This window comes from Arvicanthis niloticus, chromosome 2 (genome assembly GCF_011762505.2).
Source record: "Arvicanthis niloticus isolate mArvNil1 chromosome 2, mArvNil1.pat.X, whole genome shotgun sequence".
Taxonomy (NCBI): domain Eukaryota; kingdom Metazoa; phylum Chordata; class Mammalia; order Rodentia; family Muridae; genus Arvicanthis; species Arvicanthis niloticus.
The window spans coordinates 92,067,072-92,186,253 of record NC_047659.1 but is presented as its reverse complement, the minus strand read 5'-3'; the positions used below and the strand labels follow the sequence as shown (position 1 = coordinate 92,186,253).

Sequence of the window (119,182 nt, the reverse complement as noted above, 5' to 3'; positions counted from 1 at the left end):
TGGGATATATTGTCAGTGTTGTAATTATGCCAATTTCAATTAGTTCAGCATCTCCGTAATATAAATAAGCTTATGTTTTCTGATGTAAACAGAAAACATAAGGAAGCATTTTAGAGTTTGGTTCCCAGGATCTACATTAAGAGGCTTCTGACCACAAGCTCCAGGGAATACAACAACCTCTTCTGTTCTCTGTAGAGGATGCATTGGGTTGCACAAATCCACTTTCAGACAGACATATAATTAATACAAAAATAAAATATTTTAGGTGGGTGTGGTGGTACACACTTTTAATGCCAGCATTTGGGAAACAGAGGCAGGCAGATTTCTGTGAGTTCAAGGCCAGCTTGGTCTATATAATGAGTTTTCAGACAGCCAGGGATATGTAGAGAGACCCTGTCTCAAAAAAAATTAATTACAATTTTTAAGAAGATTTGCTTTTTTTTTTTTTTTTTTTTTTTTTTTTTTTTTTTTTTTTTTTTTTTTTTTAATGGGAGTACACAGTCACTCTCTTCAGACACACCAGAAGAGTGCATCAGATCCCATTACAGAGGGTTGTGAGCCACCATGTGGTTACTGGGAATTGAACTCAGGACTTCTGCAAGAGCAGTCAGTGCTCTTAACTGCTGAGCTATCTCTCCAGCCCCTACAAAATATTTTTAGAATACTCATTGTTATCATATGAGTATTTTGTCTGCATGTATGTCTGTGTGAAGTACCCCTGGAGGCCAGAGGAGTGTGTTGAATCCCTTCACACTGGAGTTTCAGACTGTTGTGAAGGAATGTTAAGTGCTGAGAGCTGAATCTCAATCCTCTGCAAGAGCTACAAGTACTCTTAACCACTGAGGCATCTCTTCAGCCCTTAGAAATAAAATGTTAAAAAAAAAAAACCTTTTAACTGTCAAAGGAAAAGAAAAATATTAGAAACAATCTACAGTAAATGTTCCAGAATACAAACCTTTAACATAAGCCAAGCATAGTGGCTCATGCCTAATCCAGCACTTGAAGACAGGGGCAGGATAATCTCTGTGAGTTAGAGGCCAGTCAAGGCTACATAGTGAGATCCTGTCTTAAATAAATAAAACAAAATTTTAAAACTCTTTAAAATGACACACACAATAGAATATCATACAATAGTTAAAGTAAATTTGAAGAAAAATATATGGGGTGAAAGTATGTTAATAACAGGCTAATAAACTTCCTAAAAGTTTATAGTATAACACAATATTACACATACTTAAGACCAAGGATGGACCAATGCAAGAGCATAGAAGTGTGAGACTATATAGTATGTTTGGGGAAAAAATGTGAATAGACTTTAAGGTCAGTGAAAACAAGGGAGGTGAGACTGGCAAAACATTTCAGGATAAATTTAGGAGGGATTTGTTTGACATGAAAGTTAAATTCCATACAATATACGTAGGTAAGAGAGTCTCACAACCATATATATATGAAAATTTCTGGAGATAAAAGTGGTACCACACAGCTATAATCCCAGCTTGCAAATTTGAGATATGATTTGAATTGTAACTTAGAGACATGAGATCAGGAGTTCAAGTCCAGCCTGGGATACACAACACAACAAGTAAAAAATTCTATGAAATTTTATTTCATGGACAAAATTATCCATACCATTCTACAAAGTATATATGCTATATAACATAAATTAGTTTTTCAATAGAAATTAAAAGGTCAAACACAAATTTTTGAAAAATATTATGAAAGAAATTCACATCATAGCCAGGAATGAATAATTTCTCTAACATGAGATATATAGAAAGCATGAATAATTAGCTGGGTGTGGTGGTACATGCTTTTAGTCGCAGCACTGTAGAAGAGAGCTAGCAAGTTTCAGGCCACACAGGCTACATAGTGAGACCCTGACTAAAATAAACAAACAAACAAAAACAAACAACAGAACACCCCCTTTAAAAATTATAATAGCCGGATGGTGGTGGCGTACACCTTTAATCCCAGCACTTGGGAGGCAGAGGCAGGCAGATTTCTGAGTTCGAGGCCAGCCTGGTCTACAGAGTGAGTTCCAGGACAGCCAGAACTACACAGAGAAACCCTGTTTCAAAAAACAAACAAACAATTATATATATATAATCTCAATTAAAATCCAGCAGTTATTTAAAAAAAAAACCTGGGCATGATGTTGTGTACCTTTATCCTCTGCATTAGGATAGAGACAATAAGCACAGGAATCTATTGAGAACAAAGAATTCTTGGCAAGGCTTTTTTTTTTCCCAGGAGAGAGCTCGACCGCAGTCCCCTACTACCACAAATTATGCAGTCGAGTTTCCCCGAATTTGGGGAAATTGCAGGGATCAGCACACCCCAAGTGCAATGGGTGAGCCTCGCCCTGGGAAAACCACCTTTGTGATCATGGTATCTCCCCTTCTTGGCAAGTCTTGATGGACATTTTTACCTGAGGATACAAAACAGTAATAAACTCTAGGCCACTGGTTGGAGATACTGTTGCTTAATAAGACATACACAAAGGAAAGACTGTGAGCTCATTTCTGACTCCCTTCCCCCTAAATGAAAGTGCTTTTGTATAAAAACAAAACAAAACAAAACAAAACAAAACAAAACAAAACATGGCGGGAGAAGGGAATTCACTTAGCTATTACTAAACACTGTACTATAGGAAACCAGGCATTCTGGGCTTTAGGTGGTGTCTCATTAATCTTCACAAACTTTATATAGACATCTGTTTTGTAGATGAGGAAGTCCTGGTACGGCTAATGCTCTTAAATTTAAAACCAAGTAGTAAAAATAAAATGTATTGAATCCCAATGAATAAATTTTCTTTTAGAGATATATTACCACTATTATTTAATTATTATTAAATTAGTCCTCCAACAGGAGGGAAGGGCCCAATCACATCTGGTTAGGAAAGCAGGAAGATATTAAAAATGCTTTACTTAAAAGATGGGCAGATTTTTAAAAAAATATCTATGGGGCTAGAGAGATGGCTCAGAAGTTGAGAGTACTCACTACTTTTCCAGAGGACTTGGCTTCAATCCCCAGCACCAGTTTCAGAGAATCCATTCCACTCTTCTGGCCTCTTTGGGTACTGTACACAGGTGGTACAGTACATACGTACAGGCAAGAACTCAAAAGAGATTCACCTGCCTCTGCCTCCTGAGTGCTGGGATTAAATTTGTGAGCCACCACCACCCAGGATAATGTGTATTTTATAGGGATGTCAAGGATTCATTTCTGTATGAGTCTGGAGACAAAATTAAAAATATCTTAGTGATCCTGATGGCTACTTTTATATCAACTTGATAGGACCTATAGTCATCACAGAAGGAACCTCAATTGAGAAAATACCTCTACGAGATTGGGCTGTAAAGCACATGCGGCATTTTCTTTTCTTTTTTCCATTTATTTATTTATTTATTTATTTATTCATTCACTCACTTCACATCCTGATCGCTGCCCCTCCATTTGGTCCCTTCCATGGGGTATTTTCTTAATTAGTGATTGATGGGGCAGGGCCCAGCTCACTGTGGGCGGGGCCACTCCTGGGCTGGTGGTTCTGCTTCTATAGGAAAGCAGGCTGAGCAAGTCAAGATGAACAAGCCACAGTAAGCAAGCAGTGTCCTTCCACGGCCTGTCCATCAGCTCCTACCTTCCGGTTCCTGTCCTGTTTGAGTTCCTGCTCTGACTTCCTTGGCTGATGAACAGTGATGTGGAAGTGTAAACCAAACCCTTTCCTCCCTCAAGCTAGTCTGGTCATGGTGTTTCATTACAGTAACAGTAAACCTAAGACCATGACTAGCATTTGTCATTAAAATGTTTTCATTAACATAAGAATGAGATTTTGATGATTAGCATTCTTCATTAAACATGTTTAATATAAAAATAGCTGCTTTTTTAAGCACCAAGGATCAAGTCCAGGATAATGTGCATGCTAGACAAACTCTCTCTACCTTTGAACTATAACCCTAGTCTGCAGGTGCATTTATTATTATTGGTTTGTGTGTATGTGTCTGTGTGGTGTGTGTCTGTAGTGTATGTGTGTGATAAACCCTTTATAATGAATGAGTCACAAGCTCAGCCTTATGTCTCCTGCTCTCTCCCCCAAAAAACAGTCTCTTGATTTTTTTACCCAACAACTTGCCTTCTCAAGATAGAAAGAACAATCCAACAACAGTGTTTCTCAAATTTTATTTTCTCAGGATCACTTTAAACTCCTTAAAATTATTGGGCCTCTTCCCAAGAATGTTTTGCATATATGGTTTCTATCAATCTTTACTAATTATGATTTAAGATAGAGAAAATTTTTAATTAGCTTAAAAGTTTCTATGCTGGGCTTCATGTAACCCAATGTGTTCTGCTTTTTGTTGTTTTGGGACAGGGCCTCACTCACAGCTAGACTGATCTGGAACTAGATAGTTATGCTGCCTCCAACTTGAAACAACCTTCATATCTCAGCCTCTCAGATGCTAGCTAACATTACAGTTGTAAACCACCCATGCCTGCTTTACAAGCACTTAAACAACATAACATTTTTAACATTTTTTCTCTCTTTTTCTTTATTTTCTATGTGGTCTTATCATGTAGCTCTCAGGTAGACTAGGCTGACCTTGAATTCAGAGATCCACCTAGCTCTGTTTCTGGAGTGCTTAAAGGTGTGTGCCGTTACACCAGGCATAAACAGCATTTAAAATGAAAATTAACTCTGTAAACAAATATTATCTAAAATGTGGGAATGTTTAATTTTTGCAAATTTCTTAAGTTCCAATTTAATAGAAGATGTTTTAGTTCTGCCTCTATCTATAGTCAGTTATGTGTTGTTTTGGTTGGCATATGTGAAGAAAATTTGATCTTACAGATCTCCTTAAAACAAACAAACAAAAAACAAAACTTCCATTTGAAGACAAGATGGTAGAAAACCAATCCCCTCAAATTGTCCTTTGACCTCCAACATGAATCGTGGCGCGCGCATACACACACAAACACACGTATACGCACAAGTCTCTAAAGTTTAAAATATATATATAAAAAGGGGCAAGGTGGCTGACATCTGTCACTTGGAATGCCGAGGTGGGAGGAATGTGTGGAATTGGAGGCTATTATTCGTCTGGTAAAAACAAACAAACAAACAAACTAAACAAACAAAAAAATCAAAAACAGATGACACTAAATTAGCTCTTTATCACCTTTGTCCTCCAACCCTGGTCTTGGCCTTGGGTGCTTTCTCCAGGTTCAGAGCTATTCCTTCGCACAATACATAGATGCACATATGCATAAATTTGTAGTCTGTGGCAACCTTTTCCCCTCGATGTTTCTGTACATCTATCTTGTTCTTCTCACGTGGTGTTCCATAACGAAGTTGTATTCGGTTTGTCTTCCCTTACCGACAAATGGACTAGGTTTCTCGGTTTTGTCATCTCACCACGCCTACTCCAGGGTTAAGGGATAAAGGTAGAGGGTTGAGGACTTCCCTCCGGAATCAGCCCCAAGGGAGCAGGTCTAACCATCAGGGGCGGAAACCTCCGGCTTGGCAGTTCCCGAGCCTGCTTCCGGGAAGCCGACCGGAAACCACTCCGGGTGCTGCGACAAACCTGACTTCAGAGGCCGTCGTAAAAGTGTCGTCCCTGACGCGTCGGGCCGGCCACAGGTTTCCGCTAGCTGGCGGCCGGGGGTCGGGAACTGCGGGCGTTCGTTTCCCTTAAGATGGCGGACGAAGAGATGGACGGAGCCGAGAGGATGGACGTCAGTCCGGAGCCTCCTCTGGCCCCTCAGCGGCCGGCATCGGTGAGTCTTCATCAGCTAGCGCCTTTTGTCCTCTCCACCAACAGCTTCCCACCGCGCCTGGGAGGGTTTGGGGCTCCGCTTTCTATGGCGGCTCTGGGGAAGGGGAGTCGTAGGATAGAAGGACCGACCCTCCCTCCCCCCACCCCCCGATAAAGTTAGCCGTCTCTTACACACATTCCTGCCAGCCAGATCTATGGAGTTTAATGACTGTCATCTATTAAAGCTCAACGTGCTCAGACACACACGTCTCTATTTTGAAGTATAACTCGTGCAAATTTAGGTAGTTTGCTGTAGGAACTGAGGTGAGGTTGGAGAAGGCCATTTTTCAGTAGACGCATTGCTGACCCTTCTTGTTGATAGGAATTGGGACCAGAACCTGGTGTGATATAGCATTTGTCGGGTGGACTTGTTGCTGGCAGCGAGTGTTGCGACTGTCAAGTCATGTCCAGATATTCATTATTGTAGCGTCTTGAAAACCCTAGATCTGGCCCCCAGTGAGAGAAATTTGTCATTTGTCGTGCCTTTTATATGGAAGAAGGGACATTTCAAGTGAGAGAATACTGGGATCTATACTTGGCTCTTAGATTTTGAAAGAATGAGAAAGGAGAGGTAGAATAAAATTGAGTCAACAGTCAGGCTGCAGGGAGAATACTAGCAGATCAGACTAAAACGTGGGGTAATGTTCACAAATGTTCTGATGTGGTCCCTTCAGATAACTAGTAGGGAGGGAGATACTTATAAAGTACTCTATTGATCATGACATGTTTTATCAGTTTGTCTATAGCTGCATATGGAAAAGTGTTGGAAACACCCGAATCCACACAAGCCCATTGTATATACACATACCTGTTAGTGAAGTTGTTTGTAGTTTTAATAAACTCATTCTTGGCTTACTTTACCCCAGTAGACTCTAGAACATTATTTTATGAGACAAGAGAATGACTCAGAAATAAGTCAACCACGGGGACTAGAGAGAATGTAAGATAAAAACCCAGTAGGGACAGAGGTGGGATAAGAACATATATCTACTAGATCAGCACTTGGCAGTCTTCTTCCTCCATCTCCAAAAGTAGTTGAAACTCACTTCACCACTGGTAATGTCACTCAGATGAAAACAGCTAGAAAATGTTTCCAAGTGGCTAAACTGTTTTTGTTGTTTGTTTGTTTGGTTGATTTGGGTATTTTTGTTTTGTTGTTGTTTAGTGTTGGAGAGAAAACTTAAGGCTTTATGCATGCTAGGCAAGGGCTCTTCTGAGCTATAGGTTAAGGTAGAAGGATCATTTACTTTCAGGAGTTCCAGGCAAACCCTGAGCTAGACAGTGAAACTCCATCTAAAAACAAAAATAGAAAAAAAAAAAAGATTCATAACTAGATTTGTAATCTAGTATGTTGTAGTCAGAAGAGTTGTAGTTTCCTATTACCAAAGATGAGTAATGTGTATTTAAATCTTTGCTATGTTAATTCTTTCCCATTAGCACTGTAAAACCCCATTAGTAAAACCATAAAACATCCATTAGTTTGGAATTGGAAATAATGGTATATAGATATTGAACAGGAATCTGTAACAAACACTCCTTCAAAGAATAATATATTCCTTTGGGCAAGGCTTTTTAAACTCTACAGAGAAGCAAGGAGTGGTGTCACGCAGCCTCAGGAAATTCAGTCCAGTGATATAGATAATATAAATGATGAAGAATTTAGATTCGAGATGGGGTGGTTTAAGTGGCTACAGATCTATGACTGTGAAGCCGTTGTTTTTTTGGCTTGAGCCTTTCTGCTTGACCCCAGAGTTCATCCTACTTCCTGTACTTTTTCAAGCTGCCCTTTTCCATTTCATTCTCCCTATTTAAAACCCTTGCGGTTAAGCAAACATTGTTGCTCAGCTTGAGTCTTCAGCACCCCACCACTGTTTGCTTAATTTGTATCTCAAACCACTGCTGGGTCTTGTGGAAACAAAATAACAAATACAGGACAGCTATAAGCTGTTATAAAAGTTTCTGTTCTCATTAGAGTGCTTTTCTAGTTACAGTTGCTGATTTTTTAAAACTAAATTTCCTTTTTTTAGATACAGGGTGTTTTAGTAACCTGTGAACAAAGTCTAACGTCACCTAAGTAAGTAGAATGAAATGATAGGGCTGACAAGATGGCTGGGAGCTGCTTCCTGAACAAGCTTGGTACCTCGATTTGATCATTAGAACCAATGAAACTGTGGAAGGAGAGAACCAACAAATATGCCCTCTGACTTCCACATTCATGCTGTGGCATGTGTACCTATCTGCCCATATACAATAATAGTAATAATTTTAAAAATTAGAATGATTTTTTTTTTTTTGAGACAGGATTTCTCTGTGTAGCCCTGGCTGTCCTGGAACTCACTCTGTAGACCAGGCGGGCCTTGAACTCAGAAATCCGCCTGCCTCTGCCTCCCAAGTGCTAGGATTAAAGGCATGCGCCACCACTGTCCAGCTTACAATGAAATAATAATCAAGAGTTATTGAACATTTATACAAGACATTGCTTAAGATTCACCAAAATAAAAATAAATAATTTGAGTTAAAAAAAAAAAAAAAAAAGATTCACTAAGAGAATTGATTCTTGGACTGTAAAAGTCCAAAAGGTCCAAGAAGCTATATATTGACAAGAAAGCCTTAGTAAGCTAGCTTAGAATTGATGATTGAGGCTATAGGAATCAAGTTGAGGTCAAATTGTGTGAATACACACACACATATACCCAGAAACCACACAGCTGAGAAAATAAGAGTGAAGACAATGTCTGGGATGAAGTTTTTAGAAAAGGGTAGTTTGTTGGATCCATAACAAGGACTGAGAAAATTGGAAATCCAGAGGGCACTAAGTGGTCTGCTGGAACATCTGCTTTCTTTGACTGGATTCCCATCTAAATTCCTTGTAAGAGGAAGGTGTCACATGGCAGGGAACTGTGACCTTTTTCTGTATACTGACATTGCATAGGTGATTTCATCCAGTTCTACAGCTTTTCATACTCCTATATATGTTCAATTCCCAGCTTATAGTGCTAGGTCATCTCACTTGTGAGCTTCAGAATCATAAAGTCAGTTGCTTACTTGTCTCCACTAGCATATCTGATAGTTGTTTAAAAAAGAGAGCAGATAGGAGTCAGCTTGGACTTGAGAGATTGTTACAGGAAGACCAAAGTGTATCAGTTTGAGGAAGATGTTGGAAATGTGACAGAGGCAAAGATGACCTAATTATTAAGTTGAAGTAAAATGAAAGGAACAGATGACATCTGTGTCTCTGGTCTTTGGTCTCTGCATTCATAGTAGATTTTAGGAAGGCAAATCAAGGGTTTTGTTATTCTGGTCTCAGTACAGGGCACCTCCTTGTTAGCTCTTGAATACAAATGTCTGTCTTTACACTCATCATTGTAATCTAAGGTACTATTTGTTGCCTAGACAACTGTAGCTTCTTAGCTGGTCTCTTTTCTTCTACTTTTGTCATCTTCCAGTGTGGGGATGGGAGGAAGCCTTGAGTAAATGTGTGCTGTTGATGTGGAGAAAAGCTTGTCAAGGAACATGGCCTCAGACCCATGGGAAAATGGCAAAGCCTCCTCTCCACCACTGCTCCCAGGGTGAGGCTCAGAGAGATGGCAAAGCCTTCTTCTGGTCCATTTGCATGTAATGATAGTGTATGTAGAAAAAAAAATGTTCACCATAACTGCCATCCCCACTTCCCCAAGATGTTTGTGATCTGAAGAGTACTTCTTACAGAGAATGCTCCTATTGAGATTAGCCAGTCTCATTCCCTTGATCCAGACTGTCTGCCATAAACCCTGTCTCCTTGTTTATCTGTATGCCATAACCCTGCCTTCTTGTTAGCTGTATGCAAGAGCCCTGCCTGTCTGTGCCATATATATATATATATATAAACACAAGTGAGCTTTTGGGGTGCTGAGGTTTCTCCATCTGTGAGTCCAGGCTGTCTGGTCCCAGCTTTTTGTCTCTGAGTCTGTCATTTCTTCATTCCCTTGCCATCCCTAGTCAGGGCAAGTCCCTGGAGCGATGCTGGACAAAGCATTCCAGTCATTTCTCTACAGAGCAACCAGTGTAATCTTTAAGACTAAATCAGTTCTGTGTCAGTCTTTAGTACTTCATAGAGAATCTGTCTGGAAAGATAGATGTGTAAATCATGATGCATGATGAACCATGGAAAGGTAAAGGTGTCTTTGCCTGTTCTTTATATGCTGCCTTTGAAGGCTATTTCAAATTTCTCTTGCCATTACAATATCCAGTTTCTCTAAAGGCATTAATCCTGTGCTATATTTTGTGAAATAATTTTGTATAAACCTTAATCCATTGTCTCAGGTAGCTTAAGACAAAGTTAAGACTTCACTACTCCCTGGTGACTTACACGAACTCCTGTATGAGTTAACATGGCACTTGTGAAAGAAGCAATAGCTGTTTTTATTTTGATTGATGAATTCCTTTGTTTGTTTGTTTTCTCTTTACTTTTTTGAGACAGAATTTTGTTATATAGCCCAGACTGGCCTATAACTCCCAACCCATCATGACTAGCATGATGCATCCTTTAAAAAAATGTTATGTCCCTATAACAACTGGAATGCTTGTGGAATAGGCTATATTAGCAAACGCCACAGAAAGAGCCAGAAGAAATATTATGCTTCCTTAAGTACCCACTTGTTCCCCAGAAGCAATTCAGGTCCTGATCAGAGCCAAGTCCACAGTTATTCTCTTAACTATTCTTTCTAATAGTCTACTTAATGCTGTTCTTCTAAACATGGTCTACTTGACTCAGTAGAATGAGACTCAAACCACTTAATATGCTTATATGGGAAAACTTTTAAAAAGCCTTTCAGACTTTATTTTTATGAGAAAGCTTAGCAATGGCACTAACCACAGGAAGGTATGTCTTTTCATTCATTCTTTTTTAATGCACACATGCTTTACTTTGAAATATAAGAAAATATCTTAGTTGTTTTACAAGTGTATAGTCCGTACACTGAAAAGAGCTGTAGGAAAACATTGCATTTATCCAAAGACTCAAAAAGAAGTACGGTCAGAGATGAAAATGGAAGACGGCTGCTTAAGAAAGACGGGATGCTTATAAAAACCAGGTTTTGACAGCATACTTATTACACTTTAACTCAAGAGTAAAGAGGAGAGACAGAGGTGGAGACAGAAGAGACTGTGCTTGTCATAGCTTCTCTATATTGCTCTGACTTATATTGTTAATGCCACAAATACATAAGAAACTTATGTTTACAGACAGCACAAGGCTAGCAGGAATAATGAAATGTAGTATGGAAGGGAGACTGTCAGATTAGGGCTGACAATATGGAACTGACAGAGAGGAAAAAAAGCCTAGATTTACTTGTCCATAGGACCATGGGACTGATCTAAAAGCCATTAGTTTCCTACACTCTCCAAGTAGAGAATGTGCTCTTTGAAAGCAGAAATTGTGTTGTTTTTAAAAACATGAATTTGTGCCGGGCAGTGGTGGCGCACGCCTTTGATCCCAGCACTTGGGAGGCAGAGGCAGGCGGATATCTGAGTTCAAGGCCAGCCTGGTCTACAGAGTGAGTTCCAGGACAGCCAGGGCTACACAGAGAAACCCTGTCTCACCCCCCCAAATATATTATATATATATATTATAATATATAATATATATATATATATATATATATATATATATATATATATATATATAATACACACACACACACACACCACACACCACACACGAATTTGTTATCAGGCATGGTGGTGCATGCTTTTAATCCCAACATTTTGGAGGCAAAGGCAGGTGGATCTCTGAGTTCAAGGCCAGTCTGGTTTATAGTCAGGGCTACACAGAGAAATCCTGTCTCAAAAAAACAAAAACAAAGCAAAACAAAAAGTACTTGTTAAACAATACAAGGAAACTTGCATGCCCAAGGATTTCTTTATGACTAGAAATGTTTTCTTATTGCTAATTTGGTACTACCTATGAAAAATTCCAGAGCCTCTAGATTTTTTTACCGCTCTTTAAAAAGAAAGAGAGGAAGAGAGAGAGAGAGAGAGAGAGAGAGAGAGAGAGAGAGAGAGAGAGAAGGAAAAGCAGAATCAGCCAAGTCTTTAATCCCACAATTTGGTAGACAGGGCAGGCAGATTTCTAAGTTCAAGACAAACCTACTCTACAAGCCAAGTTCCAGGTCACCATTGTAAGACTCTGTCTGAAAAAACAAACAAATAAATAAAATTAAAAATATTTTTAAATCAGAAAAAGGAATGTAAGAAGTGGCAGGCCTCTGAAGACTACAGATGTCTAGCAGTTGACTTATGGAAGGGTGAGGTGTGGTTTGAATGAGAATCTACCACAGGGGAATCTGTAGCTGCAGATTTTAGATCTCCATGGGGACAGGGAAAATGTTCGGAATGTCTAGGATTTAAATGTTGTGAGAACTTGTTTTATGGACAGTCGATTAGGAAAGATTTCCCTTAATTCCAAATGTTGTGAAGGGAATTGGTTTTTTTTGTTTGTTTTTCTGGTCTTTTAACTTAAACATTTAATTCCTGTTACAAGTGGAAGAAAACATTAAAAACAACCAAAAGGGGGAAAAAAATGAAGCATTCACCATTAATAATTCCTGAATTTCTTGTTTACTCAGTAAGATACATATTCTATGGTTTTTTTTTTTTTACTTATTTTGTGTGGGTGTAGGTATGTGTGTCCATACATGCATATGTATGTATATATGTATGTATGTACATATGAATATATGTGAGTACAGGTACTCCTGTGTCTTACCATATATGTGGAGGTCAGAAGACACCTCTCAGAAGTCAGTTTTATCCTTGTACCTTGTGGTAGCTAGGATTAAACTTCAGTCATCATGGCTGATATAGCTTATTGGCTGTGTGTGGGGTGTGTGTGTGTGTGTGTGTGTGTGTGTTTTAATCTAAAAAGAGATCACAAGCATTTTGATTGAAAAACAATTTCTTGAGCTGGGTATAAGAAGTGTTACAATCTCATACTTATAATTCTCAAACTTGGGAGGATGAGGCAGGAGAATTACCATGAGTTCAAGGCCAGCCTGAGCTAAATAGGTTGGGGTCAGCCTGAGCTACTAAGTAAGATTAATAATAACAACAACAATAACAACAGCAACAACAATAATAATGAAAATTAAAAATAATGAAAACTCACCTCTCCTCCCAAGGCTCAGGGATCCTTATGGAAAAGGGACTGGAAAGGGTATAAGAGTTAGAGGCAGATGTATATCCAATGATGGAAACAGTGTGTTTTGGACACAGCAGGGAAGCATATGAATTTACAGGGTTTTGCCAACATACACAAAATCGATGCAAACTCAAGCCAGATTAAATCATAGCATGGAGATTGGAGGTGGACATAAACCCTGCCCCTAGCCATGGAACCATGGTAGTCATTAGCTTTTTGTAAGAGGGAGAAAATTTTATTTTAAGAGTGTTCCTAGTAAGTCAACCACACTCTAGAGGAAGACCATACATCCAATTTGCAGCACAAATTGGTCTTGATGGGTTAAAAAAAAAAAAGACACAAAGTTGGGTTTGTAGGGAAGTAGGGAGAAGTGGATCTGGAAGAGTTGGGGGAGAGGTGCTGAATGTGATCAAAACATGTTGTATAAACCTTAAAGAGTTAAAAATTTAAAACAAAAAAGCAAAATTTATAGTTGTGGCAATAGTGGAAACTTTTGTAAAAGAATATAATTATGCTGTGTCTACTGAAATGCATCTATAGACAAAGTTACAAAGGCTTAATGCCAACATTTATGTTATTTTTAGCAGCCAGTACTTAATATTGTGATAACTGAGAGCTTTTTTTTTTTTTTTTTTTTTTTTTTTTTTTTTGGTTTTTTCCAGACAGGGTTCCTCTGTGTAGCCCTGGCTGTCCTGGAACTCACTCTGTAGACCAGGCTGGCCTCAAACTCAGAAATCCGCCAGCCTCTGTCTCCCAAGTGCTGGGATTAAAGGCATGCTCCACCACTGCCTTGGTTTAAAATTTATAAGAGAAAAAGAGTTTTGAAAGGCAATTTCTTTCCTCAGGAGCTTCCAGTCTACTTGAAAGAACTAGTTGTAAACATTTAAATTAATCAATTTAATGGCCATGTGTGGTGGCACATGCCGTTAATCTCAGCACCCCAAAGGTGGAGGCAGGCAGATAACTCTCTGAATTTGAGGATAGCCAGAGCTAAAAAAAAATGAGTTTCAGGACAGCCAAGGGCTACATAGTGAGACCTTGTCTCACACAGAAACAAAACAAATATAGGTAGCCAGCTTAGTGTGCACCAGGCCCTGGGTTCAGCTCCCAGCACTACTAAGTGAATGAATATTTGTAACTAATGATATTAGATAGGGGAACAGAATGAATGTTTTCTGCAGTAAGTGCTATATTGAAATAAACAGGAGGGACATTTTCTGGCTTTAAGTGTTTTACTTTTATGAGTAATTTTGTACTGAGATATATGAGATTAAATAAGCTTTTAGAATGAGTTTTGTAGACAGTGTGCATATGTGTGGACATGCACACACATGTGAATAAAAGTTTACAAGGTGTGTAGTTTTTTTCTTTTTGCTGGGACAAAACATCTGACAGAGGCAGCTTAGGGGAAGACTGATTTATTTTAGCTCCTAGTTTCATGGCTAGGAGGGCATACTTATCTGATGGTTGGAGCCTGAGGCGGCTGGCTCATGCTTTTGTGATGGATTAGAAAACAGAGAGACTGGGGCAAAGGGTGCTGAGCAGCTGGCTGTAACCTTCAGACCCAGGTTCCTGGCTTCCTGTTACCTCCAGTAAGGTTCTTATTCTCCAGGTTTAACAGCCTCCCAAACCCAAAGTTGCACCTCCAGCTGGAACCAACTGTTTAAGCATGTGGGTAGGCCTGTGTGGATATTGTATATTCAAACCACCATTAAGGTACACAGTGAAAATCAAATCCTTCCCAGGGCTTTTTCCATTTTTAATTTATTTTTGAAATTTTCAGAGTTGTTTTTTAAAAGGCACAGGTATCATATAACCCAGGCCTTGAATCTGATGTGTAGCTGAGGGTGTCCTTGAACTTCTGATCCTTTTGCCTCTACCTCCAGAGTGAGGTGTTAGAATTGTGTGCCACCATGCTGGGGTTTAATGTAGTGCTGTGGGTAGAACCCAGGACTTTCTATATGTTAGACAAGCACTCTACTACTTTAGCCATACCTACCCTTTCCCCGGAGATCTTCTATTTAAATATAAGCATATACAGTGTATCTTCTTGCCTCCTTTGTATAAGCAGTAGCAGATGAACTCACTCTTCTGTACCTTTTTTTATACAGCCCTGGCTGTCCTATAACTCAATCTGTAGACCAGGCTGGTCTTGAACTCCCTGAGACCTGCCTGCCTGTGCCTCCTGAGTCCTGGGATTAAAGGTGTGCACCATCACCAGGCCTTTTGCCTTTTATTTAACAGTGTAACTTAAAGAATATTATATATCAGGACATATATCTCCATATATTTTCTAGTTGTGTTTCTTTATGTCTAACCCACAATTAATTCAACTCTTAAAAAAGAACACCTAAAATTAATTTCTTTCTATCTATCTATCTATCTATCTATCTATCTATCTATCTATCTATCTTGAGTCTGTGTGTGTATGTGTGTTGGTGTGTGTGGGTTCACACGTGACACAATGCACACACATGTGTGGGTCAGAGCACAGCATGCAGGTATCAGTTCTCCTCTTGGACCGTGTCAATCCTGGGAATCACCAGGTCATCAGGCTTGATGGCAGGTACTTACTTATACATGTCATGTAAGCTATCTTGATTCACCTCTTATTTTGTATTGATGAAGGATAAAGATATTGCAAATTGCTTTGAAAGTACAGAATTATGCCATTGTACTCCTCAATCATTAAGAAGTAAGTTGGCTTTAATAGTGTGACCCCTGACTGGCCAGCCATTCTTCAGTGGTTGGCCCCACACTATAAGTATATGGGCAACGCAAATCGGACTTAATGAGTTAGATGTAATACATAAAGGAGAAGGACATGAAATTAGGGGGGATGGGGAAGTGAGGGGCAGAGGTAAGGGGAGGGGGAGTGGTTAATATGATCAAATGTCATGTGCTCATATGAAATTCTCAAATAAAATACTCTATATTTTTTAACTAAAAAAAAGAACTTGTGAAAAGTCTGATTGTCATCTTTTCTTCCTTTCAGTGGTGGGATCAGCAAGTTGATTTCTATACTGCTTTCTTACATCATTTGGCACAATTAGTGCCAGACATTTATTTTGCTGAGATGGACCCAGATTTGGAAAAGCAAGAAGAGAACGTACAAATGTCAATATTCACTCCTTTGGAGTGGTACTTATTTGGAGAGGATCCGGATATTTGCTTAGAGAAATTAAAGCACAGTGGAGCATTTCAGTTGTGCGGGAAGGTTTTCAAAAGTGGAGAAACGACATATTCTTGTAGGTAAGTATCAGAAATGTGTAGGATTAGTTATAATTTACAGCTTATGGTTTGCAGCATGCCTTTTCCTAGTTCATTGCTGTCTATAGTGTGCTTAATCTCAAGTTCCTTTGTTTTATACTTTAAACCTATTTTTTTCATGTAGCTTGATTTTTAGTTGGTTCCTTGTTACACAGTTCTCTCTCTTGTTCTGTTCCTCAGAAGGACCTAAGAAATAGATCTTTGTTTTGTGTCTGTGTAATGTATACTCTTTCTAAAACTTTTGAGATCAGGTATATTTCAGAATACTTCCTCAAAAGTAGCTTAATAGAACCTCGTAATCAAACAGGTTAGATTTCTGTAACAGATCTATGAATATTCACAAAGAAATAAATACTCACAAGTAATATAAAGTCTGCAGTCACATGTCATATAAATAAAAACATGTAAATATATATTTAAAGTTTTTACCTTTTAGATTCTGTTGCCTGTGCTGAAGGAGAACTCACTGTGGGATTATAGGCATGAGCCCACTATCCAGGTTTCATACATATATTTTGTGTGTGTGTGTGTGTGTGTGTGTGTGTGTGTGTGTTTTTCGAGACAGGGTTTCTTTGTGTAGTTCTGGCTATCCTGGAACTCACTCTGTAGACCAGGCTGGCCTTGAACTCAGAAATCCGCCTGCCTCTGCCTCCCAAGTGCTGGGATTAAAGGCGTGTGCCTCCACCGCCCAGCTGGTTTCATACATATATTAAAAATTTATATATAAATTATATAAAAATATATATAAGATATATGATATATATGATATATATTTATACCTATGTATGTATGTGTGTGTATCTATGTATGTGTATGTATATATATGTGTGTATATATATATATATATATATATATATATATATATATATCACACAAAATAGGATTTGTTTTTTTTAATCACTGACTGAAATTTGGTGTAAGCCCACAAAGGAACAAAACCTTTCAGAATTTTTGGTTCTCAGAACTACAGGTCAAGGGCTGTGGGGGAACAGCTGGAATATAGTTGAGGGTAAAAGGTCAGTTGTGTGGAAATTGGAGGCAGGTGCAGGCTTTTTGTTTTTGGTAAAGAAACTGTCTTAAATGTCATTGTAAATCAGAGAAGTTTCTTACTCTGCATTCCTGCCTGACGTTTTTGTTTTTTATTTTTAAATTTTTATTGATTGATTGATTCAGGGTCTTACTATATTGCCTTATTTGGCCAGGAACTCACCGTGTAGACCAGGATAGCCTCAAATTCATAGAGATCCACTTGGGACTTACATGTGTACAGCTCTGTGTGTGTACTTCCAGCAGAATTTTTTTGACTTTTAGATACTAGCACCACTTTTTGCTTTTCTTCTTTACTTGAGGTCATTTAGGTCATGACTTGACTTTTTAGCCTTTACCAGTAGAGTTTCATTGTCTATGCTTGGCTGTCATTTTAGGCTTCACTGATTGTGCATAGTTAAGAGTTTTGTGGGGTTTTTTTTTTCCTGTATCTTACAATGTTTTTATTTAGTGTGTTTTGCCTGCATGTATGTTTCTGTACCATGTATGTGCCTGTACACAAAGAATCCAGAAAAGCGGTCCTCTAGAACTAGAGTTAGAGGCAATTGTGAGCTGTCATATGGTTGCTGAGACTCAAACCCCAGTCCTTTGGAAGAGCAGCCAGTGCTCTTAACCACTGAGCCATCACTTCAGTCTTAGTTAACAGTTTTTAAAAACACAGTTTTTGAAATGGTTTCCTGTTAACTCTCTCAGGGAAAAAAAAATTAGCTCTTGTATTTGTATTCTATTTTGTTATGTTGTATAGTAATTTACTTTATCTCTTATAAATTTTAAACCAAAGCTCAGTCTCAACTAAAGCATATAACATTTGTAGCCCTCATCTTTCTTAAATTTCTTGGAAGCATTTTGACAGTTAGGGATTGTTAGTATGTAGAAACCGTGATTGCTGTTACAATATCCCACAAAATATAGGATAGTTTCCTCTACTCCCAACAAAACATTACTAATTAATTTAAAAGTGTCAATAGTGCTGAAGAAAATTATTATAGAGGTCTGCAACTTGCCAAAATGGATAAGTGACTTTGGGGTACCCAGCCACAAATGATGCACCTACATCATAAAGATGCAGCCTTTATACCTACAGAACAGTCCCGAAAAGGAGGCAGCAGGGTGGGGGAGTTTAAGCGGCAGAATACCAGGACACCTAGTATTAGATAGTGACTTCTAAACATAACAAGGAAGCTGCACCCATGAAATCTTAATAGTACAGGTTCCTGATCAGACCTGTATAATGATAGCACCAGTTGACATGCCAGCATGGACAGGAAGACTGCATGAGTTCTTGCACCTAGATGAAGAGCTGTTGGCAGCCAGTAACTGCTGAAGAAGAGAGATGTATTTTCTCTAGGAACAAACTCCCTGGGGTTACCCAGTTCAAGTGGTCAGCCCTCAACACATATCCATATGGGCAGGGTTTGTGTGTGCATCAGTAATAAAGAAGAGGTAGTGAATTTAGGAAAAGTGGAGGAGGATACAGAATAAGTTGCAGGGGAAAGAGAGAGGCATATAGATTTTGTAAAATGCAATACTCATGGAATTCTTAAAAATAAAATTTAAATTAGAAACTCCTTTAAACAGATTAGATGATATATTTTTACTAAGAATTTTACAGAATTTTGGGCACCCTTTAGGTCCTATCAGCTGTTTAAGTTTCATCCTCTTTTCCCTACTCCTTTTTCTCTTTCTCCAGCTCTGAGATAGGGGCTTAGTATCTAGCCCAGGCTAGGCTTAAACTCACTTTGTAGGTCAGTCTTTCCACTCTCAACAATTTTTCCTTCACCCCAGGAGTGCAGAAACTACAGATGTGTGCCAGCACACACAACTCCAACATTTATTTTTAAACTTTTTAATTTTGTTACTTCAAATATTTAAAATTTTTTATTCTGTACCTTGTAGTAACTTAGGTTGTTGTTGTGTTTCTCTGAAAATGTGAAATGGTATCATGTGTTGTAAAAGCACATAAGGGAGAGCAAAGAGGGACTGAGTGTCTCTTGATTCTGTGCTTATTCTTACGTGCCAGGTACTGCTTGGTATTTGGGAATCCATCAATATATAATCAATGAGTTTTGTCTTATTGAAACCTCAGTTACAGTGCACAGCAATTGTGAAACGTACATGTAAATTAAAGGGTGACAATGGCAGATAATGAATGAAACATAATTTTCCATATAATTAATAGTTTAAAGCTCAAAGTTATAAACTGAACATCCTATGGACTCAAGCCTCTTAGAAATGAGGCTAAATTATGTCAGCAGCGTTGTCTTTTTTCCAAGTGTTCTTAGAAGTCAGCTGTTGGAGGCATTTGGTGTTATTTTGTCCACCACACAGGAAGCTCACTTACTTAAGTGTCAGTGAAAGTTGGTTTTTGGAATCTAATTCTTTATCTTCTTTAGGGATTGTGCAATTGATCCAACGTGTGTGCTCTGTATGGACTGCTTCCAGAGTAGTGTTCATAAAAACCATCGTTACAAGGTATGAAAACTATACACATGAAATCACTTAGTGGGAATCTGATGACCATGTAGTCTAAGCTTTTGAGCTGTTTTATTTTCTGCTAAATAGCTCTGATATGTGTCTTTAATCATACTTGGATAATGTATGAAGTGATTAGACCAATTTGAGATTTTAAAATTGTATATGTGAGTTCTAGTTTCCTACATTCTTGGACAATTTGACTCTCTGTAAGTTGTTTTAAAGTTATCAATTCTCAGGAAACTTCTGAGCACAGTAGGCAATGCATCAGTCTCTAAACTTAATTCTTCTTGTGCTCTCTTAATTAATAATGGGGTTGAGGTTGCCTGTTAAAGGTTGTACATCAATATGTTATGTATGTTTTCCTCGAGGACGGGTAATATAGGAGCAATATAGACACCAACCTAAGCCATACATGGTCGCTGGGCCACTCTTTACCCTAGATAGGATAAAATCTTATACCCCATCCAGCTGCTGGCACTGCTCATTTTTAAAAAACTAAAAAGGGAAAATTGTGCCCTTCCCCTGCCTTGAGCAGGCCTGAACGACCTTGTTTACCACAACAGACCAAGTGATAGGATCTAGGTGGAGTTACCCACCTTGCCTGCACAGAACTTAGAAGAACTGCCCTTGGGCTTGCCTTGAGACATCTCCAGCTGTGACAAAGGATGGGTTCCTCCACCCATCTCTGGCAGTGACCAAGGATGGGTTCCCCCATCCATTTCCAGCTGAAACAAGAAAGGGTTTTGGTGGGGCTTCCCCTTTAAATTGAGAGCTGAACATTAAACTTTGAGCCTTGATCTGAGAACTTTGTCTTGGCTTCATCTCTTCTCGCCCTCTGTCCCCCTTTTATTTCTAGCCCCCCTTTCAGGTGAACCCAGTTGATCCATGGCTGCAGGTGGCTACAGTTGCCTTTTCTGTTGAATTATTAGGCAGTTTTGTTATTAGAGCTAAAATGTATTTCTCACATAATAATGCTGGTTCTGTATTCTGGGCTCAGACAGACATGATGATTCATGTTTCTCCTTGTATATATAATATGCCTCAAGTACTGAGTAAAATGTAAACAACCTTTGAAGTTACATAGTCCATATGTTTTGTAAACTTGAAAGTTCTAGGCCAGCACAGGCTACATACATAAAAAGAGAGGCTTTTGAGTAACAAAGAAAAAGTTATGTCTATAAGCTTAAAAAAATTATTCTTCAAAGGAGAGTACACAGAGAATGGAACATTTTTAGAGTTGGTCACATAGGGTGTTGCGGCCCGCTCTGTCCACAGATCGGGGTCTAGCAAAAGAAAGAGAGTGGGGGGAAGAAGGGGGAGAAACTCGAAGAATGGAAAACAAACCAGAGGATCTGTAGTCAAGTCTCCTTTACTGTCTTCAACACACACAATTCCTACTCTACTCCACTACTACACCACCACTACACCACACACTATACCACCCTACTCCACTACTACACCACCTTACAAGGAAATCCTGGGTATTTATAAGCACAAATAGGAGAACACTACAGCTGGGGTCACTAAACAGCAAAACAAGCTATGTGGGATAAACAATATACTTATCAGAGTGTGCTTCAGCTGTTATAGGCTTTTGAAAACCAAGTCTTTCATCGGGTTATATGGTTCCAGATGGTTGCAAAGTTGATCTAGCCGCTTTCTGCTTAAAGTCAGCTCCCAACAATAGGGAACTTTAATAGTATTGAAATTTCCTCTGTCTGGACTCCGGGTTAGTATTATTCATTTCCTTGTTAAACCTTGCAAGTGACCTCTACCTGGAGTAGATTCTCTGACAAGATATACTTTACAAGAGAACGAAGCACAGCCATTAGCCATGGGAAGGGATAAGGAGCAATATGTAACGTGCCAGAGAAGAGGAGAGAGGAGAAGGGGGCAAGGGCAGACTCCATCTCCAGGTGGAGTAAAAGCCAACTGAAAATTTTATTTATATTCTATATTATTCAGTTTTCCTAGATTCTTTTCAGTATACTGTGTAGGTAAATACCTAATTTTATCCATGTTTGGGTTGGACTTTGAGCCTTACGTGAGGTTGGCAAGCACTTTCTCATGGAGCCAGATTCCCAGTCGTTGTATGTTATCTTGTGAAGACCCTCAGAGTCGGGAGACCCTTCCTCAAGTCTCAGGAAATCACGACCACCCAAAAATCACAAGAAACCATACCTGGATGCAATCAGCAGAGGTTTATTGGGGAGAGTTGGCTAGCCAAGGTCAAAACTGCTCATCCACACAGGAACAGAATTTTGACAAAAGGCCAGCAAGCATGGGGTGGGGAAAGGACAGAATTTTCGTGCGGTTACACATGATTGGTTGCATTTTCTTTTTTTTCTTTTTCTTTCTTTCTTTCTTTCTTTCTTTCTTTCTTTCTTTTTTTTTTTTTTGGTTTTTTCGAGACAGGGTTTCTCTGTGTAGTCCTGGCTGTCCTGGAACTCACTCTGTAGACCAGGCTGGCCTTGAACTCAGAAATCCACCTGCCTCTGCCTCCCAAGTGCTGGGATTAAAGGCGTGTGCCACCACCGCCTGGCTGATTGGTTGCATTTTCGTGCGGTTACACATGATTGGTTGGTTTACAAATTTTGAACATCAGCAGGTTGTAACACTGGGAAAACCTCAAGAGGGGGGGAACCAAGAACAGTGGAACATTTCAGAGACACCCACCCTAAGTGATTTAGAGTCATGTGAAAATCACTCTGCACACTCATTCTTCTCAAGAATGTAGTTTTTCCATGTCACTGTGCCCTACCCTGTCATTACCAACTATTTCAGGTTAACTATTTCTCACTTGCCATAGCCCCACCCTGAGGCTTGAGGAATGTTAATCCAGCAAGTGTCCTCTGATTCAGAGATAATGCCCTCCACCCGGAATGTCTGAAATGTGTGAAAGTGAAAGCCTGAAATCTTACATCCAGTTCCGCTTTCTGGAACTTGCATTCTTTTGCTCAGGTTTAGGGTAAAGAAAAAGCCTATATATATTTCATAAAATGGTCTTTATAATTTTTCACTCTACACTTGCAATGCTGGAGGTTGAGCTGGTGTGCTTTGTACACACTTGTCAGGCGAGAGCTCTATTGTGGCGCTATAGCCTAGTCCAATAAAAACAGTCTTTGAGGTAATGAGAACTGAACTTAGTCATATATGCTAGGCAGGTGGTGTACTGCTGAACTGTATTCCCAGTGCTGATACCTTTTCAATGTATCATTTTTGTGTATGTTTTGTGTGTTTCTAAGACAGACTGTCATTCTGTAAATTGAGCTCAAGTTTTGCTTCTTCATTGTTCCAAACACTGTCTTGGACTCTTCTGCTGCTGAAGGTTTTTCCTTGGTCCTGTGTTTATGTATTTTTCATGTTCATTACAATGCTGCTTTAGACCAGTGGTTCTCAACCTGTGCATCTTAACCCCTTTTTGGGGTCACCTAAGACTGTAGAAAACACAGATGTTTACATTACAATTCGTAACTAGCAAATACAGTTATGAAGTAGCAATTAAGATAATTCTATGGTTGTGGATTACCATAACCATATGATAACATGAGGAACTGGACTAAAGGGTTACAGTATTAGAAGGTTGAGTAGCACTGGTGTAGACAAACATAATATGTGATGCTGAGAATAGAGCCCAGTTTCTGTACTGTGTACTCAGGCTGATCTCCAACTCACGGCAGTCCTCCTGCTTCAGCTTCTCAGGTGCTAGAATTACAGGTGTGAAGCACCTCTCTTAGTTTCATACCTTTTTTATTTTCTTAAACATTTTTACATTTATTTCACTTATTTATATGTGTGTTTTTATTCATGTGCATATGAAAAATAAGTATTCTGAGACTTGATCTGTGGAGGTAGATTGTTTGAGGTTGAAGGATTTGTGTTTTTAGTTTTGAAAGACCCCCTCCCACCCAATTTCTATGGTTTTTTTTGTTTTGTTTTGTTTTTTTGTGACAGGGTTTCTCTGTGTAGCCCTGGCTGTCCTGGAACTCACTCTGTAGACCAGGCTGGCCTCGAACTCAGAAATCCGCCTGCCTCTGCCTCCCAAGTGCTGGGATTAAAGGCATGCACCACCACTGCCCAGCAATTTCTGTTTTTGTTAAATGCATATAAAATGTACTGTCTGAACCATTTTTAAGTGTGTGCGCAGCTGGGTGGTGCTAAGTTTTAAGAGTTCATGCTGTACACCCATTCCCACCGCCTGCCCCATCCTTCATCTCACTCTGTAAAACAAACATATCAACCGTGGCTCTCCTTTCCTTGCTTTTCTCCTGGTAGCCATCATTCTACTTCTGCTCTCTGTGAATGTGACTTCTGTAAGTGCCTCTTCTGGTGTTGAAATCAGTGTTTGTCTTGTGTGACTAGCTTGACTTGCATAAAGCTCTCAAGTTCAAATGCAGCATATATCATGATTTCCTTCCTTTTTAAGCTTAAATAAGATTCTACTATAGAACATCACATTTTGATTATCTGTTTCTATTGATGAACTTGGGTTGTTCCATAAAATTTTGATAGATTTAGGTCAGGTCTTTTTCTTGTGTTACTGGGCCAATTTATATGTTCATTAAAAGGATGTGGGTTAAGGCTGGAGAGATGGCTCAGTGGTTAAGAGCACAGGTTGCTCTTGCAGAGCATCCAGGTTCGATTCCTAGTACCCACATGACACCTCACAACGGTCTGTAACCCCAGTCCTAGGGGACCTGATGCCCTCTTCTGACCTTTATGGGTACACAAAGATACATGCAGGCAAAATACCTCCACGTGTGAAATAATAAATCTAAAAAAAATTGAACAAAAGGACATGAGAACTGGGTGTGGTGGTGGATACCTGTAATTCTTAATTCTAGCACCAGGGAGGCTGAGGCAGGATTCAGAACTCAAGGCCTCACTGGGCTATGTAGGAAATCCTGTCTCAAAACAACAAAAAAGATGTGGGGATATTATATTGCCTTTGCATTAGCATCTTTTCATAGATTAGTTGTACAGGGCTAACTGAGTGTACGCTGCACATGGGGTTGGGAACTGAACCCCACTCCCCTGCAGGAGCAGTCAAATGCTCCTAACTGTTGAGCCATTTCTACAGCTCCTGCTTTTAGCTTTTGAAGGAAGCTACTTTGGTATTATTATTTGTCATTTATTTTGTTTTATTGAATAACAAATCTTTTATAGATATACGTTTCCGTTTCTGATTGGTAAGAGTGGGATTCTGGATCATAATGGATGGCTAAAATATTTTTCTATCTTTTAAATTTGGTTTGTGTCATTTTTTTAAATTGACTTAAAATATTTATTTATTTATTTATTTATGAGATAAGGTCTCACTATATATCCTGGGTTGGTCTGGAACATACAATAGAAACCAATCTGCCTACCTCCTAAGTACTGAGATTAAAGGTGTGTAACCACCATGCCTAGCAGATTTGCTAAATTTTAGTTTCTAGATTTTGTGCTTTGCTGTTGTATTTCACATGTGCTTTATTTCTTGTTATTTTTCTCCCCATTGGTTACTTCATTCTTAGGGCCTGTATCTCACTTTTCTCTTTTTTGATCTTTTATCTAGTCTCAAGTGTTTTTGTTTGTTTGTTTTGGGTTTCCCCGCCCCCATAGTCTCATATAGTCCAGGTTAGTCTGGAACTCTCTGTGTAACAGAATGGTTTTGACCCTCTGATCGATATGCTTTCACTTCCCTGGGTTAGGATTGCAGACATGTGTCTGTTCGTCCAGCTTTAGTCTCAGCTTTAGCCCTGTGAGCCCTTTGTATTACCCATGTACTGGTTGGCTCGCTCGTTGCTTTTGCTTTTCCTTCCCCTTTGCAGTTGTAGATTTTCTGAAGCTTCCATTTCTCTAACCATCTTCCCTCCTATGATTTGTTCTTCCCTCTGAAGTTAGGTGTCTTAGAATCTAGAACCTTTCTTTTCTGAGGTTTTCTGAAAGGCCTCTGAGATGAATGAAGCTCACCCTCTAGCACAGTCAATACATTGTAGCCTGAATAAAGTCCAACTTGTGGGTTTTGTGTGGATTGTAAGCTGAGAAAGGTTTCTGTAGCTTTTGGGGCTGAAAGTATGTCTCACAGGTGGTCTGGTGCTTTCTTACTATATGGGGTCGGGAGGAAGTTCTGAGAAAAAGTCCAGATCACATTGTTCTCATTATCTTCTGCCTGAGTTAGTCTATTTTTGTTTTTTTCCCTAGGAACACTGAAAGGAAGAAGATGGTAGTGACTGTAGGATATTAATGTAAATGAAGATAGTATATTAAATAGTTAATTACTATGTATCATTGTATTGATTTTAAAGGTTTATATAGTAAAAATGAAAATTCATACACAGGCATTCTAGATTATAAAGGATCTTTTTACTTTTCAATCTGTTCTCCATTAGTTCCCATTTAATTAAAAAATATATTATTTTTAAAATGTGGGGTTACATTTTAAAAACTTGTACATTTAGAAGGCCCAGTTTTGTTATGGTGAAATATTCCGGTGGTTGGTATTTCTTAGGTAACTAACTGAAATGATTTTTATTCTATCCTGATTCTGTTGCCCTAAATACAGCTAAGAAGTGTTAGTGAATATTATTTGGGTCAACTGTCTTACTTTTCATTGCTTTATAATAATGTGTGGCCCATGAAAACTCATTTGTCTTTTATTAGATGCATACTTCTACTGGAGGGGGCTTCTGTGACTGTGGAGACACAGAGGCGTGGAAAACCGGCCCCTTTTGTATGGATCACGAACCTGGAAGAGCAGGTACTACAAAAGAGGTAAGAAGCTTAATTGGTGTTTTAAATTTTCTGAAATTTAATGAGAATAAGTGTTATAAATATATATGGATTAAGATAGATTCCATTTAGAATCTAATATTTTTGTTCTAAAAGTTAATTATAACAACATTTTGTTTTTCTACTCTAAATTAAAGTTTTCTGTAGAGGAAATGAATTCACACATACCCAAAATAAATTCAGAATACTTTTTATTAAATAGTCAACTAGAAAAAAGCTGGGCTATGGTAGTGCCTTTAATCCCAGCACTCAGAGGGCAGAGGCAGGTGGATCTCTGAGTGTGAGGCCAGCCTGATCTATAGAATGAGTCCCAGGACAGGCAGGGCTACACAGAGAAATCTTGTCCTAAAGGGAGAGCCAGAGTGAGAATGTGCACAAGTGGGGGTGGGAGTGGGGGTGGGATGGGACCAAAAGAACAAAAAGAAGTTGTTAATAGATAAGAACAGAATGTAATGAATATGAAAACAAAATAAACACATGATTCAGTAATTGCTTTTCTTAAAGGAAAAAGACAAATAGACTCAAGTCAAGAAAGGAACTTGAGCAAATCCAGACATAGACACTTAGATATTAGGAGGGAAGAAATTGTAGGACCACAGATACAGATGAGCTGTGGGAACCCCAAATCGCTGAAGGATTCTCAGCTAACATACATCAAAATGAATTGTTGGTTTTGGTTTTTTGAGACAGGGTCTCTCTACATAGCCCTGGCTGTCCTGAAACTTGCTGTATATATGACATTGAATTCACAGATATCTTCCTGCCTCTGCCTCCCAAGTATGGGGAATGTTACATCTAACTATAAAAATGAATTGTTTTATCAGACAGTGCAAAGTACCATTCAAAAGCCAACATTCAAAAGCCAAGGGAATACTTGGTATGTAACCATTGAAATACTTGACAAAATAGTCACAGTGTAGTATTTCTTTCCAAACACCATGTCCAGGCGGTTTCATAGATAAATCTTTGATAGTTTCAAGGAATATATACTTTTTTGGTGCCCTTTGAACTATTCTAGATTTCCATATAAGCACTGAACACATCTTAGGGCCGGGTGATGCTCTTTGATGACTTTGTTTGAAGACCTCTCTAGGTATTAGAGTTGGGTTGATCCTAACTGACTTCTTAACCTGTTTATAGAAGTCCGGTATATGGTTGTTGATCCTGTTTTAAAAAAATAGACTGAAATCTCTAAGCCTTTCAGTTAGGTCATTATCTTTGTGTTGGTATTGAGTTTGTGGGAGTGTGTTGTGCTCTCTTTGGTGTTCTTTGGCTGGGCTTGCACGTCCATTGGAAGGGAAATGGCCTCTAGATCTTCTTTCCCCTTTCTCACCATTTTGCTCATTTGTTTCATTTTATGTGAGTCCCCTGCTGCACTGTCTTTCTGAAGTATTGGTTTGACAAGGGTCACAGTGTGAGCTGCAGGAAACACTTCTGTGCTTTACCTTTGTCCCTAGTGCAGCTTGTGGACAGTAGTGCTAAGGTGTTGCCTGAAGAAACACACTTGATAGTTGTTTTTTGATTCATGGACTAACGGTATCTGGAAGTCAGGAAGTGAGGAGGGAATGGGGGAAAGGGCACGAGGATAGGAAGAATAAGCAGGATGTATGGGTAAGAGGATGAAAAGCAATAGAGTGTATGCTAGATTTAGAGAAAATATCCTGTTGCTGACTGTGCTTGTACATCTCAGCGGGTGTACTGAAAGCCATTTCTTTCTTTTTCTTTCTTTTTTTCTTTGCTGTTTTCTTCATATTTGTTTGATACAAGCTCCAACTGTGTAGCCCAAACTGGCCTAAAACATGCTAATGGCCTTAAGTGCACTGGGCATTCTGCTTTAGCCTACCAGGGCTTACAGGAGTGTACTGGAGCTGACTGTTGTCTGTTTACCTCCTGAAACAAGGGCAAAGATTTTAGTTAACTGAGAATGTTGTAATTGAGGGAACTTGCCAGACAGCAGGAAAAGTATTTACTGGATTATGAACTACTTTTTAGCAGGTACACCCCTTCAGAAAATGATACCCCCACCCACAGCAACCATTAACTGACAGCTGTCAGTCAGGACTGGGTGGGGCCTCGGGTACCCTTTTCCCTTGATAAAATGTTGGAAAGCCTGGTCTTGTGCAAGCCTTATGCATGTAGCTGCAGCTGCTGGGAGTTGACAGCAGCAGCCATGTCATGTCCTGGGCATCTTTTTACCACACAGCACCTAGTTTCCTGCTCTTATGTTTTTGCTCTCCCTTTCTTCAGCAGTTTTCTCTGAGCTGTGGAGAGTGATACCAGTGTTTCTTATAGGGCTGAGCACTCTATCATCAGTCATTTCCTGTTGGCAGTTTGAGCACTGTGAGCTTCCGTGTTAGCTGCCTCCCACAGCCATAAAGCACTTCTCTGAGGAGGGCAGAGCGCAAGCTAATATGTGCATATAAACATGAGCATTGCTGGGCGGTGGTGGTGCACGCTTTTAATCCCAGCACTTGGGAGGCAGAGGCAGATGGATTTCTGAGTTCAAAGCCAGCCTGGTCTACAGAGTGAGTTCCAGGACAGCCAGGGGTACACAGAGAAGACCTGTCTGGAAAAAACCAAAAAAAAAAAGAAAAAAAAAAAAAAAAGAAAAAAAAAAAAGCCCAAAAACAAAAAACCATGAGCATTAGTAGGCAGGGACTCACTGTAGCCAGCATTGGCATTGAACTCATGGCGGCCCTCCTGGCTCAGCCTCCCTGATGCTGAGATTACAAGCATGTGCCACCACATATCGCTCAGATTGTACACTTAAATGAACACATTGTAATGGTACAGTTTATGTCATAATAAAGTTGTTATTAACAGCTCACTTATGAAACAGTCTTAGTTAAAATAAAAAATCTAGACATCATAAACCTTCAAATTAACTTCTAGTTTATAACAACAAGCAGTGCCATGAGGAAAAACATGGAATACAGGTTTTTGGTTTGTTTCTATGTTTTATCTTTTAATAAAAGAACTGGTCTGGTCTTCATTGTGAAGAAGAAAAGATGGTAGCTAGGGGTGGGAGACTAAGCTAGATGTAGATGTCCAGGACTTAAAAGTACATGCAGTGTATAGATCTTGGAATCAGTGGGCACTTAGAGCAGATAAGAGGAATAGAGCTGGTGAGATGGCACATGCGCACGCACGCACACACACACACACACACACAGGAATGCACACAAGATAGAGAGGTGACTCAGCTGTTAAGAGCATTTGCAGAGGATCCAGCACTCACAGAGCACAGTTTTAGGATATCTGACACTTTTTTTCCAGAGGATACCACATTTTTTTTCTGGCCTCTAAGGGCACACATGTGGTACAAACAGGCAGGCAAAGCACACTTGTCATTAGTGTTTTAAGATAGAATAATGTGTTTAAATATCTTTGCGTATTAAAAGAATACATATCAAAGTACTGAAGGTGAATGTCATGATCACTATGTTTTACCCTAAAATATCTGAACAAGATAAATAAAGCATATATGGAAAAACGTTGCAGTTTTAAGTTTAAATACATGTATTGAAAGGGAAGGTATGCTTTTCTGTTTCAAGTTTTTACTAATAAAAATGTAAAAAAAAAATCACTGAATTGATTAACACTGAAGAAGTAAAAGCTTATCAATTGCTCCAGAATGTAGGAGAAAGCTTGTTCTAGGAAGCTAGAATACACTGGTGTCAGATCTAACAAGATGTGCCACTCTAGATCATTCTTACAGCTCTAGAACTTTCATTCTGAAACCCCAAGTATAGCTTTAGTAGGTGAATTCATACATGTAAGGATACAACACAGCCATTCTTACACTGCTCAAGAAATGCCTTCTTGGAACTCAACCTGTGAAGGTACTTGTGCCAGCACATTTGGGGACTGCTGTCTTGGAAAGCATTGTCAATTTTTTTTTCAGGGATACTTGCCTCAAATAAAATCCATACAAATCACATTTCATTTTGGAGTATAAAGTTATTTCACCTGATATAATTGTTGTCTGGGAGACTGCCTGCTAAATAAGCTCACCTTTTCTAGTTCTTTCTGAAGTCTGGCTGTGTGCTTCAACTCAGCTGTGCTGGCCCAAACTCCTTTCCAAGCTGACTGATTCAATCTGGCTTCTCTCAGCTTCTCACCGAATTGCTCTGCTTGGTCTCAAACTAACTAGCAATTTGTTCTAATTTTCTGATTTCTTTTTATTCTCTGGCTTCAACTGCTTCCGTTGACCCTCGTGAACTCAGGAAGGAACTCAACTCCACTGTACTGACTCCGAGCTGGTTCCTTCTCTGTCCCTGGGCTCCTCTTAAACTGCTTCTCATTCCTGTGCTTCTCTTTCCTCTTGAGAGTTGGGAGTATCCTATTTCTGACTCATTCAGTCAAATCTTTCTCTGACTCATACTTTGCTCCTCAATTAGCCACTTTTCAAACATGGCCTCTTCCTTCTACAAATGTACAGGTGTGTGTTAAGGGCTTGTCTGTATTCCAGCCAGAAGGGTTAAAGGTGTGTGGCATGTCTGCATTCCAGCTGGATCACACCTAGGTCTTGGATGTGATTCCTTGCCAGAGCAGCCATGTCATTGGATTAATATTTGTACATCGGAACTCAGTGTTTCAGAATTCTTCTGTTGACCCTGTTCTGGAAGAACTACCAATTAGATGAACTAGACTGAGCTAAGATATGTAAATACTGCAAAGGACAAGGTGAAGTGGTCATGATTGTAAGCCCCAAAAAACCAAACCAAAACAACAAAACAAAACAAACAAATAAAAAACCCAAGAAAATTAACCAAAAAGAAATGAGAAACTTCAGTATAGTTTACAAAGATTTCTAGTCTTTTTTGTTTGTTTATATGCATGTTGCTCTTTAAGACAACTGGCCTGAGACTCAGGTCCCTCCCAAGCATGGCAGTCCAGTTGCTGGGATTAGTACTATATACGCTGAAATAAACAAGAAACAGTAAAATGTCTGCTTTTCTGTTTAATATATCTAACAAATATTTTTGATTGGTTATATGAACAATACCTTTTAGTAGGTGTGATGGGAGATGTTTAATTCATTATGATAGAAAACAATAAAGTGCTTGGGTGAGGGGACAATAATTATGCTAGACTCATTCATTCATTCATTTATCATTTTTGAGACAGGGCCTTTCTATGTAGCCATGCCTAGCCTGGAACTCACAGAGATCAGCCTCACTCTGCCTCCAAAGTGCTAGTATTAAAGATGTGTCTCATGTAGCCAGGGAGCTAGCTTTGTTTTTAGAAATCTGAATTCAGTCTCAAATCTGATCTTGAACATTTTTGGATTTAAAATTAGATTGGGAAAGTAATCAGTACTCTGAAACTGTTTATCTGGAGGTGAGAAGAAAAGGCTGCTTTAGGTAGCACATTTAACTCTTGCAACACTGTGATTTCAGCATTTATTCTCTATGCCTTCGTGAGTGCAATATCCATATTCTGCGAGGTACATGGAATTGTGCCAAGCTTAGTGCAGCATCACCAAGCATAAGCAGACCTAACTGGTACACTGGTAGCAAGTTGTGGAGCATTGAAGAGAGGCTCCTCTGGTATGCAAGTAAAAGCAGTTTCTCTCGTATTTCTGGTTGTTTATTTTCTTTTTTCTTTTTGTTTTTTTCGAGACAGGGTTTCTCTGTGTAGCCCTGGCTGTCCTGGAACTCACTCTGTAGACCAGGCTGGCCTCGAACTCAGAAATCCACCTGCCTCTGCTTCCCAAGTGCTGGGATTAAAGGTGTGCGCCACCACCGCCCGGCTGGTTGTTTATTTTCTTGCTTTGGTTTTTTTTTTTTTTTTTTTATTGTTTTTATTAACTTCTGGTTCTTTTGTTCCAGTTGAGTTTATTTCTAAGATGCAAATGCTTTTCTTGAAAAATTCTTTTAGAAGCATCAGATGGAAGCCGAAGAGTTTCTTTTAACTCTTCACCTGAGAATGTGTTTACAAATGGTCAAAAGAAAATGTGAGGGAGGAAAAAGATGAGCAGGAATGTTGTGTTCCAATGTTGATATTAGTACCTTTGATGCCTTTTCTCTTTAATAAAGACCTCTGGACACACTATTTAGAAAAGGTGACTTGTTGAAGAGGGAGTAAAAGCAAAATTAGAGACCACTGGTGAGAAGACATAAAAGGTGTTAAAGAGAAGAGAGTGGTTTGGTTAACTTGCCATCTTAACCCTATGTAAGAATAGAGTTTAGCTGTATTAAGTATGTTCACGTTGTTATGTAATAGAATTCAAGTGGGGTTTTTTTTTGTTGTTATTGCTTTGTCGTTATTGTTTTGTACCACTGAATCTCTGTTCACAGTCAGCACTAAGTTTCTCTCTTCCCAGCCCTCAGCCATTGATTCTCTACTTTCTGCTTCAGCAACTCTGACACTGCACATACTTTGTATGGTCAGAATCAGAAAAAAAAAAATTCTTTTGTGACTAGCTAAGTTGTCCCCTCCCATTTTTTCCCCTTCCCTGCCTTCTCATTTTCTTTTGTTTTCTTTTCCTTTCTTTTGTTTTCTTTTTCTTTCTTTTGTTTTCTTGTTTTGTTGCAAGGATCAAACTATGCTCATCCCAGGCAAGCATTTACCACTGAACTTCACCTCCGGCCTGTTTCTTATTCTTTGTTATCAATACTTGCTCGTGAGGACTTTTCAAGTGACTGTGAGAGTTGGTTGAAATAAGTTATGAGTTTTTATAAGGTATAATGGATAGCCAGTTGTTGCATGGTATTATCATAATGAAGCTATTCAGAAAGACAATGAGGAGAATTTACAGAGGAAAATATGAACAAAAGGTATTCCATAGTCTGTGTTTCTTTTTGTCATCTGTAACATCAATTTTATACCAAGAGCTTATGAATTTAACTTGATTGGATTCTTAGTAATATTGTAATGAACTCACTGAATTGATTATTTTAAATCCTTAACATCTTCCTTACCCATTTATGTGGACAGAATCTCAGTATATATTTCTTGTTGTTGTTTCCTCACAGACCTTGCATTGCCCACTGAATGAAGAGGTAATTGCTCAAGCCAGGAAAATATTCCCTTCTGTGATAAAATACATTGTAGAAATGACTATATGGGAAGAAGAAAAGGAATTGCCTCCTGAACTGCAGATAAGGTGGGAGCTGTCACAAGCCACAGGCTTAGTGATGGTTATTTAAGTTGCCAAGCAACCTTGGGTATCTGTTTGTGGTCCTTCCTTCCTGCCTGCCTTCCTGATGTTTTTCTTCCCTCCCTCCATCTCCTTCCTTCCTTCCTTTCTTCCTTCCTTCCTTCCTTCCTTCTTCCCCCTCTCCTTCCCTCCCTCCCTTCCTTTCTTTCTTCCCAAGCTCAGTTAGAATTTTTTATGATTTTGAAATAGATATAAACACAGATATTTTGTAGAATAGTTTTATATGCCTAAGGCAAGAGTGGGTATGGGCTCCTCAACAAGGAATCACCTACATAACCTTTCCCCTTACTTATGCTTTGGAAATAGTGTGGTAGGATTATTGCAGGCATCAGGATTTAATTTGTTTTTTACATAAAACTCAGCAGTTCTAACAGCTATAAGTCTTGCATTGACATTAATAGTTTTTAACTTTTCAAAAAGTTTTTTTTTTTTTTTTTTTTTTTAACTTAATTGAACAAGAAGGCAGAGAGAGAAGAATATCTGTGAATTCAGGACTAGCCTACGCTACATAGCAAGGTCCAGGTCAGGCAGAGTTATGTGGTGAGACCCTGTCACAAAGGAATAAAAAGGGAATTCTGGACATGAAAATATAGTTCAGGCTTTGTGGGACTATTTCTACTTGTATAGCACTCAAATTTTACAGAACTACAGCACAAATCCATATACAGATTCTATTTATTATTTATTTACTTATTTATTGGTGGTGTTATTTTTCTGGGGAATTTATTATATAAGAAGATATAATTAAGAATTTTAATAATATTAAATATACTTTTTTGTTGTTGTTGTTGTTGTTTTGAGACAGGGTTTCTCTGTGTGGCCCTGGCTGTCCTAGAATTCACTCTGTAGACCAGGCTGGCCTCGAACTCAGAAATCCGCCTGCCTCTGCCTTCCAAGTGCTGGGATTAAAGGTGTGCGCCACTACTGCCTGGCTTAAATGTACTTTTTTACTCGTGTTGGTCATAAACTTCTTGAGGAAATAAAAGTAATTGAGAAATTTTATTTGTAAGTACTTGAATTTCAAATAGATGATAATGACAGTTCTTTAAAGAAAATTTTCATCAATAAACACAATATAAGCACATCCCAGAACAAATAGCAATGCTGGGATATCATTTGTGGGTAGGAAACACTGGATACAGATTTGTCTTTGTTTCCCTCTTGCTGCTTAGTTGTGTTGTGACTGTGAATACCTCTTTCGTTCATCTGAACTCATATTTCTTCTTTGGGGGGCAAGGGGTATAATTCAAGACAGAGTTTCTCTGTGTAGCAACCTTGGCTGTTTTGGAACTCTGTAGACTAGACTGTCCTTGAACTCACAGAGATCCACTTGCCTCTCCTCCTGAGTGCTGGGATTAGAGTCATGTGCCACCATGCACAGATAATAGGACTTTTGAAAGACATAGAAGACTTAAAGCTGATGGTACATAATCTATAACCACTGTTTTCACATATTTCATGAAATCCTCATATAACTCTGGAATGTAGATACTATCTTCCTAGAGGAAAAAACCACTATCCTCTTATCAAATCTAAGGTCAGTGGTTTATCTGAGATAAAGTCGAAGTGCTGGCACTTTATACTTTGGAAAAAAAAAAAAACCCTCCACCTTCCCCTATAAAGCTGTAATACCAGTATCACTTAAAGATTTACTTTTATTTAAGCATATGCCTGTGTGAGTTTATGTGCACCGTATGCATGCCAGAGGGTTTTACAGACAATTTTAAGTTGTCCATGTAGGTGCAGTATTTGTTTTTAGCCAATTAGCCATCTCTCCAGCCTAGATCGTCAGGTCCAGTATCACTTAAATAGAAGACAAATACAAAAATAAAATCTGATTACCTATCATTGCCTGCCTGAAGGTTCCAAGCCTGAATGCATGTCTCTCCCATTGTCAGTGTGTGAGTCACACAAAAGTTGAGTGGTATGAGGCATCCTTCTGGGAAGAGAAGAGAGTGGAGAAAAATCGGAGAAAAGAACACCTGATGTGTTTTTTGTTTTTTGGTTATTTTGGTTTTTTTGGAAACAGGGGATCACAGAGTGTTATCCAGTCTTGACTCAGGCTTGTGGGTGCAAGTAACCTTTGCCTCGGCCTCCCAAGTATCTGTATATCCATAGCACTATGCTATTTAAAATCATGCCATGTATCAATATTACAGTGTCATTTCCCTATAGATAGGAAACTGCATAGTGCTGCTTTAGAATATATGAGTTTTTTTGCTTGCTTTATTTGAATATCTATCTTTTTTTTTAAATAGGGAGAAAAATGAAAGATACTATTGTGTCCTTTTCAACGATGAACACCATTCCTATGATCATGTGATATACAGTCTGCAAAGAGCTCTTGACTGTGAGCTTGCAGAGGCTCAGTTGCACACCACTGCCATAGACAAAGAGGTTCGTGATCACCATATGACTTACGTTGCTGTCCTCATCCACTTCTACCATTCAGGTGTTAACTGCTTTTTAAAAAGATGGTTCATTATAGACTTAGCATGGGTAGTTAACTTCCCTGGACATGAGTTAACTGTTGTACTCTTGAACTCCCAGCAACTATGATTACCTGAACAGGATTAGATCTGCCAGCATAGCCTCATGGATGAGGAGGGGAGAGTGTGAGGCCCCACTGCTTCCTGAGGACTGGCAGCAGTTAGTGGTTGCTGGGGGTTAGGGTAATCATTTTCTTCAGTGATATTGTCACTAAGTTTGTTCATACGCCAGTAAATAACTCCTTATCCTTGATCACTCAAACAGCTATAATTAAACTTGGTGACTTAGCAAATAAAAGGACACAAACATAGTAGAGGATTTGTTTGGAAGAAGGGTTTTAACATGAGAGAGGGCAGGATAAAAGATGAGAATGGCAGTTGAAATGACCAAATTTATTATATACACAAAATTTTCAAAAACTTAAAATTTTTGTCTAGGATTTGATCTGGGATTTTGCCCATTCATACTTTGCCCTTGAACTATATCTTTAGTTTGGTGTTTGTTTTGAGACAGGGCACTGGTAGCCCAGCTGGCCTTAAACTTGATATGGAGCTGAGGGAGCTGAGGGTAATCTTGAACTCCTCATCCTCCTACCTCCATTTGCTGAGTTCTGGGATCATGAGGATTGTCAGCCTTATTGGTTTAGCTCCCCCCATGCCATCCCCAACTCCGATTTTGTTGTCGTTGTTCTTTTGAGACAGCTCTGACTGTCTTGGAATTCACTATGTAGATCAGGCTAGCATCAGAATCATAAGTATCTGCTTGCCTCTGCCTCCTAAGTGCTGGGGTAAAGGAGTGCAGCACCAGGTCCAGTTGGCTTAGCCCTTCTTTAGACTCAGTCTCACGTAGCCTGGGCTGCCTTTCAGTTTGAGATCTTCCTGCCTCCTGCTTGCTGGAGTCACATTCTTCCGGTGTCATACCTGGATTTTATTTTAGCGTCATCGTAATTGACAGTCATCAAGTCGGTGGGTTGTGTGTTACTCATTGACTGTGATTATCATCCCCCTGCCTCATTCTTATTTCCCTTACAATTAGGGTCGCCGCGCTGTCAAAGCAGGTGTGTATGCTGCTTGCCAGGAAGCAAAGGAGGATATAAAGGTAATTGTCTGAATTAGCTACAAAGAGAAGTTCAAAAGGAAACACAGATTTATTTCTAGGAGCCTAAGTAGAAAAGCCGAGTGATCTTATTGTTGCCATGGTTGGTGTCATGAGTAAAAACATGTCTGGCAGCTTGGCAGTTGAAGGCTCTGTGGCTTCCTTTATGAAGTGTAGGTTACTAAAGCACAGTTTAGAGCCTGCCCTCACTCCTCCTGTCATTTGTAGAGTCACTCAGAAAACGTTTCTCAGCACCCCCTCCACGTGGAAGTGCTGCACTCTGTGGTTATGGCTCACCAGAAATTTGCTCTGCGCCTTGGCTCCTGGATGAACAAAATTATGAGCTATTCAAGTAAGAATGCACCCTGTTTATCTGAATTCTAAGTAACTTGTGTTTTATAAAAATTTTTATTATTGAAATTTCTTATTTCTTGGCCAAGTATCTATTTTGATTGATTTCATCAGGATTACATTTCAAGCGTATAATACCTTAAATTTGTTTTTTAAATGCATATCAAATAACATGTTTTGGTTTTTTTTTTTTGCCTCTTGAGTCTTTGATGACATGATTGTTCTTGGCATCAAACATAGCAAAGTTAATTTTAATCTTTGTACACATTATTACAGAAACACTTTTAGGAGAAATATCATATGAAGAAAATCATTTGCCCTTGTTTGACTTTCTCCATTTGTAGGTGACTTTAGGCAGATATTTTGCCAGGCCTGCCTCATAGAAGAGCCTGGCTCTGAAAATCCCTGTCTTATAAGCAGACTAATGCTTTGGGATGCAAAACTTTATAAAGGTAAGTAGACCTCTACTTATGCTACCTGCAGAGTCAGGGGAAGGTTATAGCTTTATCATAGAACCACAGTCTGTCTTGTGTGACATCAGTTATTGAACACAATTTGTGTTATTTGTGAAGGCAAAGTTAACTAATTTAATTTTTCTGGTTAAAAATCTAGAAGTACTGTCTTTTAACAATAGTGCCTTTCATTTAGGAAGAGCCAGTTGAAAAGTGTTTAATCAGATTCATGTGACAATGCTTTTATTAAAGCAGTGTTTTTAATACTGTAGCAATCCAAACAAGACATAGAAAGTAAAGGTTGAGAGGGAGTCTGAAAGGTACAGAAGAGGAAAGGACAGAGTTAGTGTAGTTCTGAGTTAAATGGTAGAAGAAGATAAAATGCAGCTGGGCTGGAGACGTGGCTCAGAGCTTAGGAAGGAGCACTACTCTTGCAGAGACCCCAAGTTCAGTTCCCAGTACCAAACTCAGGTGGCTCACAGCAGTCTGTAGCTCCAGCTTCAGGAGCTCTGACCTCCTTTTCTAGCCTCTATGAACATCTGCACTCATGTGCACATACCTGCTGCCACACACACCTGCACATAATTAAAAGTAAAATAAAATTTAAAAACACGATGAAAACACAGGTTTGGAGGGATCAACAGTAAGGTGAGTGATGGGAGAGGTACAGAAAATAGAGGAGTTGGTAGTGTCTGTGTGTTTAATTCATGATATTGACTGTATCGCATCTTTGAAGCTGTTGGCATGGTAATTAACAAACAAGACAAAACACCTCTGCTTTGCTATTTCTAATGCCTGGAATAATTTGTCTCTGTCTTGGTGATGCCCTCACTCTCTGCTTCCTAATGATCCACAGGTGCCCGTAAGATCCTTCATGAATTGATCTTTAGTAGTTTTTTTATGGAGATGGAATACAAAAAACTCTTTGCTATGGAATTTGTGAAGGTAATTGCTGTTTATAACTGTAATGTAATTTTTACAAATGAAGTTATAGAAGCAGAGGAATATGTATGAAGCTCATTTTAAATTTTGTTATTAATTTATTAACAATGTATCATTTTATATAACAATAAGTATTTTCACAAATGGTAATAGTTGGATTAGAATTTTAAAGAGAGGATAATTGGAAAATAGACTGCTTCCCAAGGCCAAGCAAAGGCAGGCTATTATAGTCATCCAGAAAGTCACTCTTCTTGTCTTTTTTTCCACTCATTCTTTCTGATCATTTATTTGCCTGCTAGTAAAATTACTGCAGGAATAGAAGTGTCTGCATGAAGGGAATAGTAGAAAAGTGACAGGGGCAGGAATTAGGGGACCAGTATATTTAACTGAGATTAAAAATACAAAAATTAAAATTAAAATTCTTTTATGTTTTTTTATTGATCTGTTTCATGTGCCATACATTATTTTGTCTTTTTTTACTTATTGCCAAAGTATGATTGTGAGGTTACACAGAACAGGGACTTTGAGATTGTTACTTTGCATTATTCAAAGATATATGATGTATTAGCTGTTTTTAATTTAAGATTTATTTACTTTTATTTTGTATATATGAGTATTTCATCCACCTGTATGTTTGTGAACCATGTTTGTGCCTGAAGCCAGAAGAGCGTATCAAATCTCTTGGACCTGGGGTTAGAGATGGTTTTGAGCCACCTTGTAGGTTCTGGGAATGGAACCTGAGTTCTCTGAAAAAGTACCCAGTGCTTTTAACCACTGAGTCATCTCTCCAGCCCTCCATACCCTTCTGAAACATGGTCTCACTACATCAACCTAGCTAGCCTTGAACATACAAGGATCTGCTTGCCTCTGCCTTCCAAGTGCTGAGATGAAAAGTGTGCACTACTGGGCCAGGTAATGCCTTCTGATTTTAATTTTCAGATGGTTCTGAGAGGCATAGGGCATGGAAGAGACAGAACCAAAACTAGAGTTGGAAGCAGAGAGGAAGTAGAATTGTGGGTAAATGATGACATGGGGATGAGATACCTTCTTTGGGTTCTCTAAGCAGATTGCTAACATTTAGGGGCCAGAGAGATGGCTTAAGGGCACTTGTTCTTCCTGAGGACCTAGGTTTTAATTCCTAGCACCAAAATGTTGGCACACTCCAGTTCTAGGTTATTCAAGGTTTTTTTCTGGCCTCCACAAGCACTCCACACTCAAAGGGTGCACAGATACACATAGGCAAGACACCCATACACATAAAATAACAACAGGAATTAAGAACATATATGTATGTCTTGTCCCTTGGAGGTGATAATAGTTCAAGATGTAAATACTTTCTAAAACATTTTAGACATAAGATTATTGGGCCTAGATAGAAGAATATGTGATCTGAGGTGAAATTTTATTCATTATACAAAAACTGATCTTACTTAGATGAGACACAGTTTTTGTTGTATACCATGGTCATCTCTTAAACTATTAGATTCTGTAGAGAAAGATTAAATAGGCAAATTGATTATAACTGTTTAAAAGATGCTTATTACGGGGTAGATGTGGTGTTGACTTTGATCTAACACAGGAGGGCTGGTGTGCACCACTGTGAACCAAAAGCTATTAAGCCCATTCTGCTTAATGGTTGATTGACTCTAATAGGTCTCCTGATTCATATAAGTTGCTAAATACTTTAAGTTTATCCAACTCTGTACTGTTAGAGTAGAAGCTGTGAAACACTGCCTGAGGGGTACTTTTGGTTTTTTGTTTGTTTGTTTGTTTGTTTTGTGTTTTTTAGAAAGGGTAAACTATTGTACTCTGCCATGATTTTCAGCTGTGTCTTTTGAATTTAAAGTTAATAAATAGTCTATCTCTGCTAGATCAAGTAGTTGAATTCATATGCTAGTCTTCTGTTTCTTGTTCTTGATGGTGTTTTTGTCAACTGTGATAACGATACCAGAAGTCTGTTAACTTGTCATCTTATGTGCTGTGTCATATTTGAGGCCATTACTAAAGTTTAGAATTGAAAGGTTTTAGTAGTGGTTTGCAATGGGTTCTCTGCTTGCATCTTTCAGTATTATAAGCAACTGCAGAAAGAGTATATCAGTGATGACCATGAGAGGAGTATCTCCATCACTGCGCTGTCTGTTCAGATGTTTACTGTCCCGACCTTGGTATGTATGGGGTGTTCTCAGGAAAACTTGCTGAGCTTCTTAAAACTTTCACTTGATGGGGATCAAATTAAAATCATGTGATAATCACACATTTGGACTGCTTTCATTTGGAAATTTTAATAATACTTTAGTGGTATCTACCTGGGTAATAACTCTAGTGGTACCCAGGGAGAACATAACTGGAAACTCCCCTTGTCCAGATGGTCCCGTCCCGTCTTTGATTTCTTACTCTCTGAATTGTTGTCTTTCTAATACCAAAACCTTGCATTTTTAATTTTTTGCCTTTCTTTTGTTCTTTGGTCATTTTTTGGGTAGATAGATGCATTAAATTAAAAACTGAGAAGGGGAGAGCATGCCCAGCAGACCCTCTGTGAGACTGAGAAGGGGAGAGCATGCCCAGCAGACCCTCTATAAAATTGAGAAGGGGAGAGCATGCCCAGCAGACCCTCTGTAAAACTGAGAAAGGGAGAGCATGCCCAGCAGACCCTCTGTAAGACTGAGAAGGGAAGAGCATGCCCAGCAGACCCTCTGTGAGAAGGGGAGAGCATGCCCAGCAGACCCTCTGTGAGATGCTGCTGCATTGGCCTGGGAGGAAAAAGGACTGCTTCCTTTTTCTGCTGTTTAGTTTTCTGTTTCTTCTTGAAAGTCTGATTAACTCTCCCTATTTCCCGTTTCAAAGGGCCAAAAGAAAGGATAGGGAAGAGAATTGAATTGGGGTGAAGGAGAAATACCAGATAGATAACAATATGAAAGAAGTTGTGAAAGTTAACTTTTTTCTCCATTGCTCATGGTATGATTGCAGATGATAAACATTTGCTTAGATAAGCTGGGTAATAGGTTTGGCATAATTCACATAGGTGTTTCCCAGGTACTGAAGAAAAGGGAATTTTACTTCTAGAAACTAATTTTTACACTAAGAGTATCGCTCAATAGTATAACATTTGCCTAGCATCTACAAGGCTTGGGGTTCGATTTCAACACTGAAAATAAAGATAAAACCCAAACCCTAGAAATTAACTTCTGAAATAGTTGCTATTCTTTAAAGACTAGGAACTTATTTTACTGTTCAATAAACATTTTTTCAGCTGAGCATGGTGGCACACACCTTTAGTTCCAGCATTCAGGATGTAGAGGCAGGCAGATGACTATGGGTTCAAGGTAAGCCTGGTTTACATAGTGAGCTCCAGGCCAGCCAAGGCTACATAGTGAGACCCAGCCTCTAAATAATAAATATGCATTTGTTTAAAAAAATTATCTCTGGCCAGGCATGGTGGTGCATTCTTTTAATCGTAGCACTTGGGAGGAAAGTGGAAGCAGAAGAGTCTTTGTGAGTTTGAAGCCAGCCTGGCCTCTGTAGCAAGTTTCAGGTTATTTAGAACTAAAATAGAGAGACCCTGCCTCTAAAACAAACAGGTTATTTATAGGTGTGCTTTTTTTTTTTTAACTGCGACAGGAAGAATTTTAAGTTTGAAGCCAGTCTAGGTGCATAGTGAGATGCTATTTCAAAAACAAAATGAAATGCTGGTTAACCAAATAAGTGAATAAATTAAGTCCATACCGTGGTGAAATAATGCTAAGACAATATTTTTGAAATATTCTACAGGCCCGACATCTTATTGAAGAGCAGAATGTTATTTCTGTCATTACTGAAACTCTGCTAGAAGTTTTACCTGAATACTTGGACAGGAACAATAAATTCAACTTCCAGGGTTATAGCCAGGACAAACTGGGAAGAGTGTATGCAGTAATATGTGACCTAAAGTAAGTGGTTGGAGCTAAAAGGTGAGGGCATGTGTTGAACAGTGCACTTGCTTGCTTGCTCTGTCGTATAAGTAAATGTTTGAACCTCTTGCTGACTAGGATTCTCTGTACCTGATGCCAAGCACAAGAAATTGTAATTGCCACATGCTAATGCAATTGGCTCCACATCTGGAGATCCAGCCAACAACTTGAAATTGGAAGTAATAAAAAGATGGTTAATTCTGTATGAACTTGTACAGTTTTTTTTTGTTTTTATTTTAAAACACTGTAGTATAACAGCTGTTTATAGGACATTGCTTTGTATAGGTATTAAATTGCCTGTGATCTATACAGGTTATTTGTAAATACTTTGTTGTTGTGAGTATCTAGGAAATGGGATCTTGGATCAGTCTCCCATGAGTAACAACAGACTTCTGTAAATATCTTCAGCAAAGTCTTACTGACTGTAAACATAGCATAAAGAAGGACCCGAGGACAGGCCCACCACTGTCCTTGGGCCGTCAAGCGACTCCACACTGTAATTTCCACACTTTGCACTTATCCTTCTTCACTTACACATTTCATGGTTTTGTCCCCCTCATATACTTAATAATTTGTTTTTCTTTTTACTTTTCTTTTCACCTATATACTAGCCTTTTGATACTTATCAGAGTTCCTTTAATTAAATTTAATTTAATTAAAATTTTCTCCCAGAAGAGGATGAGAACTTCTTTTTTTAAACTAAAATTTGGGGCTGCTGGGATGGCTTAGTGGTCAAGAACACTGGCTGCGCTTCCCGAGGTCCTGAGTTGAATTCCAGCAACCATATGGTGGCTCATGACCATCTGAAAAAGGGATGTGATGCCCTCTTGTGGCATGCAGGTGAACATGCAGACAGCAGTCATTTATTAAGGAAAACAAACTAAATTTTGCAGGCTAGAGAGATCATTCAATGTTTAAAGGCACATACTACTCTTGCAGAGGATCTGTATTCAGTTCCTACTACCCACATCAGGTGACTCAAAACCGTCTTTAACTTCAGCTCCAGGGGATTTCACTGTCTCTCTGGTCTTTGTAGGCAGTTGCAAACATGTGTACACACATGCACACCCACTCAATGCACATCATTGAAAAATAATTTTTAAAACTCTTAAAGTAAAATTAGAATCACATGATAGAACTATTCTGATTATTAAAATAAATTTTCCATTTACTTTAGAAATGGTGAATGTTACAAAAATTCTGATAGATCAACTATTTAATAAATCATGGACTTCAAAAAAGTCTTGGATGTTCTAGACCTTGCTATATAGATTAGGCTGGCTTTGAACTCATAGAGATCTTCTTGCCTCTGCCTCACATGTGCTGGGACTAAAGGTATACACTAACAGGTCTGGCTCATAATTATATTTTTAATTTTTAATGTATAGTTACCACATTGACTGAAAAAAAAAAAAGGAGAAATTAAACCACAATCTCCACTGTTTTTACAATTCGGACTCTTTTCTGTACTTCCTTTTGTAGCTCTTTTTGCTTGTTTGTTTCTATGTGGCTAATGCTGGATTATAGTATTCGTTGCATTTTCCCAATATTCTTTAAATTTCAAAGATGGAGTACATCTTATTCATACTTATTTTCCCAGTCCCTCTTATACAGGAGCGCACGTGTGTGTGTGTGTGTGTGTGTGTGTGTGTGTGTGTGTGTGTGTATCAGGAATGCAGTTTTATTCAGTAAGTGTAAGATAGTTTTTTAATAGTTGTTGATCATACCTGAAACTTATTTCATGATTAACTTTGTTCCCATTGAAAGCAGTTATTATTTTTTTCAGCCAAAAGAAATACTGATTTGATGAGTTGTAGGTTGGCACGAGCTTGTTCATTTCTCCAAATTTGTACATCCTAATGTCAGGGCGTAGTGCCACGTGAGTTTACACTCTTCTTTCAGATTCTGGGCTCTGAAGTCCTGGAGGTAGGAAGTTAGCTTGAAATCCTTGTGCCTGAAAGGTTTTGCCTTGGCCTTTGGGCAGTGGTTATGACAAGTCTGAGGAAATCGTGTACTACATCCATCTACAGGTGTTGTCCTATGACAGGCCTGCACTGTGACACTCTAGGTTGCTCCATTAATCTGAAGTAGAATTTAGAAAGCCAGGCTTAGCCTTGATTGTGGTCTTGTAGTGATTCCCTAATCTTGCCAGTTTTATATAAATAAAGCCAAATAAACAGCTCTAGTTCTGCCCAGAGGTTATAATTACTGTAAGAAATTAGACATTGTCTGTAACCCTGAGAACCTTAAGGTCATCTCAGACTAAAGAAGTCAACTATTTCTTTTTCTGTTGAAATGATAGGTACATCCTGATTAGCAAGCCTATCATATGGACAGAAAGATTAAGATCACAGTTCCTGGAAGGTTTCCGGTCTTTTCTGAAGATTCTTACCTGTATGCAGGTATGATAATTCTTTGGTGTACCAATAAAATAAATTAGTTTAAAAAAAATCCATCTCCTTTTTTCCTCCCATTTTATTTTAAGATTTATTTTTATTTTATTTGTATGAGTTATCTGTTTTTTATAAATAAAAAAAAGATTTATTTTTATTTATTTTATTTTATTTTAAGATTTATTTTTATTTTATTTGTATGAGTTATCTGTTGCTGTTATCTGTAACAGTTGAACTGGGTTCACCTGCAAGAGAGACTGAGGATGGGGAAAGGGCAGGAAGAGATGAAGCCAGGACAAAGTTCTCTGATCAAGGCTCAAAGTTTAATGTTGACCATAAAATAAAAAGTGGGAGACCAGGCAAGCTGGGGCCCAGGGGAAAGGGTACAAGTATCTTCGCTGAGTATGCACCATGTGCATGCCTGGTGTCTTGTGTACCAGAGAGAGTGTTGAGTCCCCTAGAACTTGAATTTCAGGTTGTTGTGAGCCACCATATGGGTGTTGGGATTCAAACTCGGGTCTTCTAGAAGAGCAGTCTGTTTTCTTTCCAGCCCTTTTTTTTTTCAGTTTTTAAAAAAGAAGTAAATTGTGGTTTTCATAAAAGAAAACTTCCGTAATGTAGTAGAAATAGGATATAAACACTAACTTGTGTGTGTGTGTGTATATGTGTGTGTACAATGGTGCTACTGTTAATGCTTGTTGAATGCTTACCACATAGTAAGACTACATAAATATCTTTAGCTTATAGGTTTATTTTCTGTTATGATTCTTGTTTTCCACATGAGGGTATGACTGCTGATATTTATAGTCATATACCCATGAACTGTGTACTTTGGAAAGCTGGTGTTCTAACTCATGCATTCTGTATTGTAGTACATGTAATTACAATGTATTACATGTAACTTGTATATTCATCATGTTAAAATAAAATACTATGCATTTATGAACATAAATGCTGGTGTTTTTATATTTTGCCATAGAGGACTAACAACAGGAAATGCTCTGGTTGAACTAGTCTTTCCTTGCAGGGAATGGAAGAAATCAGAAGACAAGTTGGACAACACATTGAAGTAGATCCTGACTGGGAGGCCGCCATCGCTATACAGATGCAACTAAAGAATATTTTACTCATGTTCCAAGAGTGGTGTGCTTGTGATGTAAGTTAAAGGATTTGGTAGTAGGAGTACTGTCTTTGAGTGCTCTAATAGTTATTAGAAGCATAATTTTGTGCTACAGTTTTCTTGATATAAAAGTTTATAATGTGACTGTCTTAGTTACTTAAAATTATGTTACTAAGTATAAAAAGAAATTTTATTCTCTTATATTTGATTAGAAAATGTGTCTCAGGATCTGCCTTGGGGGATGGAGAAATGATTCAGCTCTTAAGAGTACTTGATGCCTTTTCAGAAGACCTGGGTTCAATTCCCAGCATTCACAGTGGCTCACAACTATCTGTAACTCCAGTTCCAAGGGTTCTGACACCTCTTCTGACCTCTACAGGCAGTGTACATACATGATACACAGATATACATGCAGGTGAAACAGCCATACACATAAGAGTAATTTTTTTTAAAAAAATGTATCTTGGGACTACTGGAAAGATGGTTTAGTGTCTAAGAGTGCATAGTATTTTGTCTTTGCCATGCAAGCATAAGGACCTGTGTTCTGTTGAGCTCCAGTATCCACATAAAAAGACAGCCATTGTTGTGGGCTATTGTCATTTCAGTGCTGGGAGCATTGTGGAGACATGAGGTTCCCAGGGGCTTGATTGCCAACCACCCTAGCTAACAGGTGAGCTCAGGTTCCAGTAAAAGACACAAAGCAGATGCTCCTCAGGGATAACAACCCAAAGTTACATTGTCTCCATAGACTTATGGACACATGCATCACACACACACCACACACACACATACCACACACACACACACCACACATACACACCACTCACACACCACACACCCCCACACCTCACACATACACATCACACACACACACAGCACACACACACACCACACATACACACCACTCACACACACACCCACAAAACCATATTCCAGATTTCTGCACCACCAACCCCAAGAGACTATGACTTTATTTACTTATTCATGTGTATGTACCCATTTGTACAGATATAGAATCTAGAGGTTGGCATTGGGTGCCTTCTCTCTTTACACCTTATTGAGACAGTGTCGCTCACTGAACTTAGGTCTTAACCATTTTAGCTGGACTGGCTGGCTAGCAAGCCCTGTGAGATCTTCTCTCTGTCCCCCAGCCCCCAGCACTGTGGTTACAGGTAGCCACCAGATCCAACTTTTATGTTGGTACTTGAGACACAAATTTAGGTCCTTAGCACAGCAAGCACTTTACCCACTGAGTCATCTTTGTGGTTACTCATTTATTTTTACTGAGCAGGTTGCCATTTTGAGTCAGTTCCATCATTCCCTCCAGGTTTTCTGTGTAGACCAAATAATCTGACCAGGTTTCTCCATGTCTTCAACACTCAGTCTCCACCTTTTAGTTTCTTGTATCTAAACCAATACCTTTTCCAAGGTACTTGGTTCCAAATTATACTTCTTTTCCTGGGATTTGTCCCCTCAGTTTTCTTCATCTTTTTTTTTCTCCACTTACTCACCTACCTATGGGTACATAGGACCCCTGTCCTTTAGAACAGTAGAAGCCCCTTGCGGAGACAGGAAGGTACTGGCTATTGGCTCAGGACTTCCAAGACCAAGTTCACAGTACAAAGGAGATTTATTTTCCCCTAAGGGATAAAGGGCAGGGACTAAGAGACAAAGACAGGAGATAAAGGATGAAGAAAGGAGGAAGAGATATTTGTTGGGGTGGGGTTGGGGATGGTGGGTGGGTATCCAGGGCAACAAAGGCTGCCTCTGGAGAGAGAGGAGACAGAAGTGGCCCATAGGCAAATGATGGTTTATAGAGGTCGAAGGAGAAACCCTCATGTTAGGATGAGGTGTGGTCGAATAAGGGAGGGCATAGACCTTAGTGGCTGGCTTTAGGAATATAATATGATGGTTTTTAGCTAGGCAGAGGGAGTGAAGGAGACGGGTGAGGAATCCCTCTCCCTTGGCTTTTTACAAGCCCACACAACCCTAACAGTTTCATTATCAGTTATCAAGCTCAATTGGTTATTGCCTTTTTCCCAATTCCTTCTTCTTGACAAAAGAATGTCCCGGTATTCTTTTTATAAAGGTCTTTCATTAATTAAAGGCATCAGCTGCCTGAGCTGAACTTCCACTTTAGTTGGTATGCAGACAGTTGTACTTAGACTAACATATTTTTTATATTCAGACTCAGAATATCTTAAATTGATTTGTTACCACTTCTTTTAATTTCAAACTTGTATTCTCTCATCTTGACTTTCCTTGTTCTGTTATTAGCATTGCTATTAAAATGTTCTTCCTTACAAGAAATCTCAGAGCATATTCTATGTTTGATAATCAATATGCTGGAACTTCAGAGGAATGTCCTCCAAATGTACTTGGCTATGGAGTCCCTTTCTCAGAATAAGCAGTGTGAGAAGCACACTGAACTGGAGCTGAGTGACGGGCGCTTCTCTTTTCCTACTGTGCTCACTCAGATTTGATTTTCCTGTGTCCCAAATGTGTGCCATCTCCCTATTAGTGTCTCTGTCTCCTCAGTTTATCTTTTTCTTTCTTCACCTCTGGTGACTCACATTAATTCTCTAATACATATTGACTCCATTACACTGTAGACACTATCAATATATTTACATACTGCAGTGTTTCCAGCTTAATGTTCAGTAACTCCACCCATAAAACCTTTGATTCATGGTTTCAATTATTTTCCACTGTTTGAATAGGAGTTGTATTCCCCCTTTTTTAAATTAGATTTTTCCTGAGAATGTGTCTTTCTTATCTTCCCCATTAAATTCTTTCTGTGTGTATTGTGAGGGACCAAGCCTAGGGATTTACTTATTAGAAACATCTGCTGGATGTGTTAGTACACATCTTTAATCCCAGGAGGCAGAGGCAGGTGGATTTCTATGAGTTTGAGGCTAGCCTGGTCTATAAAGCTAGTTCCAGGACAGCCAGGACTGTTACACAGAGAAACCCTGTCTTGAAAAGTCAAAAAAGAAAAAGAAGGAAAGAAGGAAGGAAGGGAGAGAGGGAGGGAGGGAGAAAAGAAGGAAAGAAGGAATGAATGAAGGAAGGAAGCATGCTTTGCCAGTTACTTTTCTGTAAGTTTTAAGAAATACCACCCCCATCCCCATGTGCTTGCACACATGTATGTATATTTTTCTTTTCCTTCAGGTCAAACACATGCTATGTCAAAACTTTTCCACTGAGCTCCATCCCTACACAAATATTCTCTCTCTCTCTCTCTCTCTCTCTCTCTCTCTCTCTCTCTCTCTCTCTCTCTCTCTGTGTGTGTGTATGTGTGTTTGTGTGTCTATTTTGAGGACCCATTGGAAAGCTACTTTGAAAAGTATGTCTTTCCAATTATACTTGTTTTTTTGACCTTTTGAAGATAATTATATCATTTAGTTGGTGCCTACAATTTTTACTCTGATTATAAATGTTTATATTTTATATTTCCTCTGGATTTACATCCTATGGAGGTAACTCTGGGAATACATAGAACAATTTTGTGCTTATATTAATAAATATTTATTAAGTAGTAGATGACAAAGTAGCTGACTTATCAATATATTTGTATTTTCTTTTACCTTAGGAAGATCTCTTACTAGTGGCTTATAAAGAATGTCACAAAGCTGTAATGAGGTGCAGTACAAATTTCATGTCTAGTACCAAGACAGTTGTACAATTGTGTGGTCATATTTTGGAAACCAAATCCTACAAAGTGTCTGAGGACCTTGTAAGCATACATCTACCACTGTCTAGAACTCTTGCTGGTAAGTGATTTTGGTTTTTTATGTGTTTCTGGTAACTTTTCTAGATAGTCTGAATAGAACAGTAATTTCTCTTTTTCATTGTTCCATATACTACCATTAGATGCTGGAGTTAAAGACTGTCATTATTTCTGACCTTGGAGAGCTGTCACCACAATATTTATCCAAGGAAGTTTACTCATACGTTATTCTTACCCAAGGACCAACTTTTCTATCAACTACCCAGTTTCTAAATATTTATAATTTTTGATTTTTATATAAACTTATACCAAAACACAGATTAGGTTTCAATTCTTTTGATATTTCTTTTTATCTTTTAAATTACATTTGTGTATTTATTTCTATTTTGGGTGGGGGAGTGATATGCTATGGTGAATGTATGAAGATCAGAAGATATCTTATGGGAGTTCATTTTCTCTTCCACCATGTGAGTTCTGGGGATTGAACTCAGGTCACTGGGTTTGACAGCAAGCACCTTTACCCACTGAGCCATCTTTCTGGCCCTCTTGATTTTTCTTTAAGAATAGAATAAACATCTGGAGAAGCAGGCTTTTAGTTTTATATGGTTTGTATACAATGTAAGATGTTGTACAACGTAGGATTGTGTTTTGGTAATCTTATATTTCAAAATTAGAAGTCAAACATTTTCATTTGGGAGTGTCATTTATAAACTTAGTAAGAATGTGGATGTGTTGGGAGATGGACTGGAGATTGAATTTAAGGCTTCCTGCCTGCTAGGCAAACACTCTGAGATACACCCTCAAGTCTAGTGAAAATACATTTAAACAACCCAACTTTCCCAAATGTTATGAGTTAACTAAAAATACACTAAGAGGGTTTAATTGCTTTCCTCTTTTCTTTTTTCTTCTTTTAAATGATTTAGGTCTTCATGTACGTTTAAGCAGACTAGGTGCTGTTTCAAGACTGCATGAATTTGTGCCTTTTGTAAGTGACTCTTAAGTATATTCTAGTCATCTCTGTTGGTGGGTGGGGAAGAAAACCATATTTTTAACCTCGTTGAATACTCACATTTGGTCACTTCACAGCAGAATGCTTCATGTTGAAATCTGAATTCCGAATGCAAGCTCTCCCATTTTACGTACTTCTTAAGTCTTGGCATGTGTCCTGTGAGAAATAATGAAACGGAGCTCACTGTGTTTCAGGATGGCTTTCAAGTAGAGGTCCTTGTGGAGTACCCTTTGCGGTGTCTGGTGCTGGTTGCTCAGGTTGTTGCCGAGATGTGGCGAAGAAACGGACTCTCTCTCATTAGCCAGGTATGGTACAGTCTATTATGCCCATCTGTGAATGAGTTCCCTTTTTAAAATATTATTCTAGGTTTATTTTCCTCCAAGTCCATAGAGTTTGCCAAATATTTGCTCTTATTTGCTTGTGTAATCTCTTAGATATAAAAATTCTGGGGATCCTGTAAGTGTTTCTTTTTTTTCCTATTTAATATTTATCCCATCTGAATTAATATGAAGCTAGCCTGTAAGAGCACAGGAGTCTCCCATTAACTTATTCTTTGAGACATTGAGTCTTCCCACCAACTGTCCTATTTTCATTCTCTCTCTCTCTTTCTCTTTCTCTCTCTCTCTCTCTCCCTCTCCCTCTCCCTCTCCCTCTCCCTCTCCCTCTCCCTCTCCCTCTCCCTCTCCCTCTCCCTCTCCCTCTCCCTCTCCCTCTCTCTCTCTCTCTCTCTCTCTCTCTCTCTGTGTGTGTGTGTGTATTTGTGTTTTGTCTGTTTGTATGTTTGAGCACCACGTATGACATGCAGTATCAATGGGACTAAAGTGATAGATGATTGTGAGTTGCCTGCCATGTGGGTGCTGGCAATCAAACTCAGGTCGTTGGGAATGGTATCAGATGCTATTAACCCCTAAAGTCATCTCTTTAGCCCCTATTTGTCCTTTTGCTATTGGTTTGGTTTTGTTTCTATGGTAGTCATTGAATCTGCCCTAATCAAAGCCGACCCTATAGGCTGAGAATGTAACTCAGTGCTAAAATTCTTGTGTGCGGATCTGGGTTCAGCCCCCAGCACCATTTAAAAACAACAACAGCAATGACTACCTTAATTATTTTTCCTTATGTTTTAGGGAAAATGGGAGAAGTGCTTTTCTTAAAAAAATCAGAGAACAACTTTTAAAGATACCACTTAGACAAAAATGGTGTTATAATTTCTTTTTTTGATTCTCTTTTTCTCTTTCCTTTTCTTTCTTTCTTTTTTTTTTTCTTTTTTTGGTGAGAAAGATTGAATCCACTTCCCTATACATGACCGGCAGACATTATTGTTACTCTTGTTTTAAAACAGGATCTTTGTATCCCAGACTGAGCTCAAACCTATGAAACCTCCTATCTCAGCTTCCCATGTGCTATTACATATGTGAACTGCCATACCTAGATTTGGTGTAGAAATTGATTTACTTTAAAAAACTAATCATCTCTATAGATTTCTAGCTGATAGAAAGTCTTAAGAATAAGTTTTGCTGTAAAACATCTTAAAGGAGTTGTTTTTTTTCTTTCTATCATATGGGTCTCAGAGATTGAACTCAGTGTTGGCTTGGTAGCATCTTTACCTGTTGAGCCGTCTAGTTGAGACCCTATTGTTAAGAATTTTGTCTGAGGGCTAGAAGATATCTCTGTGGGTAAAGCTCTAGTTGCACACACATGAGGACCAGAGTTTGGGGTTCTAGCATCCACATAAGTTAGGTTGCTATAATGCCCCTGTAATCATAGCTCTAGGATGCTGAGTCAAAGAGTCCTCATAGCAAGCTGGCTGGCTAGACCAGCCAGATCAGGGAGCTCTAGGCTGAAGTGAGAGATCCTGACTCATTATACAGTGGAAAGCAGTTGAGGAAAACAGATGATGTTAACATCTGGTCTCCAAACACACACACACAAACACACACACACACACACACACACACACACACGCCCATCCACATGTAAATGTACATACACATACATGGTGAAAAAAAGATGTCTATTGCAAGTCAATTCCTTTAACATCTGTCTACCGCTTTTTTTTTTTCACAGGTTTTTTATTATCAAGATGTTAAATGCAGGGAAGAAATGTATGATAAAGATATAATCATGCTTCAGGTACCTATTTTTAGTTACTCTCCTTTAGATTTTCCTTTCCTGTTTTGTTTCTTAATGTAAAAGGAGATACTGTTTTTAACTTGAGTTTCTCTCATCATTAACTGAGCATGATAGCATAGAAATAGAATGGGCAATCTTCTGCAAAATTATTTTGTGATTTTCTAAAGGGACTATTAGAGATAAGCGTTCCTCCATTTAATACACAAGAAATGTGACAATCAGTTTCCTTCATAGATTGGAGCGTCCATAATGGATCCCAACAAGTTCTTGTTACTGGTACTTCAGAGGTATGAACTTACTGATGCTTTTAACAAGACCATATCCACAAAAGACCAGGTAAGCAATGGAGGCTGCTGTGTGAATTAATTCCAAAGGCATATTGTCATTATTTTACTTATATTTTAAAAACATATTTTTTTGTATATACAGTTATCCTTCCATATCTGGATTCTACATCTACAGATTCATCATACTAAGGATCAGATAGATATTTTAAATTGTGTCTGTACTAATGTGCAAACAATATTATACAATCACTATTTACATGATATTTACATGATATTTATATTTGTATTAGGTATTATGAGTAACATTGTGCTTTTAAAGTATAAGGCAAGATATGTATGGGTTATGCACAGATAATACATCAACTTATAAGGGACTTGCGCCACTTTGGATTGTGATGTTCTGGTTGGGATGTCCTAGATGTCTAGGAACCATGGTTTATCCCATACTATGGAATATCTGTACCTCCAAGTATCACACATGCATGAAGAATACACAAATATGCAAACACATATACTTTCTTTTCTCTTTAGAAAACTTAGGCTCTATATAGATAAAGAAAAGAGATGTCACTTTACGTACTGCCTTCAGAAAATAAAATACTAGTATTTTGTTTTTAAAGCAAAAGCTTTATTCTACATGTGCCATTTTATAATTTATAGCCTGGTTAACAAAATATCATGATAGGATTTTTTCCTTGTAACTGAGTAAATACCAAACCTGTATTGTTATTTTTACATGATCAGTTTTAAAGTCGATGTAGCAGTTCCAGTGCATGCAACGAGCATTTATTTCAAGATAAATTTTAGGAGTAAATTTGATAAATAAAATGGCACGTTTTTACTTAAGGCTCGTGATAAGCATTGGCAGCTTGGTGCATGTGCATTTCTGATAGCATGAGGTTTTTATATCGCATCGGCACTGAAAGGTGGCATGTACAGTGTCATTATTCTGGTTCATTATCATTGGTTTTGGGGGGAGTTAGTGAATTGTTGGTGCTTTCCTTTTGTATGTTTTCTAAACTCTTTCCCTTTTCTATTTTTGTAAATGCTTATTTTAGTATATTTATTATATACTAAACATTTGTGTTGTCTTACAATGCCCTGTCACATCTGTATTGCTTTAATATTTGAAGTACTATCTTATAAAGTAGTCCTAACTGATTTTTTTGTTGTTGTTTTGTTTTTTTGTTTTAGTTTTTTGAGACAGAGTTTCTCTGTGTATCCCTGGCTATGCTGGAACTTGCTCTGTAGTCCAGGCTGGCCTCGAACTCAGAGATCCACCTGCCTCTGCCTCCTGAGTTCTGAGATTAAAGATATGAGCAGCCACCAATAAGGGGCAACCTTGACTGTTTTAAATTTATTAAATCCTATTCCTTAATTTTTCTGACTTCGAAGTCACTTATGGAGGCCCAAATAATAGGCTATAAAAAGGAAATGATATTTTTGTCACTTTACCCTCGGTGAAAATAATTGATTTATCAGAAGAAGTTAAATAAGAGATGTTTTAGGTAATGATACTCCTATCATACCCAGGAAATGGACTTTAAGCCACTCTCACCTTCCCAGTAAGAAGGAAGCTAAGAGCAGAGAAAGGGAAAGATTAGAAGTTGTTGACTTAGGACAAATAACAATGTGGAGGGGATGGTAATGAAGAGTGGCAGTTTCTGACAGCTGTGACGGAGCACTTCATGTGTCACTTCATGTGTCAGGTGGGAGTTTTAGCTCCTACCTTTGCTATGCTTGGAAGAAAACTCTAGACTGGGTGGACCTTGCATCTAATCAAGAAATACAGACTTGAAGTTTGTGGTTCTTATGTAACTTTTTTTTTTTAATTCTGTAGGATTTGATTAAACAGTATAATACATTAATAGAAGAAATGCTTCAGGTCCTCATCTATATTGTGGGTAAGATTAAAACAAAATTTGAATTAGAACATGATTTACTTCTTAAAGAACGTTAATAAATTATAATTGGAATTTGTCTTCTGTTCTAAATGCTACATGAAGTAACCGAGACTAATGGGACCCGTGTGATGGATAGATTTAGAAAGTTCTTTAAAAATGAATCTTGCAGAGTTTTTTTCCTCAGTATTGGAGATCAAACCCAGGGCCTTTCACATGTTAGACAAATGCTCTGCCACTAAACTACATTCCCAGTAACCTCTTAATCTTTATACTTGATTTTTTTTTTATTGTTGGGTTTTGGAGGTCAAGGTATAAATATCCTGGGTATAAACATAGGGTTTTTAAATCTATTTAGTGTTGACATTTACATATATGCATGAAATTTAAATATATCCTTGGTCTAATTTAAATGTTTTTGCAAATAACTTTGGGTAGATATCAGAGTGAGAAAGATGGTTGTGAGTCCCATGTGGAACTGGGAACACAACTCAGCTCCTCAGCTGCAAATGCTCTGAACCAGTGAGCCATCTTTCAAGCCCCATATCTGTTTTATAATGGGAAAAATATAAATAAGTCGGAAATATTTGGATTCGGAGTTAGATTATAAAGTCTTGGCCTTGCTTTCAGTTATTAAGAACATGCTATATAATCTTTGAGTTTCAGATTCCTAATCCATACAGTGTGAAAGGAACCTACTCTAAGGTTGCTTCTGGGGCTGTGAACCTGGGGGATACCCCTTTGGTGTGTGTGTGTGTATATATATATATATATATATATATATATATATATATATATATACATATATACGTATATATATGTATATATATACATATACATATATATATATGTATATATATGTATATATATACATACATACACATGCATATATGAAAAATATAAAATTAGAAAATTTACAAATGTGAAAATGAGTCATTGGAATAAAACATTTCAAAAATTCTTTGTGAAATGTATATGATTTAGAGAATATCTAAAAGGATCTCTTCTAGATGTCATAGGCCTTTTATAGATATTGTAGTGTTGAAAACTAGTGGTGAATATATAGGTCATGAAGGCAGAGTGAGGGGGTTAGAAAGGGTAGTATGGGAGGTGAATATGGGCAAAGTACATGACACACCTGAAAGAATTATCCTTATGAAGTCTATTACTGTGTTAATTAATGTATGTCAATGAAACTTTCAGTAGGACCATGGAAGTGGCTCACATTGGCAAAGCTCCTAATGTGAAGGCACGAGGACCTGAGTTCAATCTCCAATACGAACATAAGAATGGGGGCAGCAGGCAGGCAGGCGGCACACACCTGTAATCCCAGAACTGAGGAGACTGGACAGGGGGATCCCTAGAGAGCAGGTTTGCCAGCAGGGTTACCTGCATCAGTGAGCTCCAGACTCAGTGAGCACTCCTATCTTAGAAATAAGGTGAAGACCAAGACCTCCCCCCCATCCAAATACACATACACATGCATACACCTGCATGCACACATGCTCACATTACACAAAATAATTTGCACATATATACACTTAAAATTTTTTTAAAAACCTAGGGTACCATATGTTCAAATGTCTTCTTGAAGCAGGGGATGTTGGATTTTGACACCAGAAACATTCCTGTACTTGATTTAGCAATTTCTCATCTCTATTTGACAGGGTTTTTGTTTATGTATTTGTAACCTGGACCTGGGTTTGTAGCTCAGTGGTAGAGTGTGAGTCCTAGGATTGATATATAATCCTACTTATCATATAAACCATTCATTTTGCTTTTCAGTTTTCATTTTGTTCTTTTTTTTTTATGTACTTTATTTCTCTGTCTTTTTGTCACTTTCTGTGTCCTCTACCTCTGTGTGTGTGCTTGTCTGGATGTCTGTGTGAGTGTATAGGCACACATGTGTGTGTGTTCTTGTGCATGTATGTGGGAGACAGAAGAGGGCATCAAATCCCTTATAGCTGGAGTGTTTGTGAGCCATCTGGCTTGTTGCACAGGTACTAGGATCAAAACTCTAGTCTTGGTGATAGTGCAAAAAGAGTTCTTAACCTCTAGGTAGGCACTGTTTGTTTTATTTGTTTGTTTTAGTTTTTGTTTTTCAGTTTATTTTGATTTTTCTTTTGCTTGTCTTTTCTTTTCTGTTTGAGACAGGGTCTTAATGTATAGCTCTAGCTGACCTGTAGCTCACAATGTAGACAAGTCTGGCCTCCAGCTCACAGAGATCTGCCTGTCTCTACCTCTTGAGTGCTAGTGTTCAAGGTATGTGCCAATGACATGCCTGACCTTAACAATTTATTATTTTTAGTGTAGGTATGGGTATGTGCATGTGAGTGCAGGTGCCCTTTGAGTCTAGAGACATTGGATCCCCTGGAGCTGGATTAGCAGGCAGATGTGAGTGTCCTGACGGAGGTTCTAGGAATAGAACTTAGATCCTCTGTAAGAGAAATATGTGCTCATACCCACTGAACCATCTCTCGAATCTATTGGTTTGACTTTTGAAACCTGGTCTTATTATGTGACCAGGCTAGCCTTATTGTTTATGATCCTCCTATCTCAGCCTCCCAAGTGCTGGGATTACAGCAAATTAAAGTAAGGGCTGGATTCTTCAGGTCACTGAATGGTTTCTCTCTTTCAACAAATAGTATATGGTTTGATTTTGGGAAAATATTGAAGTTATTTTGATTTTTTTTTTGTAGACCTGACTTGATGCAATGTTCTGGGTATAAATACATCTGTTAGAACAAAACTTAAATAGAAATGAATGAAATTTTCTGGTTTTGTTTTTTGTTGTATTAGGAGAGCGTTATGTACCTGGAGTGGGAAATGTTACCAAAGAGGAGGTTATAATGAGAGAGATTACTCACTTACTTTGCATTGAGCCCATGCCACACAGTGCCATTGCCAGAAACCTACCTGAGAATGTAAGTCTACTTTTCTTTAAAAGAAAGAAAATTATTTTAAAAAGTATATGTTTGGGTGTTTTTCCTATATGTTTGTAAGTGTATCATATGCATGCCTGGAGTTCTTACAGGGTGTTGGATGCCCTGGACCTGGAGCCATAGACAGTGGTGACCAACATATAGAAACTGGGAACTGACCCAGGGAGGGAACCCTGCAAGGGCAGCCAGTGCTTTTAACCACTGAGCTGTCTTCTTGTCTCTGTTTACATTTCAGTCCCTCTGATTGGAGGAATTCCAGTTTTTGTGGTTGTTTATTTGGTTCTCTCTCTCTCTCTGTTGAAGGTTAACTTCAAATTTCAGGAAAATTTGCTTCACAAAATGACCCACATTTTTCTATTATGGTTGTAAACCAATTAGTCATCTATAAGCTTTAGTTCCACAGAAATGCTCTGAAGTTTTTGTTTACTTTAAAACAAAATTTTTAGCAGAGGAAATGAAAGGTATCTGAAATGCTGAGATTTCAGATTTTTAGAGCAGTGTGTTAATGTGGATCTTGTAGGAAACAGGCCAGAAAACAAAAATGAAGATTTTATTACAGGAAGCAAGGAGAGGCTGGGAAACACGAGGGAGCTGTTGCAGCATTTTGCAAGCCTACTTTTTGTGAAGAAAATGCATAGTGCTTGTACTTAACAACAAAGGGATATATTTCAAAATAACTAGGAAAAGAGAGCCCAAAGTCTTACAACATGTTGAATTGAAAAATATTTGAGGACTTAGAAATGTCAGTTATTCTGATTTTATAATTATACATTGCATATGTGTGTGTATGTATGTATGTATGTATGTATATATGTATGCGTATGTATATACATACATACATACATATATACAAGTATTATGTGAAAAGAATGAAGGAAAGAAAAGAATGAAGCAATAGGTTATACACTGTGGCACACTTTTAGTAATCCCAGCACACTGGAGTTCCAGGGATGGAGATAGAAGAGAGAGAGAGACAGAGACAGACAGCAAGATAAAAATCGGGCTTTGATGTCTTGCCATATCTCTGAGAACAAGCTGCTTTATAGTATTAGCCTTGCTTAGGGTCTGGAGCATGTTGTCAGTCTGCTCTCTCTAATTAGAGATCTGTACAGTGAATTGTGATCTACACCACAGTGGTATTTATGCTTTAGTATGTACCAGTATTGGTATAATTGTCCTAAAGTTATGACTCTTACATTTTTCCTCTTGTGAGATTTGTATATGAATTAGAACAATGATTGCTTAAGTTTTGTTTTTATATGTGTGAGTGGAAGTATACACGTCATAACATGTATGTAGATATCTGCTGCCGGAGTTTTTGTAATTTTTTTCCCAGTTTCATTATAAACTGGTTGTCAATTGTAGCTATTTGGGATTTTACTTTTGTAATTTTGGTATATCCACCTATTAATTTCATGATTAATGCCTTTTAAATATCATCTTATAGGTTTTCTTAGTGTGTTTTAAGCAGTTGTTTTGATGTTCTAAATGATTTTCCCCTAAATACAATTAAAATAAGTAAATATTCAGAAATTCTAAAAATATGTTACACCTAAAATAATTTTACCTATGACTCATAATACATATATAACATATTTGGAAACAAAATTTTCTAAGGCAACCTCTGACTTTGCTGCTTAATCTCAGATAAATTGTTTTTTATAAGGTTAAATAGGCTAGTAGCACATGTTTGATAGTATAATTCCAGTTACCTGGGAAGCTAAGGATCATTTATGCACAGGAGTTTAGGGCCAGCCTGAGCAACATAATGAGACTCATCTTTTTAAAAACTAAATAGGTGAATAAAATAAAGTTTTGTTTGCATTTATTTATTTCTGCATGTGTGTACATGTGTGTGTGTTACAGTACTTACGTGACACCTGCAGTGATAAGAGGACAAAGCAGGGATCAGTTTTCTCCTTTCACTGTGTGGGTCCCAGGGATTAAACTATCAGACTTGGCAGGAGGTGCTTTTACTCACTGAGCCTGTTCAAGCTAAACTTTGAAAAGGAGGTTAAATTTCTTAATTTTTAAAAACTGTAGATAGCTAGCTATAAGTTTACTGTTGTATTTTAACTAGGTCCTTCTCATCATTGTAAGTGACCTCATAAAAATACCACTCTGTTTTTAAGGAAATGTTTGTGCTAATTAGCAGAAACCTATCAGAGCTGCAAAAGGAAGAACACATCTGGACACTTTGCACAGATACTTTGTCATGTGTTTCTGGTTGGAGGCTATTCATTTTGTTTACTTTGGTTTCAAGGATTAGTAAAGCGTGGATATGTCCCTACATGTTGTTAATAAACATATAAGGCTTCTTTTTAACCACTGAGCGGATAGCTGAGTGATAGAATGCTTTCTGCAGGCCCTGGGTTAAATTCCAACACCATCCAAAAAAAACAAAAAAAAAAACAAAAAAAAACAAAAAGGAAAGAAAGGAGGGTAGGTGTTAAAAAATTGTACATGTGTACACACACATGAAGGCAGACTCAGAGAGCTGACTTACCCTGTGCTATTTATATGTAAGAGCGTGTATCTTTAAAGACACTCCCTTACAACATGTTGGCTTCATATATACTTTTTTTCTTTTTCATTTTTTTCTTTTGCCTTCCCCCTCCCCCAGACAGGGTTTCTCCATGTAGCCCTGACTATCCTGGAACTCATTCTGTAGACCAGGCTGGCCTCAAACTCACAGAGCTCTGCCTGCCTCTGCCTCCTGAATGGTGAAATTTAAGGCATGTGCCACCACCCAACTTTCATATGTACTTTTAATGCAATATTGCAGTTAATCTTTTAATTTATTGTGTATAAAGTACTTCAGAGATGAAGTTTAAAATGTATTTCAGTTCACAGTAAGAGAAGAAAAAAATCATTGCCTGAAGGTAAAAATGACAAAAAAAAATGTTGTTTCGACAGGAAAATAACGAAACTGGCTTAGAGAATGTCATAAACAAAGTGGCCACATTTAAGTAAGTGTTTAATATTTATCCTTTTCTGAGAGATAAGCTGATTTTATTTTTATACTCTGGATACATTTTAGAACATCTGATCTTTAGAGTACCCAGGAATGAGAATACAATATGGAGTAGAGGGGTAAGAATGGGGATGCATTAGGCACTGATGACTGTGTTTAATGATGAAACAATTAAATGTATTTGTTGATAAAATGAGGTTCTTTGTGTGACAGGTAAATAAGAGATTAACTAGTTATGTTAGGTGATTTAGACAGTAAGCTAATACAACTGTAACTCTTTCCCAATACTTTGAAGCTATGACTTCATTGTTTTCTAAATTTTTGTTTTATATGCTAATTTTAGATTTTTCTCCAATAGAGTTAAAAGGTATTTTATAAAACTTTCACTCTTTGTGGTATGTAAGGTGAAAATGTTAATTGGATTAATTCAGCCGGGCGGTGGTGGCGCACGCCTTTAATCCCAGCACTTGGGAGGCAGAGGCAGGCGGATTTCTGAGTACGAGGCTAGCCTGGTCTACAGAGTGAGTTCCAGGACAGCCAGGGCTACACAGAGAAACCCTGTCTCGAAAAAAACAAAAAAACAAACAAAACAAAAAAAAAAAAAAAGGATTAATTCTTGAATTTTGGACAATTGATACTAGTAATATATTTTGACTTATGATCATAATTGTGTTTAGAGAGATGCTGTTGGGTTTTTTTTAAATACTTATTTATTTTTATGTTCACTCATGTTTTGCCTGTATATATGTCTGTGCAAGGATACCAGGTCCTATGGAATTGTACTTAACAGTTGTGAGCTGCCATGTGGGTGCTGGGTCCTCTGGAAGAATGGCCAGTGCTCTTCACTGCTAAGCCATCTCTCCAGCTCACTACCAATTGTAAAAAATGTATAGAATAGCATGTGGCTTTTTTTCCCTATTAGCAGTGTTTAATGATATTTTTTAAGTTAAAGATTGGACAGAAACTCAAAGATGCTAAATGTTCACAGCAAATATGGTATGCTCCTTTTAGCTGTGATGCTTTTCCTACTACAACGCTTGATAGAAGATTCCATACTATTGTTAGAACAGTTTGCTAATGATTTGTTCTCTACCATTTGAGGTTTGACCTACGTCAAGTAGTATACTGTAATTTAACAGGCACCTTTAAACCCAGAGGCTATAAAAGAAGTCTGGGAATCTAAGTCTGCATTCTAAGCTCCACCTAGCACAAGGCAAACTCTCCCAGATCTCTTTGAATTGCATAACTTATTAAATAAAAATGTCACTGTTGTCAGGATTTTGTATTCTGAGTATTTTTTAAAATTACCATAGAACTAAATTGATCGTTTCTAAGATATAAGTTTTTAATAGGGATCTTGAATTTTAGATTAGATTTTAGGGTCTTTGTCTGGTGTCAGTTCTGTGAAAACAAAATACTGTTCTTCATCTCTGTGTTGTCTGTTGCTTTAGGAAACCAGGTGTGTCGGGCCATGGAGTTTATGAATTGAAAGATGAATCACTGAAAGACTTCAATATGTACTTTTACCATTATTCTAAAACACAGCATAGCAAGGTAGGAAAAGTATTCTTTTTATAAATAAACCTGAAGTCCTGTATGTTTTCTGAATCTACAGAAAAGTAGTTTTATGATGGCTCTCAGTAGAGGGCGTTAATTCATCCAAAAAAATTAAAAACTTAATCAGTATAGACAATTACGTATAGACAATATTTAGATTTACTTGACTATAGCAGAGATGTCCATAATAGTTGCTACAGGAGAAGAAGATTCAGGGATGCGTCCTTCACTTCACTGTCATATGCTTTGATTGGCTGTCATGCTTCTTTAGAATACTCCTCTTCCTCTCTTGCTTCCTTCCCCTCTCCCTTGATCCCTCCCTCCCTCCCTAGCTCTCTCCCTCTCCCCCCCCCCATTTTCTTTCTTGTCTTTTACAACAGTGATTAGCAGATAGTGTCTGTTGGTCCTAGAAGTGATCACATGGCTCTGATGATGATGGTTTTATTGACCTTTGGTTAAGCTGAATAATTTACAAAAGTGTGGGAAGGAGAAAGCTGGTTACTACCAGCATGGTCTTGCTTGCTTGCTGCCATTGTGAGAAATGCTCTACTCTACCGTGGCTTCCTCTTCGTGATGATCTGAAGCCAGACATGGGGCTGAGTGAGACGCTGCTGCTCTTTGTATCAGGCCATCTGCTGCTTTCTTACAGCAACAGAGTCTAACACAGGAGCTTTCATTTAATAAAATAAAATAAAATAAATATAAACACAGATAAAAGTTACACACTGTCATGTAGGCCCTTATACTGGATAGAAGCTAGGAAGTCTTTCTGACTAAAAGAACAGGAACTAAATTCTGAATGAGAATCATATCTCACCCATTTTGCGATGCCTTCTCTAAGACAACTATTTGGTTTCTAGTCAAAGTAATATTTTGAATATATTTTAAATTAGCACATAAAGTATTTTAGTAGGTAGGTCAATCTTTGTATTTTTTTCAAACAATATTTAACTTGTTTTGTGCTTGTAACAGTGTATATAATAATAGTTTTTACTTTTTCTTTTTTTTTTCTTAAATAGGCTGAACATATGCAGAAGAAAAGGAGAAAACAAGAAAATAAAGATGAAGGTAAAGTGAGATTCTAAACTGACTTAATTTTGTCTATTTTTTTTGTGTTTTGTTGATTTGAAGGGGGCAACTAAAGGAAATATAAAAAAGCCTCTTTTCACTTATTTTTCAGATATGGCCAACATGAATGAGAGCCTTTAAAATTGTTAGCAAATGGAATTTATTTGGGGAGACTAGTCTACCAGTTTACATTTCCCTTGACATTGATGTTTTCAGTGCTTTGAAAGTAGAAAAAAATCATGTTATTTTGCATTTAAACTTTGACTTTTTATATTTATAATTTAGTATGCTAGGGTAGTTCGACTAAAAATGTACCTGTTTGTCTCTTCTCCCCTTTTATTCTGTTTCCCCAACAGCACTGCCGCCACCACCTCCTCCTGAGTTCTGCCCTGCTTTCAGCAAAGTCGTCAACCTGCTCAGCTGTGATGTTATGATGTACATCCTCAGGACCATCTTTGAGCGGGCAGTGGACACGGAGTCTAACCTGTGGACAGAAGGGATGCTGCAAATGGTGTGTTTACCTGCAGTGTTTGCTCTGAGCTCTTTGTGGAATCTGAAAAACAATCCTTGGATTAATGTCAGTCAGAACCATGTCAGAAACACATGGTACTTAAGAACCATTAAAATAGTTTAACTGTGGCCCAAGTTTCTTTGGTGACACATTCTCATGTTTTTAGCATCTCTATCCTTGGGAAATACTCATGTTTTAAAAGACTCAAAAAAAGTGCGCAGGATAGGGATTACCAGGAAGTGAAAGCCAAGCCTGGGAAGGATTAACCAAGTAAAAAAAACCTTGAACAAACATCTAAATATGTAGAATCGCACTGCTAGTTAGCCAGGGCCAAAGCTGTGTGCCCTCGAGGTTCCAATCTTGCCTGTCTACACTGTCCATCCTTTCTTTCCCCCTTGATGTTCCCCAGCTTCCTCTCCAGGTTGGCCTTCTTATCCTGGGCCACATCTAGGTATCAGGCATGCCCCCCCCCCCCCCCCCCGCCAAGGACCCTATCCTTCCTCTGCTTTGTGAATTCTTTGGCTTTGGTCATGGTAGGAACGGTGATGGAAAAGGAAAGCCCAGGAAAAGAAGCACAAGCATGGAAGGTGTTCTGCTTTTTCTTCTCCTTTTCCAACAGTGATTCTGACAGAAAGCAGGGGCAGGATCCCTCTCTCCCCAAGTCTTCCCAGTTCTGCTCTCCCTTCAAGCTTCAGCAGCTGTGTTGTGCTAAGGGAGATTAGCCTTCCCCTCCCTGCCCCACTCTGCCCTCCCCTGCAGTTCCACCCTGACTGGCTAGGGAGAATGGCATGGTAATCATGGGCTAGCCAAGGGTTTCCTCTCTCTTCTTGAGAGATGCTACAGATAAAGATAGCAGAATAGCTGATTTTTAAAAATGGTGTAATCTCAAGAAACCAAGAGTGAAGTCAAGTTTAAGATCTATAAAGTGTCATCTGTCCTTATTTCCTTTTTTAATACTTGTATTTGGGGTTTTGTGGAAATTTAATTATGATGTACCCTGTACTTTTGTAATTGGGGCACATTATGGTGATTAAAGGTAATTGTGTTCCTGGCAAGCCTCTTATTGATTGCATTAACTGCAAAGATTCTGGGAAGTAGAATCCATTTGATTGATAAGCTCTTTTGGAATGTAATCTTTTCCTATGCTATTTTAGGTACTACTCTCCAACTCTGCTTATTTGAACTCCAGTTAAAAATTTCCTAACATCTCCCAGCTCCTCCTCCTGTGTTAAAAAAAGAAAAGAAAGAAAAGAAAAAAAGGAAAAAAAAAACAACCAAACAAAAAAAACCAAGTCTCTTCATGTTAGTGATAAGTCCATAACACATTGCATCATGCTGGTTTTGTTTTTTTCTTTTCTTTGAAACAGAGTTTCTCTGTACAGCCCTGGCTGTCCTGGAATTTGCTCTGTAGACCAGGCTGGCCTTGAACTCACAGAGATCTACCAGTCTCTGCCTCCTGAGTGTTAGGATTAAAGGCATATGCCACCACCGCCCAGTGCCTCACGTTTTTATAGGCATATATTTATGTTGTTTGGTTTGGTTTTGGTGGTGCTGCTGAGTGAACCAAGGAGCATTATGTGCCAGACAAACTCTACCACTAAGCCATGCTTGCTCTCTTTGTTTTGTTTGTTTGTTTGTTTGTTTTTGAAGTAGGGTCGCATACTATAGCACAAGGTAGACTGACACTCTCTATGCCTAGGCTAACCTTAAACTTGTGGCAGTCCTTCTGTCTCAGCATCCTGAGGGCTAAGAGTATACATATGAGCAATAAGACTGGGTTCTTGGTATTGCTAATTAATAAATTACTTAATCCTGCTGTTTTATGGCAGCTATAATTATATATTTATTTAATACCTATTTAACTGAATAATCTCTATCCCTGTTCCCTATTAGTGATTATTGGTCTGTAGGATCATGCTCTTTTTGTATCTCAGTGATAAATACCTGCAGTACTATATTGAGTATTGTAGAGCTTTATTTGAACTTCAGTTAAGAATTTCCCCACAGCTCCCAGTGTCCTTATCTCCTAAGCACTGTTAATGTTTTATAAATCCTGGAAACTATTTCAACATAAGCACATAAAGGTCTTTGTCATTCTTGGTTGCATGTATATCTCATTGTGTATGAATACGATTATGCATTTAACTTTTATTAATAGGCATTGGGTTTGATTTTAGGGCTTTGTTATAACTAAGATGAACATTGATCATGGTTAGTTTGCTTGCTTGCTTGTGACAGGTTCTCTTTACGTCACTCAGGCTGGTCTTGATTTTGTGGGCTTAGGTCAACCTTCCCCCCTCAGCTTTCCAAATACATGAGATTACAGGTGTGTGCTATACCTAGTTTACAATGATCATCCTTGTATAAATATTTTTTTTTACATAAATGAGTATATTTGCCATACCAATTCCTACTACACAATCTGCTCCTTTACATTTTTGACTGGTGTTGTCACAATGATTTTTTTTTTTAATGTAAAACTAGTTTATGTTTCTTTATCACTAGTGTAATAACAAGTGACTGCTTCCTAAACCCTTTGGGCAGCTGTGTAGTTTATAGTAAACTCTAAATGTTTGCCACTTTTTAAGTGACATTCTTTCAATCGCCTTAAACTGTATCTCCTTAATTTGAATTGGGTACTCATGATTTCTCTTTCACTTAACTTTGTTTATAAGCTTTGTCCATTTTGGGTTATTGTTTTCTTTCTTTTGGGCTATTTATATTAGTACCTCCAATTAAAGAAGTACTTCAAAGACACTTGTTCTCCCTTTCTCAGGCATTCCATATATTGGCACTGGGCTTGCTGGAGGAGAAGCAGCAGCTTCAGAAAGCTCCTGAAGAAGAAGTGACTTTTGACTTTTACCATAAGGCTTCAAGTACGCTACAGCATCATTCCCAAGAAGCTGCAAGCTTATTGCCAGTTTGTAATTGAAAGTTTGGACCTTAAACAGTTTTTATCTGTCAGTCCTTAAAATTAGAAAGCACTTTGTCTTATAGTTAGGGTTTCGTTGCTGTGAACAGACACCATGACCATGGCAACTCTTACAAAGGAAAACTTTAATTGAGGCTGACATACAGTTTCAGAGGTTTAGTCTATTATCATCATGGTGGGAAACAAGGTAGCATGCAGGCAGTCATGGTGCTGGAGAAGGAGCTGAAAGTTCTACATCTTGATCCTCTGGCAGCAGCAGAAGACTGTGTACCACACTAGGTGGAGCTTAAGCATATATGATAGCTCAAAACCCATCTCCACAGTGACACACTTCCTCCAACATGGCCACATCTACTCCAGCAAAGCCTTCTTCCTAATAGAGCCACTTCCTGCAAGTCATACATTCACATACATGAGTCTGTGGGGGCCATACCTATTCAAACATTACAACCCTTAACTGATTTATTTGCCTAGCATTTTTAGTTTTTAACTAATATTTTCCAGTACACTCATTTTTTTTTTTCAGTTCCCTAGCTATTTTTTTTACTTCATGATGATCTAAGATAGTCTTGTTCAAAGCAAATTCCTGGAACATTAATTGTAAAACCAATAGTTGTAAGCAAAATATCACATTTTCTCTTTACACTAACTTTGTAGATTACTGAAGCCTTCTCTGTCTGTGGCCATGACCTCCCTCACTTAAGTGTCTCTCAAGTAGTTCTCATAATGTACTTCTTGTAGACAGTGAGCAAAGAGAGGAAAGGCAAGAGTAGTTTATTAGGAGTAGCTCTTGCTTAGCAGTGCAGGTGGGTGATTCAGAGAGACTTAAAATAATGGGAGTTTCTCTCATCCTATCTTTTAATTTAGCACTTAGTCATTCACAAAATCGTAACTCAGTATTTCATGTAATCTCAGATTCTTTCTTTGAAAAATCAGGGTAGAGAAGGGACTGACTGGCAAGCCTCAATCATCATGTGAATGATAGGCGCTGAGAATTAAACTTGTATATAATTATGAAGATAATCTTCTTTTAATATAATTTTGTATTTTAAAAAAGGATTGGGAAGTTCAGCCATGAATGCTCAGAATATACAAATGCTTTTGGAAAAACTCAAAGGAATCCCCCAATTAGAAGGCCAGAAGGACATGATAACATGGATACTCCAGGTATATCACAAGAGTAAGCTGGTCTAATGAGTTATGTGTCGCTTAACATCAAGAACATATTTGATAAATGTATCATTAAGTGATTCAGCCTTACTTAAATACCACAGAATATACTTAAAACAAACCTAAATAGTTTGTTACTTGATGTGACCTCAATGCTGTCAATAAACTCAGTAAATAAATACAAGGTGTATGAGATTGTTACTGGTATAACTTTACATACTGTTTTACTTTTTTAAGTAGAAAGAACATGCACTCAAATTATAGTGAAAAGAATAGTGTAGGGGCTGAAAATAGAAATCAGTGGTAGGATGTGTGTTTACCATGTATGAGTCCTTGAGTCAGTCCCCAGAATCATAAATTAATTTTTAAAAATTTTATAGTATGATACAGTAAGCACATAAAAAAGTACATGAAAGTAATATGCCAACTGAGCAGGTTAGATTTAGGAATATGTATAATGTATATATATATATATGTGTGTGTGTGTGTGTATATACACATATATATGCACACACACATATATGCATGTAACAAAATGAGGCCTTGAGTTTGAAAAAGATCAAGGGATGAGTATATAGGAAGGTTTGGAGGTGGGAAATGAAAAATAATGTAAGTAGAATTTCAAAAATAAAAAATCAAAGAATTGACAGTCATTTATTGTCATTATTTAATTATACATAATTGTGTAATTCCATACTGTATATAAAAATTTCCTATTTGCTGCTTGAATTCAGCTACTGCTCTCTCTTCATTTGTACAGTCATTTACTATCAATTATTACAACTCTGATTTTTAATAGTAGTAATTCAATTTTTTTCTGCTTCTGAGGCATTTATTTTAATAATAAGATATTCATTTATGCCATTATCAGTTACATTTACTGAGCAATTGCAATGTGCCATGATGAATTCAAGATCCTAAGTAGCACAAAATGTTTGCTTTCATGGAGCATGCGCCATAGTTTGAAGTACAAATAATTTTAAAATATTCATCTGGATAATCCAATAGCATGCGAGAAGGTTCCCTTGGACAATAAGAGAATGGCTTTGTCAGAAGGTGAAGTGAGAGCTGGAGCCAGTACTCTAACACTCTAGAAAAGAGTATTCCAAGGAGAGGGCACTGCAGTGCAAGAGCAAAACCAGCATCACTGGAACATAAGGGGAAGTGAGACATCAGAGATAGCCAGGGCCAGACTGTTCCCTTCATAGGTCAAAATAAAATGGTGTATTGTCATTCTGAAGACATGAATAAAAACATACTTTAAACTGGCTTTAGTGGTATGCTTTACAGTCCCAGTTATTTAGAAGACTGAGTCAGAAAATCATTTGGGAGTTAGAGTTCCCATTAACATTTAAAAATAATCTGTGCTGCACCCCCAACCCCAGACAAACAGTTGTTCCCGGAGCAGCACACTTAATTAAACTTAGCTGATGGCTCCTTGGCCAACAACACTGTTTGTCACAGACAGGGTCACCTTTTAAATTTTGTTTTTCTAATACATCTAAGTAGCTTACCTCAAAAGCATTTCGAGATAAGATGGCTGAATCAGATTAGCGATTTTAAAAAATTTGTCTTCCCAGTCAGTCTAACCAAACTTAATATTTTATCTTTTTTCACAGATGTTTGACACAGTGAAGCGATTAAGAGAAAAATCTTGTTTAGTTGTGGCAAGCACTTCAGGATTGGAGTCCATTAAAAGTGAGGAGGTAACAGCACTGTAACAATGTTACATTTATTTCTGGCAGTGAACATGGAGTCACTTTTCTTCTTTAGGAGGAACTCTGGCAAAATACGGGATTTTTGTTCATCTTATTCCTCCTACCTATGGGTCTGTACTGCACTTAACATAAACTCAATATAATGTATGTATTTTACAAAATTAGAGGAACTTGATGCCCAGTGAACTCTATTAGAAATACCTTATTAATTTTAAAATACTTTCATCTCTAAAATTAGGACTTGTCTCAGTCAATGGAATTTCATAATTTAGTCAATAGTATTCATCTATTAGGAAGTATAAAATAATGGTACCTCTTAGATTCAGTGAATTATATAATTAGATGTCATGATTTTCCATAACGTTTGAATCATGTTTCGCTAATATTAAATTAATTAGCCAATATTTAATTATTAGAATATTCCGTTTGTTTGTTTGTTTGTTTGTTCTTTGACATAGGGTCTCTCTGTAACTCTGACTGTTCTGGAACTTGCTATGTAGACCAAGCTGTCCTTAACTAACAGAGATCCATTTGTCTCTGCCTCCCAATGCTACAATTAAAGGGTGCACCATCACATCCATCTTAATTATTAGAATACTCTTACTTGAGATTATTAACTTTTTTCTAAAAGAAAATGCATTGTACTTAAGTTAGTGTATGATAGAACATTTGCCTCACATATGAAAGGCCTGGGCTAAATCTTTAGTACTTTTAATAAATCTCTTTTATGTTTTATCTTCTGGTTTTAATTTTGGTAGGTCATATGCACATAGAAATTGAGCCATTTCTTCTGAGTTTTCTGGCTTCTCATGTTCTGGATTTCACTGGAATCAGTTATATAACACTCTTTTATTCTAATTTTGTCCTCACATTTTTTTTTCTTTGTTAAGGATTTCTAAGGCTAAGGATTTGTCAGTGGTTTTGGAAGAACCAAGTCTTTGTTTAGTTAATTTTATGCATTGTTCATTTAGTCTTTATTTCCTTAATTTCTTCCCTAATCTTTATAATGTCTTCCTGTCTCTTGGGTTTGGGATTGGCTTGGTGTTGGCTTTCTAGAGCCATGAGCTGCATAATTAGGTTGTTTATTTAAGATCTCTCAAAGAGTTTTTTTTCTATTTTTTTCAATATGAGAATTTATAGCTATAAACTTTACTTTTAGGACTGTCTTGACTGTTCCCCAAAGGTTTTGGGAGGTCTCATTTTTATTTAACGATAGGAATTTTAAAATTTCTTCTCTGGTCACTGTTAATTCAAAAATGTATTGTTCAGTTTCCAAATATTTTTCTAGTTTTTGTGGTTCTCCTTGTTGCCTTCTGCCTCTATTCCATTGTGGTCTGATATAAAGAATTGATACTACTGGGTGATAGTAGCAGATGCCTTTTATCCCAGCAGTCTAGGCAGAGGCAGGTGGATCTCTGTGAGTGTAAGGCCAGCCTAGTCTACATAGTGAATTCCAGGACAACCAGGCCTATACAGTGAAACTGTCTCAAAAAAAAAAAAAAAAAAAAAAAAAAAAAAGCTAAGCAAGCAAAGAATTAATTTTTTTTAATATATGTTAAGTATTAATCTGTAGCCTATGATCTGATCAATTTTGGAGACAGTTGCATATGTCACTTCTCAGTGAGTCACTTCTCACTTCTCAGAATGCATAATCCCTATCTGTCAGGTGGAATATTTTGTATCCATTTGGCTAATGGTATATTGCAGCTCTGAGGTTTCTTTAGTTACTTTTAGTCTATTTAGACCTATTTAAAGTATTGAAGTCCTCCACTGTTACTGCATCAGGACCTATATATTTTATGCCTTCTATGTTTGTTTTATGAAATTTGGGGCTCTAATATTTAGTGTACAAGCATTAATAAATGTTATATATTTTGTGGAGGCAGGTGTCAAAACTCTGTAGTGTTAGCTACCCTGGAACTCACTCTGTAGACCAAACTGGCCTGGAACTCAGAGACCTGCTTGCCCCCTGCTTCCCAGTGCTGGGATTAAAGGCATGTGCCACCACACCCAGCTTTTTATATCTATTTGCTGGATTGTTCTTTTATTAATATGTAGCAGCCCTCTTTATCTCTCTAATTGCTGCTTGTTTGAAGTCTACCTTATCAGATATGGTAACTGCTGCATCAAATAGAGGATATTTAATCTGGACATGAATTTTTAACAGGAGATCCTGTCTAATTTCGGTGTTACTTAACATTCAGATTACTCATGATAAAGAAAAGGCAGAGCGGAAGAGAAAAGCTGAAGCTGCTAGGCTCCATCGCCAGAAGATCATGGCCCAAATGTCTGCCTTACAGAAAAACTTCATTGAAACTCACAAACTCATGTATGACAATACGTCAGAAGTGGCAGGGAAGGAAGACTCCATTATGGAGGAAGACAGGTAAAATAGAAGATTAAGAGTTCAGATTTTTTTAAGGAAAATAACCAAGCATTCTTCTGAAATCATTATTAAGATGGGAACAGCAAAAATAGAAACTAACCCATCATTTTCTGTGTTAGTATTTTGTTTCTAGGAAAAATGGACTACCATTATTACAAACTGGAAATAAATCGATCACCTAATAAAGGTGATTTATACTAGTTTTTCTTTTGTTTGCTTGCGTGAGACAGGGTCATCCTATCTAGTCCATGATGGTCTTGAACTTGTAACAATTCTGCTTCAGCCTCCCAAGTGCTGAAATGACAGGGATAACTCACCACACCAGTGTTTTTCTTTTCTTTTATACTTAAAAAAATTCTTTGACATTTATTTCTTTTTATTTTATATGTATGTGTGTTTTACGTGCATATATGTTTATGTACCACATACGTACTTGATGTTTACCAAAGCAAGAGAGGGCACCAGTTCTCCTGGAACTGGAGTTGCAGATGGACTCAAACCTAGGTCCTCTAGAAGAGCAGTCAGTGGTTTAACCCCTGAACCATCTCTCCAGTCTCGTACATTTCATCTCACTATGTAGCCTTTGTTGTCCTGGAACTCACTGTGTAGACCAGACTGACTCACAGAGATCAGGCTGCTTCTGCCTCCCAAGTACTGGGATCAAGACTGTGCACCACTACTCCTGGCTAAGTTAAAAGTTTAGCAGATAGTCCTCATTGCATTTCTGGGTGACTCTGTCATTTTCTACTTCTAGTAGTGTATGAACATGCTTCATTCTCATGAGGTCAAAATGTATAGGCTAGGAGTGAAGGTCAGTGGATGAGTGCTTGCTTGCATACATGAGGTACTAGGTTCAGTTCCTAGCACCATAAACTAAAATGTAAACATCTTCTGTTGCTCATTAGTGCAAGGACTTTTACATTTTATCTTTTGACAAATGTCTGTTATTATTTTTTGGAGATATATATGTGTGTGTGTATAACATATAGTAATAAAGGCAGATTTCTTAGTATCTTAAATTTTAATTTTCTTATCTTAATGCTCTTTCTATTCACTATTTTAACTACAGTTGTATTACTGTATTTTCATTTTGAAAATCAAATGGTAGAGATAAAGCTGAAGTTCCTTTGGATACTTCACCAAGTCCTATATCCTTTTCTGCCTTCTGTGGTTGTAAGTTTTATGTGTATAGCTCTGAATTCAAGAGGTTAAAAAAAGGTTGAAAGTTCGAGGCTACTCTGAGCTACAGTGAATTGGAGACTAGCCTAAGCTACACATAAGTGAGACTTTGTCTAAAAAAATTAAAAGTTTTTATATATATATATATATATATATATATATATATATCACAATTTTTATTATACTACTACATGCAAACATATGTAATCACAAAATTATGTGGTATTGTTATTCAGCCTTTTGTTTGCATAAGTGATATATACTTATTGTATCTCCGATGTCACAGCTGAGCAGTACCCTTTGAAAACTGTATAATGTTCTGTATCATGTTAACACTGATGAACATTTGAGTTATTTATATTTCATTGAACCATACTTCAGGGAACTTTTTGTATAGTTTTGCAGAATGGTGCAGCACATGACTTCTGAGGCCAGGGTTAGTTAAATCTTGGTCCTACTATGTATAAATGATGAATTCCTAGATCTATCTCTTAGTATCTCTAGGTCTCAGTTTCTCCCTCTGGAAAAATGGAGGTAATTATATCTACCTCATGTTTATTATAAAGATTAAGTGAGAAAAAAAACCCAAAATGTGTGAATCTGTGCCTAGCATCACAATCAATCCATTATAAATACTTGCTTTTATTTGTATTTCATTATCTGGTATATTGTAGATTATAAGTGCAGAATATAATGCTTTTTATTTTCTTTGTTTTTTTGTTTTTTGAGACAGGGTTTCTCTGTATAGCCCTGGCTGTCCTGGAACTCACTCTGTAGACCAGGCTGGCCTCGAACTCAGAAATCCGCCTGCCTCTGCCTCCCAAGTGCTGGGATTAAAGGCGTGCGCCACCACCGCCCAGTGCTTTTTATTTTCTTAATACTTCTCTATATTTTACAAAATTTCTTTGATATGTGAACTGCATATTTATCATTCAAAAAAGAGAAATGGCCCTACTTTTGTTGATACAGTAAGTTGAGTAGAATCACAACATAAATCATAATATATCTTTATGCACTTAGAACAAACTGAATTTTCTAGTTATAAAATTAACTGCTTAAAGCCAAAAAGTTCAGGGTAGATTTTAAAGGTAATAGTGCTAAATATAATTTTTATTTATATTTACTTACTTAAAATCTATCAAAATGTAAAGACAGTGACCAAAACCTATGTTCTCATTTCTGTTGTTTCTTTTGATAGCACCTCAGCAGTAAGTGAGTCCTCTAGAATTGCTCTGGGTCCTAAACGGGGCCCTGCTGTTATAGAAAAAGAGGTGCTGACATGCATCCTCTGCCAAGAAGAACAAGAGGTGAAACTAGAAAACAACGCCATGGTATTGTCGGCCTGTGTGCAGAAATCTACTGCCTTAACCCAGCACAGGGGGAAGCCTATGGACCCCTTGGGGGGTATGTATTACTCAGCCATTTCTTCTTCTGCCTATGTAATTAGAATAAAAATAAGCTCTGAAAGAAATTTAGCACTGAGGTTGTATATAAGTCCTGTTTGGTTAAATAATACATCTGTATGTGAAATAGATTAGGTTCTTACATGTCACATCAGCTACTTGATTGTTTTTGTCATTGTTTAGATTTTTGTTAGTCCTCGGTCATGTTGCTCAACCCATCTCATTTTGGCTTTATCTTGCAAACCATTTGAAAGTAGATTGCAAGCCTCATAACACTTCATCCCTAGGTATTTCTGAACGCATTTCCCAAAACTGAGGGCAGTCTATTATATACTTATCATACTATTATCATATTTAAGGAAGTTAATAATTCAAGAATATCATATATACACAATCTTTATTTCTATAGCTGTTCTCAAAATATATTCAGTCAGAAGGCATATTTTTAAAATAAAGATCTAGATATATCTCACGTATTGCTTTGGTAAAGTTTCTTTTAACTGGGCACAGTGGCTCATGCCTGTAATTCCAGCACATGGAGAGCTGAGTTAGGAAGATTGCCATGAGATGAAGGTTAGCCTGGCCTACATAGTGAGTTCAAGACCAGCCTAAGCTACACAGTGAGACAATGTCTCACAAATAAAGCAAAATAAAAGTTTATTTTAGTAGTTTTAATGTAGAGTAATCTCTTGCCCCTTTTTTTCAAAATAATAACCAGTTTGATGAATTCAGACTAATAATTTTATTCATTGTCTCACATTGTGAACTTATCCATTTGCCTTATGATTAGATTTATATTAAACATTTACTTCATCAAACATTAATTACATAACACATTATACTTATCCAAAGTTAGCTGCTTTATATTCCATGGAAGTAATGATGATGATAGTAAACTCACATTTATTAATATTTAACATGTCCCAGTCACTGATTCAGTGCTGTGTATATTTGCATACTCAATGCTCAAAGAACCTTGTGCATTAGATGTCATCGTAAGAATAAGGGCACTGAGCACGCAGGTGGTACCTGACCTCAGGCATGAGTAATGCAATAATATCATAATTTAAAGTTCATGCTCTGTGGTTTGTTTTCAACCCCACCCTTCCCTTAAAATTGTCATTTATGGTGGCTAGAGGGATGGCTCAGAAGTTAAGAGCACTTGGTGCTCTTGCAAAGGACCTAGCTTCTATATGGTGGCTCACAACCACCATACAGTGATCCAGTGCCCTCTTCTGGCCTCCTTGGGCACCAGCACACACAGATATAGAGGCAGACAAACACATAAAAATAAATCTTCTTTATAAATTGTCATGTATTCAGATTATTCTTTAAATTTACAAAGGCAAATTTGTTCTTGAAAAATGGAAAAGCATTTTAACAGCCAGTATAATGCAGCTTGAACCTAATGTTCAGAATTACAGTATAAATGAATATAGAGTTGTTAATCCATAGAAATTTCAGGATCTAACCTGATGTTCTTGTTCTTTCCTTTCTTCTTTCTTATTATTAAGGATATATATCCTGCCACCATATTGTTATACTTAGACAGTCCCAAGAAATAAAATTTTAGCATTTTAAACCTGAAAACTCTTTCTCCACTCCTATCCCCGAACACTTTAGAAAACATAAGTACATACCTCTTATTTGTGTCTTTCTGAAACAGAAACACTGGACCCTCTTTTCATGGACCCAGACTTGGCCCATGGAACTTACACAGGAAGCTGTGGTCATGTCATGCATGCAGTGTGCTGGCAGAAGTAAGTTGTCCCTCTGAATGTTCTTGAAAGAGACTAGGAACATTGGCGTTTACTACACACCACAAAAGGCATGTTTTCTCATGTCTTCTTTCTGGGTTTTTTTTTGTGGAATAATTAAGGCAATTTTAATAACTAATTCTGTTTTCATGTTACTAATTATATTTCTATTTATTATAAGCCTTTGAAATTGATGTATCAAGTTTCCTGCTAGATATTTTTAGGGTTAGTGTGTAGCATGATAATGTAGCATGTACTTAGCATGCACAGTGCACTGCCATAGCTTAGTCCCAACTGAAAATCCACTTGCTTCTGGAAAACTAAATAGTATTAACACTGCTTGTCCTAGGCATGCGAGAGAAGCAGTAATCTTCATTTAAAAGATAAAAATAAAAACCATAAACTATGTAGTAAAAAGTATCTTCGTTGCCATTTGTGGTGGTGCATGCCTTTAATCCTGCACTAGGGAGGCAGAAGCAGTGGACCTGTGAGTTCCAAGGCCTGTCTACAGAGCCAGACTCAGGACAGCCAGGGAACACAGAGAAGTCCTGGATTGAAAGAAGAAAAAGAAACCAAAAATATTAAATATCTTTGTAATATGACATACTCTGTTTTATCTTGAGAAAAGATGAAAAATTTAAGCATGTAATTTCTGATAAATTTTTTGTATAGCTTACTCGTTTGCTATCAGATTAAAAACATAATTGTCCATTGAAAACCCTCAGTGGTGTGTATGATCATTGAGCATTTTCTAGGTATATCCACTTGGCTGCTGAGGCAGGGGACAAGTTAGAGGATTCAGCAAAGTCATTCAGATTTGTATCTGCCCTAATGTACTTCCCAGTTTGTTTACACCCCAAGTGGGCAGCTATAATTATAACACATATTTTTGTGATAAGTTCTAAAGATATTAAGCCCAAAATTGTAGAACTTTTTACTGAGAATAGATCAAAGCCACGTGAGTTGTTCTAAGGGGGCCGCATCTTTGAACTTTGCAGGTATTTTGAAGCTGTACAGCTGAGCTCTCAGCAGCGCATTCACGTTGACCTGTTTGACTTGGAGAGCGGCGAGTACCTGTGCCCCCTCTGCAAGTCTCTCTGCAACACTGTCATCCCCATCATTCCTCTGCAGCCACAGAAGATCAACAGGTACGTTTAACCTTTGTCCAGGCTGTTCTCAAAACTTTCACTTGCCTTCTCCCTCCTTACAGAGATTAGAGACCAGTACCATTCTCATGCTGAATCCTGCATCGTGCTTTCAAATGAGATGAAAACCCAGTTTTTGGTGTTGAAGAGAAGTAGGATTTTCATTTACTTAAAGCAGTGTGTTATGCTTTTCCACCCATCATTAAAACAGCAGAGCCCCAAAACTGCAGATTCAATTGGAGATCTGTACAAAAGGTTACTGTTAAAAATAAATAATTACATTTATCATATCTTTGAATAATTTGTGAGCATTTAAATTTTTAAATATTTTATGTTCTGACAGTCTGTTGTTGCAGTTTAATAGACATTCACTGGCTTTAATAAGTAGAACACTTCATTTTCTGTTTCCACATTCTTACTGTTCTACTTGATGATAACAAAATTGTCATCTTAGCCAGATGTGGTGGTTCACACCCTGTACTTAGGAAACTCAGGCAGGAATATCTCTGAGTTTGAGGCCAGCCTAGTTTATATAGAAAGTTACAGGTTAACAAAGGCTGTTGAGACCCTGTATCAAAATAAACAAAAGTTATTCTTAATTTTTTTTAAATCAGCAATTTGTAATGATAATTCCAGCAATGGAAACAGTTTTTGTAATTTGAAGAACTACCTTTGGCTGGAGGTGTTATCACTTGGTGGTAGGGCATGTCCCTAGATGTGTGAGGCACAGCTCCACAGAACAGCAGCATGTGCTCACTATGCCCCCCCAACAAAAGTGTGTGAAAGCCAGGTGTTGGGCACATGGAGTCAAGAAGCAGTCACTTTATTTCACTGATCCGTGTCATTGGAACTTCTCTCATTCGTCATATTTGGACAGGTAATGCCACCATATACAAATAAGGATGTGTCAAGAAGATTGGCCCTTGATTAGTTGAATAATTGATAAGCTTTAGACAGTGTACCATGCATTGCTATGTCTTATTTAATTCTCACAGTTGTCTACTGAAGTTGGTACTACTATTTCCATTTAAACATAGAGAGTTGTATAACCACAGTGAGTGGTTTTTGGTTGTTCCAAGAGAGATTCAGTATTTGAACCCAGATCTCATATCTAACTTCTGAGGGTGGGGAGAAGTATTTGTTTATTTGGTTGGTTTTGGTTGTTTGAGACAAGGCTTAGCTTGTGATTCTCTTTCTGATGGCTGAAATTTCAGGCATATTCTGCCATGTCCAGCTTCTTATAATTTCTTGTTAGCTCACGTAAGCTTTTTTTTTTTTTTTTTACAAAGTGATTCCCCAAAATAAAGATATTTAAAAATCTAATTGCTTTCTAAATAAGTAGCAACTTATTTCATCAACTGTCTTTACTAAGATTTGTTTTTATTTTCAATTATGTATGTGTGTTGGGGGAGTGGGCACATGTGAATGCCTTTCACGCCCAGAAAAGGGCATCACAGTCCCTGGAGCTGGTGTTGTAGGGAGTTGTGAACTCTAGGTACCAAGAACACACTGAGGTCCTTCTCAAGGACCTCAGTTAAGAGCGGTGTGTGCTCTTAACTGCAGAGCCAATGCTCTACTCCCGAAACTCACATTTTGATGTAAAACATTACATAAGAAATTTATCAAAACTGGGGGATGAGATGCAGCTCAGTAGTTAAGAGCACCAGCTGCTCTTCCAGAGGACCCAGGTTCAATTCCCAGCACCCACATGGCAGCTCACAACTATCTATATCTCCAGTTTCAGGGGATCTGACACCCTCACAAAGACATACATGCAGTCAAAACACCAATGTACATAAAATAAAAGAAGCAAATCTTTAAAAAATTATCAAAACTGTAAAACTGGTCCAGAGAGGTGCTTCAGCTGGTTAAAATGCTTACTGTGTAAGTAGAAGGGCCTGAGTTTAGATGTCCAGAACTCATGTAAAAGCCAGTCTTTATAGCACTTGTCTGTCACCCCCGTCCTCCTATGTGGAGATGGGAGGCTGAAATAGGAGAAAGTCTGGAAGTTTTGGGGCCAACTAGTCTGGTGTACCAGTAGACAACAAAGAAATCATCTCAAACAAGTTATTAGGAAAGAACCAATATTGAAGGTTTTGTCTTCTGATGTCTGCACATGCACTGCACACACCTGCAGTTATACATATATGTGCCTCATATACACGAAAGCTCTTTTTCTAAAACATGTTAGGGTTTTTTTTTTCTATATCAAAATATACTTTCACTTTAGAATCAAACATATTTCCTGGGTCAAATTGATGCTAGATATTCATATTCGCACAGTTCATTTTATATTTTACTTCAGGACTGCCCTTTCAGAGGTTAGAGAGATAGCTCAGTGGTTAAGAGCACTGGCTGGGTCCTGAGTTCAGTTCCCAGCATCCATATGGCAGCTCACAACCAGCTACTATAGTTCCAGAGGATCCTCTTCTAGTGTGCAGATGTACATGAAGACAAAGCACCCACATACATACATATATACATACATACATACTACATACATACTACATACATACATACATACATACATACATACATACATACATACATCTTTTTTTGTTCAATTGTTTTGTTTTTCAAGACGGGCTTTTTTTCTGTGTAGCCCTGGCTGTCCTGGAACTCAGTTTGTAGACCAGGCTGGCCTTGAACTCATAGAGATCCTTCTGCTTCTGCCTCCCAAGTGCTGGGATTAAAGGCCCGTGCCACCCACTGCCTGGCTGCAATAAATCTTAAAAAAAAAAAAAAAAAAGTAAGACTGCCCTTCCAATTAATTCTTATTCTATGGAGTGTACACTCCATGTAGGAGAGACTTAGAGTAACCTAGTATGAGCTACTGAGCTATGAGAAATACCAAGGAAATACTAGAGGCTCACCAGTGCCTGACACTATAGACAGACTTCAGACAACTTGTTTCTGAGATAATGACATTGAGTCTAGATCCGAGTGAGGGCTAAACAGTTGCTTTTCTCAAGTGTCAATGAGGAAGATAGATAGGTTTAGAACATTTAAGAGCAAAGGTCCCAAGGTACAAACATAGTCACCATGTTCTAGCCATAGCAAGAAGGCAATGTGTCTGGATGGAGATAGCAAAAAGCCCAATCATAAGAGGCCAAGATAAAAGGTTAGAATTGTTTAATTTTATGTACAGTAGACAACCACCAGTCTGTTTTGAACAGAGGGATAACAAAATCTGATTTATAGTTTTAGAAGATTCTTCTTGTTGTTATACGGTAAATTTATACTTAAAAATCAAATAGAGAGGCTAGATGGCTCAGCACTTAAGAGCTCTGACTACTCTTCTAGAGGTCCTGAGTTCAATTCCCAGCAACCACATGGTGGCTCAGAACCATCTGTAATGGAGTCTGATGCCCTCTTCTGGTGTGTCTGAAGATAGCAACAGTGTACTCATATACATTGAATAAATGAATGAATGAATGAATGAATAAATAAATAAATAAATAAATAAATAAAATAGAACAGAAGCAGAAAGAACCCAGACACATTTAATCCCAACATTTATGAGGCAGAGGTCAAGTCTAGCCTGGTTTACAGAGTGAATGAAACCCAGAACAGCCAAGACTACAGAGAGAGACTGTCTTAAAACCCTGAGTAATTAACAGGGAAAGGGGGAAAGAGCTATTAAAGGCCATTGTAGTTCACATGACATACAGGACTTCCAGGAGGATAGTAGAGAGAGGTAGGAAGAAGCAATCCGCTTGGGATATGTTAGAGCCTGAAACCTATAGATTTAGTGTGGAGGAATCAGAATGTCAGTGATGTCACCTAGCAGTTGAGCGGCCATGGTGGCACTTCCATTTACTGGTATTTGACTACTTCTCAGTCATAGATGGACAGTTACGTCTTAGTCATCATACCAGCTACAGTTTTAGTCACATTTTCATGATCTAGAATGTTACTAAAATGAAGAAATGTTTTAATTTTACTTTTTATTTTTTTAATTTGGGGGGGATGAGGTCTTACTATATATCTCTAGTTGGCCTGGAACTCACTATGTATTCCAGGCTGGCCTCAAACCCATAGAAATCTGCCTGCCTCTGCCTTCTAAATGCTGGGATTAATGGTTGTGCTACCATGCTCAGCAGAATTGGATGATTTTTTTTTTCTTCAAGACAGGGTTTCTCTGTGTGGACTGGTCTAGTCTTGAACTCTGCCACTTGAGTGCTAGGCATAAAAAAAATCATCGCACAGCTGATGCTTTTAATATTTACATTAATATTTAATATATCCAAGGAAAGACTCAACAAGTTTACCCTGTAGATTGTCTTTGTACCAATTGAGTTGACCATTTCTAAATGTCACTTTTTTGTAGTGAGAATGCAGAGGCTCTTGCTCAACTTTTGACCTTGGCACGGTGGATACAGACTGTCCTTGCCAGAATATCAGGTTATAATACGAAGCATGCTAAAGGTTTGTGGGAATCTATTTGTACTGGATATTTGAAAATTGTTTCTAAACGTTTAAATTTTTAAAAATTTAATTGTATGTTTCTGAGTGTTTTGCTTACATGTATGTTTGTGGAACACTTCACAAGTTTAATGCCCTCAGAGGCTTGAAGATGAAGAGGACATTGGATCTCTGGAACTGAAATTTAAAAAGTTGTGAGCTAGGTCCTCTGGGAGAGCAGCCACTACCCTAAAACACTGAGCTATCTCTACAACCCTCTAAATCTTTAATTTTTTTTTTTTACAAATAATTATTATGCTAAAATATGATTTGAAAGTACAGATTTTTTGAATATCAGGAAATAGAGATTTTGAGTCCAAGACTTTTTGGCTATCAATCTATTCAGTTCAATCAATTTTCATAATGGAAAACAAAATAGTATATAATGTTCTGTCTTAATTTTAATAAAAATGTATTAAAGCTGTTGCCTTATGTATATATTTTTTTACAGTTGAGTGACAAATGTTGCCATGGAGATAGGAAATCAAAGATCACTTAAAATGTTGGGTGAAGAGAGGCTAGGGACATGACTCAGTAAGTGAGGGGTTCACTGTGCGTGCATGAGGACCTGAATTTGGGTCCTCAGCACTTGCATAAATGCTGGTGCTGGAGGAAAGGAATGGATAGATCCTAAGAGTCTGGTGGCCAAATCTGTGATCCTAGGTTTAGTGAGAAAACTTGTAAAAGTAAGGTAGAAAGTGGTACAGGCTGGTGCTTTATGTTCTCCTCTGGCCTCCTCATGCACGTGCATGGGCTCCTGAGCCTGTATACAGACATGTACACACACAAATATACACTCTACCATGTGCATGTACTATTTATTGAAGAAGTGTCTTTATTAGGTTATAAATCAATAAATGAAGACAAAGTCAAATTCGTATTGTTTGGCTTTGTCTGTTTGAGAAGGGTTCTTGCAATCTTGTCCAGACTGTGCTCCAGCTCCTGGTCTTAAGCAGTTCTCCTGTCTCATCCTCTCCATGGCTGGGACTATACACAGGTGCTACCACATCCTGCTTTAAAAATTAGGTTGAGGACTTCTCTTGGTGTCAGGAGAGATCCAAGTCCTGTAATTTGTCTTCTGGAATGCACATGAACCACCTCCACATACTTGGTGTATGTGCAAACAGAAACACACATACATATACATGCATACTAAATTAAATACAAATGCAGGTTTAAATTTTTTTTTTAAATGCAATAAACGAAGTTACCGATGAGGCAAAATATTCATTACCTATTAGAAGAGAAAGCAAAATACAGAGAGTAGCACTGTATGATGTCTTTAAAGAAAAACCCACATCATATGTGAGATTGATAGGCAAAAAGTGTTATCTAAGCAGAGAAATTGCTTACTTACTACTTACTAACATTTCCAAGGGATTATGTATGGTTTCACAGCCAGAGAGTTGATTATTAGACTAAACTTAGTCATGATTTTTATCTCTTTTTTTCATTTAATTTATAAGGAGAAGCTCCAGCAGTTCCTGTCTTGTTTAATCAAGGAATGGGGGATTCTACTTTTGAGTTTCATTCCATCCTGAGTTTTGGAGTTCAGTCTTCGTAAGTATCTAACGAGCTAAAAGAGTTTGGGAAGTGGAGTGTCATGGCACACACTTGGGAGGCAGAGATGGGTGGAGCTCTGAGTTTGAGGTCAGCCTGGTCTGTGTAGTGAGTTCCAGACCAGGCAGGACCCTGCCTCAAAAAAGATGTTTGTAAAAATAAATATTGGAGCTAACCTTTTTTTTTTAATTCATTTGTAAAACTGTCTGTCCATTTTTTCTCCCTAAAGTTTTATTTAGTAAAATTAGATTGGTTTGAGATTCTTTTAGAAAAATGTTATTGGTGTGTGTGTGTGTGTGTGTGTGTATGTGTGTGTGTGTGTTTTGGAGGGCAGGAGTCGTGTTTTATGGCACTGTGATAGAAGCTGGAGGACAACACTTCTGGGGAACAAACCCAGACTGTTAGGCTTCACAGCAGATATGCTTCTCCTCTGAGCCACCTGAAGTGACTAGGAGAGGCTGCCTCCTGCCTCTCCATAATCAGTTTTGACAAAACAAACAACAACCAAAGCTCCAAGAGGATCAAATGTAAAGACTTCACTTAATGTCACATTTTGTTTGTCTGTGACTTTCTGAAAAAACTTTGTCACTTTACTCTCAGTTTGTATTTACAATTGAAAATGCCCTAATCTTCCTCAAAGTTATAAAAGATACTTTGAAAAATATATAATGTTCCAGATGAGGTATTATTATTTTGTGCATATGACTACCTCATACCTTTTCTACTTACAATCCTTTTTCATTACCTGTCTTTTTTTTTTTTTTTTCCCCCGCTTCTCTCACTTGCTCCAGCCCTGCTCACTCCAGCCCCACTTGCCCTGGCCCCAAGTTTTTTATTTATTTATTATATGTAAGTACACTGTAGCTGTCTTCAGACACCCCATAAGAGGGCATCAGATTTCATTACAGATGGTTGTGAGCCACCATGTGGTTGCTGGGATTTGAACTCAGGGCCTCTGGAAGAGCAGTCAGTGCTCTTAACCGATGAGCCAGCTCACCAGCCCCTCATATTACCTGTTTTATTGCTACTCAAATACTTGTTAAAAGTGAAACCAGAAACTGTCACTCTAAGTGCTTGTGGGGTTAACCTGTCATGCATATACACAGCATGAATGTATACATACAAGCGCACACATTCACATATACATACATGTATCAATGCAGAAATACTTTTATACCTTTACAGAATATCAGAACATGTAGATAAGATCTTCTTCCTCAGAATTTTATTTTTCTTTTTAGTCTGTCTTTAGTTTGGGCCTGGACCCTTCCAGCTGTGCTCGTTACTGCATCTTTACTGTACAGTTATATGGACCAGTGCCATTTTGTAAGAGATTTTTTTTTCCTACCTTTAGGAGGTACAGTTTGACTTTCCCTATTTTTTTGATGAATAAATCTATAGAGTTCTAATCCCTAGTTTAACAAGTTTGATACTTTACTTATTTTGATGTTTAATTTGATAGCCAACTAGATTGGATTAAGAATAGTACCTTAATGAGACACACTTACATCCATCTGTCTGTCTGTGGGCTTTTTAAAAAAAGATTTATCTTTTATTTTATATGTATGAGTGTTTTGTCTTCATTTCTGACTGTGTATCACTTGTGTGCCTAGTGCCTGTGGAGGCCAGAAGAGAGAGCATTAGGTCCCCTAGAACTGGAATTACAGAGGGTTGTTAGCCTCCATGTGAGTGCTAGAATTCAAATTGATGCTCTGGTAGAGCGTCCAGTACTCTTCACCTCTGAGCCATCTTTCCCACCCCAGTGTGTGCTTTTCTTGAGAGGATTAATTGAGAGAGGGAGTCCACATGGAATGTGGATATTAGCATCGCATGGCTGAGTGACTGGACTGCAGAACAAGGGGAAAAGGAGTCCACCCACATGTGAACAGGCAGCTTCACACTACTGCTGTCTCAGCCGTGACTTGCTTCCTCTCGCATGTCTTCCCTCCATGATAAACTCTATCTCTTGACATTGTGAGCCTAAACCCTTCCTTCCTTAAGTTGCTTTTTGTCTGATATTTAGTTACAGCAGTGATGAAAGTAACTAGTGCACTTAATGTCAAAAAATTGATTCTGTTGCTTTCTGACCCTCTAAGAAAGCAGCCCTTTTTTCTAAAATACTGGACAAATTTCTTCTTACTTTATTTTTAGGGTAAAATATTCAAATAGTATCAAGGAAATGGTCATTCTCTTCGCCACAACAATTTACAGAATCGGCCTGAAAGTGCCTCCTGATGAACTAGATCCACGAGTACCCATGATGACTTGGAGCACGTGTGCTTTCACCATCCAGGCAATTGGTAAAGCCTCTTCACAAAATAAAACCAAAGATGCTTTGGAGGTATCAGTGAAACAGGACTCACATGGGTTGACAGAGCGTGCTTACCCACTGTTTATGACTCAGGAGAGTTGGCTGTGTTTGAGGACTGCTGCTATTTTACCTGTATTGGTGTGGCCTGGGATTTTTAATATATATTTTTCACCTACTGTAGTAGCCTCTTGTTGCAACTGGCTAGTATTTTGAAGGCTAGCATTAAGCCCTGTAGTCAAACAGTAGTGGCACTCTTACAACACTAGGTCAAGAACAAATGCAAATGAAGAGGAATCAGCTCAGGATTTTACAGGAAAGTTATTTTATACTTTGAAAGAAAAAAGAAAATAGAACCAAAGTCACAAACAAACAAAGGTTACTGGAAGAGGAAGTATAAGGTGGCCAGGAGAGAAAGATTGGCAGAACTAGGTCTGAGTGGTAACCTGTCAGATGCCTTGCCATATTTTAAGTTTCCCAGGGAAAGGCAAAGTAGGCAAGAAGCACTGAGATTTGTAAGTGGGTATGTCATTACATAGATGATAGTGTGTCTCTTTGACGCCATCTTTATCCAAGTGAGTTTAGATTTCCCTTCAGCACATTTTTTTGTCACAGTTTTTATGAAATCTACATTTTCAGTACTAACCCCCTTCTGGAACAGTATACTGTGTCATAATGTGGACTGAGTCACATGTGCACACTTTCTTCTCAAAAGCTTTCTTGCTTCAGTCTCAGGATAGATTTTAGGAGCCACTCACAGACCTGTTAGACTCTCAGCATGCATACAGGACAATTCACTGGTGTGTGTTTATTCAGGCTGAGGCCAGTGTGGGCGCCATGGTGAAGAAGAAAACAAAACAGACCACAGCTAAACAGTAAATTGTGTAATATTTTTAGATTTATTATGTTTTTCTTTTTTAAGAAAACCTGTTGGGAGATGAAGGAAAACCTCTATTTGGAGCACTTCAAAATAGGCAGGTATGCACATTACGTAGATTTCGGTAGTTTCTGGGTCATTCTGGTACTGACTGAGAAAGGGGGTCCTCAGCTTATTTATCATGAGACATCTGTGCTCCCTCTGCTGTAAAGAGCAGCAGAGGTTGGTGAGGGGAGCATGCTACAGTCTCAGTAAACATGATGGTGCTATGTGCTATATGTTTTACAGAATTTTCTCCATTTCAGTAGTTAGGTATAATTCACATAAATTTCACATGACTTGACTACTTTCCTGCCCTCCCCTGTATAGCTGAGCCTAAAACCAGATACATCTGTGTTTTCTCCTCACTGATGCTTCACCATCATCTAACATTGAATATTAATGGATTTCTCTCTAGACAGGTAATCATGCTGAGTTAAAGACTAGACACTCTGGGCAGGGTAGATGGCTCAGTGGGTAGATGGGTAGACACATGCCGCAAAGCCTGATAAACTGAGTTTGATCCCCACAGAGAACATGGTAGAGGAACAAATTGACCCACGTTGTCCCTGACCTCTGCATGTGCTTCAACATATATATACTGTGTTTATTAGGTTTGTATTGCTGTGATAAAGCAACATGACCAAAAGCAGTTTGGAGAGGAAAGGGTCTATGTCAGCATAGAGTTGTACTCCATCAGGAAAGGGAAGTCAGGGCAAGAACTCAATGTAGAAACCTAGAAGCCAGAACTTTGCAGACTGGAGGAGCATTGCTTACTGGCATGCTCCCCATGGCTTGCTCATTTTGCTTTCATACGTACCTCAGGACCACCTGCCCAGGGGTGGAATCACCTACAGATCAATCTAATGAGGGCATTTTCTCAATTTAGGTTTCTTCTTCCCAAATGACCCTAGCTTATGTCAAACTGACCAAAATAACCAGCACATGTGCATACAAGTGCACACACACATACATACATTTTTTTTAAAAGAGGCAACCCTGAGGTCTGTGAGATGCTCAGTGGGTAAATGCACTTGCCACTAAGCTTGATGATCTGAGTTCAATCTCTAGGACACACATGGAAGGAGAGAATCTACTTGTGCAAGTTATCATGGATACACATGCACAGAAAAAAACATTTTTTTTATAAAAAGAATATGTAACCCTGGTAACGAGTAAGTAGTCAAGAAGTGCATTTAGCACTTGTCTAGCATATATGAAGCCCTTGATTAGATTCTCAGCACTAATAATAGTAATAACAATATTATTATAATAGTAATAATTATCATTGTCTGTCTCTTCAGTCCTTCTTGCCCATAGCCTCAAAGAATCATGAAATGTACCTAGTTAGCTATGTTTTTTGTTGGTTTTTTTTTTTTTTTTTTTTTTTTTTTTTTTTTTTTAATATGTGCTCAGTAGCACTGTAAAAACTAGTGGGCACCTGCAGAAGCTCTCTAGCTAGGCATTTCCCTCCTCATGTCCTGACAGGTGCTACAAGAAATTCACAGTCCACAGTGTGTGTCCCTGTAGTTCCCATACTGCTGCTGGGAAGAAGCAGGTGTATTCTAGTTGTTCCATGGCTTCTTACTATCATTTTCAAACTTCTAGAAATACAGTTTGCACAGGATTCAACAGCCCCGTGTTTAAAAGGTCGAGTATGGAGGCTCAGTAATTAAGAGCACTGACTGCTCTTCCAGAAGTCCTGAGTTAAGTTCCCAGCAATCACATGGTGGTTCACAACCATCTGTAATGGGAACCCGGCATCCTCTTTTGGTGTGTCTGAAGAGAGTGACAGTATACTTACATACATAAAATAAACAAATAAATCTTTTTTTTTTAAAGACTGAATCTAGAAAACAGAACAAAGCTGAAAACTGAAATGATCACAACTAACATTTCTTTTTAATGGAAAATTCAAAAGTATAGTGAAATTATAAAGCATTTTTTTTATGTACTAAAAATATTGTAGCTGGGTGTGGTGGTGCTTGCCTTTAATGCCAGCATTTCAGAGAAGGAATCAGAAAGATTCCTCAGTTCGAGGGCAGCCAGGAATACATAGGAAGATCCTGTCTCAAAAAATAAAATATTGTAAGTATTTGATAAGTATATAATGCGTAAGTATATAGTAGGCTAGGATTGGCTACTTATCATCCTAACCTAACTCTGTCATCTTCTATCATTTTATCTTACTTCTCTCACAATCTAGCATAATGGTCTGAAAGCGTTAATGCAGTTTGCAGTTGCACAGAGGACTACCTGTCCTCAGGTCCTGATACAGAAACATCTGGTTCGGCTCCTGTCAGGTAGGGTCTTCTTTTAATTATTATGTTAAGTATTTAACCTGTGTTTTCTTCTACATTTGTGGCAGTATATTTCAGCTAGGAGATGACATATTGTACTGATTATAAACACTCACTGATAAAGTCTAACTGCCCGCAGCAGACTTGCCCCAATAAGATGATGCACAACTACCTTTTAATGATTGAAATGTTATATTTAAAATGTATACTTTTGGCTGGGTCTGTGATAGTACAACCCTTTAACCCCAGCACCTGGGAGGCAGAGGCAGGCAGATCTTGGTGAGTTCGAGGCCAGCCTGGTCTGCAAAGTGAGTACCAGGACACCCAATTCTACACAAAGAGACCCTGCCTCCAAAAGCCAAAAACAAAAAACAAAAAACAAAAACAAAACAAAACAACAACAACAACAACAACAAAAACTTTTGGAGCTGGATAGCACTCAGAAGGCACAGCCAAGAAGATCCCTGTGAGTTTGAGGCCAACTTGGTCTATAAAGCGTGTTCTAGCTCAACCAGGGCTGTTAAACAGAGATGCCCTGTCCTGATGCACCAAAATAAACAAACAAACTAACTTATTATCTCTCCTTGATAATTTGATAATATGTTCCCTTTGTTAATATGTAGTGGCCCTGTTTGTGTCTTCTGCTTATTTATGGTTTGGGGTCTGCTTTATTTGACATAAGAACTGATAGATCAGCCTGTTTATAGCTTCCACAGTTTCATTAGTTCCATCCTTTGGCTCAGTTTTTTTAGTGTCTGGAAAACCATAGATAATTGGACTTTGGTTTTATAAACTAGTCAGTTTACTTGTGCCTTTTAATTGGCACAAGTAAAATGGAGACTTTTTCTACTTAAGGTTATTTTGAGAGAAGCTTTTAATGACATTTTTAAGAAAATCATATACATACACACATACATACACATAAATAAATAAATGAATAAATAATCAACTGTCTTTGAGAAAATTAGCATCCTCACTGTAAGTGAGTAATAAGGCATATTCATGATTGTAAACAAGTAAGAGGGATGTAACTCACTGTGCCTAGCATACTTAAGGACAGGGATTAATCACCAACACCTCAGAGGGGCACGAGGGCAGGAGCAATCGATAAAATGAAGACTAAGTGTGCTCAAGTTAACTTGTCACTCTCGTGGAGTTTAGTTTACTTTTGAGATAGGGTTTAGCTCTGGTTGGCCTGGAACTCAAACTCACCTTCATCTTCCTGTCATGGCTTGCCAAGGATTAAGGTTAACCGCTTGTACTAGCCACACCCCACTCTTCAAAGGAATTTTAAAATAAATATTTATAATGTTCAGGGGGGAATGTTTTAGAACTGCCTGTAAGAAAAATTTGATAATGAGAGAATATTCTAGCCGCTGAAAGGATCAAATTTTAGAACAGGGATTAAAAAATTATTTGAATGTTTTAACTGTCTTGACTATAAAGCAGTTTGTTATCCCGGAAGGAAAATAAGATAGATAAGTATATGATGCTGCTGACTGTCTTACGTGAAGAGTTGCTGAAAAAAAAATTTTTTTTTTTTTAAATTTTTTGAAACAGGGTTTTTCTGTGTAGCCCTGGCTGTCCTGGAGCTCACTTTGTAGACCAGGCTGGCCTCAAACTCACAGAGGTCCTCCTACCTCTGCCTTCTGAGTGCTAGGATTAATGACATGTACTACCACTGCCCAGGGAAAATTTTGTTGTTGTTGTTGTTGTTGTTGTTTTTGTTTTTGTTTTTGTTTTCAAGACAGGGTTTCTCTGTGTAGCCCTGGCTGTCCTGGAACTCACTCTGTAGACCAGGCTGGCCTCGAACTCAGAAATCCACCTGCCTCTGCCTCTAAGTGCTGGGATTAAAGGCGTGCGCCACCACCGCCCGGCTCCAGTGAAAATTTTTAACACAAAAAAATGAGACCTAGAAATTGCAAATGACTTGTCAAGGACACTGGCTTAGTCAGGGTTTCATTGCTGTGAAGAGACACCATGATCAAGGTAATTCTTAGAAAAGCAAACATTGAATTGGAACTGGCTTACAGTTTCAGAGGTTCAGTCAGTTATCATCATGGCAAGAAACATAGAAGCCTGCAGGCAGACATGATGCTGGAGAAGGAGCTGAGAGTTCAACATCTTGATTCAAAAGCAGCCTGAAGGAGGCTGACCTCTGTAGGCAGCCAGGAGGAGGCTCTCTTCTGCACCCTGAGCATAGGACCTCAAAGCCCACCCCTATAGAAGCTTACTTCTTCCAACAAGGCTATACCTACTCCAACAAGGCCACACCTCTTAATAGTGCAACTTCCCATGGGCCAAGCATATTGAAACCACTACAGACACTCAGCCTGTTAGTGGTAAAACCCTGTGATCATTTTAGTTTAAAATAGAACATAAAAAGAACACTTCATGGTTATTATATGCCACACCTAGTATAAGTCCTTTAAAAGTCTATGTTAATAAACTCCTCAGCAATCTGTAAATACTGTAGACTTAGAGAAGTCAAAATGCTTCCCTGTAACAAATAGTCAGTACGAGAACCTGTTTCAGTCTTGTATCCAAAACTCATGATCTTAATATTTATGCTTCTTACTTGGAATACTGGAATTGAGGTTAAGAAATTAGTCTGAGGAGAAAGTTCTCTCCCTTAGTATTAAAAGTAATAGCTGTGTTGGGGCTGGAGAGATGGCCCAGTGGTTAAGACTGCTTTGCTATTGTGAAGAATGGAGCTTACATACCAGTACAGTACCCAAGTAACAAGCCAAGCATGCCACAAGTGCCTGTATCCCCAGCTTTGGGGATGAAGATGGAATAGGAGTCGAGACAAAAAGACCACTGGGTTTTACTGGTCCAGAACCAAGAAAATGTTAGCCCTCAGTTGAAAGGGAAACTGTCTCAAAGGAATAGACAGAGATTGATAGAAGAAGAGATACTACATCCTCTTCTGGCCTCTGCCTTTGCACACCGGTGAACATACCTACAGACATGTGCATACACACACAGACACACAGACACGCACACGCACGCACGCACGCACCCGTGTACACATGCACTGAAATAAATAAAGAATGTTTAAAGCAATGGCTGTACTGGGTCTGGGTAGGTCTGGCGGTGGCTCAGTTAGTAGAATACTCACCAAGCAAATATAAGGACCTGTTCTCTAACACCTACTTAAAAACCAGGCATGGTGGTATGCAAATTTATTACCAGCACCAATAAGGTGCTGGCTGGCCTGCAAGCCTAGCCTAATTGGTGAGCCATAAGACTAGATAAGACATCCTATTTCAGAAAAACAAGGTGGACAGCACCTTAGTACAGCCAAGGTTGGCCTCTGTCCTCCCTATCACCTCTGTGCACACCTATACACGTATATAAAAGTAAAACTATACAATTTGGGTTTTTTTGCTTTTATATATACAAAGCTTATTTCTAGCCAGGCATGATGGCTCATATCTGTAGTTCTAGCACTTATGAGGTTGAAGTAGGAACATTTTTAGTTCCTAGACCAGCCTGGGCTGTATAGCAAGGCCAGCTCAACAAACACAAAGAGAAATGAAAATCCTGTCATCTTAACTTCTTTTTTTTTTTTTTTTTTTTCTTTTTCTTTTTTGGTTTTTCGAGACAGGGTTTCTCTGTGTAGCCCTGGCTGTCCTGGAACTCACTCTGTAGACCAGGCTGGCCTCGAACTCAGAAATCCGCCTGCCTCTGCCTCCCAAGTGCTGAGATTAAAGGCGTGTGCCACCACGCCCGGCTCGTCTTAACTTCTTGATCTCATTTCCTTGTCAGTCTTTTTCTTCCCTAGTTTTTATTAAAGATTGATCAAATTAAAAGATAATACTTTGTAGTATTTGTCAATTAAACCAATTTAATGGTTACCTCAGAGGCACCAAAATGTGCCACTGTCACACAAAGAAAGGAAATTCAGCACTTCCCTTTGGATTAATTTAACCAAAACTGAGCCCAAGTTTGAATTCTCCACTTCTCTCCCTGTGTCTTCCACTTGCCTGTAGCTTATGTTTTCTGACTTGTCTGTCTATACCTATCTAATGTCTGTCTCTTTTACTCTGGACTTGTCCCTAATAAAGAGACAGAAAACATGGTATGGAGAATGAATAAGGGATACTTTAATCTTGTAATACTGAGTTTTATAAGGATGTTTACCTACAAATGATTCCACATGACCCCAGAGCACCTGGTACTGCAAACATACTGTTATCAAGCAATATCAATATGCTATTTCCAACATTTATGGTAGATATTTGTAGCATAAGGTCACTTTCAACTTGTTTGCTGTTTTCAAATGATCACCCTAACACGCATACTTTAGACAGTTGTAGTGCCGTCTGGGTCAGGGGTGTGGAAGTTAAGTAATGCATTAGCTTTGGTTGTAAAAGCTGAATACAAAAGAAATCCAAGGCTAGTAAGGTTGGTTGTTAACATTGTTCTCTTAAAGGCAACTAAATAAACAGGCAGGATATTAAGCCAAGTCCTGAGTGAACCCAAAGTATATTATTAAGTTGGTTGTTAAGTCCAGTTAAAGTTTCAGTTTCTTTGAGAGTAAGACATATTTTCATAAAAAATGTATCACATTCAGTCTGTCTATACTTCCTTCAAATATGATCTATATAATCTAATTCTGTATAGGAAGGTTTTATTTTTTTTCTTAAATGGATTTTGTTTCCTTTAATTAATTAATGTATTTATTTATATTAATGTGCATTGGTAGTTTACCTACATGTGTGTCTGTATGAGGGTGTCAGATCCTCTAGAACTGAAATTAGACATTTGTAAGCTGACATGTGGGTACTGGGGATTGAACCCAGGTTCTCTGGAAAACTAGCCATTGCTCTTAACCACTAAGTAGTACTTAGGAAGGTTTTCTTTGTTCTCCTTTTCATTGCAAGGTCTCCCTGCTCATCATCCTAAATCTGCTCACATACTATATATTACAAAATATATAGAATATTTATAAATGTTGGTGGAAAAGTGATAGAGGAAATTTCTTTATAAAAGCCATTCTTCTGGGGCAGGAGCTGGATCAGGGCACAGTTCTGGCATAGCACATTCAAGACACTGGCTTCAATCACCTATACAGAAAGTGAGTCAGTCATTCAGCATTTCAAAAGTGGAAGGTGGGAGCTGCTAGGGAGTGGACCTGGGCCTCACAAGTGATAAACATGTACCCTTGTTTCTAGCAACTATTTCTTGAGCAGTCTATTTCAGGTTTTTCTCCTAAATCTTGTCTGTCAACTCTTAAGCTGTATAGAAGACTTTCTAGTGGCCTTTTATTGTTAGGTCTCCTTGGTGTTATGACAGCCATATCTTAAAAGTGTGATGCACTAGGCTCTATTCTCTAGCCCCATTGTATTTTTATTTAATGCTTCCAGTTTGCATTTTATTCAAGTACATCACTGCTTCACTGACTGAGTTATATTAACTTTTGTTTTAGTTGTTCTTCCTAACCTACAATCAGAAAATACACCATGCCTTCTATCTGTAGATCTATTTCATGTTTTGGTAAGTGTTCATTAAAATGATTTTGAAATCACCAAACTTATAATTTCATGTTTTTTCTTATTTAAATTCATGTTTCCTGTTCAAAATAATAAAGTTTTAATGTTCAAGGTATTATATTTGATGTTTTATCCATTCTTTTACAAATACAGATTTCACTGAGACAGCAAAATTATTTTTAAAATGAAACCACATTTATTTTTTAATTTATGATTGGTCTTGTAGTTAGTTATATTTGATAATATACATACAAATAAACTTTTTCTAATTCTGTTATGGCTCCTCCCCACTCCCTTCTTTTAAAACTTGTTTATATCATATGCAATGAATTGCCATGTAAGCTATAAATTAAATATAATCATTAATTATCTAGTGATAGAGACCAGGCCATAAGTACATGGCAGCTTCCTTAAAACACCTGTGGACAGGTGGCAACTCTTGGGAGTTTTATGCAGAACTTTTCTATCCTTGCAATAATCTTATTCATTTAAACCTAGCCCAATAAAGAAAACAGTGGTAAGGCTGAAACCATGGATTTTGTGGGTATCGGGTTAGCCAATCTCTCCAGCACCTCATTTGTACCTGATAATCTAAGTCTGTGTTCAGTAGCTGCCACCCTGACTCTTTTGGGATCCTCTGGGGAATCGTAAAGAGAATCCTAACAATTGGACCTTGCCTCAGAGTCTGATTTTGTTGTATTGGAATGAGGCCTATGTGTCAGTGTTTTTTAAGGACAGCCAAATGTTTATAATACAGAATCTTCAGACCTACAGAGCAGAGAACTTCTACCTAGGTCTACTCTCTTCATAGTCTACAATAAGTAGACTCAGCAAAGGGATATTTGGTGATGGCCTTTGCTCACCATTTATGGTATATTACAATTATAATCTAAGATATTCTGTTGACTATCACTAAGAAAAGTATGGTGGTTATTTTCAAAATAATAACAACAAAACTGCACCATCTGGTCCCCTTTACATTTAGTTAGGAAGTCAGTTTGTCTTGGCTTTTCTCAGTCCCCCTGTTGCTGTCCATTTCCCTTTCTAGGTAGGCGCTGTCTTAGCGTTCCCATCCTTGTATTGGGATGACACCGTGGATCTGCAGCCTTCACCACTTAGCTCTTCATATAACCACCTTTATCTCTTCCATCTGATCACCATGGCACATATGCTTCAGATACTCCTTACAACAGAGACAGGTAAAGCTCCCATCTCAGTTGACTGTAAGCAATTTCTGCCTGTGCTTTATTGGCAGAATGAATTATCTGTGATTAATTGTGATTAATTGTGTTATGTATTTCTAAGTCTTGTGTTATGCCATGTGTTATTTATTTATTTATTCATGTATTTCTTACCAAATGTTACTTAAATAGGTAAAGGCAGAATAAGCTATGAAAGGGTAATTAGCTCAAGATATGTGATTGTCTAGTTTCCAGCTACTCTTCAGATATGTAAAGGGACTGTTAGGACCTGTTTTTCTTCTTGTCTTCCAAATTCCTCATTGTCAAAGTCTCTCCAGGTTTATTTCTACCCACATACATTCTGCCTTTGCCAAGCCTTTCAGAAACCATTTTTTCAGTTCCAGTGATAATATGTTTCTTACCTAGTTGCACTGCCATAGGTTACTTTATGTCACGGTTATTTATAGTTCATTCCACTCCTTGCCTAACTTCTCCTTCTGCACATGTATTTCCTGATTACAGAGAACAATCACATTTAAAAACCATTCACCCTAGCATCAAGTATCTGGCAATCTACTCATTAAATGTTTTTGAATTATGACTTGAGTTTCATGAATATAACATTATCAAATTTTAAATATCTTTTTAGAGTCAAGTCATTAATAGCAAATGAAGTGCTCGGCAGTGGCTCAGTGGGTACAGTACTTGCTGTACAAGCCTGAGGACCAGAACCCACACAGAAGCTAGACAGAGCTGGTAGTACCACACTCAGGAGGCTGACACAAGGGATCCCTGAGCAAGCTGACTTACTAAACTACCTGGGATTGGCAAGCTCCAGCTTCAGTGAGAGACGCTGCCTCAAGAAATAAGTAAATAGGTGGAACATGATTAAGGAAGACATTTCGGTATCAGCTTTGGCCTTCCTTATGCATGTGTGCACACACATGTAAAGCACACACACGTATACATACATGCATATATACCATATATCATATGTGTACATGTAAAACAAATGAACAATAAATAAAGTCTGGTTCTGGATAACAGTGATCAATAAAAACTACTGAAAATTCAGAAAATTTAAAGAAAAATCAGATTTAAAAAGAAAGAAGAAAACCATGTTAAAGGGGGCTGGAAAGATAGACCAGTGGTTAACAGCACTGGCTTCTCTTCCAGAGGACCCAGGTTCAATTCTCAGCACCTACATGGCAGCTCACAACTGTCTGTAACTTCAATTCTAGAGAATCCACCTCCCTCTTCTGACCACCCTGAGTACTACATGCATGTGTTTCACTTTTACAGAGACTCTGTGAAAAGTATACTTTTGCTATAAGATAATAGAGAAAACTTGGAAACAATCAGGGTAGCCATTAGTTGATTGATAAATAATCTGTGGTACATCTAGACAGTGGAATATTATTGGTTCTAGAAAGAAATGAACTATCCAGTCCTAAAGTATATAGAGGAGATTTGAGCATATGTACTAAGTGAGAGGAGCCAGTGTGAAAGATACTTATGGGTCCAACTCCAGGACATTCTGGGGAAGGCAAAACTGGAGATAATGTGAGCAGAACAGTGGTGTGCATGGGTGAGAGAGGAAAAGTACAGAGACATTGAAGCTGCTCTGTATAATATATGTATATATGCTATCCAAACCAATCGGATGCAAAACGTCATGAGTGAACCTTAGTGAACCTTGGATGATAGTCTTGAGTCAGGTGAGGTCAGCCTTACAGCCCTATTTCACTCTTTCAATACTGAACTGTCTCTTCTAGGACTTGCCTCTCTGCGTAAGCTGTTTTCAAAGACTCAGTTTTATTATTTTTAGTTTTATGAATTTGCGTTCTATATGCAGGTGCCTACATACGCCAGAGGCATCAGATCCTTTGGAATTGTAGTTATAGGAAGTTATGAGTTGCCTAAAGTGAGTGCTGGAAACTAAATTTAAGTCCTCTGAAGATTGGTGAGCTCTCCTAACTCCTACCCCCAGGTTTACCACTTTTAAAAAACAGTTTTACTCTAGGCCAAGCTATTCTGGAACTTACTATGTAGCCCCAGGCTGTCCATGATCTCTTGGCAATCCTCCTATGTTGTGCTGTAAGTGATAGGTTCCAGGCATGAGGCATGACTTTGGGCTTAGACTTTAGAATCAGTTTGTCAGTATGAACTTTTGGTCAAAGTAATTGTCAATAATATACATGAAATGAACAATGTTGGATATTGATAAAAAGGAGTTCTCTATGTGTAGGATCAGAAATATATAGAATTTTATATTTTTTGCTCAGTTTTGCTATGAATCTGAAACATCTCCGGCTCAATTAAGTTTATTGATTTATATATGTATATGTGTATTATATTCACATTTGTGTGAGTATGTACCTGCTTGTGGAGGCTAGAGGTCAATGTTAAGTGTCTTTAATCACTCGCTATCTTAGTTTTTGAGGCAGGGCTTCTCAATGAACTGAGAGTTCACTGGTTAAGCTGGTTTGGGTAGCCAATAAGTTCTGGTGATCTGCCTGTTTCTGTTCAACCTCTGTGAGTAGCCATTCCCAGCTTTTAGATGTGTGCTGGGAGGTCAGAACACAGGTTTTCATGCTTGAGTGACAGATACTTTATCTCCTTCCCAGCTAAGTTCACTGATGAACAAACAAACCAATAATCTCATTCCATAGATGCTTCTGTGAGACTCTTCAAATGGTTCGCCTGAACTCATTTCATGCTATGTAAAACTCACTTTGCCTCCCTGCCCTCACCCCCTGCATATTCATGTATGCAGATTCACATGCAGACATACATATCATAATTTTGAAATTACTGTGCCTTGTGTGTGTGTGCTGTTGAGGATCTAACCCAGATCCTCAGATATGTAAGCATACATTCTACCACTGAGCAACACTTCACTTTTATCACTTAACTTGAATGGGGAAAAAAATCAACACAAACTTAATATGTTTCCAAGTTGAATAGATTATTGTATTCATTTATTTATTTGTGGAGGAAGGAATACCTGTGTCATCATGTGCGTGTGGAGGTCAGGCCAACTCACAGGAGTCAGTTTTCTTCTTCTACTGTATGGGTTCTGGGTGTTGAATTTAGGTTGTCAGGAAGTGACTTTACCTACTGAGCTATCCTACCAACCCTTTTAAAGATAAAGTGTGCCTTTAGATTTTATTTGGAAAATGAAATGCAATATGATGTCAAATCATTCAGAGAAATTTTATGACCTTTCAAGTGCATTAAATACAACAATAACTCTGTTCAACTGTGCCATAACAATCTGTCATAGGAAACTGCAATGTAGCCATTTTATCTCTATTTCTATGTAGTAAACCTGAAGCTGAGGGGTTTAATATAAAGGACAAAGCAGCTAGAGGAATGTTCTGGAATCATGAATCTAAGGTTTAACACACTTGTTAGGGAGCAAAATCTGTGGAGGGGGGCTAGGTCTATTTTTTTCATTAATTAATCAATTTATTTACTTTACATACAGATCACAGCATCCCCTCCCTCCTCTCCTCTCAGTTCCCACCCCCACCTCACACACACACACACACACACACACACACACACACACACACATACACACACCCTTTTCTCCTGAGAGGAGGGGAATCCTCCCATGGATATCAACCCACCTTGGCATATCAAGTTACAGTTAGTTAGGCTAGTTCTTCTATTGATGGTAGACAAGGCACCTAGTCAGGAGAAAGGGACCCAAAGGCAGGCAATAGAGTCAGAGATAGCCCCTGCTCCTGCTGTTAGAGATCCCACACAAAGACTGAGCTGCACATCTGCTATGTATGTGCCAGGACCTAGGTCCATCCCATGCATGCTCTCTGGTTGGTGGTTCAGTCTCAGTGAGCCCCTGTGGGCCCAGGTTAGTATTCTGAAAGGTTTCTCATGGCGTCCTTGACTTCTATAGCAGGGAGCAAATGTTTAAATCTGCCCTGCAGATCTGTCTCCGGGGCTCCCGCTTGTTGAGGGTGAAGAAGACAGTGAGGAGGCTCGATGTGCGTCTGCTCTCTTTGTGGAAGTTTCGCAGCACACAGACGGGTGAGTAGCAGACACTGGCTGGTCGGCCTGGGCGTTCCTCAGTGAGTCTAGGTCTTTGTTCAAAAGTTTGGCAGTGTTCCTTTCAGCCATTTGAATCCTTGTTTTAAAAATCAGCTAAGGCCTTTTAGTTTGTGATTTTGTTTGTAGGATAGCCTTAAAGTAAAGAACATTTACTTTGATTTTTACCTCAAAGTAAAATGAAGTAGATTAGAACTGTTTGTTTTAAATAAAAGTAGAAAATAAGTTGCCTTGTTACAATGATTGTACCATGATGTATGTAAATAGTTAAAAGCTTTTGATATTTTTAATTATTAATGTAAGAACTAATTTGTATCTATATTTTAATGTGCATATACTGTATAATCACTATATATAATGCATATAGCCAATTTAAGTTTACAAGAAAATTAACAGAGAATTAAAATGTTCACTTTTATTTTCCTATACATGGTTTTTTGTATTTTGGTGGTTCGTTTGTTAGAACCGATAGTATTGACATGCTATTGTTAGTTGAAAGCCATAGTTTGAATTATTTAAGTTTTACCATTGCAGTAGTCTTACTCTACAGATTGCTGTCAGGGTTTATATAGGCACCAGGAACATACGCATTTTTTAGAAAATCCAGTCACTTTATTACTAAGTTTTTTTTTATTTCATTGTAAGGGTGGAGAGTTTTTGTTTTTCTTTTGTTTTGTTTTTATCTCAGTAACGATGGGAAGAAAATGAAAGTTTTTCAAGCTTTGCTGCACATTGCAGGGTGAACCCTGTCAGAGTCAAGATGCTTTAAAATGCTTTGTTTTTTTCAGTTGACTTTAGTTTCGCTTTGTGTTTTCCTTACCTAAACAAAGCTGATCCACTTTTCAGAGTCTCCCTGGATGAGGCTGGAGCTCCGCCCTTGGCAGAGTCTTTGCTCATAGGGCTTTAGTGTTGCTGTCAGACGGAAGAAAAGGGATTAAAAACCCTACCTGATGAAAAAGAGATAAAAGTTTAGGTTTCCTTTAGAAAACAAGATACATAAAAACTATTGGCTAACTGAATACTTTTTAAAAAATACTTAGAAACTAAGTCGTTAATGATTTTAACAGGGGTCATGTTTAAAATCTAGTTTCAATCTGGTAAATGTTCTGTTCTGGAATCATTGCCCCCTAGCCTCACTGGGTGTGGCGCTCCCGGCTGGTACCTGTGGCTCTCCCTGAGGAACGGCATTACCCCTTACCTTCGCTGTGCTGCATTGCTCTTCCACTATTTACTTGGAGTAACTCCGCCTGAAGAACTGTTTGCTAGTGAGTAGACTGAAATCAGAGAGCAAATGGAGACTTGTCTTCACTGACAGAGAGAACAATGGAACCACCTCTGCCCTACCCACTGTCTGTGTTCACACTGAACCCAGGTGCCCCTGCCCAGGGGTAGTTAAAATTAAAAGTGAAGCCAAGCCGGGCGGTGGGAGGCACTTGGGAGGCAGAGGCAGGCGGATTTCTGAGTTCGAGGCCAGCCTGGTCTACAGAGTGAGTTCCAGGACAGCCAGAGATACACAGAGAAACCCTGTCTCGAAAAACAAAACAAAACAACAACAAAAAAAGTGAGGCCAAAATCCAATTTGGTTTCATATAAGCTACAAAGCCTACTTGTAGTTTCTGTGTGTGTAGTTAAGTGCTTGACTTATTAGAACCTGTGAACAAGGGGAAGGAGAGGCATGTGGCAGATAGCAGTTTGAGCTGTGCAAGCATGATGACCTGAATTCAATCCCCACACCCCACGAGATAGGCTGATAGCTCCCTGGCTAAGGTCCTTGTTGCCAAGCCTGGAACCCATACAGAAGGGGAGACTAACTCTTACAAGTTGTTCTCAAACCTGCAACATGCACACGGTGGAATAGTCATGCCCTTCATCTCCCAGTAAGTAAGTAAATATAAAAAATAAATAAAAATTTAAAAACATCCCGGAGGCAGAGGCAGGCGGATTTCTGAGTTCGAGGCCAGCTTGGTCTACAGAGTGAGTTCCAGGACAGCCAGGGCTACACAGAGAAACCCTGTCTCAAAAAACAAAAAAACAAAAATTTTAAAAACTAGATGCAGTGGCAAGCAATTGTAATCCTAGCATTTCTATGAAGAAATGGGAGCAAAGACAGGAGAATCACCCTGATGGCTATGGCCCAGCTTGGAGTTCCCAGTATAGCAGCAAAAACAAGACAAACCTGGCTTAACCAAGCAGAAAGAAAGAATTTGACTTAAAAAATGTCCTCTGGCCTCCACATGAAAGCAAGGCTTGTGAGCATGTACAAGTACACGCACATACATGTGCATGTGTACATACTCAGGCACACATACAGTTTTCTAAAAACATATGTGCAAGCTGAATGTAGTGGCACACAGTTTAATCCCAGTACTCAGGAAGCAGAGGCAGGCAGACTTCTATTAGTTTGAAGGTAGCCTGCTTAACATAGGGAGTCCCAGGCTTCCTAAAGACTATATTGTGAGAACTTGCTTCAAAAGTAAAAATAAACTACCTTTATGAAGAATATAAGGATATACAGGGAATTAGAGATGTTTAGACAGGAAGGTGACTTTATTATATACTTGAATTTGGATTTTGAACATATAGCTATACTGATGGATTAAAATAATGATCAAAAAGGCCTGAATATCAAAACCTGTGTTTACTAACAGCATCGTTTCTTGTTCTTTTACTTATTTCTAAATCTAGACAGAAGCAGAGAAGGCTTCCATACTTACTATGCCCTCTTTGTGAGAGTCAGAATAGTTGTTTGATTTTAAAATTGACCAGAATTTTCCAGAGGATCATTTTGTCCTTGAGAATGCATAAATGGGGTCACCTTTACCAACTGTTAACATCTTTATCTTGAACTCAGTTCAATAGGCTAGGCATGATCAAGTTTTGTCAGGGTTCTCTATAAAATAGGATATTACTCTCCCAGTAATTTCTGTGTCCTGCCACACATAGAAAGTTCATGTACTTTTATCTAAAACTATCATAAAAATATTTTCTTTTGTTAGGATTCAAGCTAATATAAAGAAGTTTAAATATGCATGATATAATACCAAATGGTGATGAGTCCTGCAAAGTAAAGCTGACCATGGCCAGGGTCAGGACTCTCAGACATAGGTCATCAAGGAAGACTTTTCTCCATGGAGACATTAAACAAAGGCAGCATACATGGAGCTGAGCCGGACAGAGAGTTGAAGAATATTTCTGTTTAAGAGAAAAATCAATGTAAAGGTATTACTTGGCATAGTACGAGAACAGTGAAGATGTGATTCCAGCTGGAAACCTACTGTGCAGGGAGGTCCAGGAGGTAGCCAGATGTATGCATTTTATCTGGGCATTTATGCCACAATAAAGGTTTTGTGAGCTAGAGTGTAGCTCCGTAGAGCACATCACCAATCCAGTCCCTGGGTTCTATCATTAGCAAAGTACCACCTGTCTCCACAGACTATCCCCAGAAGAAGAGACTTTGTATTGTATACTAAGTGTAGTGGTTAGTCATAGGAGCCATCTGATCAGGGTGACTCAGATTTGTGTTATAAAAGAATCACTGTGGCTTACTTGCCACCCACTGTTTTATGGAGCAGATAGAAATGAGTGTAAATAATGAAGGAGCTCCTTTCACACTGAGTAGATCAAAATAATGTAATAATAATAATAATAATCTTGATATTTCTTGCAGATTCTGGTGAAGGAGAATACAGTGCACTCTGTAGCTATCTATCTTTGCCCACAAATCTGTTCCTGCTTTTCCAGGAATATTGGGATACCATAAGGCCCTTACTACAGAGGTACTATGGGGTAAATGTGATTGATGGGCTTTATCTAGTTTGAATTTGTTTATGTTTATTTTAATTTTTGATTGGCTTTGATATAGGGTTTTGCTGTGTTGACCCCAAACTCTGTTCATCCAGACTCCTCCAGGGCTCAATTTGAAATGTTTGTTTTGAGGTTTTTAAGACAGAGTCTAATGTAGCCCAGATTAAACTCTGGAGGTAGAGTCTAGAGGTTAGAAGTTGAAGGCCATCCCTTGATTATGTAGCACGTTTGAATCTAGTTCTCAGTACATGGAATCTTATGTAAAAGGATAAAGAGAGTGAAAACTGGAACTGTATGTGAAACTGGAGAATGTGGAAGAGCATGTCAGGAGAGATGGCCATCTGGTGGAGCAGATGAGCCCTGAAATGACCTCGAGAGGCATGGGCCTCCCTTTCAGAAAGACCTTCTGCCACACCAGATCCTGGCCTCTTGTTTGTTGTCCATCTCCAGTCCCCTCTCTCCCTACGTCTGTCTGTCCTCCGTTCTCTCAGTCGGATTCACTGTATTACTCTGAACTCTCGCTCTCCGATAATGTTGTTTGTCCTCCTTACTTCCTTGTTTTCTCACGCCCAGTTCAGAGCTGGGTGAATGTTAGCCTGTCTCCTGCTTCTAGTCTCATGCCTGGGCTCTCTGTCAGGTTTTTGCTTTGCTTCCTAAGTTCTCATGGGTGTTATGATCTCTCATACAATCAAAGTGAATTGCTTTTAGGAATTAATGTCACTTGTTTTAGTACAATCAATCACACAAACTTCATTTGTAGTCTAGTTGAGTATGGAGTATCTGAGTCTTACATGTGCTATTTTAGTTTAAGCATTAAGAAAGTCCCTGCCATTTGTGCTTTTCCTGGTCCTGCTTGTCTGAGATCTACTCTGCAGGAGACATCTCTGTGTTCTTTGTCATTTGGATTCAGTGTAGGTGTAGCCAGTGGGAGACACAAGCAAGGTGCTGGAAGCAAGGAAGGATAAGGACACCAGAGTTCCCAGCTACCTGTCTCTGCCTCCTAGGACATCTTTTCAGTAGTGACTGTGGCTCTACTTGCCACCAGAAAAGCCTGCTGCCATCCTATTACCCACTGGTGACTTGACCCAGGACAACAGTGATGCCATCTTTCCTCCCACTCCAGCCTGCACTAGGGCAGATAGTTAAGGCTTACTTGCCTTTTGTCTCAAGGGCCTTCTCAGTCCTTCTATCACTCCTTCCACCTTTCCTCTGTCTGAGGTTTGAATCTAGAGCCTTGGGGTAGACAAGTACACCACACTATGCTATATGCAGAGTCCCTATTACTTGTATCGCTATTTCCTGGTAATAATTTCTCTCATTTAAATTGGTAGATGGTTTCTGTTCTAAAGACTAATTGACCAAACCCTTGAAAAAGAATTTAGAAGGGGTTGGGAGGATAGGGAAGGAGATAAAAGGGGTAAGAGGTAAACTTAAATACACAGGATGTGGACTGGAGGGAGCAGCTAATGCCCACTGCAGTGGGCCTCTGACTAGCCAGCCTTCTTTTCTCTTGGCTCCACTTACAGGTGGTGTGGAGATCCTGCCTTACTCAACTCTTTGAAGCAGAAAAGTGCTGTGGTCAGGTTGGTTTTACTATTTAAATCTTTTTGATACATCTAGAACTGTGATTCTAAAATGCTTGGTTGGTTTACCTTATTTCTGGTCTGTCCCCTTATTCTCAGTTCACTGTTTCCTGTGTATCTGTTGGTCTTTGCCAGACATCAGGTTCTTCCTGCACTGATATTTTTTTTCAGAATGGTTATCCCTTCCTTCTTAAATTGCCCGAAGCCACCAGCTCCACTGGAAAAACCATCCTTACATTGGTACCTGCCTGTCAAAAGGCAAAGGAGCGTGTGTCTGGGAGCTGCCAGTTTACTAAAGCCAGCAGACGGTGGTTTACACTGTTCATATAAACTAGTTTCCCCACCCTTTGAGAATAACGATATAAGTAGATCTAACTAGTCTTTTCCCCTTCTTGTGTATATGCTTAGAAAGAAGACCCCCATGCATACCTCAAAAAAAAAAAAAAGACAAACTTTTTTTAGGCTGGATGTGGTGGCACATACCTATGGTCCAGGCACTCAAGAGATTGTAGCACGAGGCTTATGACTTACAGGCCAGATTGGGCTTTGTAAGGAAATGAGATTGTTCCAAACTAACGAGAAGCTTCTTCAGCCCTCTTTTCTCTTGAGTTATGATTCTGTCAGAATCTACATTTTCCCTCAAGTACATGTCCAAATGCCACCTTTTTCGTGAAGCTGTCTTCTCTGGCATGTGAATGCATCTACCATATATCTGCCAGCCTCCTAAATCCCTAAACAGCATACAAGAGAATGGCATGTTTACCTGTGACCTAGCTTATATTACATTATGTGTACCCTCTAATTTTTATGTGAGTTGAATTGCTTCAATAAACTGGTACAAGAGTTGATTCCTAGTACCATTTTTCTTTGGATGAAGTCAAGGTTGTAAGACAACATAGATTTGCTTTCTTCTCTTGTCTCTTCAGCCCTTGAACACCTTTCAGCCACATTGTAAATGTGCATAGGCTGCATTCCCTATAACCCAGCATTAGTGATTGGGAAAAGTAGCCCCTGTATAGTGTGTCAGTATCCAGAAGAGAAAGACACAGTAATATAGAGAAATAACAAAGCTTATGATGTCAGGATATATTTTAAACTAGTAATATCGTGTAGTCTTTTCTTTATTTCATGTCATTGTGTCCCTTTTAAATATCTTTCCACAGCATGGTAGTGAAATAATCTGAGAAATTTAAAGGAGGTAACACATATATACTGTCTTCGGTTATGAGCAATTGGCACTCTTAGTTATATACATAAAACTTTATAGATATGTATATATCTTATATACATTATATTATTTATGTATATGCTTTATATATACATATATATATATATAAAACATTGTAGCATAAAGTATAATAACATATAGAATGTACCATTAATGCCTTAACTATAAAGATATAAAGAGGAAAGTAGGTATGATGGCTTATGCCTATAGTCCCAATAATTGGGAGGCTAAGATAGGAGGATTGCTGTTTATTTGAGGCCAGCCTGGGCTACACATTGAATTTGAAACTAATCCAAGTTACAGAATGGGGTCTATCTTTAGAAAATTAAAAGAAAAAGGAAACTTAAAGAGAAAAAAATTCTTCTTTTGTTTGTTTGGTGTTTTTGAGACTGTCTTACTGTGTAATTCCAGCTAGCCTAAACTGTCACATAGCATGTAGCCCAAGTTGCCCTCAAACTAAAAACCCTCTTGCCTCAGTTTCCTATCTGCTAGAGTTATGAGCACATGCCACCATGCCTGATGACAATTGCTGATGAGGCAAGTTTAGTTTTAGAGAAGATTATTTTTAGCTGAATCAAGAATTATAAAGTAAAAGGCTAGAGAGATGGCTTAGAAGAATACTGATCTTCCAGAGGACCTGGGTTCAATTTCCAGCACCCAAACGGCAGCTCACAACCATCTATAACTCTTGTTTCAGGGGATCTAATGCTGTCTCCTTACCAAGCTGAGCAGCAGGCACACACATGGCACACAGACATACATGTAGGCAAAAGCCCATATATGTAAAATAAATAATATTCTTAAAATATTTTTAATTATAAAATATAAATTGATTTTTATCTAGGGAGAGTCTCATGTTACTCAGATGACCTTCCTTAGGCTACATAGGTCTTTTACCCTCTCTCCTATAATGGGAATGGATGCGAACACCGAGTATCAGGTGCTGAATATATTGTTTCACTTCAATATCTCATTTAGTCTTCAAAAGTTTTGGGAGTTTCCTTGAAACATGTACACATATGCACACACACAGTCACTATGTAAACCAAGCTGGCCTTGAACTCAGAGATCTGCCTGCCTCTGCCTCCTGATGCTGGGATTAAAGATGTGCACAATTATGCCCAGCTCCTTTATACTTATATTTAACATCTCTTAAACTGTTGGGTCTTAGAGTTCATTTAATATTTCTCTTCTTTATTTTTCCTGAAAACATTAAATTGATGATATGCCCATGGTTGGAATATATTCAACCTTAGTTTATAAATAAGTAGATATACCATGCCCTGAAACCTTCTTCAGTTTTTATCTGCTTACTCCTGTATAAAACTGCCTTTTAAATTATGCTTCTAGGTACCCTAGAAAAAGAAATAGTTTGATAGAGCTTCCTGATGACTACAGCTGTCTTCTGAATCAAGCTTCTCACTTTAGGTAAGAAGAAAAGTTGTGTGTGTGTGTGTGTGTGTGTGTGTGTGTGTGTGTGTGTGTGAGAGAGAGAGAGAGAGAGAGAGAGAGAGAGAGAGAGAGAGAGAGAGCGCATACAATAACTTCCCTGAGCTTGCATTTGGCCTACCCTTCAACCAATGAAATTATTATGAAAAAGTGACCAATGAGGGTCTAGTGAGAGGTCAGCTGGTAAGGGAGCTGCCACCAAGCCTGCTGACTCAGAGAACAATCTCCTCTAAGTTATCTTCTGACCCCCACACATATAAACACAGATTTCTGGGTATGGCTTGCTTGTTTAAGAAGTAACTGCTGGGGGCTGAAGAGATGGCTCAGTGGTTAAGAGCATTGGCTGCTCTTCCAGAGGTCCTGAGTTCAATTCCCAGCAACCACATGGTGGCTCACAGCAATATGTAATGGGATCTGATGCCCTCTTCTGGTGTGCCTGAAGACAGTGACAGTGTACCCACATACATAAATAAAATCTTTTTAAAAAGAGGAGTTTCTGCTGTGTATCCACTGTGCTAGGTTTTCTCAAACTGCTACAGTACACAGTTCTGTCATTCATTGTTGACAGTGTTGTATAACTACTGCAGGTTGTACTACTTACTGCCTCTCGCCTGTCCAAACTCTCACCACTACAAAGGATTTGTAACACTGTTTCCTTTACATGCCCCTGATCCATTACCTCCTCCTCACTAATGACCTGCTTTCTGTCTCTATGAATTTAGCTATGTGGATGTATCATCAGAGAAAAAGTCTTCTTTTGTTTAGTATGTTTTTATCGTTTATCCAAGTTGTAGCTGTTTCAAGTTCATTCCTGTTTTGATTAATATTTTATTATACAGATAGACCACAGTTGTCCATGTTTTCTTCCATAGATGGGCATTCATACTTATGATGAGGTTGTTTCTTCCTTTCAACTGTTATGAATAATGTTACTATAAACATTCATGTACAAGCTTCCAGATGAATGTACAGTTTTCATTTCATTTGGATGTATACCTAGGTCATTTGCTAGGTCATAGGTTTAATGTTAAACCCTTTTATACATTTAACAATCTCACAAGCAATGTATGGGACATTATATATTTACAACCTCACCAGCCCTTCAGTAAACTACCAGATAAATCTATATATAAAATTTCAGGTTTTGGAGGATAGGATCCCTGCTGTCTATCTGGGTTTAAATAAGCCACACTGGAAATATGAGCTGCATCTCCATATCTTCCTGTGCTCAGTTAGGGAATAAGGATTGGGGTGATAGCCAGCTACAAAGAATGCCAACAGCTAGCTGACTGTGCTAGTGCATACCTTCAATTCCAGCATTCAGGCGGGGGCAAGTTTGAATCCAGCCTGGGCTATAGACTCTTGTTTTAACCTTGAAAAACTGTCATAGCAATTGTGGGTAAACCCTTACTGCATAATGCAGTTTTTAAACAATTGTACATTTCCAAAACCATAGTACTCCAACATTGTAAAAACACTTGGCTAAACCAGCAGCAGCAGCAGCAGCAGCAGCAACAGCTGTTAGTTGGTCACATCAGGTGGAGGCTGGATTCTATAAGTGAATCTCAGTATAAATTTGAGATGTAGCAAATTTTCACTAGACTCTGTATTTAATAATGAATTTTCTTACTATGGTTTAATTAGAGGTATGGCTTTGTGGTTTTGTTTGGTTTGTGGTACTGGAGCTTAAAAAGCCTTTGTCATTAAGCTGTATCCAAGCTCAGTCAACATTTTCTGCATATTAATCGTTACATCTTGCTACTTATTCTTTGAAAATGTCATGCATGTGTATAGTGTGTTTTAATCGTATCCGTTCTTCACTACCTTCGTCCAATTCTGCCAGGTATCTCTGAACACACCTCTTTCGAAACTTGACACTCTTGGTTTTTTAGCTCACAGAGTCCTATTAGTGCTGCCCATATGGGTGTGGATGTAGGGGACAGGCAACTTACTAGTGGCTCCACCTCCCACCGCTGCCACCACCACCAAGAAAAGTGAGTCCTCACCCCCAGCAGACATCAGCTTCCAACAGCGCCTCAGCGGGTGGCTGAGTAGCCCCTCCTTACTCCGTGCTGGATTTTATTTTATTATGTGTAGGAGTGTTTTGCCTGCATGTATATATGTGTACCATGTACATGCCTAATGCCCATGGACACCCAAAAAATGCATCAGATCCCTGAAACTGGAATTACAGATCATTCATTATGAGCCACATGTGGGTGCTAGGAATTGAACCTGGGTCTTCTCTACAAGAGTAACAAGTGTGTCTAACTGATTCAAGCCCACGCTGGAATTTTTAACTGCAGGTAATGACAGCTGCTATGCATTTATTTATGTTACACAGCAGCCATGCCAGATCAGGAGACAGCATTTCACAGCACATGTAGGGAAGGTTGATTTACATGCTCCATCTGTGGCTGGGCCATCTCAGTTGCTAATTCCTGCTATGTTGAGCAGTTCCGTGTATTAACAACCCACTGCAGAAAGAAACTTCTCTCCAAGGTAAAGAGCAGTACAGGTCTGGCACAGGAGGTTTCCAGGCGGCCCAAGGAGGGGACACTGGGGTCCATCACTTGGTATAGGAGGTTGAGCTACAGCAAAATTCCTGAGCAGTAGGCACACAGATGAGCCTGGCTCAGGAGGCTTTGCTGACTGGTCACCTGGGGCAAGATTCTCTGGTGGCATAGGCCTCCTTTAAGTGGAGCTAAGTTAAAAAACGTTAAAAAAAAATTGTTTTTGAAGAGTTACTTATAATAATGTGTATATATGCCTCATGTGTGCAAATTTTCATGGAGACCAGAAGAGGGCATCAGATCCTTTGGAGTTGTAGTTGTAGGCAGTTGTGAGGTGCTAGAATTAACTCAGATTTTTTGGAAGAGTAGAAACCTCTCTTTACCACTGAGACATCTCCCTAGCTCCTTAATCATTTTTGTTAATGTACACTTCAAGTAAAATAAATGAGCAGTCATCTAATTAAATATCCTTTGTCTTTTAGTAGATTTCTTTGCTGACTAGGGTGAGTGATGGAAACATGCTTTATTACTAAACAGATACATGATCTGGTTCTTGTTTTTACAACACACTGAATATGTCTTCCCCTGTTGAGGTGTCCACGGTCTGCAGATGATGAACGAAAGCATCCTGTCCTCTGTCTTTTCTGTGGGGCCATCCTGTGTTCTCAGAACATCTGTTGCCAAGAAATAGTGAATGGGGAAGAGGTTGGAGCGTGTGTTTTTCATGCACTTCATTGTGGTGCTGGAGTCTGCATTTTCCTAAAGTGAGTATGGAGTCATCTGGAAGCTTACCAAGGGTCTTAGTTGAAAATGTGTATCCAAAAAAAAAAAAAAGAAGAAGAAGAAAAGAAAATGTGTATCCAGTGAATATGCCAGTAGAATAAGTCATTCTTAAAAAAAAAAAATTTGTTTACATTTCCTTCATTTTTAGAGAAATCTTAAATGGTAGACTTTATATCAGTGATTCCAGTACTGTTTAATATTTAGATACAAAAAAAAAAAAGCTTGAAATCTTAAAACTAATGCTTATACAGTATGTGTAAGTGATTAACCTTAGACTCCCTTATTTATGTATGTATTTACTTGTTTATTTATTTAGGTTTTTCAGGACAGGATTTCTCTGTGTAGCTCTGGTTGTCTTGGAACTTGTTTTGTAGCCCAGGCTGGCCTGGAACTTACAGATATCTTCTGCTTCTGCCTCAAGAGTGCTGGGATTAAAGGCATGGTCCACCATACCCAGCTATTTATTTTGAGACAGGTTCTCTTTATATAGACCAGGCTGGCCTTGAACTTCCACACAAGTTCTTCCTGCCTCACAAGTGCCTTCTGGCTTAAATTTGTCTTTTAGATGTTTTTATTTACTTACTTAAACAAAAGATTGACTACTTAGAACAATAGTGATAGATGTTTATGAGAGAAGATAGCTTGCATGAGAGAAATAAAATTTAAAGTTGATTTCTGTGGTTTTTTTCTGTTCATTTTTCCTGTGAAATTCAATTTTGTCTATAAAAACCCCAAAGACTTACTGTGAGGTATTATCATTGCTTAAAAGTAACCTTTGAAACAAGAGGAAGTATAGCAAAGAAGTCAAACTCAAATCCTTGTTTGCTTCTAGAGAAGCCTGCCTATCCCAACTGTATATTAATAATTTGTCTTACGATTTCTCATTGTGGGCATTAACCATTTCTGTACAATAAGTGTCTCAAGTGCCCTCAAAGTACTATTGGAAGCTGGCTTGAACTAGGAAAGCCTTTAACACTTCCTTGGTTGACAGTTCTAGACTGGAGGGTGCTTTGTCCTTCCTTGAAGCCCCTTCTGCCTAAGTAGCAAGTAAAGAAAAGGCAGAAATAGCCCCAGCCACATTTCTCCAGAGTCATATGACTCATAGGACAGTTTCCCTTTCAGTATATCCAGCCAGAATTACTGATTTCACATTTCTCTAGATCCATGGATCCTTTTCTATTGCATCAAGAAAAATAGCAGTGTTGGTGGTGGTCGCACATGCCTTTTAATCCCAGCATGGAGCAGGCAGAGGCAGATGGATGAGTTCAAGGATAGCCTGGTCTACAGAGTTGCAGGACAGCTAGGGCTATACAGAGAGAACTTGTCTTCAAAAAACAAAACACATCACAGTTTAGTGTATTCATCCACGGCTGTATTGCCTTTTTATTGATTTTTTAAAAATTATTACTGGCCGGGGGGGTGGGGGGGTGGGGTGGCGGCGCATGCCTTTAATCCCAGCACTTGGGAGGCAGAGGCAGGCAGATTTCTTTCTGAGTTCGAGGCCAGCCTGGTCTACAGAGTGAGTTCCAGGACAACCAGGACTACACAGAGAAACCCTGTCTCGGAAAAAAAAAAAAAAAAAAAAAAAATTACTGTCCATGTCTTGTCTTTAACTTTGGTTCAATGTCTATCATCTGCATATATGTATCTAACAGTGTTTCCTGACATTTGTTTTATTTTTCAGAATCAGAGAATGCAGAGTGGTCCTGGTAGAAGGAAAAGCCAGAGGCTGCGCCTACCCAGCCCCTTACTTGGATGAATATGGAGAAACAGACCCAGGGCTAAAGTAAGATTTTCTTTAATGGGAGGTGTAATCAGTTATCTTATATTTTATTTGCTTTACTGTATGTGTATATTAACAGTTCTTTAAACATAGAAATCTAGAAATAGAGTTACTGATGGTTGTGAGCTGCCATTTAGGTGCTGAAAACTGAACCACAGTCTTCTACAACAGTAGTGAGTATCTTAACCACTGAGCCCACTCTTCAGCCTACCTGGCTCTGGTGAGATAGTAAGACAGGTTCACTGATTCTAGGAGTGTGGATGGCTGGTCAGTACCACACGTTATCACACTCAGTTCTTTATGTAGGTTAGAGGCCATGAACTCAGGTCCTCATGCTTGCATGGCAGGCACTTTTTAACAGAGTTCTCTCTCAAACTTTTTTATTCTTTTAAAACATCATCCAAAATGAATAGACTCACTAGATAGGGCCTGGGATCTATTGGATTATGTAGGGATTTGTTTTTATTGAGACAACATTTGACTTGCCTTTAAGTTTAAGGGGAAGGTACTAAGTGGTAAAAATAGTTAATGCTGTCAGGGTGGAGGTCACCTTTAATTCCAGTGCACAAGAGGCAAGTGCAGGTGGGTCTCTGTGAATTTAAGGTTCTTTAGATCTGAATAGTGGCCAGCCAGGGCCACTTGGTGAAAGTCTATCTCAAAAACAAAACCAATAGCAACAACAACAAAATAGTTAATAACCAAGGATAATCTTGAGTTGTTCTAGAAAAATATAAAAATGTAGAATGTTTAAGTTAATGATAAACAGTGTGAAAGTTGACAAGAAGCTGAGACATTTGATGTTTCAGGGGCTGAGATTCCCGTTATCTCTCTTACTGTATTCAACAGACTTCAGGGGGTTGGGTTAGCTGTCACAGTGTTGCAAGCTAGGCAACCCTGGAATAGAAATGTAGTTACTTAAACATTTGCTAAGCCATGTATAATGATGCACATCTGTATGTAGTCCTGCTACCTGGGAGGATGATGCAGGAAGGTCATTGGATCGCTGTTCAAACCCAGCCTAGACACTGTAACAAGACTGAGAAAAAAACATAAACAAGAAAATATTCACTAAGCATGTGCAAGATGAATCATAGGTGTGGTTATAAAACAAAGTATTTCTAAGCAGAAGAATGATTTAAGGGCATAGTGTTATGCCTCAAACCTAACCTCCTACACAAAATCATAAACTAAAGCTCAGTAAATTGTGAGAACAGAAAGCTATTAGAACCCCGTTCAGCTAACCACCAGAAAAGACCAGAGCTGCTTCAAATTAGAACCTGTTTAAATGAGGTCTCATTATGTTCCTCATGTATGAGACCTGATTTCCCAAATAGTCAAGGAGTTCATTTCTGCTTCCTTAACTAAGTGGTATGCCGAGTTCTTAGTAGTCATTGAAGAGTTGCCCTGTTTCTCAGCCCTGTCCTGACGCTTGTGCTCACAGCTGCAGGGATGTCTTGGTAGTGTATACTGCCTTAAGACTAGAAAAGGCATTGTTATTGATTAAAGCTTAGATGTCAGTTTTGTTGCTTTTTTTTTTCCTGAAGGAGGGGAAACCCACTTCATTTATCTCGGGAGCGGTATCGGAAGCTGCATTTGGTCTGGCAACAGCACTGCATTATAGAAGAGATTGCTCGGAGCCAGGAGACTAATCAGATGCTATTCGGATTCAACTGGCAGTTACTCTGAGCTCCAGCTCTGCCTCAAGACAATCATGAGTGACATCAATAATAAAGACTGATCTAAAATTCTAGAGAAATTTCTGAGGACGGGGAACTATTGGAGGGTCTTTTGATCCATGTCCAGATTCACATACATTAATAAAATATTCCTTAACGGAATATTGCTTTCAATGATCAAACATAATCTTCAAGGGAAAAACAAGACATAGATTAATGTTTTATGTTTTAGAACACTAAAGAAATGCTTGTTCACTCGTGTCTATTTCTGCTAAAATTTCCAGAGAACCCCTTTCCCTTCCTAACTGTCCTATTTCATTTCATATCATCCACTTAGTTAATGAGGTCACATCAAGTGTTTGTGGGCATTTCTCCATCTGGTTAACGTCTTGCACTTTTGTATTTGGTGTTTCCTGAGTGTAATTTAGCTTTCCTTAGATCTCTGACAAGATGCTGATTTCCTGTGATGTCTAAAGAGGAATTGCATAGCTATGCAGTATCTTTCAACTGAAAAGATTTCAAAACATGTAAACAACTTTATTCTTTAAGGAAATATCCTTATTGTACCACCTATGGCTTCAGCCAGAAACAGATCTAAATCTCTATATGGACAGAATGTTAGTTGTGCTAGTCTGGAAAGCATTCTTCCAATGTAGACCTCAAGAAGAACTAGAAGAATGGACTCATCATTCTGCATTCCTTATACAAAAGTCCTGTTATCCTCACCTGATTCACGTAGCTCGTGGAGTCACGAGTTATCCATCCGTTCCATTTTTTTAACGCAAGTTTCTGCAATGAGATCTCTTGTCTCTTGTGGCCCTATCCTATCGACTCTCAGAAAACTCTTACTGTTCTGAAGCAAAGTCTTTGTAGAATGAGAATCAGAAAATTGCTCCAGTGAATGGTCATACAAGATGTAATTAGAACACTCATATTTAAGCAAGTTCTGCAACCTTCTATGGCTTGTAAGAAACAGATCCTTGATTTGATGTCTATGTGAAACCTTTCATAAACTACAGTTTATGATTTCTATAAAGCAAAAAACAAAACAATAACAATCAGGTCTGTGTCCTGTTATAACCTGCTATGGTTGAGCCATCTTGCTTATAAATAATACAGCTCTTGAGTCTGTGCAGACTTCTTGATTCTTGGCTTTAACGTTTTATATCAAGAACTTGTGAGTAGATCAGTTGATACTTATTTTAGCTTCTGTGGTATTGGGTAATATTGCAGTTGAAAGATGTGTTTGGAGATTGTATCTTTTTTTGCCCTTGGCTACTGCTGCCATATGTGTGTCTAAGTGTTTTCCTGCCTTCTGTTTAGTGAAGGCAAGGAAGTAAAAATACATTTGCTAAGTGATCAGTGATGCACATTTGGGGCTAAATTTTTTGACATTTTTGTGGAATGAAAAGTGGATTTTGCAGTAAGGGATTGGTGTGATCAGGCACCAGACTCACAATCATGATTTTCTACTTGGATAAATACTATTCAGAAGAAAGCAGGAACTAGATGCAACTATAATGAATAGTTCACAGCAATTATAAGAGACAAAGGACAGTAAATCCAGTATTTGGCTTGTGCCATTTGCCAATATGATTAAGTAAGTGATTTGAACATTGCTCTTTATTTTTTCTATAATTTTTGAGAGGTTGTTTAGCTCTGAAATCTGGGCTAGAATAGACAACAGAAGATGCTCTTTCTGCCTTAGTCATCTGGCCCATTTGCCAAGGATAAAGACTTTATTTTTAGCCTTCGTAGATTCAATTTGTAAACCCTGGAGCTAAGCTTTCAAGCTGCCAGAAGGACTAGCTAGCACTAGCCAAAGAACCTAATTCATCGCTGAGTTCTGCTTCTTGAGATGGAAGTTTCTGCACTGGAGGTGGACTTAGGCCACAGTGCTGCCCCAGCCCAAGGGGTTTTTAACTGTATTCATCATGACAAATGATTTAAGTCTGCTAGGACGTTTACTTAAGCAACCAAGTCACTTTATTTAGTGTAGTATGTGAAGGAATTGGTTTAGTAGAATGGCTCTGACTCTGTGTTTTTAATATTGGTGAGGGGTTGGCAAGGATTTTGATGATACAGTAAAGATAAACATATATCTGTATGATTAATTTATTATGTTAGTGTATGGGCTGTGAGTTCACCTTTTAGTGGTCATTTGTCATTTCATAACAACTATGCATTTTGGTTCACTGTGATGATGATGATCTATATTTAGTGACTGCAACATGTTTATACCACTGATTCAAATTCCATTCATGATGAAGTTATACAAATGATGCATATATTGATATCTTTTATTGCAAAAATGTAAATTAAAAACTTGTATAATGTTCTTGTGCTTTTTGAAATAAAATATCTTATATGTGTATATTTAAAAAGAAAAAAAGGGACTTCTCATGTTTGGGGATTTGGGTTTGAAGTATAAAAATCTTACCTAAAAAGGAGCTCTACTTAAAAACTTAAAAGTATGTCAGCCCAGCCATGGTTTTTTGTTTTTTGTTTTGTTTTGTTTTGGTTTGGTTTGGTTGTTTTTTGGGGCTCATGCTGGGCTCAAACTCATGACATAGCTGAGGCTGCCCTTGAACTCCTAATCCTTCTGCCTCCACCTCTGAAGTGCTTGAATTATAGTCATTTGTCACCACACCCAGGTTAAATTTTTTCAAGACTTTTAGGATTAATGGTCTCCAAACTTTTCGACTGTACATTCCATCACCACGTGTAGGTTTATACACACTATTTTCATGTAGTGTTCCATGCCTACATTAAACACATTTTATGACATAGCACAAAACCAGAAGGTTTTAGCCAAGTTTGCCCCATTGTCATAATTAAGTTCTCAAAGGTATAAAATATAAAGATTCTCAAAGCTGCAAGAGAAAAGAAACAAGCATAAGTGAGTCTCTGTTTACCTGATGGCAAATTTCTCAGAAATTTTGTAAGCAAAGAGAAAGTACTTAAGATGTACATAGTACTGACAGGGGGAAAACTCAGCCAAGATAAAGTTAGCCTTCAGGATTGAAAGAGAAAAAAAAGATATTTCCAAATAAAAAGCTAAGGGAATCATCTCTACCAGAGCTGTCCTACAAGAAACGAATGTTAAAGGGGACCCATGAAACAGACTTTGGGGATAAGAATTTAGGTCAGGTAGACTACTTCCCTAGTTTATATAAGACCCTGGGTTTGATTCCCAGCACCACAAGAAAGGAAAAAGACAGTAATTCACAGGCAAGAGTGACTATACAGATAAACTCAGCATGTTCTAGTATTAGAAAACAGTAGATCAACCACTATTAACCAATATGAAGATTAAAAAAAAAAAATTCTACAAGCCAAGGATAGTGAGTGGTTTGTGCCTGGCAGTCCCAATTACTCAGGAGTCTGAGGCAGAAGGATTACTTGAGCCTATCAGTTTGGGAACCAGCCTCCATAAAGTAGCAGTGCTTCTGAAAAGAAAATAATGCCATATGAGAGTGTCTTACTTTTCTATTGCTGTGATAAAAATACACTGATAAAAAGCAACTTTAGAAATAGTTTATTTTGGTTCACAGTTGAGTAGCAGGAGCTTAAGTAGCTTGTCACATTGTATCTGAAGAAAGTAGGAAGCAACCAATTCTTGGGCTCAGCTCACTTTGTCCTTTTTTGTACAGGCTAGTCTCTCAGCTCAGGCATGGTCTGTCCCTCTCACCATGTAAGTAGGCCTTCCTGTTTCAATTAAGCTAATCAAGACAGTTGCCTAGAAGTTCATCTCCCAG

At 38.3% G+C, this 119,182-nt stretch overlaps 1 protein-coding gene and 1 non-coding gene across 2 annotated transcripts; one reads left to right on the top strand and one right to left on the bottom strand.

Annotated features, from left to right (window-relative positions):
- Positions 1 to 2,247: 2,247 nt before the first annotated feature.
- Positions 2,248 to 2,412, bottom strand: LOC117704809 (U1 spliceosomal RNA). Its single transcript, XR_004606328.1, has one exon. It is a non-coding gene; the product is annotated as a U1 spliceosomal RNA (small nuclear RNA).
- Positions 2,413 to 5,481: 3,069 nt separating this feature from the next.
- Ubr1 (ubiquitin protein ligase E3 component n-recognin 1) lies at positions 5,482 to 117,785 on the top strand. The gene is made up of 47 exons (XM_034494620.2): positions 5,482 to 5,772; positions 15,983 to 16,239; positions 19,698 to 19,776; positions 26,425 to 26,535; positions 33,534 to 33,664; positions 35,977 to 36,115; positions 37,244 to 37,306; positions 37,532 to 37,655; positions 37,999 to 38,106; positions 38,963 to 39,051; positions 41,115 to 41,213; positions 42,817 to 42,974; positions 45,298 to 45,397; positions 46,416 to 46,544; positions 50,101 to 50,281; positions 51,162 to 51,223; positions 51,442 to 51,552; positions 53,312 to 53,377; positions 53,612 to 53,713; positions 55,505 to 55,568; positions 58,365 to 58,489; positions 61,424 to 61,476; positions 62,933 to 63,035; positions 64,058 to 64,106; positions 64,463 to 64,617; positions 67,394 to 67,493; positions 68,607 to 68,716; positions 70,339 to 70,425; positions 72,642 to 72,823; positions 75,201 to 75,406; positions 77,072 to 77,165; positions 78,161 to 78,310; positions 82,638 to 82,735; positions 84,238 to 84,331; positions 86,483 to 86,631; positions 87,562 to 87,617; positions 89,762 to 89,858; positions 95,290 to 95,357; positions 96,402 to 96,552; positions 100,488 to 100,587; positions 101,737 to 101,870; positions 104,273 to 104,381; positions 105,936 to 105,992; positions 108,571 to 108,648; positions 111,776 to 111,946; positions 113,650 to 113,751; positions 115,293 to 117,785. Exons 1-47 carry the CDS (start codon positions 5,692 to 5,694, stop codon positions 115,432 to 115,434), a joined length of 5,274 nt encoding a protein of 1,757 aa, XP_034350511.1. The 5' UTR covers positions 5,482 to 5,691; the 3' UTR covers positions 115,435 to 117,785.
- Positions 117,786 to 119,182: the final 1,397 nt, after the last annotated feature.

What these genes read in the sequence shown, in the direction of transcription:
- Ubr1 (XM_034494620.2), top strand. Translation starts at nt 5,692, where the DNA reads ATGGCGGACGAAGAGATGGACGGAGCCGAGAGGATGGACGTCAGTCCG. An exon ending in AAGATATAATCATGCTTCAG is followed by an intron (nt 53,378 to 53,611) that starts GTACCTATTTTT and finishes TTTCCTTCATAG; the next exon opens with ATTGGAGCGTCCATAATGGA. An exon ending in GCCTATGGACCCCTTGGGGG is followed by an intron (nt 75,407 to 77,071) that starts GTATGTATTACT and finishes TTTCTGAAACAG; the next exon opens with AAACACTGGACCCTCTTTTC.